At 34.6% G+C, this 144,179-nt stretch overlaps 3 protein-coding genes across 35 annotated transcripts in view; 1 reads left to right on the top strand and 2 right to left on the bottom strand.

Moving 5' to 3' along the window:
• LOC145252512 (dedicator of cytokinesis protein 3-like) overlaps positions 1-1,458 on the bottom strand; it is a 468,467-nt gene extending 467,009 nt beyond the window's left edge. For 27 of the 31 annotated variants that reach the window (XM_080112027.1, XM_080112031.1, XM_080112020.1 and 24 more), the window contains exon 1: positions 481-682. In XM_080112027.1, the coding sequence (XP_079968153.1) occupies positions 481-538 (58 nt within the window). In that variant the 5' untranslated portion in view covers positions 539-682. Of the gene's footprint in view, positions 1-480 lie in introns of all 31 variants that reach the window. The other 4 variants (XM_080112022.1, XM_080112023.1, XM_080112026.1 and 1 more) reach the window with 1 other exon arrangement.
• Positions 1,459-25,876: 24,418 nt separating this feature from the next.
• LOC145252511 (zinc finger protein 277-like) lies at positions 25,877-74,615 on the top strand. Of its 2 annotated transcripts, none has more exons than XM_080112017.1 (13): positions 25,877-26,208; positions 48,365-48,632; positions 49,614-49,705; positions 53,031-53,113; positions 53,723-53,814; positions 56,002-56,066; positions 60,124-60,169; positions 69,615-69,747; positions 69,854-69,924; positions 71,826-71,925; positions 72,021-72,113; positions 73,635-73,759; positions 74,350-74,615. In XM_080112017.1, the coding sequence occupies exons 2-13, from the start codon at positions 48,574-48,576 to the stop codon at positions 74,567-74,569; spliced, it is 1,179 nt and encodes a 392-aa protein (XP_079968143.1). In that variant the 5' UTR covers positions 25,877-26,208; positions 48,365-48,573; the 3' UTR covers positions 74,570-74,615. The 2 variants fall into 2 exon arrangements, with proteins under 2 accessions (XP_079968143.1, XP_079968142.1); XM_080112016.1 differs by lacking the exon at positions 25,877-26,208 and adding an exon at positions 45,420-45,534.
• A 682-nt stretch (positions 74,616-75,297) lies between these two features.
• Positions 75,298-120,771, bottom strand: LOC145252510 (UBX domain-containing protein 7-like). Of its 2 annotated transcripts, XM_080112014.1 has the most exons (13): positions 120,621-120,771; positions 101,276-101,432; positions 98,989-99,056; positions 97,373-97,402; positions 92,735-92,800; positions 89,477-89,592; positions 88,623-88,769; positions 87,557-87,647; positions 85,865-85,918; positions 84,144-84,214; positions 82,868-83,333; positions 76,085-76,164; positions 75,298-75,787 (listed from the first exon to the last, which is right to left on the bottom strand). In XM_080112014.1, exons 1-13 carry the CDS (start codon positions 120,682-120,684, stop codon positions 75,629-75,631), a joined length of 1,569 nt encoding a protein of 522 aa, XP_079968140.1. In that variant the 5' UTR covers positions 120,685-120,771; the 3' UTR covers positions 75,298-75,628. The 2 variants fall into 2 exon arrangements, with proteins under 2 accessions (XP_079968140.1, XP_079968141.1); XM_080112015.1 differs by lacking the exon at positions 97,373-97,402 and having other exon boundaries at positions 120,621-120,761.
• Positions 120,772-144,179: the final 23,408 nt, after the last annotated feature.

Genomic DNA, 144,179 nt, shown 5'->3' with positions numbered 1-144,179 from the left:
TGAAATACTTGTTTGTAAGGAAATAGGCGCCCAAGGGGTTTCAGTTCTCATGGAGCCTTGATTTACTTGCTAGTCATATTCCAAAAATCAAATTGATCAAGTAATTTGTTTTTATTTTTAACTCAGAAAATCAAATTTTATGACGAAGCAAAGAAAGCGTTATGTTTTGATCTGCCATATTTTATAAATAAGGGGAGACAACTCATTTCGAAATATCGAGATCAAATTTAGCTTTGTAATGGCTAGTTTCCTATTCAAATCGCTAAAACTCATTAAAAAAATTATTTTCTTTCTCCCTCCCTCGCTATAGCTACTTGATCAATGATCAATTTACGTAATTTTTGGAATATGACATTTTCATTCCGTGACGGATACGTACATAAGACTTTTCTGCAATTTAGATTTTTTATATATAGGTTAAGCAAGCACCCAAATATGACTGTGGATAAGTATTAATAAAAATAAAAAGTTGCCACTTACCAACACCGTATTTCTTTTTTTTACCCGAAGCTCTCCATCGCGCGTTCTCTTCCCCCATGATTAAATAATCCTGTGGGCTTTTTTTTAACAAGCTTATTTGGGTGTTTTTAATACTCCATTGTCAAGGTTTCTTGGTGGTTTTCTGTTTTTTCTTTTTTTTTCTTTTTTTTTTTTTTAAAGAGAAATGACTGCTGTCGCTCTCTTTTCCTCACACGGATGATAAAATTAGTAAATAAACAAAAAAAGGCCAAAAGGTGGTTGTTGTTTCTTTTTGTGTAGAGATGTGTGTGTGTGTCGAGTAGAGAAGGCGGGTCCTTTTGTTGAGAGATTTCTTACTTCCTGAATAATATAAACACAATATTATAATTTCCAAAGATAAAATGATCTTTTTTTTAAATATAAATACTATGAATGTTAACAGAAAAAAACTTTCTTTTTAATCTCTTTATTAATTAAAAAAACAAAAAAACTATTAGACGAGACCTCGTGTGTTTGCTCGTTTATGAGTAACTTTGAATTATTTATTATTATTTACTAAATCAAATTATTGATATAAAAAATATTGTGAAACTATAAAAAAAAAAAGAAGTTTTTTTAATCCTATTTAAAAACAAAAACAAAATGTAAACATGACTATATCCGGACAACGCCGAGTAAAATATACAGTTAGTTTTAAAGAAAATAATTTTTTTTTTTAGGTGAAACGGCGTGTTATCACAGAATTAAACTATTCAAATTACAGATCAGAGTTAGTTTAGTGAAAACAGAATCAGAAAAAGAGGCTCTAACATGTCTTCTACCACCTCTTTTTTTGTCTTTGAAATAAATTCCCAGGTTCTTCTTTTCATCTCGACCCTTTTCTACTTGTTTTTCCCCTTCTCTAACGTTAAAAAAATCCTGGTCATCTCTTAAATTCCTTTAGTGGTTCAAGGAGGAGAGGGATCCATCCTGCTTCTCGGTCTCGTCTTCAACAACTGCAATAATAATAACAGTAGTAGTAGTAAGAGTAGGAGCTGTTGTTGTTGTTGGAGCAATCGTGGCGATCATTCGAGTTACAGTGAGTGTTAGTTGTACAGCGGTGAAATGTTTAATGTCAATTGGGTTAATTTACGAATGGCTGGCTGCAGTAGTTACTAAAAGATGGGTCGAGAAAGAAAACAAGAATAAAGCCTATGGCTAACAAAAAACACACAGGAAGTAAAATCAAGAGGATCTTTTTTTTTTAGGTGGGAGGGGGGTAATCCTTCCCCCCTCTCTCTCTCTCTCTCTCTCTCTCTCTATCTATCTATATATATATATATATATATATATATATATATATATATATATATATATATATATATATATATATATATATAACTTACTAAATAGCAGTTTGGATTGATCTAGTAGCAGTTGATCTAGTATTAAGTAGTAATTGTAAATGTGTATATGATCAGTGGAGTGGAGTGGATCGCATCAATCAATCGATACACTGTAAGTAAAGTGCACTAAGAGTTCGAGAGAGAGAGAGAGAGAGAGAGAGAGAGAGAGAGGCGGTTGCAGTTCGTATTATTATCATCAAGTTGCGATGAGCAAGTAATCACTTTTATCTGCGTCTACTGACAAATTGACACCTCATGTAAAAATAGAGAAGGCGCTTAATGAGGATCGATCTCATGTTCTCAGCAATATATATATGTGTGTGTGTGTGTGTGTGTGTGTGTGTGTGCGCGTGTGTATATATGTGTGTATATATATATATACATACACACACACAGATGAACTGTATCGCTGTATCACAGCGAACGAACACACACACACACACACACACACACACACACACACACACACATATATATATATATATATATATATATATATATATATATATATATATACTAACAAAGAGACCCGACGTTGCCTGGGATTGAATGAGGATCAACGAATGTTCTTCACTTCCAATACATTTATTGTCATCAAAATCGATTAAATCGCCCATTTTCAATCAAATCAATTGTTTGCTCTAGTCTGGGACTCATCGCGATGGACCAGGAGAAAGTTTCACATACCTCTCTGCAGTGGCTTAGTCCACAATACACTGTAGTCTGCGTTGCACTGTAAAGAATCTACCCATCGGCATTCCTTGATAAGGGCACCTCAGGCAATCAGCAATAAACTAAACCCTTCTCAAATAGAGGAGGCAAATCCTGGAAGGGTTGCCCTCCTCATTGCTCGCTTATTACCTGACAATATTAATGCTGTATTGATAATATAATATTGAATGTCCTTTTACCACGATAGAAGCTAATATATTGTTGCAGGGCATTAAAAGGTGAAGGTACTAATCAACCGTACAACTAAGAAACTAGATGCAAGGCAAAAAGGTAACGGTAATAGCAAAGAGATGGCAAACTTAGATGATCAGTTAAAGACAATAGATACCGTGCTTTATTTACCAAGATGAATGTCATGAATCAAGATCGTTTGGAGCAAAAACTTTGAAATTCCATGTGTCCCTCAGATAGGATGATATGCCTCAAGTTGGTCCAGGTTGCGTAGATGGGATCTGATGCTGAAAAGAGTAGCCAGACATTGACAGGGTACTGGACATCAACAGGCGCTGAAACAGGTAGCTAGATGTCAGTCAGCACTGAAACAAGTAACTGAACGTCAGTGGGCACTGGAACAGGTAGCTGGACGTCAACGGACACAAAAGCAGAGGCCAGATGTCAAGGGCTGGTGGCTGGAAATACTGGAAGCTGCTGGAGTGAGCTGGAGGTTGTTGGAGTCGCTGGAAGCTGTTGAAACTGAAATAGCAGGCTGTGAGGAGAATCCCAGGAGGCAGGCAGCGGTAAAGAATGAAGTGTGAAGTGTGTATCGCATTCTAGTAGTTTGTGAGTCGTCATGTCTCTGTCTTTGTTGACAGGCATATTCGAGTTTGTCTCATTCTAGTGTTAACAAAAGAGCGGTAACACGACACCGTGACAAGGCCCTCTCTCTGATGTGTGTAAATATATCTGCAGGGATTTTGGGTATGAGAGCAAGTTTGTGCTCTTAGTCTGTATGTGCATCTGCAGAGTCCACGACATGTGTGCCTGTGAGTCTGCACTTGTTGATTGCACCGTCTGTGTTGAGAAGTGAATTGTCAAGATCAGTGGTACACTATGGTCGAAGTTAGTTGCATAAGGTTTGCAAGTGAGTCTGCAGAGATGAGTGCAAGTGAATATGTACTGATGTTGGAGTGCATTGTTTGAAATGATTGGATCCCCAGTGCCTTGAATGAATCATCAAACATCCAGTTGTTTAGTTTTTCAGTTTGTATGTTGCAGCTTAATGCATCTTGAACTGGTGCAACTTCTTCCATAGTGGTTGTAGTTAGTATTGGAGAATTGTATGGAGCTTGATGAATGTCCATGAGGTTTTGGTTGTCGCATCTGTTGTTGAATAGAGTTGGTAGGCCTTGAAGGGTGTTGTTGATGCTTGCTGGGCTTGACTTTTTACATCCAATATGAAGTCAAGGGCTCAGTGTTTGTTCTTGGGTGAGTTTGTTGAGATGTTTGATAGTCATGGTTGGTCAAGTATGGACAGAATGTCATCTTCTTCATCAGCCGCTGCCTGCGACCAAGGAAAATGTCAGCCTTTTCCATCATCTTCTTTGATAGCTGTTTGCTTGTATCTAAAGTATCACATCGGGGTCAACACTTGTTGCAAAGAATCGAAAGGTGAAGGTGCCAATCAAAGCAAAGGAGGTAATGACACTAACAAAAAAGAGATGACAAACAGATGATCAGTTAAAGACGACAGATATTGGGTTTTATTTTCCAAGAGTAAACAGTAAATCGTATGGCAATAAAAGTCATGAATCAATATCGTTTGGATTAAGAATGGGCATCTCACAGGGTTGAAAGTTGAAATTAGTGCATCCCTGAGGTAGTTTGGTCAGTGTTGTGTAAACGGGGTTTGATATTGAAAAGGGGTACTGAACACTGACTGGCCCTGGAATAGGTAACTGGACCTTAGTGGATACTGAAACAAGTAGCTGGATGTTGACAAGCACTAGAACAGGTAGCTGGACATGGGTAGGCATTGGTGCTAGTAACTGGACATAAGTGGGCATTGAAATGAGCAGTTGGATGTTGACATGCACTGGAATGGGTAGCTGGACATTGATGAGCACTGGAGCTAAAGGACAGACATCAAGAGCTGGTGGCTAGAAGCACTGAACGCTGCAGGAGTGAGCTGGATTTGCTGGAAACTGCAAGAACTGGAGTAGCAGACTGTGAGGGGAGTCACAGGAGGCAGGCAATAGTGGAGAATGAAGTGAGTATCACATGCTAACAGCTTGTGAGTCTTCAAGTTCAATGTGAACAAGTTCTTGTTGAGCCGTCTCCTTTAATAATCAAATTATACCTAACTTTAACCATTAACGATTATTACATTGTTATCCTGGTGACCACCTTACACTTATTAGCTCTAATCCTCGAGTGGCCTTTGGGCCTTGATATGTGATAATTCCCTAGTAAATATATATGTATTATAGGAAGGTTATGTTCATAACGAGAAGAATGTCGGCAGTGTATGTCGGTTATTTGAACCGTGTAAATTATTCAAAATAATGTTTTTCCTATGGTTTTAAAGAATATATCTGATGAGTAAGCCACTAAAAATGCAACAAAGACATAATTTTGTTGACTTGTTAGTTGCAAACGAAAAAATATTGTAATACACGGTGAAATGATAAAATTGTTGCCCTAGAAGAGATGACATGATTCCATTTCCCTTTGATGAAAACTGTTTTTCTTTTTTTGTTGTTGCAGACCATCTACAAGTTGTCCAATTGTGTACAAATCCCAAGAGTGACAGGAGCCTTCTATCATGTCTGAAGATGACACACTGTTCAACAAGCACGATCGGAGATGCACGTCATACAACTCATGCTCTCTAACGATCCAAGTTATGACAACAGGACCATTGCCAGCACTCTGAAAATGCATTGCTGGATTGCCATGAATAACAGGGATGTACCCAGGGTGATGAAAAGTTTCTGGCCATGGTTATGATCTTTGGTGTGGTTTCAAGTGAGGGCTACATCATACCACCTCACATCTTCGAATTCAGCTTGAAACTCAACACCAAAGTGTACCTCGATGTGCTGAAGTATGTGGTGATCCCCTGGTGCAATTAGTGGCAACAGGATTCGGTGCTGCCCACAAGTCCAAAGAGATCCAGGCTTGGTTTCAGAAGGAGTGCTACGACTTTGTAACCTTCTCTCACTGGCCCCTCTCCTCCTCTGACTTGAACCCCTTGGACTACTTCGTTAGGTCAAACGTCGAGAACATCACTAATATGATCTCTCACAACACCAAAGTCAGCTTGATCGCCGCCATCCACTGAGTATTTGCAGAGCTCCCGCTGACGCTTGTGGAAAAATATGCTCCCAGTTCCGGACTCGTATCAAGACAATGATTGAGGCTGAAGACGGTTACATTGAATACATGTCAGCTCTACTACATAATCAAGTTACCTGAATTGGGTTTTTTTCAGTAAAAGTTTTAAAATAAATCTTTAGGGCAACAATTTTATCGTTTCACCCAGTATAGTCTCAGTCTTCCTTTTGATTCCAATTTCTCCCAACTGTTTCCTTGACCTTCACTCGGTGTTCTGCTGGAGCAGCAAAATCTACAATTTGACATTTTTCTTTCTTGTCGACAATTATGACATTTAGTCTCCTTGCTTGGATAAGTTTATCTTTTTGTGCCTCCATTTCCCAGAGAATTTTATGATTTTCGTTTTCTAGTACTGTCTTCAATTTGTGTTCACATCATTAGTTTGCATGTTTGAAATGCCGTGGTTTGTAATGTTCCCAGTGTATTGCCTTTTCCACACAGCTGTTCCTGTTCTTATATTCTTTTTTTTTTTTTTCTTAATTTTCTGCATTTACTTATGTTATTTACCAGCTGGCCTCGTTGTTCACAGTCTGCATTTACTGCTTTCCTACATATTTTTCTATTTTAGCTTTGATATAATTAGTTCTTACTGAGTTCTTCTGTGCAGCTGTCAGTAGTGATTCTATTTCTCTGTTGTTAAGTATCCTTTTTGTAGCCAAACCCAAATGCTTTCACGAGTTTCTTCTTTTATCATTCTTATAAACCGTCCATGTAGCTGTTTCTCTTCCCACTTTTTTTTTTCTTGACTTTTTTTTTCTCATTTTGCTCCTCTCTGTCTTGTTCATGTTAATGGTGTCTCTTCTGTGTTCTAGATTATGTATTTATCCAATTCCATTTTTATGTCATCCACAAAGTTTTCTATACTTGCTAGTCTTCTTTTCCCTTATTTCCTTTTCATATACAGTCAGCCAATATAATCCTTATATAGCACATTGTGCTTGGTCATTAGTTTCCAAATCTTCCAACAAAGATGCCTAAGTTCTTCTTTTCTCCAGCCTATGAATGGACCAGAATGTCTTACTATTAATATTCCTCAGGTTTTTATTTCTTTTACTAGAATTCTACTATATAATTTAGTTTCTAAGAGTTTTCTTGTTCGCAAATATTCTTTTCCAATCTTTTCTTTCATTTCTGTTGATTCTGCTCACAAATATCATAGTTTCTAAGTTCTCTAATCTCTTCTTGGTTAGGCATTCTCTTTTGCTGTCTCCACTTTCACCCCCCCCCTTTCATTTCTAGCAGTGCACATTTTTCATTACGTATTCCATTTGAATGTCAGGGCTGAAGATTCTGGCCATGTTTATTAGGCTTTCCAGTTTCTCATATATCCCCTATTATTAATTGATGACATACTAACCCTTCCAAGCAAACCTATTTTTTTCCACTCTTGATTTGAGATCAGATTATTGGCAAATAGCCCTCGATCAAAAGCCGCATATGAAACTTTTCTAATTTTGAGTGATACACTTTGAATTGGCTACTATGCCAATTTCCAACAATTTATATTTTGTTTGTGGGAATGAAACGACTTTCCATCGTTTACTTGGATGAACACTGATGTTCTCTAGCAAAATAGATAAAATATCTCCAATACCTTCAAGGGTCAATTGATCAGTTGAGAAAGCATAGGTTAAAGATAAAATTACCAAAGTATCAGTTCACGTTGGAAGAAACCAGATATTTAGGGATTACTGCAAATAACCAGGCATGAAACCTAATGCAGGAAAAATTGAAGTAATTCTGTCGATTCCCAAGCCTAAAACGGTTAAACGAGTCAGGAGTGTTAGAATAACCATTGGATACGATCAAAGGTTTATCCTTGCATTTTTGGGGATATCAGTTGCTCTTTGATATGGCAGCTTTGCACCAAAATTAGACTGGCAGATTTTAGGACATTCTTGGATATTCTGTCGTGTCTGATTCTTTGTCAGTGTGAGGTATGGTCCTATGCAGCTCTAGGAGGTCTATCCACCCAGGCTTTACTCTCTTGTTTTTTTTTTCTTTGTTTGTTTCCTAAGGAAATCGTTCCAAACAAGGCACAAAACGACTTTATGTAAGGAACTAAAAAACAATGGTAATGCAGAGGAATAGGCGACACGAAGTCGGCAGCAAACAGTGTCAGATAAAAATTTGCATTATTTTTAATTATTTTTTGCATAAAAATAAATAAAATTTTATTGTTTCACTATTTTGAATTTGTTTTTAGTATAATAAAAAAATATGCTAAAAATAAATATATTATTTTATGAAGTATGTATTGATTTCTTTCTATTTTTTTTTTAGAAAAATAAAATAATTTATTTTATCTGACACTGTCTGCTGCTGACTTTGTGTCGCCTATTCTTCTGCATCATCAAATAAAATTATTACTTAAAAGTCAAAAACTAGCAATACATACTTGATAGATAGATTCAGACTCGGAAAACAGCAATTCTTTTCCCCTTTGTCAGAAACATTTCTCATGGAATATAAAAACTAAAAAACAAAGGAAAGCGAAAGTTACAAGGCTGCCAGAAAGTAAAACCAAGGTCTACTTTCTACTTTTCATATTAAAAGAGTGAACCTTTAACCTTTAACCTTTGACCATCATTTAGAATTGATTGTTAATTAATAGAACGAAAACAATCTATTCCACCCCTTAAATTAAATAAAGGGCTTAACAAAGATTGGGAAAACTGGTTGAATAAGACATATTTTAAAAGATGCATCTGAAGAGGTTGCTATATTCACAAAGTTTTGACCAATGTGTTGTGATCTCCAGGGGTCAATAATGAACAAGATATATATATATATATATATATATATATATATATATATATATATATATATATATATATATATATATATATATATAGTGTAAAATTTTGTTGAAAATTCAAAGACTCACGTTTTCTTTTTTTATAACTTTCGCTTATTTCCTGGATTTTTTTCCATTACAGCTGTTTCATTAATGGGTTGGCAATTTTACGATTTATGTGCCCATAAAAATATCCTGTCCCCACCAACTTCTTCAGACGTTTATCCATTAGATTTTTACAACAAAAGGTATATTTTTAACATGCTGAACATCATATTTGGGTAAAAAGATTTCCAAAGCCATGCCTCCTCACTTCCTCCATCTTTTGGTGTTATGTGAAGATAGTTTTCCTTTTTAACCCGTGGTTTCGTATTTTTATTTTTTAGTTATTTTTTATTTATTAATTATTTATTTTTGTTTTGATTTTCCCTTTTTTTTTTTTCTATTTGTTTTTTCCAATTATCACATAATTTTATATAATTTTATTCCTACATTTATGCGTGTTTATTTTAATATTCCTGTTTTGCTTGGTGTTTGAATTCGTATTATTACTCGATACTTATATATATATAAAATAAAATATAAAATCTTATATATATATATATATATATATATATATATATATATATATATATATATATATATATATATATATATATATATATATACACACAACGTCTGGTATTCCCAAAATGGTTACCCATCTGGTATTGACCAGACTCAACATTGCTTAACTTCGGTGTATCAACATGATTATGCCGTACATAAAGAATAATGCTACAGAAAGACTGCTCCAAGACTATGTAATAATCTGATGTATACATAATACCTGGAAGAGTTCATATATTAACGAAACAGGGTAGATCACTATCACACTATGACACTATGATACAATGTAATATCAGACTTTCCTCAGGTGCATGTGAGCCTGTACAGAATTTCTATGACGAAAACATAGTTCTTATTTTATTAACTGTGACTCTTTCCCCCCCCCCCCACTCTGCCTGACTCATTTAAACATAGTGCCTGGAATAGTTTTTTGGGGAAGAGTTGAGTTTATTGCTAATCACTTGAGGCGCAACGAATGGTGAATGTCGATAGAGCTGCTCAGGCAATTTTTGTTCAGCTAGAGCGCTCTTCTTTTAGAGCGCTGGTTTCAAATCCCACTTTCCGACCTTTGAGTCACATCTTCCTGCCGTGGAAGGGAGATAAATATCCAGCTACAACCCCTATTTCCTTATCGCACTCACAAAGAAAAATGTTTGGCTTAAATAGACAGACGATTGTTGGCGATGCACTGAACGCTCAATTGACAATGAGCCAATTATTATTATTATTTATCCAGATATGATTTGATACAGTTGTTTTGTTTTTACGGCATATCAATCCTTTTTGGGTTATTTAATGCCGAATGCAGTAATTTTGAAAGAAAAGTTTTTATGCTTTGAGTTCTTTATGGTTTCAACTATTTATTTATGTTGTTTGGTTTGGTTGTTTTGTTTTACGGCATACCAACCCTTTTTGAGTTATGTAATGCTAAATCATAATCACATTGACACACCAGTTTCCAATGGATCACCCAAGTTAAGCAACGTTGAACCTGGTCAGTACTAAATGGGTGACCATTTGGGACTTCCAGGTGCTGTATGTGCTCTCCACTTTTAAAAAAAAATTTTTTTTTTTTTGTTACATTTTCACCCCAAACAAGGCACATTGCCACTTTGGTGTAGGGGGCTACTATTAAGGGCAACAACTACTGGGTTACTATGTAGGGATTTGGGCAGCAAGATGTCAGTTCACGTTACACTTGATCTTCTGCACGTCAGTACAGTTGGGGAAGCAGGGACCTGGAATGGAATTCCAAAGTCTAGCGGTTCTAGGGAAGAAACTACTGGAGTAAAAAGATCTTTTACATCTAGGGATCTCTACTGTATGGGGGTGGGATTTAGCTGCCTGTCGGGTTTGTCGAGGGTGTTTACGTCGTGGGGGCACTAGTGCTTGCAGTTCATCAGAGCATTCACCATTAAAATACTTGTAGGGATGCAACATTTCGTTGATGGCACTTATCTCTGCATTGTTTCCAGTCGTCCTGAACTTCTCCTTGCTACTGAACTAAAACAGTGCCGATTCAGGAGAGGTGTGGTTGGAGATTGTGCAACCCTTGCCTCATAATTACATATGCAGCTGCCCCTACAAGGGGTATCCTTTGTTTTTCGAGATTGAACAAAAGCATCAAATGTCATTTTGGGAAGTGTTTGCATGCTTCAAGTTCTTTATATCTTCCAATATTTATTAATGGTGTTTGGTTTGGTTGTTTTGTGGAGGAAAATTGTTGCTTTTGTTTTTTTGTTTTTTTTTGTTTGTTTCTTTTCAGACCATAATTGAGTTTTGCAAAGAGAAAGAGACAAAAAAAAAATAATGTTCGGTGTATTCAGATGTTACCTATCTGGTAACGCCTGATATGAATACGCTCATGATCTTGTATACTGATGTCAGTAAGCAGTGTATTGGAGCATGTTTAAGTCAGAATTGCCCCCCCCCCAAGTGAAGAAAATATTATCCGCTGTGTCCCGCTATGTTGTCTCGTCCACCTGTTTCTTATACAACATTACCCAATTCATTAATTTCGCCTAACGTCTCCAAAAAATTGAATATCATTGGGATCTTATCTCTAAATATCTTCCCCCCCTTTCTATTAATATGGCAGTGGTGGGAGTGGTGGTCATCTTGACAAGGCCAAGCTCTGTCACCTTTAATCTGTTAACGAATCACAGCTAAAATCCAACAACTTGTGGCGCTCAAAAAAAAAAAACAAAAAAAAACGCCAAACCCAACCGAACACGAAGCCCAAAATGGCCGACCAAAGAAGTAAGAAAAAAAACGACAAACAAGAAGGAAAGATGGCCGCAGCCGTGATTACCAAAATTCAAGCCAAAATCAACCCCAGCAGTTTGTAACTTACTAGAATATGGTAGAGTCAGTAACTAACTCTATGAGTAACTAACTCTTGGTAGAATGAAGAAAATATTATCCGCTATGCCCCACGTAAGATAATCTTTCGTAGCTTGTTACCTGCAACTTAGACAAAAGGAAAGTAACACGCATGAGGGAAGGAAAAGAAAAAACTTGAAAGAAAAGATTTTTATTTTGTAGAAAGTCTTGATAGGAAAAGTCTATAATCGATCGACTGCCAAGAGATGGCTATCTGGCTTACAAGTAAAGTTCTTGTATTTTAACATTCGAAAGGCTTGGAAAAGAGGGAAAGATAGAGAAAGAGAGAAAGAAAGAGAGAGGGGGATTCACTTACTGAAAGCGGTTCACAGTTTGTATTAATCCTTTACAGAAAGAGAATGATTTCTTCTTTTTTTTTTTTTAGTCCGAGTTCTTTTAGAAACAATAGTCTTTATCTCTTCGTTTTAAAACGTGTCCATTTTCCATTGATCTCTTAACTTCATCAGTTATAGTTATTCCTTGGGAGTATTTCCATAAGCGCGATCATTAGACGAATACTCCTTTGATTTCCTTTATAAAGAGAAGTGGTGTACAGTTCACATCTACGAGTAAATCTCCAATACGGATGTTCCAGGTAACTAGAAACTATCTGCGACATACTCCGAGTTTCCTTTTTATGCTGAGATAAATTAATTTCTGTGAATTTGTCACATATTTCAACTGTTTTAAAGTTCAGTTAAGACTAAAAAGCTGGTTCATTCTCAAATTTCCTTCATTTCGGATTCGCCTGAGACACATTCTAAAAGTTAGGTAACTTGACTTAAAAGTCTTCTTTTTTTTTTCAGGAGGAATCAGCAATTCTTTCCCTTCAACTATTTTTTAAAGTCTAGTCAGGACGGAGAAACTGATCACATAATCTATGATAAAAAATACCTATTCAAAGCATAGGGAAACGATATGTGAATGCTCCGATGGATATGTGATGTATTTTGTAGGATCGTTACCAAAATTTGTTTTATAGTGTTACAAATATATCAAAAAATGGGGGGAAAAATAAAGCAAAGTCTCGTAAATAGGAACAAAGGGAGCAATAAACAAAGGGAGCAATAAACAAAGGGGAGCAATAAACAAAGGGGAGCAATAAACAAAGGGAGCAATAAACAAAGGGAGTAATAAACAAAGTTAGCAATAAACAAAGGGAGCAATAAACAAAGGGGAGCAATAAACAAAGGGAGCAATAAACAAAGTGAGCAATAAACAAAGGGAGCAATAAACAAAGGGACCAATAAACAAAGTGAGCAATAAACAAAGGGAGCAATAAACAAAGGGAGCAATAAACAAAGTGAGCAATAAACAAAGTGAGCAATAAACAAAGTGAGCAATAAACAAAGGGAGCAATAAACAAAGGGGAGCAATAAACAAAGGGAGCAATAAACAAAGTGAGCAATAAACAAAGTGAGCAATAAACAAAGGGAGCAATAAACAAAGTGAGCAATAAACAAAGGGAGCAATAAACAAAGGGAGCAATAAACAAAGGGGAGCAATAAACAAAGGGAGCAATAAACAAAGTGAGCAATAAACAAAGGGAGCAATAAACAAAGGGAGCAATAAACAAAGTGAGCAATAAACAAAGGGAGCAATAAACAAAGGGGAGCAATAAACAAAGGGGAGCAATAAACAAAGGGAGCAATAAACAAAGGGAGCAATAAACAAAGGGGAGCAATAAACAAAGGGAGCAATAAACAAAGGGTGCAATAAACAAAGGGGAGCAATAAACAAAGGGGAGCAATAAACAAAGTGAGCAATAAACAAAGTGAGCAATAAACAAAGTGAGCAATAAACAAAGTGAGCAATAAACAAAGTGAGCAATAAACAAAGGGAGCAATAAACAAAGGGGAGCAATAAACAAAGGGAGCAATAAACAAAGTGAGCAATAAACAAAGTGAGCAATAAACAAAGGGAGCAATAAACAAAGGGAGCAATAAACAAAGTGAGCAATAAACAAAGTGAGCAATAAACAAAGGGAGCAATAAACAAAGGGGAGCAATAAACAAAGGGGAGCAATAAACAAAGGGAGCAATAAACAAAGTGAGCAATAAACAAAGTGAGCAATAAACAAAGTGAGCAATAAACAAAGTGAGCAATAAACAAAGGGAGCAATAAACAAAGGGGAGCAATAAACAAAGGGAGCAATAAACAAAGTGAGCAATAAACAAAGTGAGCAATAAACAAAGGGAGCAATAAACAAAGGGAGCAATAAACAAAGTGAGCAATAAACAAAGTGAGCAATAAACAAAGGGAGCAATAAACAAAGGGGAGCAATAAACAAAGGGGAGCAATAAACAAAGGGAGCAATAAACAAAGTGAGCAATAAACAAAGGGAGCAATAAACAAAGGGAGCAATAAACAAAGTGAGCAATAAACAAAGGGGAGCAATAAACAAAGGGGAGCAATAAACAAAGGGAGCAATAAACAAAGGGAGCAATAAACAAAGGGGAGCAATAAACAAAGGGAGCAATAAACAAAGGGTGCAATAAACAAAGGGAGCAATAAACAAAGGGAGTAATAAACAAAGGGAGTAATAAACAAAGTGAGCAATAAACAAAGTGAGCAATAAACAAAGGGAGCAATAAACAAAGGGGAGCAATAAACAAAGGGGAGCAATAAACAAAGGGGACCAATAAACAAAGGGGAGCAATAAACAAAGGGGAGCAATAAAAAAAGTGAGCAATAAACAAAGGGAGCAATAAACAAAGGGGAGCAATAAACAAAGGGAACAATAAACAGAGGGGAGCAATAAACAAAGGGAGCAATAAACAAAGGGAGCAATAAACAAAGGGAGCAATAAACACAGGGGAGCGATAAACAAAGTGAGCAATAAACAAAGGGAGCAATAAACAAAGGGGAGCAATAAACAAAGGGAGCAATAAACAAAGGGAGCAATAAACAAAGGGGAGCAATAAACAAAGGGAGCAATAAACAAAGGGGAGCAATAAACAAAGGGAGCAATAAACAAAGGGGAGCAATAAACAAAGGGAGCAATAAACAAAGGGGAGCAATAAACAAAGGGAGCAATAAACAAAGGTAGCAATAAACAAAGGGGAGCAATAAACAAAGGGAGCAATAAACAGAGGAAGCAATAAACAAAGGGGTGCAAAAAAAGGGGGGGAGCAAATAAAAACTAGACCCGGAAAGTATATCAATTTAATTCAAGTTTTATTGAAAATAAATAAAATTTCCCAAAACAAGAATCCAAAATTAACCTAAAAGTAACAATTACAAAAAATAAAAAAACAGAAACATGCGTTAAAAAGGGGGGTCTCTAATTGAGAGACTATTTAAGAATTAACTTTATCGGCTGGGATGACAAAGTTAAATTTATCACCAAAACGACAGCAACAAATTATAGGAAAAGAACGAGAAAATGTTTGTTTTCCTTTTTAATATAAAGAACAATCTTACTTGACATAAAAACCTGAAAGGCAAGAAACATGCAAGCATAAGACAAGAAACATGCAAACATAAGGCAAGAAGCATGCAAACATAAAAACAAGTCTTTAAAATGTTTTCTTCTTTCAGTCCTTTTCTTTGAGAGACGCTATCTCAATTCTCTGGGACCTTTTCATCCTAATGTTTTTTCTTTTAAATGAAAATGTCTTTCGACGAAGGGGAGTGCTTTCTCTAACCACTTTGGGTTAAATTATCTTCCAAGACTGTTCCTTCTTTTAAGTTCCTTGAACAAAGAGGGAAGCCCTTTTCCTGGAGACCACATTAGGACAGCTGATAACCTGCTCATCTTCATCTTGTCTGACTGGTCAACGAATTTAAATTCTGTCTCTTACAGAAAAAATCCCAACAAAAACAATCTTTTTCTTCCGCTGATCTATTTGAGACAAATTATTTCCTAGTTGATAAGGCCCTTTTGCCTTGTAATTAACAGGGAATTAAATTACGCTGAAAGTTAAGCAACAATCAACGGAACTTTCTATATATTTAACGTCAAAACTTGACAGAGTAACAATAACTTGAAAGAGTAACTTTTCTCTGTAGCCGGCTACACTCAATCTGAAGAAAACGGGCAACGAGTCCGTCTCCCATCTCCTTACTCCTGTCAGAACTACTATAGGAAAAAGATGACGACGACGACGACGACGACGACGACGACGTCAAAGGATCTCAACCCCATCGCCAGCCACCCCGAACAGGAAGGGTGGACAGGACAAGAAGTGTAGACTCCCCACCTCACAAAGGCGAAAAAGGCCGAACCCCCACCTTCCTCCTGGCACCGCTTGATAGCTGTGAAGATTAAAAAATAAAATTCTAAAATATGTAATGTGCGCGTTAAAAACAGTCAAACAAATAAATACATTTGGCCTTAAAGATAACTATGTAATAAAATATCTATAAGACAAAGAAAATATTTGTACATACTTATTGTTCCATATCCTGAATCAGTTAAACTTCCAGAAGTGGAGCTTGATGATAAATCTTACGAAATCATTACGACATAGGCGACAGGCAAGATGGAAACAAATATAATATAGTAGCCGAGAAACTGTTACGATTTTTATATTACATTTCGTTTGGTGACGCTTAGCAGACCCTCTCCCTGTTGCTATTATGGCGACTGTCGTCCAAGTATGCCTTATTTCTGTGGTTCCAAACTGCTTAAAACTGGAACTGGGATTCATTCTCAAATCACGATGATCGCATCAATGATCGAGTTGAACATACGCGTGTTCCGATAAAACTTTTGTGCTGAATGTTTCATTCTCATTGTGGTGAAAATAGAATTTAAAAGTTTTCTAAATCCAATGGTCATGTTCTCTCCCTCATTCTCAGAGGCCAGACATCTACAACTTTGTCTACTCTCAACTTGAAAATAGCTTGGCAGTAATCATACTGGAATTGTCTATTGATCGTTGTTCATCTATATTGACCTCAGTGGCAATCTTCTTTGTCTGAATCTCCCATTATTATCATTAACTTTTGGACTTTTCTCAGCGATCTCCACAAGCCAATCTCACAATCTACTCAAACAATTCTGAGACTGTCTGAATCACGGAATAAATACATCGACTTTTGACCGGAAATCCTAGATGTGATCTTTCTCTGAATTGAATTATCACCTAGAAACTAACAACTAATTGGTTGGGCATCATTCTGTCTGGGGGGGGGGTTCAATGGATTCGCCAGCCTTTTTTATTGTCACTCACTTATCTTACTTTCTCATCATTTCCTAACTTAACATTTTCTGGGGCACCAGCTGAGTGGGGGAGGCATAGTACTACACTTTCTTTCTGCTGACTGTTTTCCTCCTGCCTATAACTTTGATCATTTTAATACTAAGGTCAGTAAGTGTCTCCTGTCTTTGCATTTATCATCTCTTGTTCGTTTTATTAGGTTGGTGCTAAAGATTTTAGTGATTTAAAATTTCGTTTTGAAAATGAAAAATTGTCTGTTCATGAAAATCTTTACCCATAACAATAACGACCTTTCCTCTCTATAACTTGATTCCATATGTCAACGAGCTTATAAATGGTTTGCTTAAAATTCTTTAGCTCACCATTGTGCCTCCATTCAGTCTCGAGAGACAAAGGATACCCCCTGTAGGGACAGCTGTGCATGCAATTGTGTCGCAAGGGTTGCGCAATCTCCAACCACACCCCTCTCCTAAATCGGCACTGCTTGAGTCCAGTGGCAAGGAGAAGTCCAGGACGACTGGAAACAATGCCGAGATAAGCGGAGAGCACATACAGCACCTGGAAGTTCCAAATGGTCACTCATCTAGTACTGGCCAGGCTCATCATTGCTTAACTTCGGTGATCTGACTGGAACCAGTGTGTCAAACGCGATTATGCCATAGTTCTCAGCTAACTGAGACATTGTGCTTGTGCATTGTCATCTACACAACAATGCTGTTCTTTAACCCACTACATCTGAGCTGGTGCATCTACCACTAATCTCTTGCTCTTAGACAGGGTCTAAAAAGGAGTATCAAATCTAATAGGTCATGCACTGTCAACCAAGCTCCAACCTCTGTCCCATCGCTGCAATCTTGCATCCTTGTGCTTGTTTTAGAAATATTTTAATGGAATGTGCTCCGACAAACTTACAGCATTTGTGTCCCCTCGACGTAAATAGCACTGACTAATCTGACAATCAACAAAATCTCACCTCTTCACTATAAAGGTCCCTAGATATAAGAAAGCATTCTACCTTAATAGTTTCTTCCCTTGAACTGCTAGACTTTGGAATTCCCTGAGTATATAAATATATAATTTAAATGCAATGCAGACAGACATCTCGCTGTTCAACTCCCTACATGGTGCCTCTGTAGGCATCATCTCAAATAATAGCCCCTTTATGTCTAAGAGGCAATATATCTTGTTGGGAGTTAATAAGTGTAAAAAAAATCATTACATCTCTTTTAAATGAGTTCAAAGTCATTAATACAAAGAACTCATAAATAAGGCATATTCTTTTCATTGTTTCGACTCTCGGGTGTGTATCCGTTGATATCTTATATGCTTTTATATAGAGTGATGTGATTCTCGGTTAATTAACTGTGTCTAACTGTGTCGGATATATACTCGAGAGTCAAAACAATGATAAGAATATTCTGTTGTCATAGCCCTACTCATAAAATACTAAAAAATAAAGTTGATTAAAATGTAATTCAGTTGTCCTTTGTTGGTTGCAAAATGAATTGGATTTGCTTGTTTTTCATATTATTTGGATTCTTTGGACTACTATTCTCATCTTGTGCATCATTTTCACAAACGTTTCGCTCAATATAACCTCTGGCCTTCTTCAGGTGCATCTTATCAAACTCAGGAATGTTTCTGTCAAACTCGGGAATCTGGACAGAATTTTGAACAGAACCCTTTATTTACTTCACGGGGGTAGTATGCTCTTGTTCCATCAGCCATGACTGGATAGAGGTCCTAAGTGCTTTGCAAGTTTATTTTTCAGTCACCCCACACTGTGAATTGCGCCTTCAACCTTCAGAAGAATATCACTTTTATAATTGATTTTTCCAAGTACTCTAACCATTGCACTGCGGGTCCTTGTGAACCGAGTTAGACAGAAACATCCCTGAGCTTGACAAGATACACCTGAAGAAAGTTGAAGATTATATCGACTGAAACGTTCTGAAAATGACACTCAAGATGAGAACAGTAGTCCGAAGAATCCAAATAATAGGAAAACCAATCTCCATCTTAAAAGTTCAGAAACGTAATATTGCTCATTCTTGTTTGTAGAATACAGGAAAGATAAGATGAAAAAATATATGATATATAATAATGAAAAGTTCACACGAAGCAGAGATTAATTGGTATATGTGTCATGCTGCCTTTGTACTTCGGATAATGTTAGTAATGTGTTTGAACAGTGCTGAGAATAGTGGTAACACTCAATATACATGTAGTTAAATTGGCGAATGATGGATAAAAACATGAATGTTATGAATGGGTCACCAGTTAGTAAGTGCTAATTTAACAACGGGATTTTTAGAATGAAAGAGAGAAAAACAGGAATTAACAAATGAAATAAATTTATATAATTTTTTTTTTATTACAGAAATTTAAAATATACTTTGAAAGACTAAAATTTGTTGAAAAGTTATAAAGTTCTTGAACAGACAAAAGCATCAGAAAGTTAGTTTCAAAGTTCCATTGTAGGTATAAATGTGTGTGTGTGTGTGTGTTTACTTTCTGGACGGTTGTGTTCACTGAAGAAATACCAGCAGGCTTAAAGGAATTTCAATATACCCCCCCCCCCACTCTCTGCCAGAAGAACTCTGATTTCAGTTAACTAAACCACTGTTTTATAGGTTTGTTGAATTTCACACAGGATTTTTAGTTTTGGAGTTAGAAACGATTTTTATTGAAAAAAGATGGATAAAAACTAGTGATGGGACGATTCCAATGTTTTTCCCAATTCTGATACAATTACCGATTCTGCTTTTTTTTTATTAATCTCTAAATATTTAACTATAAAATTGTTATTTTTTCCAGAGTAGCATAAAAGCACAAAATAAATGTGCACATCTTTTCTTAAACGTAAAAATACACTTATGGGTTTTGATATATAGATTTTAATTTTACTGGTAGTTTAAAATAAATAAATATTTATTATTTTATCATTACTGCCAGCAGTGGAAGATCTTGGTTTGAACAAAATTAAATAACAATTATAATTAAAGGAATCGTTTTGGGGCATCGGAAAATAGGCACAGAGTTTTCTGATTCCAATACTGATTCCGAAGCCTCAAAAAGTTCCGATTTTTTCGATTCCCGATTCCAATTCCGATTAATCGTCCCAATACTAATAAAAACATGATAGTTATAAATGGGTCACCAGTTAGTAAGAGCTAACTCAACGATGAGAATTTTAGAATGAAAGCGAGAAGACATGAATTAATGAATAGTATGTATTTATATAAAAAGTTTACAGAAATGTAAAATATACTCTGAAAGACTAAAGTTTGTTGAAAAGTTCTTGAACAGACAAAAGCATCTGAAATTTTGTTTCAAAGTGTGTGTGTGTGTGTGTGTGTGTGTGTGTGTGTGTGTGTGTGTGTGTGTGTGTGTGTGTGTGTGTGTGTGTGTTTACCTTCTAAGTGATTGTGTTCACTGGAGAAATATTAGCAGGCTTAAAGGAATTTCAACATACCCTCACTCCCTGTCAGAAGAAATCGGTTGACCAAGCCACTGTTTTATAGGCTTGTTGAATTTCACACAGAATCGTTACTTTTTGAAGTTGAAACGAATTTTTATTGGTTGGAAAATATTTTGAGTTCAAACGTTTCTGTGAAAACTACCTTGCTTTAGGAAGTGAGGAAGAAATTGAATTCAAAGGAAGCGGAGAAAGAAAGAGAGTAAGCAGTTAGTCATTTGCTTTTAAGCCTTAGTAAGAATAACCTCACGATTCAGTCACCACAAATGTATTGAAATTATAATTAGAAGAAATGCTTTGCCAATGAAGTGTTTGTGGATTACATGAATTAATTTTTCTCATGATGAATTGTACGATGTTTAGAAATTACAGTTTTGTTATCCCAAACCGGACATTGTTAATTTACACCACCTTTCCATCTAAGTTGAATAAAACCGGATGTGTAATTATTTTTGGTCATCGATGTCGTCAGCCTGTGACACATAATACAACCTATACAAAGATAAAATACAAAGAATTAATGAAATAATAAAATAATAAATTTAAAGTAATTTGAACTGTATTTTAGATGCTCTTTTAAGTGATTTTGCCTGCAAAATTAAATGGATATCCTAGTTTTTTGTTTATAGAAAAATAAAGAAAAGACAAGATAAAAAAATATTGAAGAATACGCACAAGACATTGTAGCGGTGTGCTAGCTCATCATTTCCATTTTGTAAACTGAGACAGACACGAGGCCGACACTCCCAAATATACGGAAAGACGTTAAGACCACACGTGCTAAAAATAGCAACAACTTTTTCTTCAACAACAAAGAAAAAAACACAAAACTCAATTTTTTTGCAATGAAACAAAATAGACCTTTTATTTTTGGACGGAAGATAAAATATATATGGGCAATAAACACTCAAGACATTTTTGTCTGTAAGTAACCCGGCCAAAAATAATTAATAGTTATTTGGTTGTTTAGTAACACTGTCAACTCTAGCATGAATGGCTTTTCATGAAGTCAGCGATTTCACAAGTAATCCCTCTTCTCGACCCTGGAGTTAGGAGCACTCTCGTCAAATCGGCAGTCTCGGCTACTGTGGGAACCAGGGGTAACAGCTGTAGTCCGAAACAGCCCTTTACAGGACTACTCAACAAACTATTGATGCAAGTCATAAACTACTTGTGTGCGATACACATTCTACTTTCTACTGCTGCCTGCCTCCTGGAACCTCCACTTCATAACCTGCTACTCCAGTTCTTGAACCTGCTTCAATTCCAGTTCATTTCCAGCAACTCCAGGCTCTCCAGCTCACTCTTGCGGCTTCCAGCAACTCCTGCAGCTCCAACGATTTCATCCACCAGCTCTTGTGGTCCTTGACGTTGTGCTGCTAGCTTTGGTTCCAGTCGACGTCTAGCTACCGTTTTCCAGTGCCCACTAATATCTAGCTACCCATTCCAGTGTCCACTAACATTCAGCACTATCTGTCCCAGTGCTCACTGTCGTTCTACTAGCATTTCCAGTGTCCACTTACGTCCAGGTACCTGCTCCAGTACTCACTGACGGCCAGCACCTGTCAATATTCAATATGTCAGTCCCAGCACCTGTTGATGTTCAATATGTCATCGACGTCCAGCTACCAGTTTCCAGCATTAGATCCCGTCTATACGACTCAGATCAACTCGAGGCATGTCATCCTACCTCAGTGATGCAAGAATCTCAACCCTTTGAGCCGTCCGTTTTCACTCTGGCTGATCTTGATATCCATTGCTGTACATTTTATCTTTTCCTTGGTAAAAACGATATCTCATCATCTTTAACCGACCAACGGTGTTGGTCATGTCTCTTTGCTATTGCCGTCACTTTTCTTGACTTGTGTCTACTTTATTAGTTGTAGGGTCGATTGGCACCTCCACACCTTTTAATCCTTTGCAACAACACATCGTATTTAACAATGACGCATATTCACTCATTCTTTATTGAAAAATTGTGAGGTGTCTTCAGTTGGCATAATGGAGCACCTTGACAAAATTAAAATCAATTCTTGTAGAAATATTTTCATTTTAATAAAACGTATAACTTGTTTTTCTATCAAGTAATATATGTGCACTCAAGCGAAAAGTAAGAATTGTTACGGCGACAAGTAATAAAGTTTTTTTGTGACAGCATTTTATGTAAAAATATACAAAAAACGATTTTGCTCTGCTTATTATAAAATGACGATACAGGAAGAACCTGGGTATAACCGTTACGTCATTGGAATTTTTTACTTGTATGATATATATATATATATATATATATATATATATATATATATATATATATATATATATACACGAGCAGAAGTACCGGTCGTTGACTGGGTTCAAAAACAGCCTACGGAAAATGGACTGTGATTGATGAAAGTATGATAGGTTATGAAAAGAAGGGGGTTCTAAAGAGATAGGTTTTGATACTCCAAAATGTTACCCTAAGCAAAATATGATGAAAGTAAAGATAATTTTCGCGAAAATATATTTTTTATATCAACTTTGTTTCCATTCGTAGCCAAGAGTGACCAACAAAATGATGTTTCCTTACAAAGAGAAAATGTTATATATATATAATAATATAAATATACAAGAAATAAATGTTACCATAGTCAATAAAAGTTACTTTTATGGTAGAAAAGTTCATTGGTTTGTATTTTAAGTAGTTTGTAAAAAAAAATTTTTTTTTTAATTCACGAATCGGTTTTAAAAAAAATCAAAATGGCAGCGACTTTGAAGTGGAGAGCCCCGTTTTCAATTTGAAGGAAGGGCACCTGAGCATTCTGTGTTAACAATTTAAGAGAGTTCCGTCAACATAAGGAATATTTATAAACATATTTTAATGTCCGTTATTTTGTGCTTGAGGAATATTCGACTATGGCATGTGTAGTTTATATAAAAATTCATTAAACCTAAACATAGATTCCATGAACAAAGCTTCTTTCTTAGAACTGCACGCCTGTGGAATTGTCTTCCGTTTTCCTGCTTTCCGGCTGACTACAATATGGTTGTGTTCAAGTCTAAGGTAAATAAGTTCTTGATGAGCCGTTCCATATAAGTTATTAAATTTACCAAATTTTCATTACTAATGATTACTATATTGACCAACTTCTACTGTACACTCTTTAACCCTTATCCTTGAGTGGCCTCTGGGCCTTGATAATGTGGTGATGCCTTTGTAAAAAAAAAAAAAAAAAAAAAGTAGTTATCGCCTCAAATTTCGTTTTAATTTCGGTTCGCTGAAATTATTTCAAGTAAAGAGCATTAAAAACTATTTCAAAACAAAAAAAAACATGAACTGAACTTTTATTGACTATGGTAACATTTATTTCTTGTATATTTATTTTTTCGGGTAGTCGTTTGTTGGCTTTTCTGCTAAACACTCTTACTAAATAATATCGACGAAATATCGAAAAACAAAGAAACAAAAACAGTTTTGAAAAATAATGAAGCTTTACTTACTTTAGTAAAATAATCCGAAACACCAAAAAAAAAGTAAACACGTAATTACTTTAGTTTTTTAAAGCAAAGAATCGATATAAATATGAATAAAAAGAAAATGGCGCCCTTTTGAAGCAGAGCAGCTTCGTTTCAGTTTTACAGTATTGAACGGTGCAGTATTGCGCCGTCGGATTCAGGGTTGTACTATTGTAATGTAAAGAACATGCAGAAAGGGTTGTAATCAACTGAATTCCTTCTAGTACACTGACAAAAAAAACTTAAACAGATATATAAATAAAAATAAAAAGGTTATGTAAATGTTTTTAAAAAGACACGTAATCACGTGAGCAGGATTTTTTTCCTTCTTTTGACACGATAAAAGTAACGTTCTTATTTTTTATTATTTATCTATTTTCGAAAGAGTGCTACGTGCAAGTGAAGAAGAAAAAAAACAGAGTTATGTAAAATTTGTGTCGAGAATTGTCTAAAGTTCCGACTTTTTTTTTTTTGGCTTTCACTTTAATAAGAACGTGAATTTATGAGGTGAATTTATTCGACACAATATGAGTCAACTCAAAAATAAAAAATTAAAGCTAACGTGAATTAAGATTAAAGTTAAGGTGTTATTGTGGACCCTCACCCCTTTTAAAAAACCTTGTTAAACTTTGTGACATATTTACATTCTATAGAGGTCAGCCGCGAACGAACACCCAATAATTTTATTATACCATATTTCTTCAAACTGAAACATAATTATCAAAGTATACTTACGCAGATAGATATGAAAAGTCATTGTTAAAGTTTGTGCCATATTTCCATAAAGTACAGGTGCGAACGCAGACTCCACAATTTTATTATACCATCCATATTTAAGTTGAAACATACTTATCAAAGTATTCTTATGTACATCTATATCAAAAATCCTTGTAAACGGTTTTTTTTTTTCATTTTTATTTCCATACTTTGGGGGCCAGGCACGAACACAGACCCCACAATGTTTATGAACCACCGTTCTGCCAGATCAAAAATACCCATTCCTGATCCTCGATACATCTATCATTATATGTAATAATCAGATTTTTAAAATAGTCAACCATATAGGAGCCTATTCGTGACCAGACAAACACACACACACACGCACACACACACACAGACGTTCAGCTTTATATATATATATATATATATATATATATATATATATATATATATATATATATATAAAATGAACTCATTTTTTCCCGTCGGATTTTGACCTTAATAAGATTAAAAATCAAGATATTTCATGCAAATATAATATGCACAAACGGCAGAACAATATCTTATTATTTCTCAAATTCCTCGATAATCTTAGATTTCTATACTTTTTCTGCTGAGAAGTCACGGCCAAAATCGGTTAAGATCAATGGAAGTGGTAAAATATTTTCTCTCTAATAAATTCCTCCTCCCCCTGCCACCACTTAACACCGTTTGGTGATCGTTCACAAGGAACAGTTGAGAAGAGAACACCGGTTTGGCTTCGTAGTTCTTTCATGTGAAGTTATTTAAAATCACTAAACTAAGCTGCAGTGCTCTGTGGCGTAGTGGTTAGCGTGCTGGACAATACACATTATATTTTCACGTTCGCGCCGACCTACCGTAGTCGCTTTTTTTGTTTTTCCTAAACAACTGGAATGGACTTTTCTTGGTGGCCGAACTGTTAACGTTGCAGATGTTTTTTTGTTTTTTTTTTTTCACACTTTATTTTCCTACTTTTACTCATCACTCCGGGTTTGATCCTTCCTACTTACCTACCATAACATTTTTTAAAACTCCCCCCACCCGTCCCGGAAACAAAGACTCGGGCAACGCCGGGTACACCCGCTAGTATATATATATATATATATATATATATATATATATATATATATATATATATATATAGATAGATAGATAGATAGATAGATAGATAGATATTGTGTTTATGTGTTTATGTGTGCATTTATGCAGTATATTTTCATTTAGACAAACATTGCTGAATGTTTTTGTTTTTTATTCGTCCTTTTTTTAAATTCTTTCTTGAGCTTTTGGATGATCCATCACACATATTTCTGTCGAATCGTCGTATGTAAGGTGCTTTTTTTTCACTCTACCTTTCTTTTTCTTGGTTTGCAAGTGCTTTCGACCGGCTAACTCAATCGTCACCAGGCGAGGTATTGGTCTGGCTTATTTACACTTGCTGTGTTCGAACTGTGTGAATTTTTCTTTATGGTTTTTAAAAGTAACCCTTAAATACTGTTCATACATTTATTTAGCCACGCCTCTAACACGTGACCTCGATCTCGAATATGGCATTTTCGATACTCATACTTTTAAAAACTATAAATTGTCACCCATTTTCAGCTTAGCAGACATAAACCCTAGTTTTTATAGGTAAGTATTTTTTTGGAATTTATATATATATTTTTTTATAATTGAAGGAAGTAAAATTTCGTTGTTTTTTTTTAAATTTTTTTTAAGGAAAACCGATTAAAAAAACAAAAAAAAAAAACAAATATTGCATAATTTGCTATTAAACCTGTTATTTTTTTTTTAAATTTGGTCTGTGCTCCTTTAATTAAAAAAAAATAGGGGTTGAATTACATTTTTCAAGAATTTATAAGTTTCGAAAGAAAGTAAGTTTAAATATTCCATTGTTTACCGCGAATTTTTAATGACGATTTCTGGCAGGGGGCATGTTCAAAATGAATGCTTTTGCTTAGAGCACAATTGAACCATGATACTTGACTTTCGCATTTTAAACTTTAATTGAAGTTTTTATTTGTTTACACAAGCATTTAAATGTCATTACACATTCATAGGTATATTTCGTCAGCCAGTTACAAATAACTAGTGACCTCTTCAGGCGATATTGTTATTGTTACTTGTAACTGACTGACTGAAACATGCTCATAAATGTGTAGTGACATATAAATGCTTATGTAAAACAAATAAAAAGTATATATTGCCCTACTTCGTTATTCAGCACTCTTGCTTTAACGTCGTTAAAACTTCATTGGTTGCTTCACCTCTGGAAATTATTACTTGGAATTATGAATAATTATTATTCAATTATAATTATTAATTTACGAATACTTAAGGATGGGCATTATTACGGAAAGACAACAACTAGCGTCTATGCAATGTTCACGGCTTCCGCTCGTGCGAACATTCTAGATTGTCATTGTATTCGCCTGAATTCGACGTTTAATAGTTTTTAATTCTCTTCATTCCCGATGCAATTGTTTCGTGGCACTGACGCAGAGGTTCAGCAAATGGAGCAAAAGGTGTTTTCCTGGTTGTGTTTGAATCGCATGACCGGCAGGAATTGTTACCTAACACTGATAATTGCTCAAGCATGAAACACTAGTGCCTGTAGATATGAACGAATAACTATTATTTCATTATATATATATATTGTATATTTTATTTCAGTATGATGCACTTTTATTTATTTATTTATTTACATTTTCACCCCAAACAAGGCACGTTGCCAGTTTAATGTAGGGGGCTATTATCAGGGCCTAAGTTCCAGGGGTACTATGTAGGGAGTTTAGCAGCAAGATGTCTGTTCACATTACATTTGAACTTCTGCATATCAGTACAGTTGGGGAAGCAGGAAACCGGAAGAGAATTCCAAAGTCCTGCAGTTCTGGGGAAGAAGCTATTAGAGTAAAAGGCATCTAGGGATCCCAACTGTGTAGGAGGTGGAACTTTGCTGCTTGTCGGGTTTGTCGAAGGTATTTTCGTCGAGGGGGTATAAGGGCTTTTTGATCTTGGTTAATGGAAGAGAAATCCTTCATGACTGACACATTTTTTATTTTTGTTACTAACCAGAGTGCTTCATTTTGAGGAGCTGGTTTCCCCTCAGATTAAAACCCGACCTTGTGTCTAATTTTACCCTTGTGGGGAGGCAAGTAAACAAACAAAAAAATAAATAAATATTAAGTCCATGTGCAATTATCAAAGTTACGCTGACACGAGAAATGCACACACATGCGTGCACACACGCACGCGCAAGAAGTGGTCACATAATTTTAGTAACGTGTGCACAAACGCAATATGTGAGATGTGAGATTTGCTAGTAGTCCCTTCAAACAGGTTTTGTTTTTTTACAAAGAAAGAAAGAAAGAAAGAAAGAAAGAAAGTGAAACTGAGAAAAGGAAAATACAACTCCTTCCCCTCCTACCAACCTGAGTCAGTCAAGAAGAAACTCGTGTTGACAACAGTGACGTGGAGAGAAGGAAGTTTGTCATATGATTTCCCAAATATCTTATGACGCCTCATCACATGAAAGGTCGGCAGGGAGCGGTAATAAGTCGCACAATTATCCTTGCCGAAGGGAGAGAGAGGAGGACTTGCATGAGCATACATGCGAGTCAGTCAATTAGAGAGAGAGAGAGAGAGAGAGAGAGAGAGAGAGAGAGAGAGAGAGAGAGAGAGAGAGAGAGAGAGAGAGAGTTTGTTTTCCCTTCCGGAATCTCAACAGCTACAACTTTTGTTATTCTAGAGAGGATGTTCTTCTTCAAGCATTGTTCAATGAAATTCCGCGACCACTTGTGTGTTTGTCCGAACTCCGTGTATATTTCGTGTCAAAATAATTTTGATATTAAAAAAATAAAAATAAATAAATAAATTAAATATTTACTGGCTATCCCGCATCTGGGCGTTGCCCGGAAAAGTTTGTTATCTCAAGACATTCCACATCCAACCTTAAACTATTGAATTATTTGCCGCTTATGATTGTCCGGCGCAAATGCAGACCCCACGGTGTTAATGTAAAACAGCTTTGTTGGAGTGGGATCTCTTGCCATTCAGACTTATGGTTTGTGTTAACGTAAACATTTTTTTTTTTTTTTTTTTTTTGCTAAAGAATTGGAAACGTTTTCCACAGCAAGTGCTCATCTGAGCTCCAACCTCTGGCCCCCCCTCCCCAAGCTTTCTCGAAAAACACCCGCCTAACTGAAATCACTGTCAATAAATTTCCCCACTCTTTAACTGTGCCTAAATCAAAACGTAGATTCAATTAACAATGCTTCCTTCTTAGAACTGCACGCCTGTGGAACTCGCTTCCGTTTGCTTGTTTCCCAGCTGACTACAACTTGGTTGTCTTCAAGTCCAACATAAACAAATTCTTGATGAACCACCCCCTTAAGTAATCCAATCTACCGAATTGTCATAATAACGACTATTATCCCATGTATTACTGTGCACTCAATAACCCTTATCCTCGAGTGAACTCAGGGCCTTAATAAGTGGTGACCCCTATGTAAAAAAAAAGAAGTCAATTTCAGAAGAAAAAAAAATGAAAATTAATTACTACAAAAATTATTTGAATTATTGGACTACTACGTTTCAACCTTTTTTAAGTGCATTTTTTGTAAACCTAGGAACATTCTAGATCAGGGGTGTGTAACATTTTTTAAGGTTTGGCCATATTTTAACTTTGTAACAACAATGTGGGCCAGTTAATCGTTAAAAAAATGAACTCTTATGTAGACTTATGAAAACTATAGTTAAGTAATTAAGTACATTCAGTAATATTGTAATATTTATGTAGAAATAAAAACGTGATATTTTGTGTGGTTAATTCAAAAACATTAAAACTAGTTTTATGATTTTGAAAAAATAATTGAAATTAAAGTGCCTAGAAAGCAATACTATCTGAAGGCCATATTAACTGGTCTGGTGGGCTGCCTGTTGCACACGCCTGTTCTAGACAAACGTGAAAATGGTTGGCAGTGGCCTCATTCAAAATGTTTCCAAAATAAGAAATAAAAATTAGCAATAGTCGTAAAAGTCTTCTTCGACATAAAAGCCCCCCGACTAACAGATAAAAATTAAAAAAAAAAAAAAGAAAAAAAAGAGCCTCTAATCTAATTAGTTGAATTATTGGGAATACTATTTTCGGCACTTCTTTGGAATAAGAATGAAATTCGAAAAATTGAATTTCAATTGAAACCAATGTTATCTACTTAATTGTCACACCGAAAAGAGTAACATATCCAAAAATTACAGAAAAACGATGAAGTAGAAAATTAATTATTAATAAAAATAGTTTATAAAGAAAATTGCAAGTTATCTCTACATTAACAGAAGAGAGACGATTATTTTCGTTTATGAAAAAACATTATAAGAAAAGAAACACTGGCCCACACATTAATTCAAAATGGCCACATTGCCTTCCTGTACCTATTTCTGTTTTCTGATAATTATCAATTGATTTAATTACATTTCATAAATTGGTACAATTTTACTCTCCATTTAACTCTCCCAAATAAGTCATACTTACAGGTGGTAGCAGGACACCTTACTCACTCATTGTTATCTACTTTCACTCTCCCGATTTTACTGAAGCAAATACTTCATAGTCTATGTTTACCATGATTTACATTACACATGACTGCCACATTCTATTCTTTCAAAACACCGAGGCCATTAGTTATCATAAATAATCTATTACAAACCACATACTCATAGACTCTTAACTTAAGTAGATAATTGTTAAATTAATCTTTGAACAAACGGTTTCATTCTATAAATACTTTTTGTTTACATGTGTGACATTAATAATCAAACAAAGAGAGAGAGGATGTGTGTGCATGTGTGTGCATGTGACTGTGTGTGCGTGTGTGTTTATCTACCGTTTTCTTCTCATTATTATTATTGTGTTGTTATGACTACTAGATTTCTTTTCATACTTTCCTTAATGGAATTTTAATCTCTCATTTTTCATCAACAGGATACAACAAAAATATCACACCATACTATTTCGAATTTCAACTGTGAGGGGCTCAATCAAGCTAACACAACAATCTGCCAAGTTACCACATACTGCATATACTTGTGTATAAGTTGATGTGTATTTTAAGACCAAAAATTGTGTCATTTTATGTATTACCTGTGTATAAGTCGACTGTAGTTAAATAGTCTGCCTCATGCCTCTTTCTTGCACAGATAATTTCCTTTTTGGTGTTTTTTTTTTTTTTTGTAAGACATATTATAAATTGTTTCTCAGCATCCACGAACAATAATACGTGCCTTTACTCAAGTGTGGTCTATTCGATTTTCATGTATAAAACAAACACTTACATGCAACAAATGCAAATGTTGCTAATCAGGCATTCTTATCAATGACATGCTATAGATTCCAAATGCAGTTACTGTTTTTGACATAATTTATGTCATATACCATAATAACATAAACACATACATTGCATGAGCCATAATATACCGTAATAATGTGAACACATGCATTAAGTGCAATTAAATGGTTTCATTAAATAGTTGTCATTAAATTGTTAATAAATAGTTAATATTGTCATTTATAGGATTTTTAACAGTGAACTTACGGGAGAAAGTCATATTGTAAACACTACATTTCCTAACCTACTAAAAACACGGTCATATCATCACCAAATACATCATATCGAGCTTAGGCCTATAGCCACGTCTAGAGAGTGAACATTGCGAGAGCTATTCCAATTATTATTAAACCTCCCATTGAAAAACCGTGCATATGCTTACATGCTTGCAAGCATACTGCAGTGGTTTTCGGAAGGAGTGCAATTAATTACTAGGATTACCAGTATATACCGGATGTACAAACAAAATGGCGTTTTCTATGTTATGATCAAGCACCGAGCCACTCTAACAACATTTCCAAAAACATTACCTACATATAAGTCGACCCCTCCAAATAACCTTAAAATCATTTCCAAAAAATTCGACATATACACAAGTATATTCAGTAGATATTTTGTTTTGTTTTTGCATTAATAAAACCTGTCTCATGTTTTCTTTGTTCTAAACGTCTTTGATAAATTATTATCGTTTTTTAACGTCACACAAGGACAATTGTTTTTATTTTTGTACACCTGTTGCTGACACAAGTTTTATATACATGCCTCCTGACGAGGACAGAAAAAACGTACATGTTAATAAAAACAGAGAATATAACATTGGTGTCAGAAGTGGGCAACAAACCAACGTGATAATTATTATGTAAGCATACATACAGATTGAAGGCTACGTAAGAATTCAAATCCTATTTGAGTCAATGCATGAACATGGAGGGGGGACGCCATTTTTTAAATTTTTTGTTGTTAAGATTTCTTTTCATTAACAGGGACCTCAATTCTTAACTTACCTGCCATTTTCTAAAACAAAACAAAATTAACTCAGTCTAGTCGTCACCACCACATTTTTTCCTTCCAGACATGGACTTTGTGAGTTTTGATTCCTGGTCATTCCACAGCAACAATTTCATAGCTTTATTTTTGTCTTTTTTAGGAGGAGGGGAATACACATTTTTTTTAAAATCCGTTAAGCATAATTTTATTTTCTAATGTTAACTAATGTGTTTTTTTAACATTTCTTTTTACTGGTGGGGACCTCAATTCTTAACTTACCGACTACTTCATAAAAACAAAAAAATTATCTCAGTCTAGAAAGATTTCTCCTTAATTGAAATAATTTCAGGATTGATGAAAATATTTATTCATAAACATTTTTTATTCATTACTTTCCTTTATTAAGGAGGATCATATAAGTTTTTTGCCATTATGCACATTTTGAACAGAACTCGTTATATAATCCACGGGGTAATATGATCTTGTTTTATCAGCCACTAGCTTGGGTGTCCGGCGTTGCCCAGGTGTTTGGAGGTGTGTGTTAACCAAAAAAAAAAAAGTGGTAGTAAGCAGGCAAGCTCGAACACAGGAATGTGGAGAGAGATGTTAAAAAAATAGTAGTAGCGTGGGGAGGAAATCAAAACTACAGTAGGCAGCCAGGGTGAAGAGAGGTTTTTTAAAAAAAATTGGTAGTAAGCAGGCAGGCTCGAACACATGACACGAAGGTGGAAAAGAAAGTGAAAAAAAATCTAACGTCTTAGCCAATGTCTCCATGATCTGACCAGAAGTCAAAAGCGTGTAAATTAACCGAAGTCAATCCAACAGTGATGATGACTTGCTAAAATATCGGCGATAAAATCAGTCCCTCCTTGTATAAAACGGCCGAGTTTAGGGTGAAGAAATTGATGTTTTCGGCTAATTTTTCGATATTTTTCATCAGAGACGTCAAGCTTCAAAATGATATCGATCTTGTCAGGATCCGTCGCCTCTGTTGAAAGTTTTTGTGTGATATACATACATACATACATACATACATACATACATACATACATACATACATACATTTAAACAGACAGGTGAGATTTATATTATAGACTAACCTGGGTGCCTGGCGTTGCCCGGGTGTTTTGAGGTGTGTGTTGAAAAAAGTGGTAGTAGGCAGGCAGGCTCGAGTCTGTACCGCAAAAAAGGAAAAGAACGTGAAAGAAAGTGATGGCTTTGCTGTTGCATCCATCGCCAAACAAGAAGTGGCGAAATTTTAAATTAAGGCTAGTTAATCGAAAAGAGGGGATGACTTTCGAAAATATCAGCGAAAAAGCGATCCCCTCCTTGTAGAAAAGTGCCCAGTTAAGTAGGTTAAGGAATTAATGTTTTTAGCCAATTTTTCGATATTTGTCGTCTGAATGGTCGAGCTTCAAAACGATACTGATCTTGTGAAAATCCGTCACCTCTGTCGAAAGTTTTAGGCATACATACATTTAAACAGACAGGTTACATTTATATTATCGATGACTGGGTAGAAGTTCTGAATAATTTGCAATAGTATTCTAGTGTTGTTCGGACTGTGGATTGGACCTTCAACCTCCAGGAGAGTGTAGCTTACAACTGTTATTTATCAAAATACTTTATTCACTACGTTACGAAAATTTCAGATTCAGATTTAAATCTTTTGTTTGTTTAATGGTTTTGAATAGATGTGTACATAAATGAAACGATTTTTATGCATTTTTTTTTCTCACAAATATTAGTTTAATTAATTCATAAGCCAGCATAGAACAAGCAATAATACAGTAACAGGTTTCTAGAATTCTTTCTCTTTGCTAGCGAAATGAGGACGGTCTTTGTTATGCCTTCCTCCTTTTCCCACTTCTCTCCTCTATGGTTAATCTTTGATACAAGCAAATTATTCATACATAGAGAGCAATCCCCTTTCTTTCTCTCACGATATAACTTGGACTAAGTGTTAGCCACTCCTTTTCTTTTTTTCTGGGTGTTAGTTTCAACCATTTCTTTCGCTGGCTTGGTAAATTTAATTTTCAATGATTGCTAAAAATGAAATCATTTTAGCATATTCTTATATATTCTTCTTATAAAAATGAACGAACAGCAGAAATGACGATGTACACAAGGAGACGAAATGTAGTTTATCTCTGCCACGTGCATCTAAGATTAACATCCGGCCTTGTGCTGAGCCACAAACGGGATGCGACACAGCCGTCTCTCTAGATTAATGTTTCTCAAAGTGGGCAGTAACCGCCACTGGAAGGCGGGGCTTAGATATTGTGGGAGGGGCATTAACATAAAAAGGGGCGGTTGGGGGGTGGGGGTGCCAGTAACAAAAAATATGAACACACACATATATATAGAGAGAAAATATCCAAACTTTTTTATGCTAAACAATATACATTTATGAAAGTGTGTGTTTTTAGGTTATATAATACATTTATGTTATCAAAGAGTAAATCTTTATCAAAGCAAAACTTATCAAGATAAGAAAAGCTCAACACTATTAAGAGGAGCAAACAATAACATTAACGAGGAACTATTTACCATATTATCCTATTCCTCCATCTCATTTCATATCTAAATGTCATTAAGCCAGTTTTTTTTTTCTATGTTTGCATTTTGTATGATTCTGTACTCTTTACCTCTTCTGATGAGAAGCATCTAGCTTCGAAAAGACATGGCCTAACGAGATTTTCCTTAATTTTCCCCTTAACTTTTTTGTTCTGATGATATAATAAAGTTATATATAACTTTTATTCCTCAGCTTTCATTTAATATTATTGTATGTAAGTTATATATATATATATATATATATATATATATATATATATATATATATATATATATATGTTTGTGTGTGTGTGTATATATATATATATATATATATATATATAAAACTGAACGTCTGTGTGTGTGTCTGGTCACGAATAGGCTCCTATATGGTTGACTATTATAGAAAACTGATCACATATAATGATAGAAGATGTATCAAGACACAGGAATGGGTATGTTTGATCTGGCATAATGATGATTCATCAAAATTGTGGGGTCTGCGTACACGCCTGGTCCACAAAGTATGGGAATAAAAAATTTTAAAGTTAAAAAAAAACGTTTACAAGTGTTTTTGATATAGATGTACATAAGAATACTTTGATAAGTATTTTATTAACTTAAATAGGGATGGTATAATAAAATTGTGGGGTCTGCATTCGTGCCTGGCCTCCATAGAATGGAAATAGGCACAAACTTTTATAAAGACTTTTCATATCTATCTGCGTAAGTATACTTTGATAATTATGTTTCAGTTTGAAGAAATATGGTATAATAAAATTATGGATTGTTCGTTCATGCCTGACCTCCATAGAATGGAAATATGTCACAAATTTTAACAAGGTTTTTTAATATAGATCCGCAGAATATTGTGATAGGTGCTTCAGTGTGAACAGCTATGGTATAATAAATTATGGGGTTTATCTATTTTATTTTTACTTTCATCATATTTTGCTTTGGTTTTGATACCCCCAAATTCGAAGCTATCTCTTTACAAAATCAGAGTTCATTTTCTGTAGACTGTTTTTGAACCCCGTCAACGACGGGTACTTTTGCTAGTATATATATATATATATATATATATACACTGCTGATCAAAAATTTGAGACCACTTAAAAATCTTTTAAAAAAATACAATTTAATAGAATTTTTGTCTCTGGTCTTATAATTTTGATCATGTGTAAAAAAGCCTAATTTAATAAAAATGTAAATTTTAAAAATAAATCTTTGGAATGTAGCTTTTTGTTTCCATAACATTTTAGATTCTAGTATTGGTGACCTTAAGTCGGAAGAGTTTAAAATATATTCTTAAAAAAAAAAGGTCTCTTTTTAAAGATTTTAAGTGGTCTTAAGTTTTTTGTGATGAGCCGCACGGAAGTGGCTTTTAAGCCCTGCCAAACTCTGGCATTCTTTGGCACACATGGTGCACACATGAGCGCCACTAGCAGAACGTTCTGGATGATCACTTCTATGAACATTCAAATTCCGTTTCAAACCGCCTGCTCTTTTGCATGCCCACCCGCAGTTGAAACAAGTTAGATCTAGCAACACAAGACTGTTTTGTGGCCCATTGCGCTGATGAGCAGTCTGGTGGCTTATCAGCCCAGCTCTGCTCAGACATAATCTCCTGCATGCCTCACACACCAGACCAATTTGACGCCCCAGTTCACCAATTCCCTTTCCGAATATCACACTTCAGTCGTTCATACTGGGTTCGATCAGCCTTAACCCTAACCCTAACCCTAACCCTAACCCTAGCCCACATCTCCCTGCAAGGTCCTCCTTCTCCATTCTCCATGATCCAAAGCAAGAGTCTCCCAGGTTTTTTCATCCATCTTACATTTTTTCAAGGTTGCCCTCAAACAAACCTTGAACCTCATTTTAGGCTTTCGAGCCAGTCATATATACATACATACATACATGATGATTGCAACGTCTTGTCAGACGAGTGCCACTCCCTCAGACATTTAAAATCCATGAGCCCAAATGCCTGAGGGAGTATCTATACAAAGATGATGTTACAGAGTCTTAGCTTTGTACGACAGCTAAGTCTCTCTCTCGGTTCAAAATGTTCAGATCCAGCAACAAGCAAGAGCAAGATAGCCAGCAACAAATTAAACTGCAGACCAGCTTAATGCAGGTACTGGTCTCCCGCTTTATGGTTTTTTAAATCAGAGATTTGCTTCTCCTAGAAAGGTTGCCTTCACCATGGCTTACGGGAGCCCTCTCCACCCCAATACACATATACACACACACAAATATACACGGTGTTAGTTGGCCATTGACCCAGAAAAAGAGTTCATTCGCCCTTTGGAAGGTCTTGTTTTTAATCCTCCAGGGAGACTAGCCGCCCTCCTCACCAAACAAGTCTGGTGGAGGAACCAGTTTAGTCGCCGGTGACCCGACCATGAGGCAGGTAGTACTGGGTTACATGGTACCAGTAGCATATGACATGACCTGATACATACATACATACATACATACATACATTTAAACAAACAGGTGAGATTTACATTATAGATAATTACATAAAATTTATGTCCGCATGGTATCGGTGTACTTAAAAGGAATCAACACTCCTATTGCGGCTTCTTTAGATATTGAGTTCCTGCACCTGTTCTTAATCTTGTAATTCTTATCTTTTAAGTACATCCAACCGGAAGTGCCATGGTCCCGATAAAAGCAATTGTCGGTGTTTCAAAAATTTAATTCATGAATCCTGCAATTCTTACCCCTCATGGAATTCATTTACTTCCTGTCATGTTTCTGTATAAATAGCACTTGTCAAACTGATCAATCTTACATCCAAAGCTCGTCTATAGATATGTGAACATTTCACTTTAATTTCAATCTTGTAATATTCAGAATTTTTAAAGGCGCTTCTACAGAATTGGGACGAGATTTAAAAAGGCTAAATTTGCAAAATTTGGCCTAAAAACGTCGTCTGGTTCTAAAATGAGTGATCTCTTCACTAGAATGTTGCATTAGAAACAAAGCACCCCTTTCAAATCTTTAAATATTGTTTTTTATTATTATTATTTTTTTTTTTTTTTTTTTTTTTTTTTTTTGATAATCTGTTAGATTATATTAGTTTCCATTCGATAATAATCTGCTGAAAAAATTGAAGAAAAGACGAAAATATAACATATAGGGGGTAGGGAGTGTATCACTCGTACACATGGGTCTTTTTTTTATTTAATCAAGTATAATTCTAAATAATAAGAAGAAATCAATAATATTTCTTTGGCCTACAGAAAAATATAAGAGCTTTTCTGAGTGTGTTAATATCCATTTTCAGAGATTTTATAGTCAATAGATGGATAAGATAAAAAACAGAGGTTTCAACTGATTTTTTTTGTCAATTCTAATAAGTTACAATTATGCAGTCGAAATTATCTGAATATTACTGAATTATAAAAAAAAAAAAATAAATTAATCATGTTATAGGTAAAAAACTGCCGCCATCTTGTTTAATACGAAACTGAAAATTACCTCTCTTTTGAACTCTTCTCTGTCTTACAATTGTTTTCATCAAATTCTATTTTTCTATTTTCTTTAATAAATAATTTTCTACCTTATCGATTTTCGTAATTTTTTTATATAATCATCGTAAAAATACAAGAATACGTAGATATCATTGTTTTCATGTGAAATTCAGAATTACGATTTCCGAAATTTCGCCACAATAGTGTAGAAGCGCCTTTTTGAATATACTAAAGATGTGACAGAATAGGAAGCTATCAATGTAAGAACACTACTAAAGGGTTTAAATGGTTACTGTGTAGTATACTATATATACTAAAAGTCGGAAGCATTCGAAACCTTGGAAGGCAACAAACTTCTGATTTAATTAAAAAAAAGATTTTTCTCTAAAAAACGCTAAGCCTGAATAGGATAGGTAAGTTCTGATAGGCTTTTTGGCTTATCTTTCCATTTTTAACAAAGTTTTCGTACACATACATACTATTTCATAAACACACACACGTATACACATACACATTCATTCACCCCCCCACACAGGCATGTACACAGAAACCCACACACATACAGAAAAGCCTACCTACACACGCATACACACACCTAAGCTTTACCTTTACCTTTATATATTGCATATGCATTCTATATTAAGCACACACACACACATGCACGCACGCACACACACATACACGCACACATATATATACGTAGATATATATATATATATTTTAATATGTATGAATAAAATGAATCAATATGAAAAATATATAAATGTTTATATCTTTTCTGTATTTATTTCTTGTGTGTTGACATGTAGGAATACAAAGTCTTTTGAAAAAAAAACAAGAATGTTTCCTTCAAAAGCACATAATTTTCGACCGATCCTTCGATCTTCCTCAGTGTATATATATATATATATATATATATATATATATATATATATATATATAGTCATCCACATACAGTACTGTTTTGCTGTATCACAGCTCATCAGTGCGGCTAGACAGGATCGAAACCCAACTGCCCGTAGGACAGTCAATGCTTCTAACCATTTTTTTTCCAGAATAAAGATAGCAATCCAACAGCAAGTAAAAAAAGTACAGACAGTAATGTGTGGTGTATTTGAAATATGAATTTCTCTTGGCACCACAGAACCAACAGCAGCCTATGTGTCTGCTGTGTGACAAAGTGTTTTCAAACGAAGCAATCAAAACGTTGAGACTTTTGAAACATTTGACAAAAATACACTCTAATAAAACAGACAAAAATATAACCTATTTTCAGTCACTTTAAGAAAAGTTCTAGAAAGGAAAACTACTAAAATATATTTTCGTACACATTCATACTATTTTCTAGCACTTCACAGCAATCCTTTGATGGTTTGCGTGCTTCATACTATATATATATACAATACACAATATACAATATATATATACGATACACAATATACAATATATATATACGATACACAATATACAATATATATATACAATACACAATATACAATATATATATACAATACACAATATACAATATATATATATATATATATATACAATACACAATATACAATATATATATACAATACACAATATACAATATATATATACAATACACAATATACAATATATATATACAATATACAATATATATATATATATATATACAATACACAATATACAACATATATATACAATACACAATATACAATATATATATACAATACACAATATACAACATATATATATACAATACACAATATACAATATATATATACAACACGCAATATATATATATATATATATATATATATATATATATATATATATATATAAAGGACAACATATATATATATATATATATATATATATATATATATATATATATATATAATAGGACAACAAAAGTATGAAATGAAGACACAAAACTATATATTGATAGATATAGAATGGATCATTTATTGAATAATGGAATACAAGCAAAATTTGGGGGATAGAAGGGACTCTTTATACCAGGGCATTTCGAAGCCTAATGCTTCTCATCAGAAGAGTAGAGAAGGTGCTAGGTAGCATGGGGAAGATGTGGCGTCTAGCGTAAGGTTCATTAGGGATGAAAAAGATTAAGAGGAATTTTCAACGAAAGTTCCACCTTTTATAACAACGCATTGGCAAACTCTGGATACAAAGACACAATTAAGTATGATTCGAATAATGCTAAAAAAATATCCAGCCCCTTAGGCATAGTGACCCACAACATGACTAAACGCAAGTCTAGGCAAAATAATAAGGCAAGATCGAATTATAAGTATCATATGCCAAATACTCCTAACAATGAAAAGCTCATACAAGTTGAACAGACACCCCCAAAAAACGGATCAGAAGAAAGTCCAATATTTGGTTCACCCCCCCCCCCTATAATAATAACGTCCAAACTAATATCTCAAAAGAATTCTTTAAATTAGTAGAAGATTTTTTCAAGTATCCTCACATATACAGCACGATCCTAAATAAAAACTCTATTAAATTATCCTTCTCAACTATGCCTAATGTAGCACAAACTATTATAAGCACTGATAATAAGAAAATAGAATCAACGCAGAAATAAATTAGTCTAGCCCAACCAAACTGCAATTGTAATGACCCAACTATCTGCCCACTGGAGAATGACTGTGTACACTCAGACGTCATATATTCATAACAGAAACTCCCGCCTAATACGACAACTAATAACCTGACAGCCCAAACCTATAGTACCAGTTACACTGGAGAGAATCCACATGACCCAATAAGCAATAGTACACAATCTGAACAACTGACCACACAGCAGATAGGTATAAGCTCCACAGAACCTGAACATAGAAACTCAGGCCAACCCCAGATAAATGAAGAGCCTCTAGATACACCACGCACAAGCCCTATAATACATACCTACGTAGGATTATCCTTCTTCCTGATAAAGGCCAGAATTGCAAACCATTTACAATCATTTTCAAAGGAGAACCCTAAAACAAAAACTACCCTATCTAACCTAGTTAGAAATCTAAAACAAAACAAAATAGACTTTACATTAAAATGGAAAATACTAAGAAAATCCACGTCATACAGCCCAGGATCTAAATACTGCCTTCTATGTAACGCAGAGGTGACCGAGATTATAACGGCGCCTAAAAAATTAAACATCCTCAATTCAAAACAAGAGATAATTTGCAGTTGCAGGCACAAGAGAAAGTTCAGATACGTAAATGCAATTAACCCCACTGAAAATGCACCACCGGACAGGAACTAGCTTATTGCGCTTCCTCGCCATTCATAAAATACAACAATATCCATCACTAACCATTCCCCCTAGTATAGGACAATTGGACAACACCCCAAACTAATTTTTTTTTTTTTTTTTTAAACTACCCATAATCTCTCGCGATCTGAAAAAATCGCCATAAAAAAACTTCAACTCTTTAATATAAAATATTAGCACACCCTCTGAACACACAACCATTACATAACTTTAAATAAATTTCCAACCTAGAATAGCCTGCATCTTGGCAATGCCTAATTAACAATATATCTGCCTTAATCATAAGCCCATAAACAACTTTGTCTAACAAACCCTATCCCTGTAAATATGTACACTTAATACAACCTGTTAAATTGCAACCAAACCACTAATTAGCACACGATGCAACGAGAATATAACCTAAACAATATAAAATCCAGGCCCAATGAAAATATAGCTTAGAAACCACCTCACAGGGCTAAAGACTTAAAACCTAAATTTAGAACTATCTGACCACTGGCGAGCCCCCCCCCCCCCAAGAAATTATTTAAAAATCAGCACATTTGGTCTCCATTATTAAATTTACACTAAGCCCTCCACCCAGTAGTATTTACATTAAAACTTTTAAATGTACCGAAAATATAACCTAAGAAAAGCTCCCCCGACTCAACCCAACCCACCCCCGTCACCCATACAGACATATCCCCATCTCTATCCTACCACCTCCGACTTTTGTTTTTGATAATCTGTTAGATCATATTAGTTTCCATTCGATAATAATCTGCTGAAAAAATTGGAGAAAAGACAAAAATAAAAAATATAGGGGGTAGTAATCGTAATCAAATATAATTCTGAATAATAATAAGAAATCAATAATATTTCTTTGGTCTACAGAAAAATATAAGAGCTTTTCTGAGTTTGTTAGCATCCATTTTCAGAGATTTTATTTGATATAAAAAAACTCAAAACACAACAGAAAACATTAAATACTGAAACATTAAATTAAATTAAAAAAAAAAAATTGTACAATATTTTGAAATAATATTTTTTTTTAATTTACCAACTGTGGATTGTCTTCCCTTATCGCTAGTATAACTCTTCCTAAAGTGAAAAAAAAAAAAACTCCAGGCAGGTGAGCTAACGTTGTTGGGATTAATTTTATCCAGAAAAAAAAAAGTTCAGAATGCGGTAATAATTCTATGGATAAGTTCTGAAACAGAAATATGGCGACAGCTTTTGTGAGAAGGAACATGACAAGTGTATATAATATTTAGAGCAATTTTACTCATTGAGCAAAAATGGCACATAATACGACAAGAAAAAGTGAATGCTCAGAAATGAGAAAAATTTGCGAAAATGTGCTTTTTTGAAAACTTGTAGCAGCCGACAGCCGCTACTAACAAGCAGAGCTACTTCTCGTAACTTTGAGATTTGAAATCTATTTCTTTCTGGCTTGTCCAATCACAAGCCAGCTCCCTATCATGTGACCGAGTATGTAAAAGGCGAAATCACAAACCCTTCTCTTTCTTTCTCTGTGCTCTGCCCAGAAGCACACATCACCTGGGGCTTCATCCCCAGGCTGAACGTGAGTATTGCAAGTTAGCTATATCTCTCTTCAAACTCCTACTTGCTTCCACGTGCTGTACCCGAACAAACATTCTTTGTCATGCTAAAGAACATACATCAATACAACTCGTACTCACCCACATCAACACACTGAAAACTTTGCCTTTTCTTTCTCTTTTGTTCCAACGACTACTAGCTGTAAACACGTGTGCGCACGAACACTGAACTATTGTCTCCTTCAACACGCCGGCAATGTATTAATTCTATCTTTAAATACATGGAACACTTTTCTCTCTATCAACAAACTCTTCACGACTACTATAATACAAGCATGTATGAACTCTGAACTCTCTTGTACTCTTCTATTATAGCTACTAGCGAAAATAACAAATAAAGTTTATTAATATAGAATGAAACTATTGTCTCCTTCAACACGCCGGCAATGTATTAATTCTATCTTTAAATACATGGAACACTTTTCTCTCTATCAACAAACTCTTCACGACTACTATAATACAAGCACGTATGAACTCTGAACTCTCTTGTACTCTTCTATTATAGCTACTAGCGAAGATAACAAATACAGTTTATTAATATAGAATGAAACTTCCATTTTGTCGCTCCCTAATTTCGATATTTTGGGTGAACACGACGTAATATGAACATGTAACCTCATTTCTATAAACTTATCTGGGTGAAGAATTTGAGTAACAGGTTGCATGTGTGCGTTACTCAATTCTGGCTCTTTTTGTTGGTTGGCTGTTTTTGTTTTACGGCATATCAACCTTTTTCAGGTTATTTAATGCCGAATCTAATTATTTTGAGGAACGATTTTTAATGGAGTATATTTTTTTTTTTAAGTCAGATTCTATTTAACCCATAGTTGGGACCCTAACAGGTACTACCACTCCAGGTCAGAGTGGACCTGGGAGCAATGACAATTAAAGGGTGGCTCCACACTTCCCAAGGCCCACAAGGTGGGGCCTCACCATCGGATATAGTTTTAGGTCATATCCAGGACCGGCTCTTTTTGTGTGAATGTAAATATATTCTGCTTCTTGGCCTTAGTCACAATGTAAGCATGAATTTGAGGATAAATAATGGCTATCTTCTTGCTGCCATCAGGGGCTGCACCCAGAAGTAGTCACTCTTCAACGGCAAAGAAGTGGGATGGCTTTCTATGACTGCTGTTGAGGGCTTTGTCACTGAAGTTTAGCCGCTGTCTTGCTGGGGGTCGAATAAGAGGCCAGAATGCTATGTGCAAGGGTTTTTATAGACTAGCTCATGTGACCCCTAAGGGAGTAGGGGTTGGAATTTCTACTAGTCAATTCATGGGCCTTAAAGGGACAAGGCAACAGCTAATCAGTGAGGAGAAAGGGAGCCACAAATAAATTCCAGTAACATGTACAATTGTTTTTACACATACTCACTCCAAACAAGGCATATCACCACTTGGACATAAGGGGGCTATTAATTGGGACCATGATTAGGGAAGATTAACAAGATGTTGGTTTATGTTACATTTGAACTTCTGCATATCAGTACAGTCAGGGAATCAGATAGCAAGGAGAGAATTCTGAAGTCTAGATGCTCGAGGAAAGAAACTATTAAAGTAGAAAGCTTTCTGGCATTTAGGGACCTCAACAGTGAAGGGGTGTGATTTGGATATGTATGTCGAGGGGGCACAAATGTAATGAGTTCATCAGAGCACATTCCATTAAAATACTTGTAAAATAGACACAGTGATGCAACAAGATGGGACAAGGGTTGGAGGTTAGTTGATAAAGCGGGAAATATTAGATTGGAGACTTTTTTAAAAAAATCCTATCCAGTGTCAAATTGGGTTCTTCTTCATTATTGTAGCGAAATTTTAAATTTAAAATTTTAAATATTAAATATTAAATTTAAAATTTTAAATATTAAATTTTAAATTTTAAATATTAAATTTAAAATTTTAAATATTAAATATTAAATATTAAATTTAAAATTTAAAATTTAAAATTTAAATTTTAAATTTTAAATTTTCAAATTTTAAATTTTAAATATTCAATTTCAAGTTAGATCAAGTTGTATCTACTGAATTGTCATGTTGCGGTAATGAACATATCCAAAAAATTATGAAAAACAATAAGATAGAAAATTAATTATTAATGAAAACAGATTTCAAAGACAACTAGTGAAAATTGAGTTTTGCTATATTGTACATTGGCCAAAGAGTTTCAGTTTTAAGAAAAGAGTTACCTCCCTTTTCTTACAATTAGAATTCTCCTTTTTTTCTTTTTCTTTTTTTTTTTTTTTACGACACTCAATTTTCGCTAATTGTCTTCAAAAACTATTTTTCATTATTAATTAATTTTCTACTATATTGTTTTTCGTCATTTTTGGATATGTCCATTCCATTACTATCGGTTTTTTTACTTGAAATTCAATTTTTCAATTTTCGAATTTTCCTATATTAACTCCAAATTATTTGTTTGTGTACGTGGATACCTGTTAAATCTAGATTGTTCTAAAATGCATGTCAGAACACTTTTTATTATTTCGAACTGCAACAGTTCAGCTAGAAATAAAAGCAAACTTCTATCATATACTTTTTAAAATCTACTATTGATTCGAACCCGGAATCACCGAATTTGAATCATGCTCGTGCGTGTCAAATACTCCAAGGGAGAGAACTCGTGAGTTTTCGTTTGTGTCATGGCGGCCGAACACGAAGGTTTGTCAACACTTTTATTTTATTTAAAAGAAAAAAAAGGAAAAATAATCCCCAAAATCTTCATTCATTTATTTTTTTAATCATTTATATTATACTCAATCAACATTTATCGTAATCATTCATACTTTTTGTTGTTTTTTTTTTATCTTATTAATTTGATTTCTGATTATCAAAAGAATTTATTTCGATTTTTGTTTTGTTACTCTTGATAAAATAAAAACGAGTCTATTTTGTCGTTTTTAAAAATGACTGGTATTTTTTTTTTTTTTTTTTTACGACCTCCTCCAGCGTAGTATAAATACCCCAACCTGCCCATGTTAAGAACGGCTTTCGGAATAAACACCCACAACCTCGAAAGCCGTTCTTAACATGAGGAGGTTGGGGGTGTTTATTCCGAAAGCCGTTGTTAACATCGGGAAGTTGGGGATGTTTATACTACGCAAGAGCAGGTCGTAAAAAATACCAAATGGTTTAATTTAAATTTATTTAGCACGGTAACATTTATGATGGGCTGTATTTTGTTTCATATTCGTGTTTTGAGCGAGTATCGGGACTCTCCCAGATACCCGTCTCGTGTCTGCCACCTTGTCATCAAAGCCACTCGGCACGACTTGTTTCTCATTTAATAAATGCTTTAGAATAAGTTAAAACACAAAACTTATCCAGGTAAAATTTATATTTTTTAACATTTATTTGTGATATAGTTGTTTCTTGATCACTTTTTATTTTTCGCTTATAGTAATAAATGCCCCCAATGTTTAGGGGCACAAATAAGCCATAATACCAGAAGTTTCGGCAAGCTAGAACGCCCGACTCTAAGTCTGCTGTAAAACGAAACAGTGTCCGGTCATATTCAGTTCTCCATATTAAAGACTGGTACTTATTTAGAATTTAACCCATTAAAATAAATAAATTGCAGAAAAATGTTGTTGATGTACGGACTCGTCACGAAACGAAGATGCCATATTCCAAAAATACGTAAATTAATCAAGTAGTTTTGCTTTTAATTTAAAGGAAAATCATTTTAAACGATTTTAACCGATTAATGTGAAATCGTTAGCATTACAAGGCTGATCATGCAAGTTTGAATTATTGCGAAGTTATCTGCCCTTTTTTCAAAATGGCAGCGCAAGACAGTTCCTTTTTGCTTTCTCATAAAATTTTATTTTCTTAATTAAAAATAAACTACTTGATCAATTTACATGGTTTTTGGAATATGACTTCTCTATTCTGCGATGGCAACGTACACCATAAAGATTTTTTAAAATTAAGTTGATTTCTGAAGAAAAAAACTAAAATTTTTCTGTTTTGAGTTGCTTATTTTGTGCTTTGGCAAATTTTGTACCAATTTTTGTTTGTTAATGTATTTATTAAATTGTTAGGTGAAAGTACAGAATAGTTAGCAAAGCTCCCCCCTCCCATTTTAAGAACGGTTTTCTAAGTAAACTTCAGTTTACTGACTGCAGATACTCATCTGGCTACAACAACTGTAAACTCTGTGCCTCAAACTAAATGAAAATTCTATGAGCAGAGTTTCTTTCCTAGAACTGTCCGTTTGTGGAACTGCTTCTCAATTGACTATAACATGGTTTTTTCAAGTCTAATGTAAACAACTTCTTGTTAAGCTGTCCTATTATGTAATCAAACCCTAACCAAGTTCCACCATTACTGATAATGTTTCACCATCTATCTAACGCTTATCTTCCGAGCCTTGATAAGTGGTGACCCCCGAAGTAAAACAAAAAAACAGATTGTTAATACTGATCAAACGCTAAATAGAACTTGTCATTAGCAAAACAGTGTAGGACTGACCTAAGTCGCCTCTAAAAGCCAAGAAATAGGGCGAAAATAATACCATTCCCCCAAAATAATAATTTCTTAGCCCCTCTCTTTCTCCTGCTTATAAACTGAACACAAACTAAGAACTGCTATCCAGAGTCCCCATCATCTCCCTCTCCCTCTCTCTCTCCTTGACCAAGCCCTAGCCAGCATGGCAGGCAAGTAGCCAGTACACCCTTAGCCACCGAACCAACAAGATATACGTTGCCGGCGAACATTATTAACAAGAGGTGTACCCTCTCGAAAATGTAAAAAGGCAAATAAAGTTCTTTCCTTTTAAAAGTTTACATTGGTATTACTTTTATCCTTTTATCATTCCAACTACCACTAATAAAAACAAGTGCCAGCCAGTGTTACAACAGTAAACTGCCATGAATACCCTTGGGCAAGGTGTTCAATTCAAGCTCATCACAAAATTTCCCTCCCCCTCCGTTTTTCCTTATTTTTATTTATTTTTTATACTCATATTCATTACCAAACAAGGCACAGTGCCACTTGGATATAAAAGGCTACCATTTGAGACCATATTTACAGAGACACTATGTATGGAGTTGAGCAACAAGATGCCTGTTCACATTACATTTACATTTTTATATGTTAGTATAGTTAGGGAAGCCTGAAACCGGGAGGGAATTCCAAAGTCTAGCAGGGAAGAAATTGTAAGAATAGAAGGCTTTTGAGCATCTAGGAACCTCAGCAGTTAAAGGGTGGGATTTTGCTGCTTGTCAGGTTAATCAGTTATTTTCCAAATCAGCGATTGTGCAGAGAGCTGGTTGTGAATTTTCAGGCTTAAAAGATAATAACAATAAGCTTACCCTAATCTGATTGGTAAACTTGGATGACTTGGAGCAGCGCACGTCATTGAATATCAGGACTGTATTGAACCACTCCCCCCTCTGGCTCTCTTAAAAATAAATCCGTTTAAGATAAATGACTTCCATACCACCCACTTCTACTTGCTTTCTTTATCCTCTCTCGGACTTTTCCTTAGGAAGCTGTGATTTGCCAGTCCTCGAGACGTTATGCTTTTCCGAAACGCCATCATCAACAGTTTGCTTGCCCGGAAAGATAGACAATGCAGGGTCTGGTGCTATAGGTGGAGCTGCCATTGCCAACCCCGGCGAAGAAGACTTAACCTCCTGTCTCTTTTGTGATTTCCAAATTGATTTGATCCAAGACAAAGATACACTTCTTCGTCATATGATTCTGAATCATAAATTGGTCATCGCCGACGTGAAACTCATCGCCAATTTGCACAAGTCAGTTTTACATTTTATTTATCTTTTAAATTTTTTAATTTTATTTGCCAAATCTTCCTTTTTTGACTTGCCTTGCACAATTGAACAGTTTTGCTCGACAATACACACCCTCATAATTTACATTAAAATATTTTTTCCTATCCAGTATTACTCAGATGTTGTTTTGTTTGTTTTAACTCTTTGCTACCAAATAATTGTATTTTAAAGTTGCCTTTCAAAAAAAAAACAATCTTGTTTGCTCTTATGGCTTGTCAGCCCAAGTGGTCTTCAAAGTACCAGTCTATACATGGTTCAACGAGTGAATGTTGGTTTCATGATTAAAAAATTTCTATATTGCATAAAAAAAATTCTGTCAGTAAAAGATTAATAGAAGTACTGTACATTAATTTTTTTCTAAATAGAATTGTTTTGATGCTTATCCGATATTCTCTCTATATTAAAAAACAAAAAGAAAGAAAAATCTGTATGATGGACATACTCATGATGAAAGGAAAATATCATATTCTGAAAAATCAAAAAATTGATCAAGTACTTTTATTTTTATGAAGAAAATAATTTTTTAAGCAATTAATGGAAATTTGCAGGCATTACAACATAAGTCTCGCAATTTAGAATTGTTTAGTTATTGGCCTTTGTTTTTTGTTTTTATAAATTTTCAAAATAGCAAATATGATATGAGAGCTGCTCTTTGGTTACTCATAAAATTTGATTTTCTAACTTAAAAAAAAATACTTCATCAATTTATATGATTTTTGGAATATGATATTTTTGTTTAGCCATGGATGCATGATACAGATTTTTATTTATTTTTGTTTTGTTTTTTATATTGAGGGAAATTTTGAACAAGAACCGAGATCAGATCTAAATTAAGTTTCGTGTTGATACAGTTAAAAAAATACGTACGTTTTTTTTTGTAAAATCTATTTCTTGCTACAAAAATTAAATTAAATTCTCTTTGATTTTTGTTTTGATTTCTTGAAGATATTTGGTTTATTGGAAAGAACGGATGGTTGGTCATGTGATCACAGATTTTTGTAGTGCGATCGTCATCAACAGCAAAGATACGGATCAAGGTTAGCATTTTTATTTTTATTTTTTTTACTTCCATTCACCATTAGTTGCCACAGCGATGTAATGGGATACTTTGAATTAGGAGACTTATCTACAGGGGCATCCAAAGTAGGGAGTTGTGCAGCAAGATGTTTGTTCACTTTACATTTAAACTTCTGTATGTTGGTGTAGTTAGGGAAATGGAAGGCAGAGTGAGAATCCCAAAGGCTGTCAGTTTGAGGAAAGAAGCTATTAAAGTAGAAAGCCCCTTTTGCATTTGAGTACTTTTACAGTGAAGGGGTGGGATTTTGCTGGCTGCCAGGCCAGTCGAAGATATTTACGTCAAGTTCATCAGAGCAAGTACTTTAAAACAAGCACAGGGATACAACACTGGTGATGAGATAGAGCCTGGAGTTTGGTAGATACTGTAAGGTCTATTAGTGTAGGCGATATTTTTTTTAATCATGTCTAAGGTAACAATACCCCATGAATCGATGAATGGTGAATCAGAAAAGTCTGAGTTGTATGACGATGTTCACTCTTCACAGATCTGAACGCTTCTTTCTTAGAACTGCTCTGGCTGGCTTCTTGACGAACTACAATATCGTTGCCTTCAAGTCCAATGTAAACAAGTTCAGAAAAGTCTGATGATGTTCACTTTACATAGGTCTGAACGCTTCTGCCCACTCCCCCCAGCAACCTGCTTTTATGGTGTCCGGGCGCACCTCAAAATCATGTGTGAGACGCGATTTTTGAGAACTGTTCGAGACCTCGAACATTAAAAAACCACAGTCGCCATCTTGGATCTTTTCGTTTTTCCTTCTCAGCCCGCACGACAGACAGACACGAGCACGTTTTTGCAGCAAGCCTTGTCTATTTTCCCCACAATTGATATATAGAATATTGCCAACAGGTTCTTTAATTTTTTTTTCTTCTTTTTATGTTGATATATTTTATACACTTATGCGGCATAATCACATTGATACACCAGTTCCTGTTAGATGACAAAAGTTAAGCAACATTTAGTGTGGACAGTACTAAAATGATGATACTCTCATCGATTTTAACATATGAGGTCCACCACAACAACTAAGTTGTTCGCAAATCCACAAAAATGATTTATTTATAGTGGTGAAGGCTTTGTGTAGAACCAATCACACTTTTTGGCGCAAGTGCTAATCTCAGTCGGTGCAGTGAGAGAGTAGATAGTAGACCTTATTCATTAGAACATTCCTTCTCTTAGATGCATCATATCTTAACAAAGTCTGAGGGTGCATCTCTCCCAATGTATTAAACACGCCTCCAGATACTAATTTGGAAATTTCTACATCCCGGTGCAGTACATACAATACCTATCATTCCCAAATGATCACCCCATGTGTTACTGGGCAGGTTTATCATTGCTTAACTTTGGTGATCTGGTGAGAACCGTGTTACAACGTGATCGTGCCATATATGGTACTAAAATATGTGACGATTTGGTAATACTAGCTGCTGTAAGCCTAGAAAGATGTTAACGCTACCAAGCTATTCTTGTTCAAGACATACTGCATGAAATAATGTGGCGCCCCCACAACTGTGAAGGTTAGGAGACTATCTCCGGATATTTTATGCACTAAAGAATTGAGATTTTCTTTTACGTGTAACATATTACTATGTAATCTTAAGATAGCTATTTATTTCGTATGTTTCGTGATAAAAATACTATTTCTAAGTAAAGTGAGACCGCGTGACTAACCAACAGACTGTGCTCTTATCGATGCCTCCATTTAGTCTCGAAAGACAAAGAATACCTCTGTAGGGGGCAGCTACATATGTAATTGTGAGGCAAGGGTTGCGCAATCCCCAACCACACTTCTCCTGAATCGGCACTGTTTGAGTCCAGTGGCAAGAAGTCCAGGACGACTGGAAACAATGCTGAGATAAGCAGAGAGCACATACAGCACCTGGAAGTCTCAAATTGTCACCCATTAGTACTGACCAGGTTCAATGTTGCTTAACTTCAGTGATCCAGCTGGAACTGATGTGTAAATGTGATTATCCTGTACTTTTGTGCTTTTATAGATATGCACATCTAAAATAAGTTCCATTTTTTTTTTTTTTTTTTTTTTTTTTTTTTTTTTTTTTTTCAATCTGCATGTTTAGCGATGCAAATGTTATTCTTTGATTTTTGCACTGCATGGTCACAAACCAACGTTATTGTAAAATCCTAACACTTTATAGTTTAGGTCTTTATTATAAAACCATGGCCAGAGTAAACCATTAATGATTAAGTGATACTCCTCTGGAGGTTGAAGGTTCAATCTTCAGTGTGCGTGATACTAAGAATACAATCGCAGATTACTTAAAACTTCTACCCTATGATGGTTGACAGAATGAAAGCATGCTACCTCTGTCGATTAAATAAGGGTTTCTGTTTGAAATTACATTTAGATTTTAGAGTTCGACAAGAAACCTTCTCTACCACCAATAGCAATGGCCAAGAACACATTGCCTGAAAGTACTTCTTTTAAACTCCTCAGCCTAACGTTTATAGGGAATATGAACTGGAATAGATACATTGAGAGCATTGCCAAGGCTGCTGCAAGGAAGGTTGGCTCCCTCTACCGTGCTAGAAAAATACTTACTCCTGACAGTATCCTATACCTCTATAAGGCAACCATTCGCCCATGTATGGAGTACTGGTGTCACATCTGGGCTGCTTGTCTCTCGCTCCTGGACAGGGTTCAAAAGAGAGTCGCCAACCTGATAGGTCCTGAACTGTCATCTAGGCTTCAATCTCTGTCCCATCGACGAGATGTTGCATCCCTCTGCCTGTTCTACAAATACTTTAATGGTGAATGCTCTGACGAACTGCAAACACTTGTACCTCCCCGACGTAACTACCCCCGACAAATCCGACAAGCTACTAAGTCTCATCCCTTTACAGTAGAGATCCCTAGGTGCAAGAAAGCCTTTTACTCCAATAGTTTCTTCCCCAGAACTGCGAGTCTTTGGAACTCCCTTCCGGGATTCTGCTTTCCCAACTGCACTGATATGCAGAAGTTCAAGATTAATGTTAACAAACATCTTTCTACTCTTCTCCCTTCATAATGACCCCGCTAATTAAGTCCCTAATAGTAGCCCCCTGCTTCAAAGTGGCATTGTGCCTTTGTTTGGGGTGAAAGTTGAATAAAAAAAAAAAAAAAAAAAAGATATATCTAAAGTAAGCTGAAGGTTACATTGGCCAAAATGTTGAAAAAACACTCAAGATAAAAATATTAGTTCGAATAATCCAAATTTATAAAATGGGATTTGCAACAATAATAATCAAAATTAAAAACTTTTTTCTATTTTTTCTTATTTCAGGTGTGCGTGAAGAATATTATTTACTCTCTGATGTTCTGCCTGAAGACAAAATCTTGAGACAAAAATTACAAAATGAGAAACTTGTAAGTTTTTATTGTTCATTATTTGCCCACAATTTTTGTTGTTCATTTTGTTCATGAAGATTTTTTATTCATTTTCTTTGTCAACAATTTATTTACCAGCATATTTTCAATTAGATTACATTTATTTCCCAACATATATAAAAAACTAAAACAAAGGAAAGCCTTGCTGAACAGTTGTACACATTTCCTTTTCTTTTCTCCCCCTGAAGAAGAGATGCTACTCTCGAAAATTAAGAACATCAACACCTACCATCGTGTACGACAAATTATGTTGATAAATAAACGTAATATAATTGAAAATTACTGAAAATTCCTTCTAATATTGTCATTATTTTTTATATACTAACTCGTGTTCACAGTGTTTCCTAAGAACCGCATTGATATAGCCTTCAAACATAACTGTTTTTCACACTATGCAAAATGCTTCAAGTAAACTACAACATCCTTCTCAGATTGTTTGGTTTTACTATTATTTTTTTTTTTTCTGTCATTTACATAAATTCATCGAGCGATGCTGGTTTATAAAAATTGTAATTTTTTTCATTCTTGAATTTGAGAAATTGTGTTGGGGCTTTTTTCTATTTTTCTTTTTCTTCTTATTTTTTTTAGGAAGCTGTGCTTGCATTTCAACAAAAAGAGCGAGAAGATGAAACATTTTCACGTAGTTGTCTCTTTTGCCGAGAGCATTTCACAGGAAATAGGTGAGAATTATGTTCACGATTATTTCTACCATAGACACCCGAAGATCGTTAGAACATGGAGTGAAAGGAGAGGATCATTGAGTAAAAAATTAAAATCGTTTAAAAAAAAAAAAAAAAAAAACGAAAGGAAAAATAAAGATCAGACAGTTCCATTTCTTCATGAAAACATATTCCGAATATTCAAGTAAGTTCCGAATGGCAGACGGGTTCGCTATTACTCACATCCTCCCTCCTTCCCTTCCACCATTACTAATAGTTTACGATTGAAAATTTTTTACGTAGCCATTGTTTCCATTAAAATTCATTACAGAAATTAGCAATCACAAAATTCTGAAAAACGTGTGAAATTTAAAATAAACTGATATAAATTTTTGATTCTCGTCCAGGATTTCCCCTTTATTAAAAAAACAAAAATAAAGAAAAATCTTTGATGTATGTACCCGTTACCAAACGAAAATATCATCTTCCAAAAATTACATAAATTGATCAAGTAGTTTTATTTTTATGAAGAAAATCATTTTTAAATGATTAATAGGAATTCATAGGCATTACAAAATCAATCTTGCAAGTTTTGATTATTTATTTTTTTAATATGGCGGACGAGACAGTCACTACTGTGATACTCATAAAATTTTGTTTTCTTATTTAAAAACAAAACTACTTTCTTTATTAATTTATTTATTGAAGACTATTATCCTCATCTTTTCTTAGTTGTGGTTTCATGACGTTTCGGCCAACTATTCCTCTGGCCTTCATCAGGTGGTAACTGCGACAGGATAGGAACTCTGAATCTCCTAACTGCATGCTCAGCAATTACTGCCATCCATAGTTGTCTGATCTAATAATATATATAATATATATACCGTTCGGTACGGACCCGACCATGGAAGATCAGATAATAAATAAGCATGAATTTATAAGACCAAAAAATTCAACCTTGATCGTCCTTTGGGGTCTGTGGTGCAGTTGATAGAGACGTTGAATCTCTACGATTCTAGGTGAGAATTGTCTGAAGGTTGCGGTTTCAATCCTACCCAAAGCCGGCCAGAGGCTTACTTGAGAGAAAGGTACAAAGTCGTAGCATTCCTTCTGAAGCCAAGCCTGGGTCTCTTTGGACTTGTAGGTCAGCGCAGAGTCCTACTGCCACACCCAGGGTCTGCCAGTGGCCACCTGATTGCACCAGAAGATCACCACACTCTTCAGCACATCCAGATATACTCTGGTGTTAACTTTCAAGCTGACTTTGAAGATGTAAGATGGCATGATGTGGCCCTCACCAAAGACCATAACCGTGGCCGGAAACTTTGTTTTCACCATCCATTTTATTCATGACAATCCAGCGATGCATTTTGGGGGTGCTGGCAATGGTCCTGTTGTCATAATTTGGATCAGTAGAGAGCATGAGTTGTACAGTGGTGCATCTCCGATCTCACTCATTGAACATTGTGTCACTTTAAGACATGATAGAAAGCTCCTATCACTCTTGGGATTTGTACACAACTGGCCAACTAGTAGATGGCCTGCAACAAAAAACAAAACCGGTTTTAATCAAATGGAAATGGAATCGTGTCGTCTTTTCTATGGCGACAATTTTATCATTCCACCTTGTAAGTGGAATTCTGGACAAGAACCAATCGTACTATTAAGCTATTATTGCTTTTTTACTATTGCCATTGTTTGGTGTCATATCTTTATTTGTATGTAAGTTATGTTAATTTTTGTCACGTTTTCTATGGATGTAGTCAATCAGATGTTGTACTTGTATCAGTGTTGGGACGATGAGTTGGAATCGGTAAAATGTGTCGATTTTCCAATGCCTAAACGATTCTTTTAATTGTCATTTTTATTTAATTTTGTTTAAAGAATAATATTTCACTGCTTGTAATAATGATAAATTAAATATTTATTGATTTTAAACTATGAGTAAAACTAAAATCGGTAGATCATCCCTCACAAGTGCGTTTTTTATATTTGAGAAAATATCTGCATGTTTTTCTTGTGTTTTTACGGTAAACATGGAAAAATAACAACTCTATAGTTAAATATTTAGAGATTTCTAAAGAATCGGTAATGGGAAAAATATTGAAATCGTCCCATCACTAATTTGTACAAAAATATTTTTGAATTATCAAAAAATGAATTTTGATGAAAATTTTATTTAAAAAAATTTTTTTTTTTCTTCCACAGATCTGAAGTATTTGATCACATGGCATTCGATCATGGCTTCAACGTTGGCCAATCTGACAACCTTGGTGAGTCGGGTTAGGATTTCATTTTGAGTAGTTTTTGTGGTCAACAATAATCTCTTTTGAATTTTTAATTAAAAAAAAAAATACACCTGCATACAAGAAATAAAGTTGTCAACCATAGCCGAGGGTGACTCAAAGGCTCCCTTTTCATTTCACTGAATGAAAGATGGAGGAGGGCAGCTCCAACTCCAATTACCCTTGATCCTCACCATATAATACTGAGTGTTTAGCTTTTTTTTAGTCTGATATGGCTTCACTGAGGATTGAACCCCAGTCCCCTAGCACATTCATGAACTCTGACCATTATATAAAATGGGCTGGTTTATGCTTAAAACTTTAAAATTTTTAAATGATAATAATCATCATCATCATCTCACATATTTTGTCAGACTAAAAAAAAAATGTTGATAGTTGTCCAAAATTCCCTCATGCAGAAAAATCTGTACCCACGACAAAACCAAAAATATATTTCAAAAATCACATAAATTGATCAAGTAGTTTCATTTTTATAAAGAAAATCATTTAAAAACAATTAATGGGAATTTGTAGGCATTACTACATAAATGTCGCAAGTTTTGAAATATTGTTTATTGAGATTTTTTTTTTTTTTTTTCAAAATGGTGGGTGAGGTGAGACAGTTACTTCTCAAATATGCAGACAATTTTATTTTCTGATTTAAAAAAGAAAAAGGGCTACTTGATCAATTTACATGATTATCTGAATATATTTTTTATTTCATCATGGCTATATACATCATACAAATTTTTCTTTATTTTTGTTTTTTATTGGGAGGAATTCTAGACAAAAGTAAAAGGAATTCAGAGAAAAAAGACAAAAAACAGAACTTCTGTTATTTGGACGCATTTCAGTTTTGTATTTGAGGATTCCTTTGTACATCATGTTTTAATTTACAATTTTTAGTTGAGTTGAGTGGGAGAATTGAATAGGGTTGAGCTGACAGCAAGCTGAACAAAAAGCCACTGACCACTGAGAAATACTGCTGTCAACCTTTCTTTCGCAAGTTAAAAATCCTAGTTGAATACTTTTGTCACATATCGTATTTTGCACAAACACAAATAGATTTGTGTTTGGTTAAAACCCTCACTGCTGATAATCTTATACCTAATTCCCTTCATCGTATTGGCTGCAAATGGTGTCCGTGAGTCCAGACTTGCAATGTGTGTGAAATGAAGGGCATCTTGGTATTTATATTTCGATTATGTTAAACAAATTTTTCTGACTTTCACTTTCTGTGTAGTTGTAGTCTTGCCAGTGTATACTGAGGGGAAATGCCTTCTGATAAATATTAATATTTATCTGATTCCAGTTTAATAAAAAATATATTTTAAAAGTTGGCATAAAAAAATTTCATTCACCCAAACCCAGTGTAAGCTAGCTGTAACTCGATCCGGCAACACTGTCATCATAACTTTGACTCCTAAATTTATTGACCCAAAATTGGAAATCCTATGTTTAGTGCTTTTGTCTGCGACCTGACCAATTATTGTGGTCGAATTTTAGATTAATAATGGTTATATTAGAGCTAAGTTAGAACTTTTATGTGAACAATCCCGGGCAATACTCGCTTGCCTTGCTGACTCCAATTGTTTAGTTGATGATGCAACTTAAACCGAGGAAAAGTAGCTTCAGTGAGCAGATTTGGGATTGATAATAATATTTTGATAATAACATTGTTTTGGGAAGAAAACAATTGATTTCGAGGGAATAGTATGAAAAATTGTTTTGGCTAAGTTTGAGAACAGAATCTGACCCAGAGGTCAATTTCCAAGGATGTTCAGTGTAAGAACAAACTCTATGGAAATTTACTTTGATACGCGATTTGGCAGGGAGCCAATCAGAAAAGAAGGGAATATTGTCGTAACGACCCCCTGATTGGCTAGTTTGGACTGGGGAGCTCCATTCCCCACCCATCCCTTGAATATATAAGCTTGTGCATGAGCAATTTTTAGTTGAGTTGAGCAGTAGAATTGAGTAGAATTGAGTAGAATTGAATAGGGTTGAGATGACAGCAAACTGAACAAAAATCGCTCGACCACTGGAAAATACGCCGACCTTGAAATACTGCTGTCAATCTCTCTTTCGCAAACTGAAAACGTTAGTTGTATACTTTCATCACATATCATATTTTGCACAAACAAAAATAGATTTGTGTTTGGCTAAAACCCTCACTGCTGATAATTCCTTGCTTAATATTATCGCAAACAAAGGCTCCCCCTTCTCCGCATCTGCAGACTGTGGGTGACAACATAGGAAGAAATAAAAGAAAGTCAGATTCACGTTAACTGTGGCTGTCAATTTCCTATCAAGATTTACGATATACAAAAATTGAATCCGGAATTAAGGCTGACTGTTTCTCTAGGTGAAAGCGCTATCGGTTGCAGATAATGCGACACGTGTTGAACTGTGGACTCCGAAGTGATTTAATTCCAACTTCCAATACAATTATCTTTGTACAATGGTTTTATATTAGAACTTTGTAGTCATATAGTTTCTGTTAATATAATTTTTATAAAAAGCAAAACAAACAATTGGAGTTTTTACTTATTGCTTCTGTGAAGATGTTTGCATTGCTACCAGACCGGACGGTCAACTTGAATTATTTTTCAGGAACTGTCTATCAGGAGAGAAGTGCCTACCTCGACCCCGGGAAAAGGCTGTGGCCTGTGGCTTAACAAAAACATAAGTGCGGCCACATGCCACGTTGTTATCTCCCTGGATTTGTGAACTTGTGCTGAAACAGAATAACCAGAATCCCTCGTCAAACTCTGTCTTTGTGTAGATGATCAAGGCCAAACTGTCGTGTTGTGAAAGTTGTTCTGGGTGACCAGAATAACTGTTGAATTTTTTTGGGCATTCCATGATCGGAAAGACCTAAAAGGAACTCGTACACCGGCGTAACTTCTCAAGGTGATGCGCGTTGGGTTATATGCCTTAGAGTGACTGATAAGCAAAAAATTACTATTCGGTAATTGCTCACCGACCGTGAGGCTTTTTATTTTGGGAGTTTGAAAAGATTTCAGCCTCACCCCCACCCTCTGCCACCTCGTCTTTTTACTTATTTCACTTCCAATATTTTTTGCTCTAACCATTCTACAGATCCCAAAAATCAACAAAGATTAGACCATTCCTGTAATTATCTTGTCTCTATTGATTTTGCAGTTAGAGTTTAGTTCTGTGCAGCTCAAGGAGGTCCACCCTCCCAGGCCTTGCCTTCCCTCTTTGAGAAGGCGGTTAGTTTATTGCTAATCACCTGAGGCGCCCTCACCAGGGAATGCTGATGGGCCTGCGCAGGTACTTTTTGCAGGTCAGAGTGCCCCTCCTTTAGGGCGCTGACTTATGAATCCCACTTTCCGACACTGGTATGTAAGTTTTTTGCAGTATGAAGAATTAAACAAACCATTGTTCTGGGTTATTTACTTTGAACTTTATCTGCCCCCCCCCCTTTATATTTTTTTTTATGAGTCACTTTGTAACATGATTCAAGGGGGAGGGATATCCATATTATCACAATCACAGAGAAAGATTAAATTTGGACAGTATAGGGAGATGTGTTCAAAACATGAGACTTTAATGGTATGGTCATGTTGAACAGTTGGGGTGGCAGGGTCGGTTTACCGGGGGAAAGGCAATGAAAATATAAGTAATAAGAATAAATTTGAGAGAATCGATTTCTAAAAGCTGACACTCAAAAGTCTCTATTTCACAACAAATTTCGTTCAAATACTTGTAACCACAATTAGTTCAGAGCTATAATTTGTCACATAGAGATATAAATCATTTTACATACAAAATTTCAGTTAAATTGCTTAACTGGAAGTGAGTCAAGAGCATTACTTATTGAACTCCCCTCGTAGATGTAGAACAGTTGAGGTAGCAGAGTCAAGGCAAGGAAAATACGAGAAGTAATAAGAATGAACTTGAGAGAATCCATTCCTAAAAGCTGTCCAAAACATGTCAGTATGTAAAACTAACAATAAACCAAATTTGATTAATTTGAATTTTTTTTTAATACAATTTTTTTTTTTCAATTCGATTTCAGTTTTCACAACGGAATTTTTAGATAAACTTCAAGAAAAATTAAACAAGTGAGTTGGTTTTTTTTTTAAATTTTATTTTAAAGATTTTTTGTAAAAACTTCAAAATTTTGATATTTTAAATCTTCAAATGTTTTTTTGCCTGGCTCGTTTGTAATAATCATAAGCTATTAGAATCTTTGTATTGCAGTTACAAACGAGTGTGTGTGTATATATATATATATATATATATATATAAAAAGTCAATACAATGCAGTATAGACACAAACTGAAGCAAATTAAGATATATAATGGTAGAATGTGCAGGTTCACTTTTTATTAATACAATTTATAGTTTTTTGTTTTTATATATGAATCACCACTTATCAAGGCCCGGAGGCCACTCAAGGATAAGGGTTAATGAGTGTACAGTAGTCAATGGGACCATATCGTAGTCATTGTTAGTAGTGCAAATTTGGTAAATTGGATTACTTAAGGGAAACGGGTCATCAAGAATTTGTTTATGTTGGACTTGAAGACGACCATATTGTAGTCAGCTAGAAAGTAGGCAAATGAAAGAGAGTTTCACAAGTGTGCAGTTCTAAGAAAGAAGCTTTGTTCATGGAATCTACGTTTAGGTTTAGGCACAGATAAAGAGTGGGGGAAGTTATTGATAATGGTTTCAGCTAGACAAATGTTTTTTGTAAAAGTTGGGTGAAGAGGGGACCATAGATTGGAGCTCAGACGAGCACTTGCCATAAAAAGTGATAAAGCAGAGAGAGGCATGCAACATCTCTTCTGTGGGAAAGAGGTTGTAGGGAAGAGAAAAAGGCATCCCCCACTATGTTATGAAGTCTATTTTGAACTCTGTCAACGCAGGGTATTTTTAAAAATGATTTTTTTCTGCTTGTATTGTGTTTTTACTTGCGTTAGCATGGTTAGATGGAAGTTTCATATTGTATGATATTTCGGGAAAATTTCCCTTCCTCAAATAGGTGTTTGACTTTAGTTCAAACATGTACACGGGGCTATAACTACTACACACTAGACAATGCTTCAAGCAAACCATGTTAACCTCTTAGAAACAAAGTTTTTATTTCATTTACAACTGAATATGCTCACCCGGTGTTGTCCAGGAGTTTTTACATTTTATTGTTGTTTTGTCCCAATTCTATTTTTATTTTTTTAAATTTAAGTTACATTCAATTAAAGTATGTCCAAGAATGGAGTACTGTTGCCACATCTGAGCAGGAGCTGCTAGAATGACCTTATCCTGCCTTGACAGAGTTCAAAATATCCTTTTCTCTTCTCTGCAACCTCTTTCCCACAGTAGAGACGTTGCGAGCCTGTCTCTGCTTTATTGTTATTTTCATGGCGAGTACTTGTCTGAGCTCCAATATATGGTGCCCCCTCGCCAAACTTTCGTGAAAAACACTCGTTTAGCTAAAACCACTATCAATAATTTTGTCCACTCTTTATCTGTGCCTAAACCTAAATGTAGATTTAATGAACAAAGCTTCTTTCTTAAAACTGCACATCTGTGAAATTCTGTTTCATTTTCCTGATTTCTAACTGACTACAATGTGGTTGACTTCAAGTCCAACGTAAACAAATTCTTGACGAGCCGTCCCCTTAAGTAATCCAATTTACCAAATTTGCACTACTGACGATTACTACGACATTTTCCCACTGACTACTGTACACTCATTAACCATTATCCTCAGGTGGCCTCCGGACCTTGATAAGTGGTGATTCCTATGTGGGGTAAAAAAAACAAAACTAAGTTTTTAGTCATTAAATTATCAATTTAATTCCCCCCTTTTTTGTTTTCCATAGTTTAATCTTTGTTTATAGCATTATGAGCTTTGAATACATAATTTGTTTAGAAATTTAAAGTCAGTTTAAATACTTAAAATCATTTTTCAGATTTTGGAGGATTTCATAGTAATTCATTCATCCATTTTCTTTTTTTGTTTATAGCTATTAAGAAAAATGTTAAAATGCCAGACTTTTATTAATTTTTTTTTTATTTCTGGAAATCGCTCCAGTCAAGGCATAAAACCACTTAATATAGAAGCTAAAAAAAAATAGTATTTTAAGATCCAAAAATTGACAACAGTAAGTGTGAGATGAATAGATTCCAAGCCAGAAAACAGCAATTCTTCCCCCTTTGTCAGAAATATCGTTCATGGATTGTGAGGACTAAATTAGGGAAACGAGTTATGAAGTTGATGGATTTCATTTTGCAATTAAATTATATTTTAAATTTTGTATAATGCTTCATTGCTAAGATTTTGATTTCAATAAATAATCGATTTATAGTATAATAAAAAAACACCCACATCGAGGCAAGAAGCAGAACATGTTAGGGCTAAACAGCTATCTATATAATTATAAAACTCAAATGACCTTGTAACGGGTGTTGTAACCCAACATCCAGTTTACGACTTCCGCTTGCGCATATAAACATAAACCTATAACAGCATAAACAAATAAACACAAATTGCTACTTTTGCAGAATTTGTCCTGCACACTGAAATATTAATGTTATTATTTAGAAATTATTTTCTTCTAAACTACCAACATAAATAAATAACCCGAGAATCTTTTTTTTTTTTTTTAAATGCATTACAGATAAATAATCAACGCGACAATAAAACCTATTGTTTTACAGAGTACATTTTCAGCATCCCAATGGTTTTTTTTTGTGTTTAAATTAAAAAATATATCAAAATTTAACTTTAAGTATTCTGGTATCTGTTCAGTGCACATTTACCTATAAGTATGGCAAACCACTTATAATTCAATGGCTGTAAGTTTTTTTTTTTTTTTTTTTTTTCAAAAATAAACAATTATAAACAGAACGACTCATAGAAATCTATCTATATTTTTTTTTCATTTTAATATACTTTCATAGAAATGTTTCTGTTATGTCACAAAAAATTTTCTTTACATCACGAGTGTCACGCTCATACATTAATTCCATAGCTAATATAACATACTGACCCAATGGGTCACGGGTAGTCTAATATTAATATAGAGATTTGGCTTTATTTTCATTATGAACACCGAGTGTTGCTAGCTGTTTGTAGTAAATAACTACGGAACCTTGAATCGTTCACTAGATTTTTTTACATAGGCATCACCACTTATCAAGGCCCAAAGACCACTTGAGGATAAGGGTTAATGAGTGTACAGTAGTCAATTGAACAATATAGTAATTGTCAGTTACGGAAATTCGGTAAATTTGTTGACTTAAGTGGAACGGCTTATCAAGAACTTGTTTACATTGGACTTGAAGACAATCGGATTGTAGTCAGCTGGAAAGCAGGAAAACGGAAGACTGTTCTACAGGCATGCAGTTCTAAGAAAGAAGCTTTTTTTCATGGAATCTACGTTTAGGTTTAGGCACAGATAAAGAGTGGGGGGAATTATTGATAGTGTTTTCAGCTAGACGATTTGTTTAGTTGCAAGGAGCATCAAATATAAGGTGGACAAAGCATTCAAAAAGATAAGGTCAGTTGTGTTGTCTGCTGCAATCATTTAAACAACACAACTTTCATGTTAGGTCTACTATTATATATTATATTATCATATATTATATTATTATATATTATTACATATTATTATATATTATATTATTATATATTATATTATCATATATTATTATATATTATCATATATTATATTATTATATATTATTATATATCAGAGAGGCGGTAGCACTCTCTATATAGGGATGGCCCGTACACGCCTATATACGCCTACAAAACAAAACTATCCAAATCTCAACTAAAATCAACTTATGTTTCAAAAAGCACATATTCTTACAGAGAAGTGTCTTACGAATCCAGCGAGTGTCAGAACGTCGGTTAAAATGTCAAAAGAGAGCAAAAAAAAAGGGTACAAAAATGGCCAATTGTTCTTCTTTCTTCTTTCTTCTTCTTTCTTCTTTCTTTTGAGACGATGTATCTCGGTGTACGAACGGTCTCTGACAACAGTTCAAGCATCAATCGACTGCTCTTTACACGGAGAAGTGCAGTGACCCATCGCTTTTTAGCTAACTCCATAATTAAATAAGATTACGTGTAATAACAAGTTTTAAACACTATATACCCGATGTAGACAGACCACTTCGAACACGAAACTTCTCTCAAAAGGGACAGCTCCAAATAATACACCAGATGCTCACAGACGTTCCAGTTTGCCAGTGGCCTATATTTCTTGGACGCTGAATATTTGAGGTGAACGTTAAGGTTTTTTCTTTAAACAGTAACCCACCAGCGTTAATGAAACCACAAAATCTTTATCTCAGTTGATCAAAATTGTTATAAGAGTAACCTATCAGCAAGTACGACGTCAAAAAACAATGTTATAAAAACAAATAATTCTTCAGATTTTGGACTGTAAAATATGTACAAAATGTCAATGCTGTGACCAGGATTCGAACCTAAGTTAGCACGGCCACAACGTGGGGTCCTAACCTCTAGACGATCACGGCTAACACTGCCGTCTGTCGCTCTTGGCAGAAAGACACATGACTACTGTCAAACTATTGAAAAATAAGGAGGAAACTTGAAATTCTCACGCATGCGCAAAAATACACTATAGCAACCATTGTTAAATGCAGCTGAATCTCTTCGCTCGCTAAGAAAAGTAGATCAGACCAGTTCTTCTAAGAACTCACCAAACGCCAAAGGAAATAAGTTAAATTAACCGCAAAAGAAACTGCAAGAAAGTCAAGAAAAATTTAATAGTGAAGGTATGAACATTTTAGAACTTTATAATACTCTGTTTTATCAGAGAGGCGGTACCACTCTCTATGTAATATAGAACCGATAGAGGACCAAGAGGCAACTCCTAAGGTCCAAAACCCAAAGACCTAAAACCCAGCAGGAAGCGACCTGCTACTAATGGAGGCGGCAATGAGCCGCCTCCTAAAAAAGACAATACTATCATGAATGTAAGTTTAAAAATAAGACTGTAAGTAAAAATACTAATTAACAAGAATAAAAAAGCATTGGAAATGCAAAAGGATATAGGGATGGTATGCCAAAAAGTATACAAACAAGATAGCTATGAATGGCTAGGCACATGGAAATAGAATTGCATCCAAAGTATAGCCCTATGTGCTTTTTACAACTGTAATGATGGCACGGAATGAAGATTGGAGAAAAGCTATAGGGCTATACTTTGGATGCAATTCTATTTCCATGTGCCTAGCCATTCATAGCTATCTTGTTTGTATACTTTTTGGCATACCATCCCTATATCCTTTTGCATTTCCAATGCTTTTTTATTCTTGCTATACTAGCAGGGGTGCCCGGCGTTGCTCAGGTGTTTGGAGGTGTATGCTGTGCAAAAAAACAAAAAAAATGGTTAATTTTTTAAAACTTTGACCCCTATTATGACCCCTTAAAATTTATTGTTTCGGGCTCAAATCACTTTATTAAGTTAGATCCATGTTCAAGGAACCTATATCTAAAATTTCAAGTGTCTAGACCCAAAATTGTCGGAGGAGTTTGGTAGAGTTCTTAAAGGTCAAATCGTTGAAATTTGACCCCTTAACAGCCAAATTTCTGGCTGACACCTGTCACATTGATTTTCCCAAATCTCAGTACCCGGTATTTCAAATTTCAAGTCTATAGACTAAAAATTGACAGAGTTATTGCGTAGGGAAATGTACACAGACAGACAGACAGACACGTTCACTTTTATAGATATATAGATAATGCGAAAATTATTTTGTGTGTGTGAGTTCCTTCCTCATAGGTTCCGCATATCGTTTTCAAATTTCATACAAAGCTGATTTATATGTCTGACAATATGTTAGATATGTTTTGTACAGAAATTCATCCGATAAGTATCGAAAATCGAAAACATCTGATCTTAATTGTCTTTCTCTCTTACAGATAAAGAAGAATTTTTACAGGGGGAATATTTTATGTTACACCAACCAAGGGAAATAATAAAACCTCAGCAAATCATTTCTTCTTAAAAACAGATTTATTATAATCTGGTGACATAGCATTCGACTACAGATCAAATGATCCCCTGTTCAAACCCAGGTGTTCTTCACAATTTTATTTTAAATTTTTTCTTATTAATGAGTTCAATTTACGATTTAAAAAAAAAAAAGAAAAAAAAAAAAGCACCATTTAAAATTGCCGCAAATCATTTCTTCGTTTGCATATTTTAAAACTAAACATTAATCAGAAGTGACTTCTCAAGGGCATTCATCGTCAAGCCCAAATATCAGCTGACATGATATTGTAAACAAACACAGACGGAATTTGATGAATGACATTATCATTATTTTATATTATTCCACCGGGCAAATTATTCCTCGTAATATATAATAATTAATAGAGGATTGATAATACATAGGCAATCTGCATAAATTAAAATATCATGATTAAGCGTATTGTATGACCAGGCAACGCCGAACATCCAGCTAGTATATTATATAAAGTGCAGTTGTATGTGTTTGTATATCCAACTAAAACTTGAAAACTACAAAACAAACACCCAGAATGTTGATATATTCTTGAATGGTGTTGTTCTGGACGAACAATATCAAACGTAAAAAAAAAAAAAAAAAAAAAAAAATTCATTCTTTGGAGGTCAACTGGGTCAGGTTTTGTAGGGAGAAAAGGTTGGTTTTTCAATCATTTTCAATGTTGTCTATGATATAAAGAGGTGAATGGCTTATATTATCATTTCCAATACATTAAAATAAGAGAAAGGAATTGGCTGGGTGCATGTGAAAAGAAGGGTGGGGAGGAGGGGTGTGAAAAAACAAAGAAGGGAGAAAGATAGAGAAATGTATTTGAGAGAAATAGAAGTTTTAAGATGTTACACAAACTTTTTAACCTATTTTTTTTTTTTTTTTTTTCATGGCTCTAAACAACATCAGGTAGCCCTGCTAGTCGTAGATAAAAGCCATAAAACAAAACGTTAATCTACATAAATATAGAAGCCAATCTCAATGACCGTCTAAACTAAAACGGCTTACAACTAAAGATCTAAAGTTTAAAAAATTATTCATTCTTTGGAGTTGAGGTCAACTGGGTCGAGGTTTTGTTGGCGGGAAGGGTTCTTTTTTTTTGGGGGGGGGGGGTTCCCAGCCATTTCCAGTGTTATCTATTATACAATGGATAGGTGAATGACTTTTATTATTTTCAATGCATTAAAACAAGAGAGAGAAATGGGCTAAGCAGAGCTAAAAAAGGTGTGAAGGAGAGGAATGTAGAAAACGGCAGGAAGAAGAGACTGAGTAATGGATTGAGAGATTGAAGTTTTAATATAAGTGTCAGACACACTTTAGTAATATTGAAGAATAACTCCTTGTATTCTTCAGTTATGAAGACCGAAAAGTCGAACAATGCGATGATTGAATGATTATCATCCCCGTTCGTAATAGTTTTAACTTGTTTGTTTTCAGTATTGACTTTAAATACAATATTTATGCTTATTTATGTATATATTGCAAATAAATATAAGATAATTTTGTTGCTTTTATTGTTTTGTTTCTTAATTTTTTTTTCTTTTTCAACATTGAAAACATTGTTTTATCATATTTTTTATTATTTCAATATTGCAAATAAATATTGTTTTATTACAATTTTTATTATTGTTTTTTAGTCGCGTGCAAGCGACATTATAAGTTGGTCCATCGGTAACACTTTTGTGCTTGGCCTTTTTGGTTAAGATCAAAGGTCTGTTTTTAATAGATGCTGTTCTTAGCTTTTCTTGACCTTTTGGTCAAGATCAAAGTATAGTATCTGTTCTTACTACATGCTGTACTTATGTTTGTAACTTTGCGATATAAAGTGGGGGATCACTTTTCCGTATTAATTTAATGTAAAATGATCACCCATTTTACAACCAGTCAGTCTCAAAGCCATTGAAGTCATTCTCCAGATCATTCAAGTTGTTTTTGAAGGATTCCAGTTATTTTTAAAGCATTCAAGTCATTCTTAAAGTCATTCAGTTCATCCTTAAATTCATTAAAGTCATTTACTTTTTACTCATTTGAGCCCATTTTTCGGTCATTTTAGTTTATCTTTAAGAATTTCATGTCAATCCTACATTCACGTATTCATTCATTACACGAGAGCATGCGACTAATGGCTATCGGCCTTGTTCCTAATAAATGTTTATTTTCACACAAGTTAAAAAATATATTGTCTTTAAATAATTAAATAATTATTTATATATCTTTTTTAAAAAATAATGAATGTGAAAACTTGCAATCTATTATGAGCATTGAAAACTGAAGTTGAGGAAAATTTATGAAGAATTTAGAAAGTTATACTTCTGAAAACCCCCTTTACTTAATCTATTATGTGTCCTTAAAATATTTATTTTCAATATTGAAAAAAAAACAAAAACAAATGAAACAAAATTATATATATATATATATATATATATATATATATACAAGCGAAAATGTGTGTATGTATGTTCGCTTTTTGTGTATGTCTACCAAAGGCTTTTTTCCGGCGGATTCTTGAAGCCGTCACTCATTTTTAAAACTTTTTATATCACGTCTAAATGATAATATCTACGAGTTAACAACGAGGATCGCCTCTCTATTTAATTTGCCCGACTTTGAAATGTTAAATATTCGACATTTTCGGATTGGCACATGTTGCTTTCGTTTTTCGGTATAAAAAAAATGAAACTCAATTCGAATAACTGGCCCACGTGGTCTCCAGAAAGCGATGTAACATTTGGTCAATGTCAGCTTATCATCGTCATATCAGACGGTTGCTTTCATTTTGAGACAAGACACTCCCCCTAATAAACGGGAAGCTGGTTTTCCCCAAAGTTAGGTAAAAACAAACAAACCGGGTTATTGACCTCATTAAAAACTGTCACGCAGAAAATGTTGAATAGTTATTGCTTACGTCGTTAACTCTACAACTTCTACTTGTCAATTCTCTTCTTACTTAAATAAGTTCAAACGTCTTTCAGTAACTCATTCTGGCCTTTTTTATCCCCCCCTCCATTTATTTTTGATTTAAGAGCACACACTTCGAAACACCCGGGCAACGCCAGGTAGCCCCCCCCCCCGCTAGTCTATTATATTTATTTGCAATATATACATAAATAAACATGAATATTGTCTTTAAAATCAATACTGAAAAGAAACAAGTCAAAACTATTACAAACGGGGAATGATAATCATTCAATCATCGCGTTGTTTGACTTTTCGGTCTTCATAACTGAAGAGTATAATGAGTAATTCTTCAATATTACCCAGTTTTTAACCTATTTTTTTATGGCCCCAGGCAATGCCAGGTAGCCTTGCTAGTACAAAATAAAACAAAAACTTGTTATTCAATCAGACTATAGATATAGCTGTGCCAAAAAAATTGCACCATTTAAAAATAAGACTTTCTTTATGACTAAGCACAGATTTTTCTTAAACAAGATCGTGCTAAAAAAAAAAAAACCCCAGAAAACATTAACACCAACTGAAAAACAAAATTACTTTTTTTAATTTTCACAGCTTACAGTGTTTGTATTGTGAGAAAACCTTTCGAGATCGTCCAACCCTGAAAGAACACATGCGTAAAAAGCAACACAAGCGAATCAAGTCGAACAATAAAACTTATGATAAATTCTACATCATTAATTATTTGGTGAGATTCTTTTTGTCACTTTTTTTCCTCATTTTCAAAAATTTTTCTGGTATTTTTTTTTTTCATCATGTTCTATACAGTTATTTTTTTTTGTCTTTTACACTAGGAAATTGGGAAAAACTGGGAAAACTTTCAATCGGCTGAAGAAGCAAATGTTGAACATGACATGGATGAAGAGTAAGTATGGTTCCATTTTCATTTTGTAAAACTTAAAATGGTTACAAATAAGAAAAGGTTGAAATTAAGAGAGAAAGAAAAAAAAAAACAGTATTTTCACTGTTAAAACGCAATTACATTTGAAAAATATAATCGTTCGGAGACCAATTAAAATGCAGATTTAAAAAAAATATTTTTCTAATTTTCTAACCCATAAAAACGTCTTCATTAGAAAATAGACATTTAAAAAAAAATTATTTTGCCATGTTATTTAGCCATAATTTTTTGTTCTTATTGAAGATTGAGATTTATTTTTATGTCTAAATCAAGTGACGCTGTGCTAAGTTGTATGCGTGCGAGAAGTAGTAGAAAAAGAAATCTTACTATTTTTTTTTTTTAAGAACATTTTGTTAATAACTTCCAACTTCTGTCCGTTGCTATTTTTATTTGTCAAGAGGATCAAGTTGTCATCAATGGATCTCCCCGTCTTGAGCAACATACCATGTAACTTTGAGATACACTTTGGAGCATTTCAGATGTAAAATTTGACCTGCTAAAAGCAGAGAATTTATCAAGATTGTAACCCCATGAATTTATCGTTACCCCCCCCCCCACACACACACACACTTCCCAAATCCTTAATGATAGTTGGCTAAAAGAAAAAAAAAAAGAAAGTGAAATTGGGTCGAACAGTCGTCGGTCAGCTGTTATGTTGAACAAAGACAACTGCCAGAAAAAAAAAAAAGGGATGGAGGATCCCAAGGATGAAGAGAGAGAAAAATTTTTTAATAAAGATGTTAAACATGCTTTTAAATTGTTGAATTTTATTATTCATTTTTCTCTGAGATTTGAGTGGCAATAAGCCTCTCCAAGGTACCAGTACTCTCTGCACTTATCCAGTGGAGGTCTGGTTGGTGCTTTCTATCCTCCTTGAGCCTCCTCGATTATTTGTGACACCAGTTTATGCTGACACTATGATTGGTGGGGGTGGGGGTTTAACTTATAATTATATAGTTTCAGTTTTTATGATTCCATGTTGTTTCTGTGTTTTACATCTGTATCAAAAGTTTCCACATTTCAGGTTTTCCTTATTATTTCAGTCATTTTCATTATTCTGTATTGTATCTTCTCAGCCATCACTGTTTCCAATCTCCCATTTTTTAAAAAGTTTTTCGGGCATGTTCATAGTTGGCAACCACTATTGGTCTTTTCTCAGATTTTTGTGTCAACAAGACCTCCTCCCCAGGTTTCAGTACTCTCTGTACACTTCTAATTTAGATTCGACCAGTGTTCTCCTTCCTTGGTTTTTCCATCTGCCTTGATATTACACAACTATTTTGTGTGATATCAGCTGAGACTGGTGCCTTTTAAAAAAATTTTTTTTTGTTTAAAACTAGGGAATGAGTTTGGGTCTGAAGTAAACAGCAACTGCTTGTGATTTGGTTTATAAGCTCAGTGCTGACTTATGCAAGCATTCAATTTCCCTTCTGGTAACCCAATCAGAAGCCATCTCTCAGGCGAACTGATCATGAAATAGAAGTTAATAAAAAAAAAAAAAAAAAAAAAGTTAACACATGGTTTACATCTACTTTACCGGCCAGGAGACCAACGTGAACTTGATCCTTTCACTGCACTTTTTCTAAACCCGATCTTCTCTTGGGGGTGCAATAAATGAATTTAAAAACTTTGAATAAACAGACAAAACCGTTTTCGAAACATGTTAGGATGCAAATATTTTATTAAAAGAAAGAAAAAAAAAAAAAAAAAAGGCATTCAAATTTTCTTTTATTTTAAAGTTGAAATATTTAATTACGGATCGTATTGGATCCAGCATCAGAGAATGAAAGAATTATTTTTTTTTTTTTTTTTAAATGAATTTTTAGTCAAACTTAACAAATTTCTATTTCTTTTATAAATCAAAGGACTTGGGACGATTGGCACGATGAAAGTGGTTCACAAGCAGTTTGTCTATTTTGTCCGTTTTCGTCAATTGATTCTGATCGTCTTCAGCATCATATAAAGGTTTGTGAAACTGAACATCTCTCGCTTTCTGCATTAAAACTTAAAGGTATTTCTCAAGAATAAATTAAAAGAAAATGTTTTTTTCTTCTTTTTAGGATGTGCATGGCTTAGATTTGGTGGCCATAAAGAAAAGTAGAAACCTGGATTTTTATCAACAAGTTAAATTGATTAATTTTATTCGACGCAAGGTAAGAAAAGCTTTTGTTTTAGCATGAAGTGTCCTCAAATGCATACATCATCTTGATAGTACCACCTATGCTAGTACAGTTTCGGCTCTTAAGAATTCACCCTAGATTAAAAAAAGAAAAATCTGACATACAAAGCCATGACAAAATGAATCTAAAAATTATGTCAATTGATCAAGTAGTTTTATTATTTAACTAGGATGACAAGAGTATTTCATTCCACCATATTGAATAAACAAAGGGAGATAACTCAAACTAAGATATTTTGTTTTTCAACCTAATGATAATGATGGCAACCTTTTATTTCATTAAGACTTTGGCATTCTGTACCTGTATAGTTCAATTTTGGATTTTCAGCTTCGTTAGTGCTTGCTCCATTTGCCATGTACCCCGATCCTCTCTCTGTGTTGCAAACAGACTGGAAAGGCAAACCAAAGACATTCGGTGCCAGTGCAGATGCAGGAGTTGCTGCTTCACCTTCTCTCGGTTGGGACTCTAAACCGGATTTTTGTTGGTGTTTACTCCCTTAGCCTTGTATCCAATGCCATCCACAAGGTCCCCATTAATGGCTTAAAATCTTAATTAAATGAGGTTTTATATATAAAATAAATACTTGGTCAATTCATGTAAATTTTAGAATGTGATCCTAAAAAACAAAAATGCAGAAAAATCTTTAATATAAGCGAATTCTGGGCATACATTTCTAATGTTGAAAGGGATGCATATTAGTACCATTTCCAACTAGAGTTATTTCCCTTGAATAATTGTAAGATTTTACTTGTTCAGGTGGTGCTATCCAAAAATCTACATAGGAAGTTGTACTGGTTAGGGTTATTGGTCTATAATCAGTCTGGGTATTAGATAAGACAACTATTTAAGATGAAGATTTGGGGTGGGGTGTGGGCTCTGACTGTCGAATGGTGCAGTTTTAAGTGTTGTGGATTTAATAATATTCGAGATTTGTTACTTTTTGTCATCCTATTGAAATGCATGAGCTGTGAGTTTTAAATATTGATTTTTGTTTTGTTTTTTATAACTTGTCCAGAATTCCTCCTATATTAAATACCAAAAATAAAGAAAAATCTGTATGATGTATGAACCTGTGACAAAATGAAAATAACGCATTCCAAAAATTACATAAATTGATCAAGTAGTTTTATTTAAAAATAAGAAAATTATTTTTAAGTGATTTATGGGAATTCATTGGTTATTACAACATAACAGTAATTGATACTTAAGTAGGTTTTAGTTACCTCCCTTTGTTTCTTGAGATTGTTTTCAAAATGGAAAAAACACAGTAACTCTTTAGTTACTCATAAAACTATTGAATCAATTTTCGTTTTATCATGGGTACTCCTTTTTTTTAATTTCAAGTTTGCAGTTTCATTAAAAATGTTCGATCTCCATAGAAAGTTGTACTTCATCGTTTGCGTTTGATGACAAAAGTTCTCGACTGGAGGATTTGAAAATATTTAAGATTTACTGACTCTCTTAACTGTCTTGTAATGTTATTTCTTTTCTTAGGTGCACCAATTGAAATGCATCAGTTGTGACGTCCAATTTGAAAGCTCTGAATTATTGATGTCTCACATGGAAAGTAACCAGCATTTTGCTCAGATTCCAGAGACTGAAGTCTGGAACCAACCCCAGTAAGTCAGATTTCTAGCCAAGTTTTAATCATTTTCCTACAAAGGAAACTAAATATTTCTAGATTTGGAAAAAAAAAAAAAACAATAGGTTTCTATTGGTATTTTGTTTTATGTTCAGGCGATTATCAAAATTCCTCTGATGACTGTCTAAATGTCAGCCATTTTTTTTTTTTATTTAATTGTTCTCTAGACACAACATATATCAAAGTAAATAAATGCTTAAATCTAAGTTAAAACCTAAAACTTATTAAGAGAGAAGAGTAACCACTTTTTCGTTTTGTTGAAGGAAAATGCTAGCTATATATTATATATATATATATAAAAAACAAAATCTTTTGTTAGCTATTAGTTATATATATTAGTTAAAAAAAATATTTATTCATGAAACTTACCTAATAATGATGCCCCCCCCCCATTTGAATTTTCTTCATAACAAGAATAATATTACTTTCATTTTTCGATTAAATTACATTCATAATTTTTCCTTATAAAAAAAATAAGTTTGACACCTTTCAGCATTTATGTAAACTGACAGAAAATTCCCATGAATACCAATTTTTTTTTATTATCTTTTCATTTGTCAATTGCAGGTATTATTTTCCAACTTATGAAAACGACAACTTGTTGTGCCACTTGCTGGACGATACAATCCCAAACGACAGTCAGTATACAGTTATTTCAGAAGACAAAGTTACAACAGAAACTCCTTTCTTGCTAAAATGCGATGAAATCCAAGTTACAGCAGAAAATCTCTTGCCAGAATGTGTTCTTAGGGAAATTACAGATCTTGGAAATGAACAATTCACGTGAAGGGAATTAAAAATCTTTAATAAATAAAATACTTTTTGTCATTATAGTTTATTTGTTTTTTTGTTTTTTTTAAATTATTGGTGTGTGTCCAGAATCCCCCCCTACCTTATTAAAAACAAAAATTAAGAAAAATCTGTTGGAATATTGTAGTTTCTTCTACATTTGTAAAATTTGGAAGTTAAAAAGAATTATTTTAATTTCTTATGAAATGCTGAGTTATAATCAGTTCAAGATGACAGTTTTCTGGTGGTTGAAGGTACAATTTAATACAAAAAAGTTTTATCTGCTTATGGCTAGCAGAATTGATCCCTGTAGATTAAATAGATTCCAGAGTTCAACGTGAAGAAAATTGGAGGTTACATCAGCAAGATGAGAACAGTAGTTTGGATAACCCATTTCTGAAGGTATTTCTCTCTCCAATGTCGGAAATGGGGATTGAAGAGCCAGCCCCATCGACGTTCCTTGGTAGGGGTGCATCAGTTAAAACCTGGGAGGGTAGACTTCGAACGGTACAAGACTAACAACATACTGCAGTTAACAGGGAAAAGACAATTTCAGAAATAGCAAAGACTTGATTTTGACGCTGAGATAAAAAAATTCCCTCCAGCTAAGAATGCTGAATATCTATCTCTCAAAAAAAGAAAGAAAAAAAAAATTGTGCATGAATATTTCTGAAAATGAATGCACATTACATGATTTAGAAATTTTTAACGCATAAAAAAAAAAAGTAAGAAAAGAAAATTTATTGCCTCGTGACACAGGAGGGTGGGGATAATTTAAAAAAAAAAAAAAAAAAAAAAAAGCATTGATTTGTCAGATATGTAATGGAAAGAGGCTGCTTTTTTTAAGTTTGTTTGTAAACAGAATCTTCTTGAAGAATTTCGTTTTTATGATATGAAATTTTCGATAAATGGTAGATAATGATTTTTTTTTTTTTTTTTTTTTAAATGAACCAAAATTTCAGACTTTTGGGGGATGGGACATTCTTCCCCTTCCAGTCATAATATGGAACACTGGTTCCTTTCAACAGAGGAGGGGGATATGAAGCATAGTCTTGCATCACCTTTCTTGGACAAACACTGTCTCTTGTGGAAAAAGGCCAGCATCTTTTAATGTTAAATTCATGTCTAATTCTGAAAGTTTTCTGCGTGGATAATTTGTTATTAGTTCGTATTTGTCACGTGAATAGCCTTCATCTTGGACGTATTGCTCGAGAGCCTGAAATGAAGATTAAAAAGAAAGTCTTGCAAGTGAATGGGTAAGAAAGAAAAACAAAAAACAAAATTAAACGTTTATTTTATATAATAGCAACTGTCAACAACATTGGATGAGTACGTTATCTCTTTCTATGAGGGGGCTAACCTCTTGGGTTAATAACACAAACAAAAAGAAACACACTAAGTCTTCTCTGAATAAGTTGTTTCAACAAAGTCTCAGGAAATTTTTTTTTAATCATTTAATAAATTATAACATTCAGTTTTGAAAATTTTTCTAAATCTAACAAATTTTACTCACCAATAATTTTGAAGAACATGGAAGAGACAATTGTTGTTTATTACCCGAAGGAAATCTGATCATCAGATTTGTTAAAGGATCTGAAAAAAAAAAAAAAAAAAGTAAATTTTGGTAAGCAGATCATGGTGAAGAAATGTATTCAGAGAGCAGCTCAATTGATTTTGTTTTTAAAATAAAAATTTACATGTGTCCAGCTCGCTTAACCTATTAAGTCCCAGGGTATCTAATTTTTTTTTTTTTTTTTTTTTTTTACTATTTAATTGAAAGTTTTTAATGACTAAAAACGGTTCAGAATACACAAATTGAAAGGAAAAAGTTATTTTATTTAGAAAACAAAATACTGACTTATTAAATAGAACACTGGGTAGATGTGATATATTTTAGAAATCAAGTGGTTATGCATTCAAAATAAAATTTACACATACTAAGGAGTAAAGAAGTTCATACAGTTTACATTGCATGACTCTTTTATACAAGTTCATACATCATCTTGAACAAACAGAATTTTATCAACTTTTACAGAGGGTTCCAACAACTCTTGAAGAGAAGCTGATGAATATAAATGGATTTTATCCTTTCTTCATAGTAATTAGGCAGTAAGCAATTCTATTATATATTATCTTAGGAATTTTAAAAAGAAACTAACAGGCCACTCAGTGTTGCCTGGTGATAAGATATGCCAGGGCTCTACGGACAAATTTATCTTTAGTTGAGAACTAAATATTTGTTTACTAGCCAAACCCACATGATTTTTAGAATATGACATCTTCATTCTATGATAATTTTTCTGTTTTTTTTTTTAGTAAGTGTAATTCTAAACATACAACAAATATTATGTTGTTACTTGAAGGTATAAACATTCTAATTTCTTCAGATATTTTTTTTTAAACAACTTTGTTTAAAAAAAAAAGATATAAAAATATAAAAGAAATTTTTCACTCAGTAGTAAGAAATGCAATTGCCAAAAGATAAGCGTTTCATTATTTCTAGTCGCCACTTTGAAAAACCACTCGCAAATGCGACTGTTTCACTTGCAATGTAGAGTCCTGTATGCTTAAATATATTTTAATTCATGCAGATTACGTATTTATTATTATAGAGACAAGTCTCTATCGATTATTATACTGAGCCTAATATATAGTGTTAACGGGCATCTCTCCCCCCCCTCTCTCTGGCTTTCTTACTCTTTCTATTTTCTCTCTCCCTCTCTCCTTCTCTATTCTCTTATAGAGACACAGAGAGAGAAAATAGAAAGAGTAAGAAAGCCAGAGAGAGGGGGGGGAGAGATGCCCGTTAACATAGTAGTAAGATCATAACATATATATAAAAAAATGTAAAATTTTGGTGGTGCCATCAGCTAGAATCAAAACCAAAACATAACTCTCCACCCTCATTCCTTAGCCTCTGAGCCATGCCCATACATATATATAATAAATTCACCTGTCATCCTTTTTAAGAGAGGATCATCTGATCGTCAAAGACAAGATTCAAGCAAGCAAAGGAAGACAGCCAGATGGTTAACAGTTTTATAAGCATATATATATATATATATATTTATATATACATACATACATATACTAGCAGGGGCACCTGGCGTTGCCTGGTTGTAAAATACGTTTAAATGATATTTTAATTTATGCAGATATCTTGTTTATTTTTATAGTCAATTATTTCATATTGTATTGTACTCAATATATAGTCATGGTTCTAAAAAAAAAAAAAAAAAAAAAAAAAAAAAAAAAAAAGTGGCATCAGCTAGAATTGAAACCAAAAACCATAGTTTCATGATTGAAACTGTCTACAAGTTAAGCAAAAACTGAAGTTTGTTTGGACTGTGGAAAGAAATTAATTTTATTAAATACATGTTGGTTTCTATGACAACAATGTTTTTGATAGACAAGATGCAAAGATGCAAGCAAGGGTGGTCAGAAAGAATGGATTAAATAATTATGTATGAAATTATTTTCTGAAAAAAAAAAAAAAAGAAAGAAAAAAAAAGAGGTTTAATGCTAATATAAAAGGAAAACATTGCTTTAATGCTAAGAGATAAAAAAATTTGGTGCTTGTCCAATACATGTATTTCAAAGTAAAAAAATTGTTTATCATGTTGACATTAGTGAAGAAAAAAAAAAAAAAAAAAAGACTGACCCTAGGGGAGTAAACTGCAGTCTCTGATTAACAAAATAATTGTAACCTGCCATTTCAAAATAGGAAATAGTGGATGGCGGACCGCAAATATCTAGATTATTATTTATTTTTTTTTTTTTATTATATTAAATTTTGGAATTTTTACCAACTAGCAGTTCAGCCTGGCTTTGCTTGGGCCCTACATATGTTTATAACTTTATGTGAATATGTATAAAAAGTTTGATTCATGTTCACGTAACCTACATCTAAAATTTCAAGTGTTTAGACCCAAAATTGGCAAAGGAGTTTGGCAGAGTCTGCAATGGTCAACTCTTTCAACTTTGACTTCTTGGCAGCCAAATTTCTGCCCCAAAAAACTGATTAAAAAGCTTCCTGAACACCCTTCATATAAAATTTCAAGTGTTTAGACCCAAAATTGGCTGCAAAGGTCAAATCTTGAACTTTGATCCCTTGGCAGCCAAAAACCGATTAAAAAGCTTGCCCTATTTCTGAATACACTTTATGTAATATTTCAAATATTTAGACCAAAAGTTGGTTAAGTAATTTGGTAGAGACAGCAGAGGTCCAATTTTTTAAATTTTGACCTCTTAAGATTTGTTTTGGGCTCAAATCAAATTAAATGTTTGATCCATGTCCAAGTAACCTACATCTAAAATTTAAAATGTTCAGACACAAAATTAGCGGAGTGTGGTAGAGTTTTTAAAGGTCAAATCGATGAACTTTGACCTCTTGACAGCCAAATTTCTGGCTGAAAACAGATTAAAAAGATTTTCCCAAATCTCAATACCCCTTATGTCAAATCTCGAGTCTGTAGACTGAAAATTGACAGAGTAGTTTGGTAGAGAAATGTAGACGATTTCATTTTTATAGATATATAGATTATGACCTGCCATGCAAATACTTAATACTGCTTTTACCTAAACTGCATCTTAAAAAAAATCTCACACCAAAATTTCTTATGTTAATATTTTTGTTACTAAACTAGAAATTAATCTACGGGTAAATTAGATTCTTCATTTGAAGATTTAGTAAATGTGCATTCCAGGTGCGTAAATTATTAGACTTCAATAAAACCATAGAAAGCTTCATTTTTTATAATTCAATGTACAACACCAAAACATTATGTCAAGCACTGGCGGCCATTTTTTTTAAATTATTATTATTATTAGACTTAAAAATAAAATCGTAAAGTGTTTTTTTTTGTAAAAAACATTATTAGACCCAAAGAATTAAATAAAACCATAACAAACTGGATTATAATTATTAAATATAATTAAAAATACTATTAAAAATAGTTTTTAAGTCTAATAATTTATGCACCTGAAATGCACATTTACTGCAATTTTTTTTCCGTTTAATTTTACCAATATCTGCATGATATACATAGATTTTTATGGTTTTATTTAAATGTTTGGATCTAATGTGTGTAAAAAAAAAAAAAATTTAGAGGAAAAAAAAAAAAAAAGAAAAAAAAAAGAAAAAAAAAAAGAAAAAGAAAAAAAAAAGAAAAAAAAAAAAGAAAAAAAAAAGAGATGGGGGGGGGGGTATTTTTTATTTTATCTCCGTCAGACATGGCCAACACTCAGCATGTAACGTTTTACTGTTATTCATCGAGTCTAATAAAAAGTAATAAAAATGAAGCTTTTTTTTTTTTTTTTTAAATCTTTGGCTCTAATGTTTTTTATCAAAAAAAAAAATAAATAAATAAAAAAGCGTTTTATGGTTTCATATAGTTGAAATAATTTATGTATTTGAAGTGCACATTTACCAAAGATCCAGTAGAGAGAGTGCATATTTGTTCTCAAAGTAAGACTTAACGTGATAATTATTTTAATTTTTTGGCAAGATAAACAGAAATTGTTTTCGTTTTTACATTGATTTACCTTGTGTGATAAGCAGTAAAAAATAATTTACTACTCGTCTGGGCAAGGCTAAGAAGTCTTGCTAGTCAATAACAAAAAGAATCCCTCTGAAATACGTTTTTCAGAAAAAAAAAACAAAACAAAAAAACAACTTAGGTATTTTTTCTTTAAATATATCAAGAATTTACTAACAAATGAACTGTTTTTTCCTTTATATAGAGAATTTGTCGTTTGTCATAATTTTTTTTCAAACGTAATAAATACATTGTAGAACTTGAATCGCTTCAAAATATCAGAAATCTTAACTAATATTATAATTAGAAAATATTGCATTAATAATAAAAAGGTGCAACTACACTATAATAGTGAAATTTGAAAAACAAAAAATGGATAAAAAAAAAAACTAAAAAAAACAATGGTATCTACAGACATCTTATGTCAGTTGCAACTAAAAAGCAATATCTACTTAATTGGCATATCAACAGTACCGCATTATTAAAAAAAAAAAAAAAAAGTTTTCAATCTTTATCGTAAAAAACTCTCACCATATTTCTTTGGGAACATGTGAGATAACAAGGCGAGTAACTCAGTTACGATTGTTAACACAATTTATTAAAAAATTGGCAATAGTTACACATTTACTTCCCCTTGAAACTCTCTGGTGTTTTTGTAGCCAAAAATGTTTTTGCTAATTTTTGTGAAAAAAAAAAAAAAAGAAAAGTTTTCTTAATTGATTTTTTTTTTCTACCTTATTGTTTTTCATAATTTTTTTTGGATATGTTAATTCTGTGACATTACAATTGAATAGAGACCATTGGTTTGCTTTGAAATCCAATATAAAAAAAATTGGAAAATTTTGCTATTATAGTGATGTTGCACCATAATAAAAAATCAGCAAGTAAGGCACATGCCATAACTGAAAAGTTAAGACAAAACTAAGACCTTCAGTTTGAGGTTCTACGAACTGAGCTATTTGAATTTTGTTATAAAATCTAATCTATAAAAGGCTGTATGTCTGTCTGTCTGTCCATATTTTAAAACTATCTTCTCCGAAACTATAAGTGGTGTTAAAGGCCCTAAATGATTGGATTTTTTACGGGCCATTCTTTCATGAGTCTTTAGCTGGTTAAAATAGTTTTTAAGAGGTCAAAATTTAAAAAAAAAAAAAAAAAAGAAAAAAGAAAAAAAAGAAAAAAAGAAAAAGAAGAAAAAAAAGAAAAGAAAAAAAAAGTTATACATTTTGTACATTCATCTTAGTTTATCATTAATTTTTAATCAGGTCATATGCGTGTCACGTTGTTACAGTAACATCACCATCTTTGAAAGCTACAGTTTTGGTTTCGATTCTAGCTGATGGCACCAAATACTTTTCTTTTTTAATTTTGAAATCACAACTCAATAATATATACGAAATCTGGACAAATTAAAATATATTTAAGCATATTTTACGCCCGGGCAAAGCCCCCCCCCCACCACCACCACACACACACACTGCTAGTAAAGAATAAAACATCCAATTGTTATAACTTTGGCGTGACATCATAGATTTATATAATATTTAAACAGATGAATTCAAATACAAGTCATAATGAAAATTAATCCAATGAATGGGTAAACATCAATAGTGTTGGAAATTCTTTTAATAATCCCAAACAATTTATTTTGATTCAATTATTGGCATTAAAAACAATTTCATATAATTTTGGGCTCATAATTCTAGTTATTCTAAACTTAAAAATTTGTTAACGAATAAATAAATAATAAAAAGGTACAAACTGGATTCTTTTCATTTTTAACAGCATTTCTTTGGTCCCCCTTCCCCCTTTAATATATACTTCAAGAAAGTCTCGAAGAGTTAAGCATCCTTCTAGACTGAGGCAATTTGTACTTTTTGTTCCAATCCAAAATGCTTCTTTTTTTTTTTTTTAAGGGGTGAGTGAGTGGATTTATTCTACTGTTAGATGGAAGATTTTCTACACAAGGATAATGATTAAACCTTTTGTATTTGAAAGGGAAATAACTCTTCCCCATCATTATTTTGTTTGGAAAGCAGAATTATGTCCCTTGCATTCAGTTAGTCAAAATTTGGGATAACATTTAATGTGCATGTCATACAACAATTACTATTAATTACATTCTCATTATAAATTAATTCAGTTGTTCAGAATGCCTTCTCAAAAACAAATTTTTTTTTTAAATCTATATAATGACATTGGTTCCCCCCCTGATATTTTTGATTTGCCTATGTAAAAAAAATTAAAAAAAATGTCAAAATTCCTTCTAGAAAGACATTGAGTACTTATGGGAGCAACTACGTGAAGGTTGCCAACATCCTAAGCGAAAATTATTTAGATTCTAAAAATAGAAAAATACACAGAATGGAAATGTCATATTCCAAAATTCATGTAAATTGTCCAAGTAGTATTTTTTATTTTTTTTTTTTTTTAAATAATTTTGACCAATTTTTAATAGTAAATTGTATCCATTACAAGGATGATTATGATCTGCAGTTCTGAGTTGTCTCCCTTTATTTACAACATGGTGGATAAAAAAACTTGCTTACTCATAAAATTCTATTTAGTTAAAAAATAAAAAAAATACTATTGGATCAATTTACATGGTTTTAGGAGTATGACATTTTTTTATTTCGTAATGGATATGTACACTATAATAATTTTTCTGTAATTTTTTTTTTTTAATTGGGTTGAATTCTGCACAAGCATAAAAAAAAACAAAAAACAAATGCTGAAATAATAGAAATAAAAATTCTTACCATCTTTGGAACTAACATGCTTTTGCCATTCTGGTTGATTGGCTTCTTTCACAGGTGCTGTTAACGTAGATTTGCTACTTGAACAGTGCGATTCCGACACATCTGACGACGAAGGAGCATCAGAAAAACTAACCGTTTTGCCTTTAGACATTTTCTCTTCAGCGACACCGGATTGTGAACACAAAGTCTTTGATTTAGAGTCGGACGATACTTTGCTAATTTTGTAAAGCAGACTGGAGCAGAGGGAAGGGGGAGGCCTTTTTTCAGAAGGTTTAGTCCGTTTGCAAGGTGATGGAACACTGTCATCCTCAGAACCTGTGAACGTTTCCAAATCTACATCGTCGTCATCCTCATCTTCGGCGCCAGAGTCGCAAGAATCTGAAGAACTTTTCTTTTCCTCTTCTAACGAAGCCTTTATTGCTGCCTGAAGTTGAGCATCTTCACTTGCATCAACGATACTTGATTCCTGGCAAAGAGGGGAGATGCAGAAATTCAATTTTTAAGTTTACAATAAACGTTTTTTAAATTGAACTTTATTTCCATTATTAAAATGTCATGAGTAAAAAAATGATTTCCAGAATACAAAATCAGCTTCGAAATCTAGCGAGGAATGTCACTTTCTCTTCCATACACAGAAGAAATATTGACAACCTTTTTCTACTTTGTTATTTTCATAGTAGGTATTCGAGTGAGCTCCATTTTACAAGTACTACTGTAAAACTTTCACAACAAAAACTCGTCTATCTACAACCACTATAAGTAATTTTTCTTTCTTCCTGCATATCTAAAATTAAACACAACTCAACAGAACACAATACTAAGGGTTTGCTTTCCAGACAACTAAAGCAGTGGAGAAGAAAATGAAGGATTTCCAGCTTATAAGCATGTGAACTGTTTCACAAATTGGGTATTTGATTTTTAGTGTGAAAAAAAAAAAAAAAAAAAAAAAAATGTGTTTTTTTTATGAGTGGCCATTTGTTTGCATATAAGAACAACTACTTTAAAAAAAACAAGCAGTTGAATTTTTTAAAGCTGAGAGAAAACATTGGAGTCAAGATTTGTCAGTGTTCATAGCTGTGTTGAAGAGTTTTGCTAAATCGATTCACGGGAGTTACAGAGCGCCATATATAGTTGCAATGTGCGTAATCTGATGAGAGCAAGAGAGTGCATATGTAAGTGAGCATGTATACATGAGCAAGAGCGTATGTGAATGACTTAATGAGTGTGTATGTCGTGTGTGTATGTGTGTAAACAATGGGAAAAGATGACAACTGACCTGTTTTAACAATTTGTGGGGTGGACTTATACTTCCATCAAGTGACGGATGCAACGACAAAAATTCGGCTGCTGAAATAGATAAAAATCTTGCAATCTTGTAGCAGACAAAACTTGCATCTTTGGTAAAATAAAACAAATAATAAAATCTTTTCATAAAAAAAATAAAAAAAAAATTAAATAAAAAATAAAGATTTTAAAAAATTTCTCTAACTGATCCAATGCCCAACATATATGGTGATCTTTGCGGATGAAATAATCGCTAGTAAAAATAATTAATTGATGCTAAAATTTTTTGTTTTTTTTATTTTTAACCTATTCTTGTTCGTAATTCTCTGTATATTAAAAAAAGATAAAAGATAAAAAAAAAACCTGTATGATGTACATACTCATGACAAAATAAAAATATCAATATTTCAAAAATCATATAAATTGATCAAGAAGTTTTATTTTTAAATAAGAAAATCAAAGAAAACAGAAACAGCTGTATTGTCTGTCATTTTGAAAATGCTAAAAAAAAAAAAAAAGATAAATCTCACAAGTTTCGATTGAGTTTATGTTGTAATGTCTATGAATTCCTATTAATTGTTTACAAATTATTTTCCTAATGAAAATAAAGCTACCTGATCAATTTACGTAACCTTTGAAATATATTTTTTGTTTTGTCACAGGTACATACATCAAACATATTTTTCTTTATTTTTGTTTTCTAATATGGGGAGAACTCCAGACAAAAACCAGATTGAGATTTTAATGAATATTCTACTTGATGCGATAAATATCTAAATATATAACTAGAAATTTTGGCATAATGGTTAGTGTGCGATAATGAGCCAGAAGACCAGGGTTCAATCTTTGGTTGATTTAATACCAAAGACTTCAAAAATGTACTGAATACCTCCTTGCTAAAAATTCAGCATAAAATGAGGATCAAGGGTAAGTGGAGTAATACAGGGAAAGGAGCGACACCCTCTTTTACATCTCGGGTCTAGTAAATAACGAAAAGAGAGTCTATGTAGTTACTTACTTAATACATCATTTCAAGCAAATTAAAAATTCATTGCGTAGAAAGTGCACCGTTTCAGACAAAACAGAAATCCATATCTGTCTTTCCACATTTCATACCTATATCGATTCCTCCTGCTTACATAATGATTGACATAAACATTCTTCGCATTTTCCTTGTTTCCAACCCAGGATATTTTCTGATTGAAATTTCACAAAAATTAATGGCCATGCAGTGTCCGCAACTGCTGTAATCGCCGGATTTTTAAATTCTAGCCTAAATTGTTTGTTTAATGATTTTAAAATTTGATTCCACTGTATCTTGTAAGCTTGGCTGGGTCTTACAAAATAGCAAATTTTCTTTAGTTATTTCATGAAGAAATTATTGTAGGCTATTCACTAAAAATATTTTCCAATACTTTTTCCCAATGATATTGCAGAGGAGTGCAAAAGTCCCAATGATATTGCAGAGGAGTGCAAAAGTCCCAATGATATTGCAGAGGAGTGCAAAAGTCCCAATGATATTGCAGAGGAGTGCAAAAAGTCCCAATGATATTGTAGAGGAGTGCAAAAATTATACCTGAATCCTAATGCACCTTTGCACAAATTCCAAAGTCTATGCTGGTATCTGTTGTGCCAAAACCAGAATTTTATGGACAATATTCTTGCATAAAAAAGATTCAATTTTATTGAAGTATAAAAATTTTGTTTTTTTACCATGTTCACAGAATTTTGCATGGTCCAAATTGCTCCATTCAGCCAATTTTTCTCCTGGAAAAAAAAAAAAAGAAATATTTTTAGAAAAAGAAACAGCTGGAAAAAAAGATTTAATTTAAGGATTCTGATAAAACAGAAATTTTTTTTAAATTGTCAGGAATTAGAAGTTAGAGAGGGGATAGGATTGATGATTCTTGTCCAGAATTCTCCCTATATTAAAAGCAAAAATAAAAACAAATCTGTGCTTGTTAAGATAGTAGACAGATCGATTTTTTAAATATGTGGTTTTAAGCAAAAACACTTTTACTTAATTGTTCTGTCGAAAATAGTAATATATCCAAAAATTATGAAAATTCATTGAGTAGAACAACTGCTATTATACTTTCAGTAAAAAAAAAAAAAGAAGAAAAAAAAAAAGAAGAAAGTCTATCACTATATCGGCTAAAACAATTACATTATCGAAAATGGAGATAAATATGCCCTCAGTATTTGAAATCTTCAAAGTGTTCATATCTAGGAAAAATGCAATTTCCCCCAATTTTACATAAAAATTACTTTTAACTATAAATAATTTTCTATTCAATGAATTTTCATAATTTGTTAATACATTATTTTCAACATGACAAGTAAGTACTGTTGTTTTTGCTTAAAACAACATATTTAAAAAAATCAAATGTATCTTTACAAGCACCGAAAAATCTGTATGACTAAATGAATATCGTATTCCAAAAATCACATGAATTGATCAAGTAGTTTTATTTTTATAAAGAAAATCATTAAGTGATTAATGGGAATTCGTAGGGAATAAACATACACATCGCAATTTGAATTATGTTGAGTTATCTCCCTTCATATTTTTTATTTAAGCTTTTCAAAATGGTGGACAAGATAGCTGTTCTCCTGTTATGCCTTAACTTTGATTTTCTTATTCAAAAATAAAACTATTTGATCAATTTACATAATTTTTGGAATATGATATTTTTTTGTTTTTTTTTAATATAGAGGGATTCTGGACAAGAACAAAAAAACTGTCAGAGTTGGAAGTGTTAGGAGTATTTCCAAAGAATTTGAAGACAATCATTCATGGACAAAAAACAGTTCTCCTTGCTCGGACCAATGTGACTCTTTCTCTCCAGACTTCTCTGCTTTCCATCAGCTGCCTCAGATCTTCAGCATCACAGTTGCCATCATGTGCAATTTTCTGAATGTACATGGATCTAGGTCATCCTATGTTATATGCCCATGCCATGGAGTCCATAGCAATACATTTCTCACCAACTCTTGCTTACTCCTCTGGCAATGACCGGCAAATCGTAGACATTGCTCCCTGATGGTAGTAGATATGGCAGGTAGATTGCCATAGAGTTGCTGCTTCATGGGATGATTTTGTCAATATAACATTGTCTGCAGCATAGGGGGTGTACATGCTGTCTAGTTTTCTTTCTAATCTTTTGGTGAGTGTCCAGGTTGTAACACTGCAAACAAGGACAGACTCCACCACTGCTCTGAAGAACTGCTTTTTCAGTTTGTCAGTTATCGAAAGAGTCAATGTGACTCAAAAACAAATTCTTAATCGAATTATTTTTGTACATTATTTTTTCCAAACACAAAGCCAGCTTTTAAACACATTTATTTTTTTATTTTATAATTGAGCAAAGACTATGAATTTGTAATTTTCTTTTCTTTTCTTACCCGTTTGTGGATCCAAAACCGCAACATAAGGCCAATTTTTCACTTTGTAAAACTGCATATATTTACGGCCCTCCTCACTGTCATGGTATACCTGGTGCACAAGTAACACGTCAGGGGGTTGAAAAAAAAATATATAAATTTGATAATTGAATTAGATTACAATGTTCAATTGCATATCAACAATTTTTGAATAATTTAATAATACAAAACGATAACCATTTCGTAATTTTTTTCAATAAACATTGATAATTTGGATTTTCAAACTACTATTTTCAATCTTGATTTTTATTTTCATATTTTAGCCGATGTAAGCTTTGACGTGGACAGGAATCATGTGACTAGAATCTATGAATGTATGTTCATAAAAAAAAAAGAAAAAAAGGAAAAAGAGAGAGAGAGAGTAAAAAAGGTTAAAGACAGCTAAAGAGAGGAAAACTTTTGACTGAAAACTGAACTCTGAATGACTTATGGACATTCCAAAAGTAATATCTCCAATTTTTTTATTCTTCCTGAATGTATCGGAGGGGATTGCAAATTGCATTGTTATGATGACAACTTATAAATTTATAGCCTGAAAGTTTATCTCTCTGTTGCAACTATTGATGGTGTGATACTAAGAAAGCAATCACTGCCATAGATTATGTGTCAGAAGCAGAGATGCATCATCAAATTCATTGTGAAAATAACATTCAAGATGAAAACTGTAGTTCAAAGAATTCAAATACTCCAAATCCTCATCTAAAAAATCCAGAAACGGAAAAATTACTTTACCATATAAAAATAAAGCCAAATGACAAAAAAGAAAAAAAAATAATAAAAAAAAAATAATGCTTTTTTTTTTTTTTTTTTTACAAGAAAAAGTGAAATTCTTTTTTATTTACAAAACAAAAAAAATAAAAATGCAGGTCTTTCATCATTCATAATTTTTTTTATTGTGATATAAAAATATTGTCCATTTCTTTTTAAATGGTGAATTGAATGATTTCTTTCAAAAAGTATACCTTTTTTTTTAGATAACTGCTAGCTATATTTAAAAGAAATGTGTGTATGTCATTCTGTGACTCACCTGCCATAAAATGAAATGCTCTTGCACTATGCTGCGGACTGCTCCATTGCTCCAAACATCACGGTTCAACGTTTGACAAGAAAACTCTTGGACATTTTGGATATTGACCATCAACCATTTGTTTAGACTTGTGCCTTCATCACGAGCCTAAAAAGGTGAAAAGATGTTGAATTGCTAATGGAAACAACTTTTGCAATTTGGTTAATAAAAGAGAAAGAGTAGACAGCAAGATTTTAATTCGGTCATATTTCAACGACAGCTAAGCGTGGTAGGGCTACGAGACTTGATGGGATTGGGCATTGCTATACTACACACAGGAATTGAAGATAAAGAAATCTACTTCTAATTGCTTTGGTTTCAGTAATTCAAGATGTGATAAACGGCCGGTCCTGACATGAAATATTGGTTCTTGTTCGGAATTATCCCAATATTTAAAAAAAAATCTATACGATGTACATACTTGTGACAAAACAAAAATATCAGATTCCAAAAATCATGTAAATTGATCAAGTATCTTTATTTTTAAATTAAAAAAAAAAAAAAAAAAAAAAAAATTTTATGAGTAACCGTCTTGCCTGCCATTTTGAAAACAATCTCAAGAAACAAAGGGAAATAACTCAACAATAATTCATATTCACTAAATTTATGTTGCAATGTTTATAAATTCCAATTAATTGTTTAAAAATGATTTTCTTTATAGAAGTAAAACTTGATCAATTCACATAATTTTTGGAATATGATATTTTCGTTTCGTTACAGGTACATACATTATACAGATCTTTTTTTTTTTTTTTTTTTTTTTTTTTAAATAAGGAGAATTCTGAACAAGAACTAAAATTTAAAGTTGAACTTACACTTGCAAATGTTCCCTTAAAAGTGAGGTCAATAGGTGGTCGAAAAAGGTCTTCCAATGTTTGATGCTTGGATGTCACACTGGCAGTGCCTTGCAGCAGCAACTGTTCTTGTTGACCTGGAGAAGAAAAAATAAATAAATAAATAAATAAAAATCATTCAAGCCATTCCCATAAATGAAACACTCGCAGGCAACATGAATTGGAACAAATACATGAAAGACATCACCAAGGTTGCTGTAAAGAAAGTGGGCTCTTTTACCATGCTAGAAAATTACTTACACCAGAGAGCATCCTATATCTCTACAAAGCTTCCATTCGCCCATGCATGGAGTATTATTGCCATATCTGGGCTAGTGCACCAACCACTAATCTCTCCCAGGTCCTAAAAATAGTCTAAAATCTGAATGGTCCCTCATTATCAACCAAGTTCCAAACCCCATACCTTCGTCATAGTATTGCATCCCCTTCTAGCAGCAAAATCACACCCCTTCACTGCAGAAAAGACTTCTACTCTAATTATTTCTTCCCCCGGACTGGTAGACTTTGAAACTCCCTCCCTGCTTCCCTGACTGTACGAACATGCAGAAGTTTAAATGTAATATGAACAGACATCTTGCTCATTTCCTCACATAGTTCCCTATGCTTTGTTTGGAGTGAGCAAGAGTAAAAAACAAACAAAAAAATTAAAACTAAATAAAAAAAAAAGTTTGAAATCTGATTAAATCATTTCCACTAGTTTTTATCTAGTCAGCAAAAAAAATAAATAAAAAAAAATAATTAAAAAAAGTAAATAAAAGGACCGAGAGTTATCTCTCTTGGATAGATACTACAGGGTGTCCAAAAAGTCACTGAAGTGTTGAAAATTTTTGTCATTTTACAATTAATGATTTTTTTTTTTTTTCTCTATTTTAGATATTTTACAGATAATACTTTTAAAATTAATTATGGATCAAACAATGTACGCAAGTTATTTTACCAAAATCAGGGGTAAATTATTTTGACTCAAAAAGTTTATCAACAACATTTTCACATAAGAGATAGTCCAAGAAAATTTGAAACATTGTGTGCCGATTTGAAAACTAAGGAGGTGTAATTGATCTTCCAGAAGCTGGCAGACCTTGAAATGTCATCACAAATAAAAGTAGAGAAAGAGTGCAAAAGAGTGTGGAACAGTATCCTGTACATGTATAGTTTTTAATAAAAGAGGAGACTTCTAGAGAATTAATTTGTAATCTTGCTCTAGCAAAGTGTGTGTGCATGTGTGTGTGGAGAGAGAGAGAGAGAGAGAGAGAGAGAGAGAGAGAGAGAATTCAAATGAAGACTGGCTTCTTTTTGGCTAGATTTTCAAAGTAGTCATACATGTCAACTTGCTCTCAGCATGAGCATGCCTTTTTAAAACCCTAACAACTTCATCTGTACAGTTATTGCTTTGATGGAGTCGAAGTTCTCTCTCAAACTATGTCAAAGAACCACACAATGTTGTTATAAGTTATTCTTTGCATGAAATGCAATTGCTGTTAAAATTCCACACATTTGTGTATGCCTGTAGAACATGTTTTCTTATTGTAATTGGAACAATTGGGTGCTTGTTCAGAACCCCCTCCCCTATATATATAAAAAAAAAAAAACATTTGTATGATGTACGTACCCATAATCCTACACCAAAAATCATGCAAATTGATAAAGTAGTTTTTTTAAATAAGAAATTCAAATTTTATGTCTTGAAAACAGTCTGAAGAAGAAACAAGGGCGATAACTCCAAATTAGAAATTAATTCTTAAATGGGAAGGGGTAGCAACAAAAACTCAAATTCGCTTAAAAAAATGATTTTCTTTATAAATATATGCTGTTTTTGGTGTATGATATTTTTTTCCGTCACAAGTACATACATCATAAACATTTTAATTTTGTTTTTTTAATGAGGGAATTCTGAACAAGGACCAACAACTGCACTTAGTTTCATTTCAAAGTTGCATCCTTGTAAATTATATGTCCTTATCATTTTTAATATTTGTTCCAGACAACCTGTTAATAAATTAAACATAGACGTTAACAAACTATCCCCCACAATCCTTTTCTTCCGACACAGACAAAAATTGCTGTGTATGTAACAAATAACTGTGACACGTGGAAACTAAAATGATTGTTATCATACGACCCTTGTGGGTTCCAAATTTAAATTTATACCCAATTACGTATTGTATTAAGAAAAAAATGTAATATGCCGGCCGTAGAGTGTTACAACCTAAATGGCAAGGTAATCCTAGATTCTTTGATCAGTACCGTCGTGAAATAACCAAGAGCACAATTCGACAAGACAAAAAAATCATCACCAGACAGAACAAGATTATATATCAAAGAATGAGAGTTCATATAGAAACGTTGTTTTAATTTGAATAAAATAAAATACACATCACGTGCGCTTGAAAGCCAAATATGTAATATTAGGAAAATAAACAAATATTTTACTTGTTTGAAATTTATCACAAATATATTTCAGAGGTATACTCCATCTTCAGTGTGTTCTTTCTTTCTTTTTTCTTTTCTTCTTTCTTGCCATGTTATAAATTTGAAGAAAGAAGTCTGTTTGCAAAGAGCCGCACGTTGTTTCTAGCGGTTGTATTTTTAATGTATATGTGTATTTATATATCCATCATTTTATTGTGCAATAACAAAACAAAAAACAGAGTGCAATTTCCCAATGGGTCAAAACAAAGTTAATCTCTTTTTCTCTTAAACAAGACATAGAATGCAGTGCCTCGACGGGTTAAAACAAAAAGGTATAATCCGAATGACATGAATCATTCACAGAAATAAAATATTCAAGAGAAGTCATCGTCCAATTCTGAGCTTCTCAAAATTTTAACAATTGTTGATATCCGCAGTAACACATCTATTCTTCACTTTGCAGTAAACATAGTTCTTTGAGGTGTCTGCCCTTTCCTGCTGTGTTGATAAATATATATAGGCATGTTGGCTCTTTATCCCGTGCAGTTATCTCCAAATTGAGTTAATTAGTGCGCCTAGTGAATTTAACAATTTCCTCAACATGAATTCTGTCATATGCGTCTGATCTTGGACATCGGCTTTACGATTTAGTTTAAAATTTTGCTTTTTTTATGTGCTGTATACAACATTCAAATTTTCAAAAACAGGAACCCCACCCACCCTCAACCAAGGCAAACGCTCAATGTAAGAAACACCCACCTCCCCACCCTAATTTATACTTGAACTCATCAAAACGTTTTAACTACTCACGTGCCTCAGCCTGGAAATCTCGAAAGCCATCAAATACTGATCGTGCAGGACGTCGGCCCCGGAATCCTGAAAAGAAAAGTTTTTTTTTTTGTTTGTTTTTACAGAAAAAAATAAATAAAAGAATCAAACAATGAGTCTAAATTGTTATATTAAAATCTTATGAGATTTAAAATTCTTATAAAATTTTAAAATATTTTCACTACTTCTGTACAAAAAGTAAAAAGAATCAAATGAAATTCAGTTTCTATTTTTTTTTTACTCCCATAGATTTTGTGTTTTCATTTTTATTGCATAAACAAAAGAAATTCATTTTGTAAAATGATTAAATTTTATATTAAAAAAGTTTATTAAAAAATTAATTCATAAGTAACATTGTTTGGGTGGAGATAAGTTTTTTTTGTGTTGTTTTTATAAATAAGAAAATGCAAAATTTCTTTTTAAAAATGAGGTTAAAAATGTCATTTTCTTTTCTGCTATATAATGAAGAGTAAATAATAAATTAATGTAAATAGAAAAAAAGTTGTAGTGAATTTACATTTTATGTATTTTTAAACTAAAAAAAAAAAAAAAAAAAATAGGAAGGATTTACATCTGAAATGCATTATGGGCCATTTTTTAAAGATTTTTCTTTTACAACTTATCTGTGATTCAGTCAAAAAATAATTCAAAGTTAAATTCATCCAAGAAAAGCACATAAACGTTAACCTGTTTCATGATTTTATAAAATTAAATAATTCAAAACAAAACTGATTGGGCAAAAAAAAATTCTTAACTATCCCCCCTCCATATTTTTATAGTGTTGATCTGAACTGGAAAAAAAAAGAAAAAAGTGCTTCTTTGGATTAATCTACAAGGGGCGTTCCAAAAGTAAAGTCTCCTATTTTTTTTATTCCAACCAAATGGATCAAAGGGGACTGCACACAGCATTCTTAAAATAGCTGAACGTATGCATTCGTGACCTGAAAATTCCATATTTCTGTTGCAGATATTGACAGTGTGAGTCTCTAAAAAAACAAATTGTCATGAATGTACGTCAGAAGCAGAAACGTGTGAAAAGAGAAAAGATCAATTCTAAGCACCATAGAACATCTTTTATCTACAGAAATCAGCAATATTTCCCTATATTACCCTCAACTCCCAAGTTTTGCAAGTTTTTTGGGGTACTAGGTGCCAAAAATCGGCTTTTTTCAAAAATTCCTTTTGAATCTTACTCCAAGCACTAATTGACACTAAAAATGAGACTGCACTCATAAGTTTGAAGATAGACCCTATTTTCAATTCCATACAGCCTAATTCTAATTTTATCTTTAATTTCTACTTGATAATATTTTGCATGTGTTAATACTTTGAATTGATAAGTAAATATATCAAACAGTTTTTCTGTAATTTTGTTCCATCATATTTTAATTGTACATTAATAAAAACACTAATAATATAATAATACACATTTATATTCACAAATAAAATTCAATTTTATATAATTAAATAAACAAAAGCTTAAATCACAAAACAATCCTGGTTTGGCTGAAAAGAAAAGAAAATTTCATACAAAAACTCCCTTTTACTTTTTTTTTTTTTTTTTTTTTTTATACATCGCAGTGATCTAAGTGGATAAAAAATAATAAACATACATTTATATATGCACTAGCAGGGGGGCCTGATGTTGCCCGAGATTGAATGATGATCAACGAATGTTTCATACATTGACGAATGTTCCATTTTTATTGTCATTAAAATCAGTGAAATCGCCTATTTTTCAATCAAATTGACTGTTTGCTCTAGTTGGGGACACATCGTGGTGCACTGGGAGGAAGCTTACATGCCTCACCACACTGACTTACTCGACAATACATTGTAGTCTACATTGCACTGTAGAGAACCTACTGCTGATTTCATAAAGTTATTTTTACATATAATGACTTGAATTAAAGTTTAAAATGCAAAAGTCAAGTATCATACTTTAATTGTGCTCTAAACAGAAACATTCATTTTGAATGCGTCACTGTCATATCAAAGAATCTACTGAAAAAGTCAAGTATCATGGTGCAATTGCGATTTCGGTTACTCATAAAATTTGATTTTTCTTATTTAAAAGTAAAATTACTTGCTCAATTTTATTTTATTTTGTATATTTTCGTTTTGTTACGGATATATACATCATAAAGATTTTTCTTTATTTTTCTTTTTTAATATTGGAACGAACATCCAAAAACATACATCTATTTAAACACTTTAGCAGATCTAAGTGCATGTAGTCTTCCCCACAAAGTATCTGCATTCAAAAACTGTAAAAAGATATAACAGTGATCGTTTGTTTGTTTTTTGGCGGGTTAGGGGCAACAGTGACCAACATAATCGGCATTTTCAGATGCTCTAGTCATAAAGGTTAAACAAATTATGATATATTCATATTTAAAAGCAATCAAAAAATTTTCTCTCATTAAAACTATTTTCATATTTGTATTATGAAGAAAAAAAAAAAATCTATGGGGTTTGTTCAGAATTCTCCCTATATTTAAAAACAAAAATAAAGAAAAGTCTATTATATATGTAATCATAACGAAACAAAAATGTTATATTCCAAAAGTCTCGTAAATTGATCAAGAAGTTTTATTCAAAGAAAAAAAAAAAAAAAAAAAAAAAAAAAATCAAATTTTTTCAGTAACTTAGCAGCTGATTTAATTTGTAATGCTGATGAATTCTCATTAATCGCCTCTTTATAAAAATAAAAATACTTAATTTACATGATTTTTGGAATATGATATTTTCGTTTCGTCTCATCATACAGATTTTATTACTATTAATTTTATTAATCTAGAGGGAATTCTGGACAAGAACCAATCTATGAATGATTGGATGTGATGAAATCCACAAAATATGCATAAACAAAATTGCAATTAAATCATAACAGAGGATCAGCTAAATAAAAAAAAAAAATTAAATTATTTTTCACGTCTTCACAAAAATAAAACTCATTTAAATAGAATTAGTCACATTCGTCCCAGATTAGAAGTGTTGACTGCACAGGCCGCAGCATAGTTGGGGTAGCAGTTGAGCGAGTAATAAGGTTAATTTAGAAGTATGGGGTAATGTTTAGACACAATGGCCTAGGAAGAAAATGGCTGCTGAGTTCTTAGAATGCATCCAACAAGTTTTGTAAATGATGTTTATGAAAATGATTTTATGCGGACTGAAAAAATAATAAAATTCTCACTTGTCATGAATCTGTCCGATAATTTTGAAATGATTCAATTGACAAGCATCAATTAATATCGAATTCATGAAGGTGTGAAATTTTAATTTACCATGCGTATTGAACAGTTAATTTGCAGGGAATTGATGGCTGGAGACAGAAATGTTTAAAGAATGGATTCTGTCGTTTAATATGAAAAACTTATTTTTGAGGGAAGGAAACTTTTCTTCCAAACAATTATCTTTATAATTTATATGTGGAGTAAGGATTTTTTTTAGTTTTTACATAAAACTTGAACACGGCGGTCATTTTCTTTCTAGGCCATTGTATCTATACATTACCAAAATATATATATATATATATATATATATATTTACCCATCTCACACCTAGTTTTGTGAAACACACCCATAGCTGGTACTGGATAATTTTTCAGACCAGCCAGTGTTCACTTTTACTATCAATCTGAAAACCTAGAGACAATCCAGAATCACCAGTATCATTGTCAGAATGAGGTATAGATTCTCCCAAGCATTACCTTTGGGAATGGAGGTTGGATTACAGCAGATTGCCTGAGGCACCCCAGTTCTTTTACAGAATTCCCCCATATATCAAAACACAAAAATAAAGAAAAATTTGTATGATGTATGTACCCATAACAAAATGAAAAATATCATTTTCCAAAAACAACGTAAATTGATCAAGTAGTTTTATTATTAAGAAGACAATAATTTTTAAGTGATTAATGGGAATTTGTAGGCATTACAACATAAATCTAGTATAAATTATTGAGTTCATCTTTTTTTTTTTTAAAGCTCTTTTTCAAAATAGTAGGCGAGACAGTCACTCCTCTGATACTAATAAAATTTGATTCTTTTATTTAAAAATAAAAACTACTTGATCAATATATGTGAATTTTTAATGGAATATAATATTTTTGTTTCATCAGGAGTATTCGTATCATGCAGTTTTTTGTATTATTTTTAATATTAATATTGGGGGGGGGGGTTGTGAACAAAAACTAGTACCCCCTACTGGGGAAAGTTGACAGGTCCATTTACAGCTCTTTTTCTACCCGACCAGTGCCCCTTCAGAGGAACTGGTTTTCCCCACCTTTTGATCTGAAGAGACATCTGGCTACAATAGGAAGCAATTTGATCTCTGATAAATGCATCTAATCTGGGATGAAGTTCAACAAGATGGCTTAGAAGTGTGACCAGACATGACAGAAAATGTATTTAAAAAAAAAAAAAAAAAAAAAAAAAAAAAAAAAAAACAATAAATCAGAACAAGCAAAAGAGGCGGAAGCTGACAATAATAATAATAATAACAATAATAAAAATAAAAAACTAACAAGTAACAAAAAAAAAAAAACAACTAAAATGGATTCACAGAACTGATCACGCACACACATACATATATATATACGTATGTATAAATACAAACCTATAGTATCAGCAGTGATCATCTTTTGGACTACAAACAGAAAAAGATTAATAAGTTCAACAATTTAATTTAAAAAAATAAAATAAAAAATCGTCCCCCACAAACTATTTTTATCAACAAAATCTACTTGCAAATTTTCTTCTATTTATTTAACATTCTAAATCTTGTATCTACCTTGGTGGACATCATCCATCTCTATATTCCATCCCAATCTTTTTATGTCCCCACTTAGCTCCCACTTCCATTTAGAGATTGACATGCTTGTTTTTGGTTGAACTAGAGGATTGAAAGGGCCTCACTAACATGTCATATTAGCATATTGTTTGGTTCTTTTATTTTTCATTTTTTGGGGGGGATTTATATCTTTTTATTGTCAAATTTACGAATCAAAAAATCAAGCACAAGGCCAATCAAAAATTGGGAGGAAGGGGAGCTCTATGTTCATCCTTGTCACTGTACCATTGATTTGTTTACACTGATCCTAGTTAGAGTTCTCATTCACCATAATATCACAAACACATCAGGAGTCGTCCTACTTAAGATTCCCAAATCAAATCATCTTTTTTTTTTGTTTTAATATATATATATATATATATATATATATATATATGTAAAAATAGCATTTTAAAAAAAATTCTATATTTCATTAGCGTGGAGTAGGGGGAAAAAGTCCAAAAATAATAAACAAAAAATGTTAGTAAAACCCTCCCAACCCTCTCTAGATAGTAAACCACCCACTGTTTTCCAGCTTGACGAGGACCGATAACAAGCAGGTCGATTGAATGTTGATCTTTTCCACCATCAGTCTCATACACGTATTCATTTGTAAATAAAAAAAACTTTATTGAAACAATTATGAATCTTTTAAACAGGTTTAAAGCCATGTGGTATTTTGATGAAAGAATATAGCTAAGACTAATTCAAAGTTTTTGGTGTCCAAAAGAATTTAACAATAACATCAGGAGTTTTTAAAAAGAAATTCGAAACAAACAATTCAGTTTTAAACAGTTATCATCATCTTTGAGATTATTTTCTTTAAAACACTTTCGTATGTGAGAGTCAAATCGAGCATGGGATCTTTTCAAAAGAAAACTTGGATGAGATGGAAAGATTTCATTTACAAACGAAATGATTGGGAAAAAAATGTCTGAAATCTCTCCTCGTATTAAAAAACAAAAAATATAGCAAAATCTTTATGATGACATGACAAAACGAAAATAGTATATTCTCAAAAATTATGTAAATCGATCAGGTAGTTTTATTTTTATAAAAAAAATCCTCATGGGAATTTGTAAGCATTACAACATAAATCTCACAAGCTCTAATTATTAAATTATCTCCCTTTGTTGATTTTAGCTAGTTTTCAAAATAGCAAGCTCGAAAGTAGTAGCTTTTCTATTACTCATAAAATTTGATTTTCATATTTCAAAATAAAACTACTTGATCAATGTAGATGATATTTGAACTATATTTTTGGTTCATCTTGGGTATGTGCACCATAAAGATTTTTCTTCATTTTTTGTTTTTTTTTAATATAGGGGAAATTCTGCCCCCACCCCCCTTCCCCCAATAAATAAATAAAAAAGAAAGTGAAAAGAAATATTATAATTACTAACCAAAGACTGGAGCATCTTCAACAAGGATTTCCCTTTTCTGTGGAATAGGAGCACGGACTTCTTCACCACTGAAATGAGGAGGAAAATGATTAAAAGTAAGAAAAACATATTCTAGATAGAAAAAAAAGAATTGAAAAGTGATAACAAAAGTTGTTTGATAGGAGAAAAAAAATTATATGAATCAACTCCTCTAACCTCTCCTGACCAAGTTGCAGAGTGAGAAAGCCTGAGGTCCGACCGACAGACTCCTAAGAGTTAAAACATTCCAACTCTGAATTTTAAAGTCTGTTGATTCTTTGGAGATTTAAAAAAATCTCACAAGAATCTTAGTATTCTTCGAAGTCGGACTGCGACCAAAACCTTCGTCTCCAGCTCTGCAATTCTGGTAATGGCAGTGACAATACAGCAGTGTCGGAGCTACCCAGCTAATATGTTGGTTTTGTTTTACAGTATATCAACCCTTTTCAGGTTATTTAATGCTGAATTTTGGAAAAAGGTTTTATGCTTCATGTTATTTATATTTTCAAATATTTATTCATGGTGTTTGGTTTGGTTGTTTTGTTGAAGAATATTGTTGTCTTTGAAGAACATGAGTTTTGCAAAGAGAAAAGGGGAAAAAAAAAAAAAAATCAATAACATCAATGTTTAGTGCATTTTTGGTCAGGAAGCCAGTATCTTCAGACAGCCTAATCTGGTAGCATCAGATGCCCTAATAGGTATTACCATTCTAAAATAGACCTGGGAGCAATGTTAACTAAGGGGCAACTCCATATTCCCCAAAGCCCTCAAATGGAGCCTCATCACTGGATATCTTTAAATATCATATCCAGCTAATAGGATTCTAATAAAAATCCAAGAGGAGTCAACATCAGTGGCAGTGGCTAACGACACAGATTGATAACCTGTGTTTGTCAAGTTCAAATCCAGTCTGTTCTGCGGAAACATTCCACTTAAGGATGTTGACAACCTTCATGTTCCTTCCCATAAATACCCAATGTCTTTCCAGAAATGCACAGACAACATGAACTGGAACAAATACATGGACGACACTGCCAAGAATGTGGGCTCCTTCTATTGTGCTAGAAAATTACTCACATACAAGAGTATCCTGTGTCTCTACAAAAACACCATTCATGCATGCATGGAGTATTGTTGCCACATCTAGGGTTGGTGCATCTACCACTAGTCTCTCTCTTTCTATCTCTTAGACAACGTCAAAAAGAGAATCTCCATTCTAATAGGTCCCATACTATCGGGCAAGCTTTAACCTCTGTCGCATCACCTCAATCTCATATCACTGTGCCCGTTTTACAAGTACTTTAATTGAATGTGCTCTGATGAACTCATAGCACTTACGCCTCCGCTATGTACATACTCCTGACTTACTCGATAAACAGCAAAATCCCATTCCTTCACTGTTGAGGTCTCTAGATGCCAGAAAGCCTTCTACTCTAATAGTTTCTTCCTCAAACTGCTAGGCTTTGGAATTTTCTTCCTATTTCCCTGACTGACAAAGTTTAAATGTAATGTGAAAAGACATCTCACTGCTTAACTCCTCACAGTTCCCTGTCAGTCATGATGCCAAATAGTTGATCCTTATGTCCAGGTGACAATATACCTCTTGTTTGGAATTAAAAAAAAAAAAAAAATTCCAACTAGAAAAATATTAGGGAAACAATGTGTCCCATATTTGTCCATATAATCAATAACAGGAATCAGAACCAAGAAACTTGAATAAAAAAGCATTTCTGGCGAGCTTGGGATAGGATTGAAACCGCTATCTTCAAACAACTTGTTCCAGGTGAGAATTGTCTGAAGATAGCGATTTCAATCCTACCCAAAGCCGGCCAGAGGCTTACTTGGCCAAAATGTGATGAGACGACAACAACTATGGATGGTGGTGATTAAGGCTGAAGGCAGCTATATTGTATAGATATCAGCTCTACTACATAATCAAGTTACCTGATTTGAATTTTTCAATAAATTTTTTTAAATAAAGCTGTAGAGTTAGGGCGACAGTTTTATCATTCTGTCATGTAATGCACAACAAAAGAGACCATAAAACTTGAAATTAATTTGAAAATCCTATCTAAAAAAAAATAGCACAGTCCAGAAACTTTACAAGTACCAAAATATTTTGTAAAAAAAAAAAAAAAAAAAAAAAAAAAGTAAATCAATAAATAAAAAATAGTTGACAAATTTTGGGGTTGGGGGGGGGGGCACACTGCTCAAAAGTGTCCGCAGCTGTTTTGTACAGAAGGAGAAATGTAGGCGTGTATGTATTTACTCTTTGACAGCTGAATTTGTAGTCGTAGCCATTGGCTGTTTGCTGGAAAGCCTGGTCTCTGGCGGGTTGCCACCCCCGTCCATGTGCATTTCAACAGCCAGTTGCAAGTCGCCATTGCAGGCCTCGATCATCTGTTCACCAACATCTGCAGTCACACCTGAAAGGACACAAATGGAAAATTCTTACACACACATGGGATGTGACACAGGTATAACAAATGTAACAATAAAGTCGAGTTACAATACAGTACCACAATATTCACAATAAAAAAAAAAAAAAAAACTGATTGCCATGCATTGTAGTGAAAACATTTTCAAAATATATTCAAAAGAAACATCTATGATGCTGACTAAAAAATAAAAAAAATCGTACATGAATAGTTTACTGATTAAATTTTAGAATGTTTTTTTTTTAGAGGAGGGGGGGGGGCATCCATATTTTCAGTTATTTTTTAAAGTTTAGTTTTTAAATTGTTCAGGTCAGCATTATATATATATATATATATATACACACGCACACACATTTATATTAATAAAATGACAAACCAAACAAATACCAAGATCAAACCAGACAACCACACAAACAAAACCAATTCACCTTTCACAAATATCCGTGGGTTTAGAAATAATTTAGATGATGTAGAGTCTTACCTCTAAGTAAACTTCCAGAATATTTTAGCATTAAGTGAAACAAACCTACACTCCTCAATCCCTTCCAACTACTTTAACATGACAGGATACCCTCCTCTCTGCTGTAAGAAATCGGATAGATATATGCACGGACTTCGAAGCACCCTCCCCTTAAATAGAGAGCAACATCTGGAATCTGATGACCAGGCCTTTGTGTTTTCAACTAGCCTTTCATCACTGTTAGTTATATTTTCTCTACCATTCTCCCTCAACTGTACTGAAATCGATCATGTCTTTGATAGTATAGATGCAGCACTCTCCTTAGATAGTAACGTCCAAATACATGTGTCTTGTGACTTTACTGTTCACCATAAAAATTGGCTTCGTTTCTCAGGCTGCACAATCTTCTCTATAGCTCATTCCCTCACACAGACAGTCATGTTCCCAACCCGCCTCTCAGATTGTGATCACCAGCAAGCTTCACTTCTAGACCTATTCCTTACCACAGTACCTGAGAATTGTGTAACTAAAGCCCACAGTCCACTTGGACATGCAGACCACCTAGTGGTATCAGTAGACATCACACTTAAATCCCAACTCCAAGGTGAGGAGTCATTACTCAAAACGACAAGGTACTACAAAAGGGTTGACTGGGAAGCCATCAGAGAATATATCAGAGATGCCCCATGGACTTCTCTCTCCCTGCTGGATGAGACAACTGAATGGTGCAAAGCAGACATTGAAGCACATATCCTTACACGGATGTATTATTGCAAGTCCCCCCCCCATGGTTCATTACAGATTGTGCAGTTGCCATTGCACAAAGACAGCATGCACTCTGCTGGTTCGTACGTCATAAGTCAAATACAAATATACAAAAATTTATAAATGCTAAAATCATTGTAAGAGAGAAATAGCCACAGCCAAAAGAAGGCATGCTGAAATAACCAGGGAACGCATAGAATCTGTGTGTTCCCTGAAAAATTTATAATAGTGTAGCGAATAAAGAGCAATCAGTAAATTCTCGCGCTACCCAACAACCAAAAGGTTGCATGCATGGCAACCAAGAAGGCAGAACTGTTTGCCTGACAATTCGCCTCCCACTCCACCTTAGAGCCAATAAATAACTCCCTCCTAAATTTTCCTATGCAAACGAAAGCTACAACTGATGAGGTGAAAATCACTCCTTCATGTCCATTATATAATAAAAAACTTAGACACCTCCAAGGCGTGTGGACCTGATTTCATCCCTTTGTTTTTTTTTGTTTATATTTTACTAAGGAGTCACCACCTATCAAGGCTTGAAGGATAAGGGTTAATGAGTGTACAGTAATCAATGGGCAAATATCTTAGTAATCGTTAGCAGTGGAAATTTGGTCAATTGGATTACTTAAAGGGGACGGCTCATCAAAAAACTGGACTTGAAGACAACCATAATGTAGTCAGTTGAAAAGCAGGAAAATGGAACAGAGTTCCACAGGTATGCAGTTCTAAACTCTATTACAAATGCCTTGCTGAATCTTGCTTCCCTAATAGCTGGAAGATGATTTCTGTGGTACCAGTGTACAATAATTCTGATGAAAGGGCCGATCCTCTCAGTCTCCTCCCCATCTTGGCTAAAATCTTTGAGATGCTAATCAATCAATCACTAGTTCACCACCTTGCAAAAACTAATCTTGTTTCTGACAAACAGTACAGATTTAGGCTATGTTGTTCTACTCCAGATATTTTGACAGTCATCTCTGAATGCATATACCATGCACTGGATAAGGCAGGCGAAGCTAGGATTGTAGGCCTTGATATATCCAAGGCCTTTAACAAAGTCTAGTATGAAAGGCTGCTAATGAAAATTAAATCATACGGTATAACTGGACAAATACTAAATATAATTAGATCTTTCTCAGACAATATGACCATCCACGTTGTTATTGATGGTCATCCAAACAACATAACATTAACGCAGGAGTGCCTCAGGGGTCGACACTTGTACTACTATTATTCCTGATATTCATCAATGACCTCTCCGATAATATTGTATCCGAGATGGGTATATTTGCTGATGATACAACGCTCTATAACATGCATGAGGGAAGAACAGATGTACACAAATCCAAGCCAATGGCTGAATCTTAGAAAATGAATGTGGAATGGGGACATAAAATGGATGGTAGCGTTTAATGCTAGTATTAGTAAGACTAAGCTGCTTTCCTTTAACAATTACAAGAAGTCTCTCCAACTCATGACATATAAACAAATAAGTTCCTACCTGAGAATTCTTCCTTCAAACTCCTTGGCTTAACATTCACAAGAAATATGAACTGGGACAAATACATTGAGGACATTGCGAAGTCTGCTGCAAGGAAGATGGGCTCCCTCTATCTTGCTAGAAAACTACTCACACCTGAGAGTATCCCTTATCTTAACAAAGCCACCATTTGGCATACATTAAGTACTGTTGCCACATCTGGGCTGGCACATCTACCACTAGTTTCTCCCTCTTGGATAGGGCCCAAAAAAAGGGTCTCAAATCTAATAGGTCCCACTTTGTCAACTAGGCTCCAACCCCTGTCCCATCGCTGCTATGTTGCATCCCTGTACTTGTTTTACAAGAATTTTAATGGAATGTGCTCTGATGGAATCATTGCACTTGTGTCTTCTCGAAGTACATATACCCAACAAACCCGCTTAGCAGCAAAATCACACCCCTTCACTTGTTGAGGTTCCTAAATGCAAGAAAGCTTTCTACTCCAATAGCTTCTTCCCTAGAACAGATAGACTTCGGAATTCCCTTCCTGCTACTTGCTTCCCTAACTATACTGATATGCAGAAGTTCAAATGTAACATAAACCAACATCTTAATTGTTCTTAAGCATAGTCCCAATTAGTAGTCCCTTACGTCCAAGTGGCAATATGCTTTGTTTGGGGTAAAGGCAAATAAAAACAACAAATATGTTGACCTGAACAATTTAAAAACTGAACTGTAAAAAAAATAACTGAAAATTATTTTTTAATATCAGAGGAGTGCTCCTCCAGACAAGAACTGTGAACTTTCTCCAAATATCCATTAAAAAACTGAACTTTTGTAAAAGCAACATCGTCTGATGATGTCTCCAATTACTTATTACTAGTTGACTGAAACATAGTAATAAATGTGTAGCAATACCTAAATGTTGATGTAAAAATAAAAAGTATATCATGCTCTACTTTGGTATTGAGTACTTTTTTTGTATAAACTTTGTTAAACTCATTACATGTTTTACCTCTGATTAATATTAACCTGGAATAATCATATATATTTTAATCGATTTTCCACCCCAAACAAGGCAAAATGCCACTTTGAAGTAGGGGGCTACTATCGGGGACATAAGTTGCAGAGGTATTACGAAGAGAGATGAGTAGCAAGATATCTGTTCACATTACACTTGAACTTCTGCATGTCAGTACAGTTGAGAAAGCAGAATCTCGGAAGGGAGTTCCAAAGTCTAGCAGTTCTGGGGAAGAAACTATTGGAGTAGAAGGCCTTCTTACACCTAGGGATATCTACTGTGAAGGGGTGGGATTTAGCTGCTTGTCGGGTTTGTCGGGGGTATTCACATCGAGGGGGTACAAGTGCTTGTAGTTTGTCAGAGCATTCACAATTAAAATACTTGTAGAACAGGCAGAGGGATGCAACATTTCGTCGAAGCCTAAATGATGGTTCAGGACCTATCAGGTTGGCGACTCTTTTGAACCCTGTCCAGGAGTGAGAGACAAATATATATGTGTGTGTGTGTATATAAGTAAACGTGAGAACAGGGACGAGATAAATACATAGTTAGATGGAATAGATTCTGACTCAGAAACAGCAATTCTTCTCCCTTCGCCAGAAAATCGCTTATAGAATGTGAGGACTAAAGGACAAAATAAGGGAAGTGAGAGTTACACGGCCGTTGAAAATAAACCAATGTTCATCTTCTACTCTCATACATCTATGTTTTTCTATAATTAACTTTAAATATAGTTAAATAACTGCAATTAATTATAATTAACTTTAAATATAGTTAAATAACTGCAAACAAAACAGACTTTGAACCCCAAGGGTGGATGTCCTCTTCCCTACAAGCTACACATAAAAAAACGTGTGTCAATGAAAGCTGTGCAAGAAAAATAAAGTAGCCGTCTTTATAAACAAGTACATTATAGCTATAAAAAAAAAAGTATAGTTCAAGTTCATAAAGACGGAGACTATTGTTTTCTGCAGTTCTCATTTTGTTTCATATATAGAATGTAATTTGCTATGACTTGTTTTTATTAATCCAATATTTACACAGAGAAGGTGCTGAAATAACATTTAGAAACCCATTCTTAACATGGGGAGGAGAAGGTGTTTTGTAACGATTATGTATTTTCATCTAACAACTTAACCAAAATATACATATAAAACTTGAATTTAACTTAAAAATGCTACAAAAAAAATAGTCTGACATCTTCTCGACATAGGCACCATTATTACTTTAAATATGGTTTTAGTAAAAACATTAAGGAGCAATATCAAAACTCATTTTACTAAATAATTTACGTGATCGAAATAGGAGTTTCATTTATTTATTTAGTGCAAATAAGCTTTATTGTAACAAAACAAAAAAAAAGGACCTTATATCTCGATTCTCCAATTTTGCTGGAGATCTTAATCCATGTTTTAAAACCCTGTGTGTGTGTGTGTGTGTGTTCATATATATATATATATATATATATATATAAATATATTGTAATATAATAATCCACAATATGAATTGTAAATATTAACTGAATTAAAGGAATAAATTATAAGATGGTCAACATCATGAACTTTGGAATATAGTCTTGTCATTTATTCACTATATATATATATATATATATATATATATATATATATATATATATATCAATTCTCTAGAACTTTGCAGTAGTATAAAATATACACTTATCGCAAGTGTTTCATTCCATTGAAGGAATTCATCAGACTAACAGTATCGACAGGCTGACTGTTTGACATCTTGCTTGCTAATGTTAGTACTTCAAACACAACATCATTTTTCAGTGCAAGGGCCTGAATCTATATTTACAAAGGTCACGGTCTGGCAAACTATTATAATAATTCCATACTGTCAATCGTTTAGGTCAGTAGATCTTTCTAAGATAAGCTAATAAAACATAGATCAGCTTCTGGTATAATTTCTTCTATTTTATATTTTTATATGTTGCTGTAAGCAGGAATTTAATAGAGCAGGGCCATGTATATAAGGTAAATACTTTCCTAGAAGGGAGTGGCTTGCCTGGAGTGATATGTCCAGTCGTCCCATTTTGCTTATTGATGGCAAAAAACATAATAAAAATTTACAATCCCAGCATAAACCATAAAAAAGGTGCTCATTCAAATAAAAAAAATTAAAAATAAAGAAAATACATAAAAGTTTATATGATACACGTACTCATTACAAAACAAAAATGGCATATTCCAAAATTTCGTAAATCGATCAAGTAGTTATGCTTTTTAACTAAGAAAAAAAAAATTAATTTTAAGCGATTTTACTACTAAACTGTATTGAACATGAGGCTGATTTTTGAGCTCTCAACTTCAATTTGAGTTATCTCCCCTTATTTATTTCATTGAATTTCATGCCGGACAAAAACGCTACAACTCGCTTCGTCATAAAATTTTATTTTCGTGAATAAAAAAAAAACTACTTGATTAAATTCCACGATTTCTGGAATGTTCGTTCTGTAATGATTACATACATCAGACATTTCTGTATTTTCTTTACTTTCAATTGGCGCCATAAGTGTTAAATCGAATAAGCAAAAGAAAATGGTTATTTCCCTTTTTTTGCTACACTAACTCAAAAGTGAGTAATCAATATACATTTAATTATTTTTACAATTACTGTTTTCACGTCACTTCTGGTTGTCCCTCACCATATTAAAAATGTTGTTTCTAAATGTTATTTACAAAAGCCCTTCTTAAAATTGGAGGGAGTGGTGAGGCGACTTCCTTTATCTATTTTGTGCTTTCACCTAACAATCTAATAAACCAACTTTAACTGCAACTCAACATTCAGTGTTAAAATGACTTTTTAGGTTTTCGGGCATGCTGAAAACAAATATCACATTTAAGTTTGAGATAGACAAGTAGTTTTTTTTGGATATTAAGACTTATTCAATCAAGACACAGCCAAAAACACTGAGAAAAATCAAGTTGATTTTTTTTTTTTTTTAACTAATTACAATCTATAAAAATTCAATATTTCTGAAATTTTTTGGATTTATCCTGAAAGATAAAACCCTGAATTTTATCATTAAAAGCAAAATAATACAATACTTTTTCAATAATTTTTAATCTATATAATTATAAAACTCAAATGACCTTGTAACGGGTGTTGTAACCCAACATCCGGTTACGCATGCATAAATAAACATAAACCCATAACAGCGTAAATAAATAAACAAATCTCTGGACCGGTTTCATTCGAACAAACCGACGTCCTTAGGAAAGCGAATATCTTAAATTTATTGAATAAAAAACTTCAAGATATGGGAAGCAAATGCAAAACGAAATTACAAATAATATGTATAATCATCGACCTGTTTCATATATACGATATATATTATACTAAATAATCAACGCGACAATAAAACATATTGTTTTACTGTGTACGTTTTCAGCGTCCCATTTTTTTTACGTTTAAATTATCCAAATAAACAATTATTAATACTTTCTGCATTTTTTTTTTTTTACATCGTTCATTTCCGTATTCGTTTAAGTTATTTTAACACAATTTTCTTACAAATAAATCAACTTTAACCCGTTGACAATCATAAGAGCATTTTACAATGGCAATTTACCACAGCCTTCCTTTTTTTTTTTAAATTCGTTCTCCATTTTTTAATACGCCTTTCTTAAAAACATTCATACATTTTCTTCTACACTACCAACATAAATAAATAACCTCGAAAATGTTTTTTTTTAAAATTGCGTTACAAATAAATAATCAGCGTGACAATAAAATGTATTGTTTTACGGTGTACATTTTCAGCGTCCCAATTGTTTTTTTTTTTGCGTTTAAATTAAAAGATATATCAAAATTTGAATTTAACTAAGTATTATGGTATCTGTTCAGTGTACATTTACCTATAAGTATGGCAAACCACTTATAATTCAATGGCTGTAAGTTTTTTTTTTTTTTCAAAAATAAACAATTATAAACAGAACGCCTCAGAAATCTAGCTATATTCTTTTTTCATTTTAATATACTTTCATAGAAATGTTTCTGTTATATCACAAAAAACTATTTTCTTTACGTCACAAGTGTCACGCTCATACATTAATTCCATAGCTAATATAACATACTGACCCAACGGGTCACGGATAGTCTAATATTAATATAGAGATTTGGCTTTATTTTCATTATGAACACCGAGTGTTGCTAGCTGTTTGTAGTAAATAACTACGGAACCTTGAATCGTTCACTAGATTTTTTTACATAGGCATCACCACTTATCAAGACCCAAAGACCACTTGAGGATAAGGGTTAATGAGTGTACAGTAGTCAATTGAACAATATAGTAATTGTCAGTTATGGAAATTCGGTAAATTTGTTGACTTAAGTGGAACGGCTTATCAAGAACTTGTTTACATTGGACTTGAAGACAATCGGATTGTAGTCAGCTGGAAAGCAGGAAAACGGAAGACTGTTCCACAGGCATGCAGTTCTAAGAAAGAAGCTTTTTTTCATGGAATTTACGTTTAGGTTTAGGCACAGATAAAGAGTGGGGAGAATTATTGATAGTGTTTTCAGCTAGACGATTTGTTTAGTTACAAGGAGCATCAAATATAAGGTAGACAAAACACTCAAAAAGATAAGGTCAGTTGTGTTGTCTGCTGCAATCAAACAGTCACGTACAAATTTTTTGCTTTAAACGGTAAACAAAACTTTATATTTTTAAAAAATGTTTTTGAATTAATTAAACTAATTCTTTTTATGTTCAAAATAAGAGTTAAATGATTTGCTAAAACAAAAAACAAACAAATGAAGCATGTGAGGCACAGTGAAAGAGGCATAAAAATATGACTAAGTTCAGCATTTGCCCCCACCCTTTTAATCCCACAAGTCTCCAGGGGACATCAAATCTTGGTGAAAATGAAAAAACGGTGCAGTTTTAGGCCTTAACATATGTAAATTTGAATTCTGCACCATACAAAAATAAAGAAATGCCCCACCCCATTTAGCCCCAAAAGTCCCCAAGGCCTTAACATATTTAAATTTGAGTTCAGCACCATGCAAAACTGCTACATAGACATACACAGAAAATTTTGGACAAATATGGTAAAATAGTCCCAAAAATGGAGCGTTTTTATGAGCCTTAAAAGAGCCCTTGGGGCACACCCAAGAGTTATCGTGAAGTATAGACAAACAAAATTATATAAAAATCAGTTAGTTACAACTTTTCAGAAAGTTTTATAAAAATCCAAGGCATCAATTTTTTTTTTTTTTATTAAGCACAAGTGTCAATTTTAGCCATTTTAACTCAAAAGGCATCACTAGGAGGCAAGCAGAGTTTTCCCAGAAAATCTGTTTTGTTACATTTTTACTCATATCATGTTTAATGTTTGTGCAAAATTTCAAAAAATTCCAAGGCGTACTTATTGAGAAAAGTGCGGATGGACAAACGGACAAGCGTGAATTTATAGGTCCACCCTCCTTTTGTCGGGGGACCAATATGCAAAAATATTAGCATACAGGGTGGAACGATAAAATTGTTGCTCTAGAAAAGATGACATGATTCCATTTCTGTTTGATGAAAACCGGTTTTCTTTTTTTTTTTTTTTTTTGTTGCAGACCAGTTGTGTACAAATCCCAAGAGCAATAGGAGCCTTCTATCATGTCTGAAAGTGACACAATGTTCAATGAGATCAGAGATGTGCCGCTGTACAACTCATGCTCTCTACTGATCAAAGTTATGACAACAGGACTGTATAATGATTCGGAACATGGAAGATGAAAGATTACCAGTTAATAAGGTTTTAATTATCTAGAATCACAGATATGCAATCTGGAATAGAAGAATGAAAAATTGCTAAGATTTTACACAAAATAACAATGCTAATATGACATTCACCACGAGTAGAAAGAGGGAGTGGTTATGAGATGCTACACAAAGGTTCAAGTTCAAACATCTATTTCATAGATGATAGGGATGGACACACGAGTTCCGATAGGTTCTTATCAAGTGTTGTCTCAGCCCGTGCACAAGGTTCTTTGGACATACCTGATTCAAATAAGGCATCTGGTTGTAGAGATGAAGTATTCGGTGAGATACCAGAGTTATTATTAGTAAGTACTACATTTTAAGGCTTTGGGGTAAGTTAACGCAGCGACACTGGTTCCTCCTTTCCAGTTGGAAGTCTAACATGGGTGTATTGAGAGTTGCATTTTAGTAATTCAACTTTGTTGACAAAGGGTTCATACTTAAATGACCGTACGTTATGTCTCATGAGGACTGAACCTGGATTCAAAAGCCAACTGGAAAGAGAACTACCAGATGTTGATTTCTGATTATACTGGAATATTCGTTTGTGAGGTGTAACATTAATGGTATAACCTTACTGGCGGTACACAATAACGAAAGGATGGAATCCAAGGCATCGCGCAAAACTGATTCCCAATGAGAAATCTTTGCGACTTCAATATCAGCGGTATTGTTTTCCATAACATGCCATTTAAGTGTTCTACCTGAAGGTTATAGGTGGTTGTGCGGATCGTTGCTATTTCCTTTCTATGCAAAAAATCTGTTCGTTCTGATGAAAGAAAGGATGGACCTCTGTCAAAGTGAATAAAGAAAGGCATGGTAAATAGTGAAAATAATTGTCAGAAACAATTTATGACTGCGAGGACATATCTTGACAACGAAAGGCAAAGGGGAAGTGTGAATATTTGTTGATAACTGTTAATAGATATTTGTTTCAACTATTAGATGGCAGGATGCCTTTAAGTTAACATATGTTGCTGTGACAAACTTAAAATTAGTTGGATGAAAAAAAATCACGATTTGAATTCTACACAGACGGAACAGTTCCCATTAGTTCGTTGAACATACTCGATGGAGTAAGGGAGATTACACCGACATACAAAATTACACAATGAAACACATAGATCTTGTAGACGGGTTGAATTAGTTGAGGAGCAACACTTAAGTGTTCAAATGGCTGTGTTGTTTTGACAAGCTTAAAATTAGTGGGAAAGAAAAAAATAAAAATATCACGATTTGAATTCTGCACAGACGGAACAGTTCCCAATAGTTTGTTGAACATCTTCGATCGAGTAAGGGAGGTTAGGCCGACGTACAAAATGAGACATTCGTATGATGTCTTAATGACACAATGAAATGTGTAAATCTCGTAGACTGGTTGAATTAGTTGAGGAGCAAACCGCCTGAGATAATGTGTCTGCGGCTGCATTATCTTTCCCTCTATGGTATATTACATCAAATGTAAGGGCTGATAGTTTGATTCTCCAGCGTTCTACTGTCTCATTCTTTATTTTGTTTGAATATTCCAGGTCGTACATGAAAGCTACAGAGTGTTGATCTGTAATAAGTTTAAAGGCAGAAGCGATAAGGTAGTGACGCCATTTACACACTGCTTCTATGATGGCTTGTACTTCTTTTTCGACCAAAGAGTAATGTTGCTCGCTGACTAAAATAAATCAGGAAAAGAAAGCAACTGGGCAGCTGTTCTGATTGAGAGTAGCAGCCAGGGCAACGTCGGTTTCTATGGTAAGGGGAAATGTTGGGATCAATTGTCGTAAGTGAAGCGTGCTTGAATTCTTCTTTAAGATTGGTGAAATTCGCTAAGCAGGATTCAGGTAAAAAGGAAGACTTGGTTCTGTGCTAACCGTCAAATTTTATCTGAACAATGAGGAATCCAATGAGCATAATATGAAAATATCCCGACAACCCACTGTTGTGATTTAGTATCTTGTGGTGGAGGTAGATATCTCAAAGCGTGAAAGCATTCAGGATCTTGTTTTACAACTCCAAATGACACTTCATATCTAAAGAGGGTGACTCTTTGCATAATGCTCTTGTTTTCATTGAAACTTATGGTGTAGTTCCTGGCAGCATCTAAGAAACGATTAAGGGTTTCATCACATTCCATCATATTACGGCTGCATATATTGATGTTATCAACATATGCGAAAGTGTCGGCAACCTTCTCGCGTTTTATTAGATTGTCTATCGATCGTTGGAAACATGATAGATCGTTTCCAAATGGAATATGGCAGAATTGAAGTAGATTTCCACAGGCTTTGAAAGCAGTGGATTTCTTCTCTTCTTGTATTTGATGATACCAATTCTGCAAGACCAGAATAGTAAAAATGGAATAGCGAGCAATTTTTTAGACTAGTTCATCAATTCTTGGTAAAGGATAAGCATCAAGGTACGTGAACTGGTTGATGGTCTGACTTTAATCAATGACAAAACGCTTCTTGTGTCAATCATCAGTGGTTACTTGAACCTGTGCTCTCCAGGGAGAGTAAGAGGATTCAATAACACCGTCTTTTAGAAGGTCACGAATTTCGGATTGTATAAACTGCTGATGGATCGGTGAGCGTCTTCTGGATTTTGTAGCAATAGGCTTGCAACCAGGCAATAAATGTTCAAATAGTGGTGGAGAAACAAGACAGGATGTCATTACGGCGCATACAGAGAAGGGAGTTTTGTGACTCCCAAAAGGGTATTTCTACCTTTGAGTGTAATTTGAGAAAGTTTTAGCCAAGTAAGACATCTGAGCAAAGAGAAGAAAGGACTGAAAGTTTGAAACACGAGTAGGTAAACACTTTATATGCTAATGTCACATAGTAGTGACCTAATGTACTGCTTGATAAAGCTGTGGACGCCATTCATAACTTCCTACGAGAAGTTTACGTCAGCCAGTCATAAATGATGTTTGATGATATACAGCTTTCTGAGCTACCAGTATCCACCAGGATTATTCCATTCACTGAAAGTTTAATTATGGCTTTCAACAGACAATCAAGTGATGCAGTGGTTACAACGGATGCGATTGATGATTCACAAGCTGAAGTCACCTTCTTAGGGGAGCGATTTGATCGGCAGAATAGTTGGAAATGACTCCTCTTTCTGCAGCTTCTACAGGTTGCATCATGGGCAGGGCATTTAATTTGTGGATGTCGTTGATTATCGCAGAAGAGACATGCACAGAGTGATGAAAACAAAGTTTCCAGCCACAGTTATAGTCTTTGGTGTTGTTTCAAGTGAATGCCACATCATGCCACCTCACATCTTCGAAGTCGATTTGAAAGTCAACACCAAAATGTACCTAGATGTGTTGAAGAGTGTGGTGATCCCCTGGTGCAATCAGGTGGCCGCTGGCAGCAGGACTCTGTGGCAATCAACAAGCCCAAAGAAACCCAGGCTTGGCTTCAGGAGTGTTATGACTTTGTACCCTTCTCTCACTGGCCTTCGCTCCTTCCCTGACCTGAACCCACTGGACTACTTCGTTTGGTCATATGTTGAGAACATTACCAACGTGACCTCTCACAACACCAATTCCAGCCTGATCAACGCCATCTGCCGACTATTAGCATAGCTCCCGTTGGCGCTTGTGTAAAAAGCATGCTCCCAGTTCGGGACCCATATCGAGGCAGTGATTGAGGCTGAAGGCGGCTACATTGAACAGATGTCAGCTCTACTATATTATCAAGTTACCGGAATTGATTTTTTTAATAACAGTTTTAAAATAAAGCTGTTGTGTTGTTTTCTTTAGGGCAACAAAGTTATTGTTCCACTTTGTATTAATACCTGAATTTCAAATAACTCCATTTTTTTATGACAACTAAATAATATAATTGTCAGATGCCATCTTGATTCGTAAGCTTTTTTTAAACTATGGAAACCTATACCAGTTACAAAGAACTAAACTAAAACTACTTTGTTTTCTGATTTTTTTTTTATATCAATTATCAATTTGTGGTATTATATTTCAGGTTTAATATAATTTTTAGTCAGCTCTTATAATTTCCAAATTTTTCATATTATCCTCAAAATAAGAAATTAAAAAATATATTCTATCTAGAATAAATTTGTCGCGGCTTGGCCGCTAACAACAACAACAACAACAGCACAACAGACGACCAGCCATTGACAGCCTCCGCCGAAATCAGCAGTAGCAAGTAAACAACAACAACAACAACAGCACAACAGACGACCAGCCATTGACGGCCTCCGCCGAAATCAGCAGTAGCAGTAATATCAGCAGCCGTCACGTGATTCCAGAGCCCCGTTGTAGAAAAGAAATTTAAAAAAGACATCTTTTCTACAACAAAAACAAAACAACAAACTTTAATTTCCTGGAAAAACTTTGTGAAATACAAACAACGAACTCCTTCAGCATCGACTGTTTGTAAAGAACACATCCGAGAATTAATATTAACTGTTGTTTAGAAATAGAAACAACTTCCTGCCCGCTCCCGGTGACTAGCAGCCCCCTGAATATTTCGGCGATATTTTCACCGCTCGGCGGCTTGGTCTCAGCAAAGCTCTGCACTTGCTCACGGTTCCCTAACCGTTCGACGCTCGCGCAATTACTGTGACTCCAGTCTCTCTACTGTAGCAGTCCAGTCCACCACCACTACTGTGGCTCCGGTCTCCACGCCGTAGAAGTCCACCACCACTACCGTGGCTCCAGTCTCCACGCCGTAGAAGTCCACCACCACTACTGTGGCTCCGGTCTCCACGCCGTAGAAGTCCACCACCACTACCGTGGCTCCGGTCTCCACGTCGTAGAAGTCCACCACCACTACCGTGGCTCCGGTCTCCACGCCGTAGAAGTCCACCTCATCACCACAACTCCGTCCTCCATGTCGTCCGTACCTCTCATACACTGACACCTTTCTCAGTGTCTTTCCGATCTGAGCGCCCGTCCGTACCTGATGAACACTGAACCCTCAGTGTTGCCAATTCGTTCGTCCGTACCTCTAATACACTGACACCTTTCTCAGTGTCTGTCCGATCCGAGCGCCCGTCCGTACCTGATGAACACTGAACCCTCAGTGTTGCCAATTCGTTCGTCCGTACCTCTCATACACTGACACCCTTCTCAGTGACTGTCCGATCCGAGCGCCCGTCCGTACCTGATGAACAATGAACCCTCAGTGTTGCCAATTCGTCCGTCCATTCCTCTCATAACCTGAGGCTAACGCATCAGTACTGTCCCAGTCGGACCCAAGTCGACCAATCACCCGCACCAGTTACCACGCCGACTTCTCCGACGTCATCCCAGCATTCCAGCTTACGGCGAACCGATAAGCATCCCCCTGACAGAATACACCGGCGACGGATCCCGGACCAACGTCGCCCAGTGAGAAAAATTCGCATTTGCCACCCTTTCGTTTGCTTAAATAAAAGGCGAGACTTCGTCTTTAAACTAAACTACCCGAGTTTGTCATTCTTCTTTGTTCTGTTGTTTTCTTCCTTGTCCTTGTGTCTGATGTTTATTTAGTTGCTCGGTCAGTTGGCTAACCACCTTCAGGCCTCTCCAACAAATTCTATTATTTTTATAAATTGAATTTTATAATTTCATAAAATCATTTTCCATTTCTTATTTTCTAATTTAATAACAAGTGTAACACATTTTTTTATAAACCAGATTATACTTTATTTTTCCCCAATTTTGTAAAATAAGGTTATAAAATTGTTTTTTTTTTTTAACAGATTCAATACCTTATTCAATTTTGTTTGAAAATGATGGTCAAATGATCGCTTTTAGTCCATTTTGTTGAATGCTTGCCTTCGTATCAACATTTCATTGGTTGATTTGAGTCACATGATGTCAACAAACATGCAGACAACAATCTTATGATTTTGAGCGTTTTTTTTTTTTTTAAATGAGATTTGGGTGTGGATAAGAAAATTGTAGCGTCTATCTGCCACCATACTTAAGGGATCTCATGTAAACAAAAAATTGCAGAAACAATTATCATATTTTTTTTAAACTTCTACAGTAGTATATGTTTTTTGTTTTGGTATCAAGTTGTCAAAGAATTTTCTATTTAATAGCATATTGGCAACATTAAGCTTTCGAAAAGAAAATAATAAAATTTACTTTTAAAAATTTTCTGAATTTTTGAGATGAGGATTAGTTATTCGTATTATTTGAATTTATCGGACTATTGTTCTCATCTTGAGTGTAATTTTCACAACGTTTCGGTCAATGTAACCTCCGACTGTTTTCAGGTGTAACTTGTCGAACTTTGGAATGTTTCTGTTGAATGTGGGAATTTGGACGGAACTTCGAATGGAACCTTTTATTGACTTCAGAATTGCGAATTAAGACCTCTATCTAGTAATGGCTGACGGAACAAGAGAATGCTACCCCCATGAAGTAAAAAAAAGGTTCTTGAGTTTGACAAGATACAACTGAAGAAGGTCGATTACATCGACTGAAATGTTGTGAAAATGACACTGAAGATGAGAATCCAAACAATATGAAAAGTTTTAAAGTTGTGTTTTTTTGTAAAAATAATAAAAATGTATTTTTTTTTTAATGCTAATTCGAAAGATAATTATTTATAAGATTAAACGAATTTCACAATTCAAAAAACAAAAGGTGAAAGATTAAACAATTCAGGTTTTCATTCTAAAACTTTGAATGTCTTTATTTTTGCTTATTTTTTTGTGCTTGTTAAGATAGAGTCGACAGATCGAGTTTTTAAATGTGCCGTTTTAGGCAAAAACAACAGTACTTACTAATCATGTCGAAAATAGTAATATATATCCAAAAATTACGAAAATCTCTCGAGTAATAATACACCTGCTATTGTGCTTTTATTAAAAAAAAAAAAAAAGAAAAAAGAAAAAGAAGTCCATCCCATCACTATGGTCTTAAAAAAATCCGCCATTAAAGTTACCAAAAGGGAGATAAGTATTCTCCGGTATTCGCAATCTTCAAGTGTTTACATCCAGGGAAAATACAATTTTCCATGCAATTAATTTTCGTAATTTTTGGATATATTATTATTTTCGACATGACAAATAAGTACTATTGTTTTTACTTAAAACCACATCTTAAAAAAAAAAAAAAAAAAATAGATCTGTCGACTCTTAACAACAACCTTTTTTTTCACCCCTTCCATACAGAAAGTATCTGTCTAGGTGGGACTTTTTATCTTAAGGGTAAGAGTAAACAAAAATGAAGAATGGGCCGGGGGAGGGGAGCGGGAGCATGTATGAAAAACATGGCAAGTATTGGTGGGTGCGCATGCGCGTTACAAAACACCCCTCCCCACGTTAAGAATGGCGACTGTCACTGAAATTCATCACGTAATATATTGGGGGGGGGGTCTTATCCAGAAAACTATTTGCCTGCTCCAAATTTGAGAATGATATTCGTTTTCAGTAGACCCGAAAACCTATAAAAGTTGACAATTTTAAGGGTAGTGTTGAATTGCAGTTAAAGTAAAAATTTACCAAACAAAAGATCCCATTAAAAAAGAAAACCGGTACTTAACGTGGACCCTGCGTAAACGATGTTTTTATTTAAATACTGCTCCGTCAAGGCATATGCGCAAAAGGTTTTCTTTGGTTTATTTAATCACGAAAAATTTTAAAGGTACTATTTGAGGCCAAAAAATGGAGGGGAGGGGGCAAAAGCATTATTTGAATATGTATGAAAAAATAATTTAACAAAAAAAAAAAAAAAAAAAAATATTTACTGAAGAAAATAATAAAAAAAATTAAAATAAAATGAAATAAAAATAAGCACGAAATAAAATTATGAATCAAATTTACCCAAAGAAAAGAAAATTCAAAAAAATAAAATAAATGCACGCGCGATTAAAAATAAAGTCTGAGATATATACGAAGAAAGTGAAAGAAAACGCTTTGAGGGAGCAATCATAAAATAAAAACACTGTTTACGCAGGATCTACGTTCCCCGTGAAGTACCAGAAAATCAATGTAAAACACGAAGGAGCACCCGGAAGTGAAATAAAAACAGTAAACGTAAAGATAACACCACTTTAAATGATATTTTTGGGGCGAAAGTGGGGTTATGTTATTATATTGCAGATATTTTTTAGCCGTTTACATCTTAAAAATAAAAATTTAAGTAGAATCCCATTTTTAATTTTTGATGGGTTAAGGACTCGAAACTTACTTTTTATTCGACAATTTAAAGGCTTTCTAATCAATCTCGAATTTGTAGACAGTGTTTACGGCCATCACTTTCCTATTATTGATTTTTTAAAAAATTAAAAGAAAAATATCATCATGGTGCTCCTGAGAAATTCGATGTAAACTGTCGATTAAAACGTAATTTCTGGCTAGAATTCTAGTGTAAGAGAACAAAGTCCAGTATTATGGTTCGTTTGTGCTATTTAATTAAAGAAATCTGTCGAAATAAGTATAGATTCCAAATATTACGAAAAATGATCCAGCAGAAAAATAATTACAATTAAATATAGATCGAATTTATCGTATGTTTTGATGTGGAAAAGTTCTAAAAATCCAAGGGAGGTAACTGCAATCGATCAATTTGACAAAACCGCCATTTCACAAAACAAAATGTCGGGAAATTATTTTTTTTTTTTGTAAAAACTAGATCTAGCACATCTGTATTTTTTTTTATAATTTTTGGAATTTATACTAATTTCAACATAAGTAAGTTCGCAATAATGTTTTCACCTGAAGTGCGTTGGTTTCTTAATCTATTCTGCACAAGCACCCAAAATATTGCGTGTTCTTACTGCGCCACTATTGTATTATTGAACCACCCCTTTCATTATATATATTTTTTTAAAGTGCTGTTTTTCGTAACAAATTTGTATTATTTCTTTAGATTTCGTTGAATTCAGTATAAATAAAAAGGGCGCCAAAAAGGTAGTTCAATTATAGAATAGTGGCGCGATCGAGTTTTTTTTTTCTTTCGTTTTCGTAGCGTAATTGAAACGAAACCATTTCAGTTAGATTGAAACGCTAATTCTGTCCGAAAATAACTTTCTATTTGACAGTTTAAAAACTTTAAAATCACGACAACAGAGAAATTATGGATAGTCAGTTTTTTTTAATCTTTAATAAAAATAAAAAGAAAAGATTATAATAATGTTTACGTTGTACCCTCGTAGCTCTTGACATTAGAGAGTGATTTTGAAGCTTTTAAATTTGCGGATAAAAATTATTTCTGGACAAAATTAAAGTTTAAACAACTAAAGTCAAGTATTTGGGGTTCATTTGGTCTTTTAAACTAAAGAAAAACGATATTTATTGACCACGACATTCATTGTATCAATATACAACTCCAAAATATTCACGTTCGTTAAAAATGTTTTGAAATATCAAACCGAAGTTGTTTGTTTATGAAAATAAAACAAGACGGGAAATTTATAATGAAGAACTTAATTAAAATAAAAAAGATTTTTATGTCAAATTACAAACAGTGAAGGAAAAGAATTCATTTAAAATTCTCAAAAAACAAAAAACATTAAACGAAAATAAAAAAAATATATATAATGAATGAATACAACTTGAGGAAAGAAACGACGAAATGGTGATCATCATTCCACGTTTTACAAGTGGTGAATTATAATGCATTGTCAATGGAATTGGTTTTAGCTTGCGATATAAATGGAGAATGCCGGTTGATTACGCCATTGGCATGTTTTATAATAATGTTATCGTACCTGTAATTGAACAAAAGTGATCCACAGTGGCGCTAACACTTTTCTTCTTTCCTCTGGCCGCCATTTTGTGAATGGGCGCTAGATTTCAGAACGAGGCTAACGAACTGATATTTCCTCCCTTTTTCTCGCGGCTTTCCCGTGGCTCCCTCCTGTGGCCTCACTTCACACGCAATTGCTTATGTGAAGGGGGAAAAAGTGTCACGTTTTTAATCATTTTAAAATGCTACAAACACTAGGTGGGAAAAGAAGAAAGAAAATTAAAGCATAGGTTAATTTTTTCTTTTTTTTTTTTTTTAATTACATTTTCACCCCAAACAAGGCACAGTGCCACTTTAATGTAGGGGGCTACTATCGGGGACATAAGTTGCAGGGATACTATGTTGCAGGGCCGGTCGGCCAGAGACAATCGATCCAACAACTAACAAGGTAGACATGGGCAAAAAGTAAACAGCAAAAAGGTCAAAGAAGAATGACAGACACAAGTTGTTTGGTTAAATACGAGGGTTCGCCTTTTATTCTCAAAGGAAGCGAAAAATCTTATGATCTGGATGCTGGTTATCTGGAAGGTCGCATGTCACCAGAGGCTAAGGTCTGGAGGGATGGAACAAGTACTCTAGACGTAGCGTGGTTTAGAGTTGCTCGCTGGGTCTGGAATGATTGACTGGACGTCAGGGCGATCCAGAACAGTCAGTGGACACCGAGAACGTAGGGTCAGTGTTAAAGAACGGACGACACTGAGAATGTGGGGTCAGTTTTAAGGAATCGACGACACTGAGAACGTAGGGGTCAGTGTTAAGGAACGGATGACACTGAGAACGTAGGGGTCAGTGTTAAGGAACGGACGGTCGGTAGGGAGTCAGGTGCAGGCGAGGTTGCAGACTGAAAGAGCAATGTGCATGCAAGGTTGCAGGCTGAAGGAGCGAGGTTGCAGGTCGGAGAAGCGAGGTGCAAGCAAGGTTGTAGGCTGGAGGAGTGAGGTTGCAGGCTGGAGGACCAAGATGCGGGCCAGAGGTGAGAGGTGCAGGCAAGGTTGCAAGCCGGAGGAGTGAGGTGCAGGCAAGGTTGCCGGAAAGCTCCAGGAGAAGATGGAAGGCACCGAGGGCTGGAAGGCTGCAGGAGTGAGCTGGAAGCACCAAGGGCTGGAAAGGCTGTGGGAATGAGCAGGAAGCTGCTGGAAACACTGGAGACTGGGAGTGAAGTTTGCTGCTGGTGGGTCTCAGGAGGCAAGCAGTAGTGAATTGCATTAGTAGAAAAACTTATTAGCCCTGGTAAGGGCTGTTTGAACTGCTGCTAAGACGGCTAGTGTCGCTGGGAATCCTTTGGCTGGTGGATTCAGTTGACATTTCGTGAGCCCCTCCTACTCCCAGGCCGGGTTGGCGCCAGGCCGAAACTAAGCTGGATGTATTCATTTGGCCAGTGTGATGTTAAAGGTGTTGCTCCCAATAAAACAAACAAACGACTCCAATTAATTCCAGAACAAAATTTATGCAATCTAAGGTAGCTTGGGAGTTTGTTGATTCCATTTAAATTAATTTCATCTAAAAGTAAAAAGCCCATTGCTTGAATTATTGGTGTTTTGTTTGATATATTTGAATTCTGATGTGCATAGCGAAGTCGATGATGAAAAGAAAAGGAAGGTGAATATATTCACTGAACCTGGATATGTTCATATGTTTAGCTCGTGTTAGCCTATCGCATCCTTTGTTTAAGGGAAGGGAAGGCAAAGAGAACAGCAGGGGGGGGGGGAGAAAGAAAGAAAAATGGAGGCAGTGATTTGAAACTGTGACAAATATGTAGGGAGTTGAGCAGCAAGATGTCCGTTCACATTACATTTTAATTTCTGCATGTTAGTACAGTTGGGAAAGCAGGAACCAAGAAGGGAGTTCCAAAGTCTTGCAGTTCTGGGGAAGAAACTATTAGTGTAGAAGGCTTTCTTACATCTAGGGATCTCTATTGTGTAGGGGTGGGATTTTGCTACTTGTCGGGTTTGTCGGGGGTATTTACATGTAAGGAGTACAAGGGCTTGTAGTTCGTCGAAGCAGTCACCATTAAAATACTTGTAGAACAGGCAGAGGGATGCAACATTATGTCAATGGGACAGAGATTGAAGCTTTGATGACTGTCAGAGTGGCGACTCTCTTTTGAACTTTGTCCAAGAGTGAGAGACTAGTAGCAGATGCATCAGCCCAGATGTGACAACAGTACTTCATACATGGGCGAATAGTGGCCTTGTAAAGATACAGGATACTTTCAGGCGTAAGTAGTTTTCTAGTATGATAGAGAGAGCCCACCTTCTTTGCAGCAGCCTTGGCAATACTCTCAATGTATCTGTTCCAGCTCATGTTCCCTGTGAACATTAGGCTGAGGAGTTTGAAAGAAGTACTTTCAGGTAATGTATCTTTAGTCATAGGTATTGATGGTTGAGAAGGTTCCGTGTAATTATTGAAGGAAACAAGCCAAGTCTTGGCAGCATTGAATATGACCATCAATTTTTGACCCCATCCACTACAGATTGGAGGTCTTCGTCTAGTGTTTTGTCATTTCCTTAGATATGTGTTCACTTGTTTTTCCCTCGTTCCTGTTATAGAGCAAATATACCCATCTCAGAAACAATTTTATCAGGGAAGTCATTTATGAATATTAGAAATAATAAAGGTCCAAGGATAGACCCCTGAGGTACACCCGCATTTATATCATGTTTAGATATAAGACCTTCGAAGATAACCTGGATTCTTCTCTTATTTGAGAAAGATTTAATTATGTTAAGTATTCGTCCAGTGATACCATAAGATCTTATTTTCCTGAGAAGACTATCATGCCAAACCCTGTCAAAAGCCTTAGATATATTTAGGGCTACTGCTCTACCTCCCCCCTACTTGGTCCAGTGTTTGGTATATACGTTCAGAGATTACAGTAAGGATATCTACTGTAGAACGGGATTGTCTAAATCCATATTGTTGGTCGGTCAGAAGTTTAGCAGCTGTTTAGAGCTTGGTTAATTATGGACTCAAATAGAGAACTGGAGCAACCTCAGCAGAGCATTCTTTTAATAGCACAGCTGGGATGAGATCGGGTCCATATGCTTTTGAGGTGTCTAGGTTTTTTATGATATGCACCTGAGAAGGGGTGATTTTCAGACCATCTACTGTGGCATCTGTCCGCAAAGGAAAATCAGGGAGGGAGTGGTTTGCTGGGTCCAATGTGGAGTGAGGCAAACCAACTGGCAAGTGTGTTAGCCTTCTCGGTTGTCGTGCAAACAACCTCATGATTTCGTTTTTTTCCTCTACTCCAAAGTGAACAGAGTGTGGACTGTTTCTGAAATGGCATTTACCCTGTTGACTGAGGGAAAGCCGTAACATTCTGTACAGTTCTAGGAGATCCACCCTCCCAGGCCGTTGACTCCTGTCTTTCAAGTAGAATTGCTTATGGTCTGAGGCGTCCCTACGAGGGAATGCCTACAGGGCTGCCAAGGCAATTTTTAAATGGCCCGAATTCTCCTTCTTTAGGGACACCAGCTTCACTTTCCCCATCTTGTGTCACATCTTTATTACTATCATCCCAATATTCTGAGACAGTCAAACGTTACATAGTTTTCTCAATGCAGTTGGATTTAGATTTAGATAGCGGTCTCCAGACTGAAACTTAGGTTCATCCTCCCAGGTGTTACCGTCTCTCTTTGAGAAATGGTTGGTTTTATTACTAATCATTACTGTGGGAGGAAGGTTAAATATTAACTTGTGGAACTTTCTTTTGTCGGGATGAAGTATTGGTCTAGCTCGGTCATAGGAGGTGTACGCTTTCAAGCATTACCTTTTAGTTTGATGAATCTAAGTTTGGGTTATGAGATGATGGTGGGTCTGGAAGAATCTCATGATAATGACACCGTTTGGTGGAGAATGACTGGGTCTGAATAAGAATAAGAAAAAGGACTACAATCTTCAACAAAAAAACACCAACTTTATTCAAAAGGAACATTAGAATATAAAGAAAATGGTTCAGCAGGCTGGCTTTTGTCAAAAACAGAATGTGGTATTCTGGAGTCCCATTTCGTCCTGTCACTTCTGGAGAAGTACAAGAACAGCTTATGACATTTTCTCTTATCCAAAACTGAACGTTTTCTCGCCTATGCAGTTATATAAGTCCAGGCATCACAATGCTTTTTTTTTTTTTTTTTTTTTTTTACAAAGGGGTTATCACATATTAAGGCCGAGAGGCCACTCGAGGATAGGGGGGGGGTTAATGTGTGTATTGTAGTCATTGGGGCAGTAGTGTAGTAATCGGTTGTGGTGGAAATTTGGTATAATCAGGTGATCAGTCATCTCCCTCTCAATACAGACCAATCAGTCCCCTGTACGTCATGAGTAAGTTGCTGGAATCTGCGTTAAATAGAGAAGTAGTCAACCACCCCAGCAAAAATAACCTCCTCAGTGACATGCAATATGGTTTCCATTCTGCTAGATCTACAGCAGATGTATTAACAGTTATATCTCATAGGATTAGCAAATTTCTCAATAGAGACTTCCTTTCTAGGGCAATTGCCCTTGACATATCAAAGGCCTTGGATAAGGTGTGGCATAAAGGTCTACTCCACAAAATCTTCAGCTATGGTATAGCTAGAAATGTCTTTTCAATTATTAAATCATTTTTCTCTGATAGATTCATAAGAGTAGTGATTGATGGGCAGAAATCAGAAGCTCACTGTATTAAAGCTGGAGTCTCTCAGGGGTTCATCCTGGGCTTAACTCTTCCTGATCTACATAAATGATTGCCCAAATCACATCCTAAGATCATCTGTAGATATTTTTGCTGACAACACTACAATCTACGAGGAGCGTGCAATAAGTAGTGCCCCTGACCCACTTCTCATAGCAGTAGAGCAACGAAACTTGGCACAGTTATTAGTCTTTCTCTACATAGGAACCACCCAGAGTTATGCATTTCTCCCATCGTTTGATGCAGCTCTGGAGACTGTTTTTGTAGAACACTCCAGGTTGGTACTCCAACCACGACGTGACTTCAGAAATCAAGGCTGCATCATCTGGGAAACGCTTTCCTTTCAAAAACAACTCCATGGCTGGGAAGAGGTGAAAGTCAAAGGGTGCAAGGTCAGGAGATCGGAAGATTTCATAACCACATGCCCGTGCTTCTGATCTGGCGACATGCGAGTTGTGGACCCAAGCGTTGTCCTGCAGGAGGAAGGTACTTTGCTGATCTTGCCCCACCTCTTGATTTTGATAGCTTCCCTTAATTTCCTCAAAAGTGAAGCATAATAGGCTCCTATAATTGTGGCACCCTTAGCCAGGAAATCTGTCATCACTGCTCCGTCCTGGTCCCAGAAGACTGTGAGCATGACCTTGCCAGTGGAGGGCTGCACCCTTGCCTTCTTCGGAGGTGGTGAGTCCAAGTGCTTCCACTGCATTGACTGGGCTTTGGTCTCTGGACCATAGTGATGGACCCAGGTTTTATGCTGTGTAATCAGTCTTTTGAAAAACTTTGACTCATTTTCTTGGCACATCTCCAAATTCATCCTCGAGCACTCAACGCGTTCTCTCTTCTGGAATGGTGTGAGCAACCTGGGAATCCATCTGGCAGACACCTTATGCATATGCAAATAGTCAGGAATGATAGTTTCCACAGACCTTGTATTAATCTTGACATTTTGGGCTATTTGGCAAATAGTAATGTGCCGATCTTCCAAAATGGCAGCCTCAACTTGACGGACAGATGCCTCATCAATGGCAGAAGGGGGGCGACCAGGTCTGGGAGCTGTTTCCACAGACTTCCGGCCATGTTTGAATTCACAATGCCAGCGATTTACAAGGTCATATGATAGGGCATTATCACCATAAGTTTCTTTCATTTCATCAAAAGTCTCCTGTGGTGTGCACCCTTTCAAATACAAAAACCGGATTACTGCTCGACATTCAACAGGCTCCATTTCACACCTGACCCAGTTCAACTCTGTAAAACAGAAACCACAATTAGTTCAGAGCTGTAATTTGCCACATAACCTGTAGAGATATAAATCATTGCACATGCAAAATTTCAGCTCGATCAGACAACTGGAAGTGGGTCAGGGGCATTACTTATTGCACGCCCTTCATATAGCAACACTTCAAAGGCCATAAATGACCAAGTTCTCTCTGATTCTCTCTCCTCTGATCTTGATCACACAGTGCAATGGGGAAAGAGGTGGCTGGTTACTTTTAATGCATCTAAAACCAAGCTTCTATCTTTTCATTATCAACACTCTGATCCTCATCTGGCATCAATTGAAATGAATGGCTCTTGTCTTGGGGAGACACCATATTTTGACAAGCTTCTAGGTCTGACCTTTACTCCTGATCTGAGATGGAACGCATACATCAAATCCGTTGCTAAGGCTGCTGGAAAAATAGTGGAATTGTTCTACCGCTCCAGTAGATATCTCACTGCTGATGCTGATGCTGTATAAGAGTCAAGTATGTCCAAGGATAGAGTACTGTTGCCACATCTGGGCAGGAGCTGCTAAAAGCAGCTAATCCTGCCTTGAAAGAGTTCAAAATAGACTTCGTAGCCTAGTGAGTGATGTCCTTTTCTCTTCCCTGCAACCTCTTTCCCACAGAAGAGACGTTGCGAGCCTGTCTCTGCTTTATCATTATTTTCATGGCAAGTGCTCATCTGAGCTTCAAACTGTGGTTCCCCCTGGCTTGACTTTCATGAAAAACACTCATCTAGCTAAAACCACTATCAATAATTTCCTCCACTCTTTATCTGTACTTAAACCTAAATGTAGATTCCATGAAAAAAGCTTCTTTCTTAGAACTGCATGCCTGTGGAACTCTGTTCTGTTTTCCAGCAGACTATAATATGGTCATCTTCAAGTCCAACATGAACAAGTTCTTGATGAGCCGTTCCCCTTAAGTAATCCAATTTACCAAACTTCTACTACTAATGATTACTACGACGTTTCCCCAATGACTACTGTACATTCATTAACCCTTATCCTCGAGTAGCATCTGGGCTTTGATAAGTAGGTAACTCCTTTGTAACAAAAAAGATCAGATTATTTATCAGGACGGTTCTATAAGAACTTGTTTACTTTGGACTTGAAGACGACAATATTGTAGTCAGCTGAGTGTCAGACCAGACGAGCAGTTCCAGGAATCACCATTTATAAAGGCCAAAAGGCCACTTAAGGATAAGGGTTGATGAATATAAGGTGGTAGTGTAATAATCGTTAATGGTATAGATTGGATAGAATTTGGATTAGTTAAGGGGACGGCACAACAAGAACTTGTTTACATTGGATTTGAAGGCTACCGTGTTGTATTCAACTGGGAAGCAGGACAGCAGACAGTGTTCCATAGGCGGGCTGTTCTGGGAAAGAAGCTTTGATCATGGAATCTGTATTTAGATTTAGGCACAGTTAGAGAGTGGGGGGAAATCGCATATAGTGGTTGTAGTTAGTCGAGTGTTATTTGTGAAAGTTCGGCAAGGGGGAATGATAGATTAAAGTTCAGTTGAGTGTGGTTGATTGGGTGGCCCACAACATTTACTGGACTAATACTGGTAATAAAATTTTAAACCATATTTATTATTAAATAAATAAAATAATATACGTGTGCGTGTTTTTTTTTTGGGGGGGGGGAGTTACCACTTATCAAGGCCCAAAGGCCACTCAATGGTAAGGGTTAATAAATGTAAGATGATAGTGTAGTAACTGTTTAATGGTGTAAATTGGGTAGAATTTGAATTATTTATTCATTATTAATGAAAACAATTTTCAAAATACAATTAGCGAAAATTGAGTTTTGCAAAACACAAGACTGAAGAGTAACAAAAGGTAGGTAATTTTTTTTTTGTGCAAAAGCGGGTCAATTTTTTTCAATTAAAAATATATTATTTCTGTTATAACAAAGATAATTCAACGAAAAATTAATTGAAAATATGAAAACAATATTTTTTTTGGTTGTTACGAAGAAAATACAATGAATGAATAATTAATTATTGGAAAATTTTTACAAAACTTTAAGAAAATTCACATTCAAATAGTAATAAAAAAATATTCATTGTAAGGTAAGTTTCAGGTATAATTACTTTTTGAATAACAAACTGATATCTGTGCGAGCCTTTCCTAGTCTCACACAAACACACATTCACATTTCAAGATATGTTACTTGTTATATACATACGTGCACACAAACATACGCGCCCACATCCACACACGTACATATATTCACGTTCGCGTACAGCCACTCACATTCACGTGTATATGCACACACGCTAACGTACACACATGTACTCACACACGCGCACACGAATGCACACAGATGGACGACGTCACTTCCTTTCAATGGAAATCCACACATGCGCAAAGACCACCGGAAACAAGTATAAACCAAAGAGCAATAACCGGTTTCTTTCTTTTAGGACCAGTTCTCGGGCTGAGAGGTTCGACGAACCATCGCATCCCGAAAGGGAGGCGCGTACCTCACACCACTTGCTACTATGTGGGACAAAAATCTAACAGACCGTATGTACACATTCTCACTCTTTCTCTCTCTATCTACTACTGGTTCCTGAGAACACCACCGCGTAGCTGACTTCTAACATGGCGCGCAGTTTAACTGATGTCAACTCTCTATCCTCTTCTTTGTCTACACGCTGGACTATCATTCCAATTTCAACTACATCACTCACTTCTCTTCCCACGCGCGAACAAACGATAGTGAGATGAACACACATTTCCTTTTTCTTTCTACACCCCCAGTCCAGCAACAAACGATGTTTACACCCGCGCGGACATGAACACATGTTATATCTAAAACATTCTTTCAACAGTAAATAAACGACGTTTATCTTATCCATGAATTGAGTTTTTGTTTCCTTCAATTCCATTCGTTTCATTATTTTCTTGTGGCGAGTTAGGGTATTTTATATCCTGGTCTGCAACATATCAAACAAAAACATAAAAAGTAACGCTAATAGTGAAATTTGGAATAATGAATTTTAAGTAAAACCAATGGTATCTACTTAATTTTCATGTCACAGTAATGAACATATCCAAAAAATTTCAAGAAACGGTAAGGTCGAAATTTAATTATTAAGGAAAATAGTTTTTGAAGACAATTAGCGAAAGTTGAGTTTTGCTAAAAACAAAACAGAGTTCTTATCATAACAAAAGGGAGGCAATTATTTTTGGAAAAACTTTGAAAATGTTTGGCCAATTTAGCAAAACTTAATTTTCACTAATTGTCATTTAAAACTGTTTTCATTAACAATTAATTTTCTACCCTATCGTTTTTCGTAATTTTTGGATATTTTCATTACTGTGACATGACAATTCAGTAGATACCATTTGCTTCACTTAAAATTCGATATTTTATTTTTTGAATTTTGCTACAATAACGGAGAAGAATCTTTTTTATTTGTTGTATTGAAAAGTTAATTTTAATAGCCCTATTTGCTTGCCTCCGTACGAAGGCAAGTAATTTTTTATTTCTTTATCAAGACTTAGACATTACAAGATGATGTCAAAATGGACATGGTGTTGTTTCGGATGATAGCTAGGAAGATGTGCTGAAACAGTGATAATAATTGGCTGCTGCTCATAGCAAATAATAATAGCCAAAAATTGGCACAAACTTTTGATTTTGTGTAGTGTATAACATCTGGTTATAGGCAAAAAAGCAAAACAATGACTGCCGCCTATGGTTTTACGTTGGTGGGCCTCATGAAGTAAGGTGAAATCCTATTACTCATATGCAAATAAGATCCTGAGGGCTTGGATAAAAAAGTTTGTTTTCAGAGAAGCTTGTTTGAATTGGGAGTCGTGAGTTTGGACTGCAGTGTGATGACTTTAATCACAAAAATTGTCAGGCAAAAGTACAGAATAGTTAACAACTTATTTTTAAACCACACACATACTCTGAGAAAGTTTGAACTCATATAAGAAAAATACAGTTTTTTTATTTTCGATTTTGTTAGAAAAAGTTTTTATTTTATTATATTTTTTTTTTACTCACATTCACCCCAAACAAAGGAAATTACTATTGAAACGGAATCTAGAGACCTCTAGAGTGAAGAGGTGAGATTTTGCTGCTTGTAGGGTTAGTCGGGGGTATTTATGTTGAGCAGACACCAGTGCTATGAATTTGTCAGAGCACATTCCATTAAAATATTTATAAAACAAGCATAAGGATGCAACAGTGCGGTAATGGGACAGAAGTTAGAGCTTAGTTGATAGTCAGGGACCTATTAGATTGGAGACCCCGTCCAAGAGAGAGAGAGACTGGTAGTTGATGCACCGATTGATATATGGCAACAATATTCCATGCATGGGTAAATGATGACTTTGTAGAGATACAGGATACTGGCAGGTGTAAATGATTTTTCTAGTGCGATAGAGAGAGCCCACCTTCTTTGCAGCAGTTTTTGCATCCTCTTCTATGTATTTGTTCCAATTCATGTTGCCTGTGAATGTTAGGACAAAGAGTTTGAATAATGAATTCTCAGCTAGAGTGCATGAGAGATTCAAACAATTGCACTCAAAGGGACAGTTAGAATTTTACTCAGTTGGAATATATGAGATAGTTTGGGAATGTCTGGTATCACATAGGATGCCCATCCCCAGCTTCAACAAAATGATATGAAAATTGAAAAAAAAAAAAAAAGACTGAAACATGCTACATAGTGCTGATGGGACAGGGGTTGGAACTTGATTGACAGTGGGACCTTTGATATTTTTTTTTGACTCTGTCCATTAGAAAGAGAGACTAGTGGTTGATGCACTGGCCCGTAATGTCACAATATTCCATGAATGAGTGAACAGTGGCTGTGTAGAGATACAGGATACTGCCAAGTATGAGTACTTTTCTAGACGCCACCCACCTTCTTTGCGACAGTCTTGGCAGTGTCTTCAATGTATTTGTTCTAATTCATGTTTCCTATGAATGTTAGGCTGAGGACAGTGAATGATAAACACTCAGCTAGAGTATTATTATCCATGGCAATTGGTAGCCAGAAAGATTACATTGTAATTGTTGAAGGAAAAAGAGCTTTGTCTTAGGGTTATATATATATATATATATATATATATATATATATATATATATATATATATATATATATATATATATGTATATATATACTAATGGGGATGCCTGGTGTTGCCCGTGTGTTTGGAGGTGTAAAAGAAGAGAAAAAAAAGTTTTGGTACGAAGGTAGGCTCAAACCTGAAGCCTTGTTGCGAACGTGGAAAAGAAAAGGAAAAAAACCTGACATCTTACCCGCTCGACTACGACAGGAGAGGAATGAAAACTGTTTTAATTTAACAATTAAAAAGTTAAATAAAGACAGGTGCGTGAATTTAATGAGGTCAAATATCACGCCATAGAGGGAATGAAATCACGCGAAATGTTGCGAGGCAGTTTTTTTTGGTTTTGAAAAAGTTTTAAGAATGAGTGAGCACCCCGAGCTCCCCCCCCTCCAAAAGCCTTTGGCGGACATACACAAAAAATGCACACACTAACACACATTTTGCCTTTTTATATATAGATACGAAAAATCTTTTGAAGAATGGATTCTGTGAAGATTCCTAACCCAAGTGTTTTATTGTTTGCTTTTGTTCATACTTCCTTTCACCATTCCGGGTTTTCTGCATTGTTGTTAACCTTCATGAATATTCAAATGCATATTTATGAGCTCCTAAGGGATGTCTTTCTACAGAGCTTGTGCAAAAAGGGAGAGCAGTAATTTTTTCATCGTTTACAAATAAAGAATGCTTCTGTAGAATAAGAAAACAAGTGTCTCATTCTAACATTTAATCACAACTTTATATATAGTACTAGCAGGCAGCTCGGCATTGCCCAGTCGTAAAATATGTTTAAATATGATATTTTGGTTAATGCAGATTTCGTATTTGTTATTATACTAGCGGGGGTGCCTGGCGTTGCTCGGATGTTTGGAGATGTAAAAAAAAAAGGGTGGTAGTAGGCAAGCAAGCTAGAACCCGTACCGTGAGGGAGGGGAAAGAAGGTGAAAAAAAGAGTTGGTAATTAACTTTCGCCCGGGGTGATGAAAAAAAAAAAAGATAAAGAGAGAGAGAGAGAGAGAGGTGGGATCGAACTTGAAAACGTTATAATGTCTGTCGGTTTTTCTGTTTGTCTGTCTTCATATTTTCAAATTCTATCTTCTCTGAAACAAAAAGGGGCCTTAAATGATTGGATTTTTTACAGATCGTTCTTTTATAGGTCTTTAGCCGGCTAAAATTGTTTTTAAGGGGGTCAAAAATGGGTCAAAATTGGAAAAATCGTTAAAAATTTTGTCCACTCATTTTAGTTTATTTTCAATTTTTAAGTTTTTAATCAGTTTATATGCATGTCACGTTGTTACAGTGGCAATGTCACCAGTTTTGAATGCTACAGTTTCGATTCTAGCTGATGGCACCTAAATACTTTTTTTTTTTTACTTTTGAAATCACGACTCTATAGTAATATATACAGAATGTGAACAAATTAAAATATCATATTTAAGCATATTTTATGCCCGGGCAAAGCCACCCCACCCCTCACTAGTGGTTATATACACATCATAAAAATTATATTGACCAATACACAACAGAAAGAGAGAGTTCATGGATGTGCGTTGAAATTAGTAGCAGTGTGCTTCCCATGTATGGAGGGTGACAAAATATTAGAGAGTCCTGTGGGAGAAGGAGAGTTCATGCATGTACCGCTTTGAAGTTTGTATTCGGAGGTAGACATGTTGGCTTGTTTTTATTCACTTAGTTGAACCTCAGACATGAAGGCCCGGGTGGGTTTGCGTTGCATCCCAAGAGAGTAGTTGGGGATTAGTCTGTGCTGTATGAACTTGTTGTTTGTCAAAGATCTGGGAAGAAAGAGAGAGAATTGGCGTGTGTTTAACTTTTTATAAACCCAGTCACGTGGCCAACTTGTAGGACTCTCGGTAGAGCCATACTTGCAACGGTGTGAGTCAGCGTCCACCAATTCATAATCAGGATCTATCAATGTTTAAGACTGCGGTTGCAGGTGCAAGAATGTCTAGAATCGAAAATAGTAGAATATGTGCAGAACTGTTGAAGATAAATTTAACAAGACTGCCGATCAACAGAAAGGTGTCATCAAATCACATCCTCACATACATAAAATAAAAATATAGAAATAACTCAGGAAAATAACGACACCTGACAAAGAACTCAAGATCGCTGTATTAATATGAAATAGCAACATTTACGTGTTAGAAAAATTAGCTCAAATTATTCCAGCGGTAGTGTTTTCTTGTAATGAATGTTTATTATGCAGGATTAGCTAAGTGAGGATCTCGTGAGAACAGCATGGAATTTAAAATTACTGATTTTTCATTTTTGTTTTTTTAATTTTCTTTCTTTGAAGTTTGTAATGCTAGGTAGGGAGCAGCCAAACCAGCTGCCAACATTGCCCTGCTTTTTATTGAAACCAACCGAGAGCTCTTTTTAGTATCCTCGCTGTTCCCTTAAGTGCAATTGTCTGGATCTCTTTTGCACTTGGTTCACCAGGAATATTAGTTAGGTAGGACTTCAGGTTCTTCTTCATAAGCCCCGTGACACCTATAATAACTGATATGATTGATATCCCTCTAAGATTCCAGTTTCTTTTCATATCATACATGAAACCTTGATATTTGGTCTGTTTCTCCCTTTTAGCTCTGTTCAGGCTTCCATCATTAGGGACATTCACTTCAACCAAGGTTGCCACTCTCTGACTTATTTCATATACCTATATCAGGTTTGACAGCAGCATTTTCAAAGTAGATAGCTGTAGGGATTACATGGTCGTAATATATGGCATATAAGTCATATCCAACTGTTCTTTCAAGTTGCGGAGTGTCACATGTGACTTGAAACGAATATGATTATTTTCTGAGAGAAAATAGTCATTAAACCATGTAAGCGAAATGCGTGAGTGTCTGTGTTCATAACATAAGAAACAATAATTCAAAATAACCTTGTTAAAAGAAGAAATAATTCTCGTTTGATGTGGTAATTTTCCATGATGAGAATTAAGGTCCATGATGCATGCAAAGTCATGTTGGGTGATTTAACATCTAACAAAGATGGAGTCTCTTTGATATGTGTTGGGCTGGAGAAATCTGAAAAGAAACTGATTTGATTTTTGGCAGCAATTCTTTATATAGAGACGTTCTGGAATGTTCCAGCCAGTTTGTTGCATCTCTATGCAAAGAAAAGTAACATATTTCCTTAATATGTGTGGATGGCCAAATCACAACGTTGTGTGCTTACGTGTTCTGATACATGTGGGCGTTGAAAATGGTGATTGCTACGAAAATGTCTCTGTCGAAGATTTGTTCTGGCCATATGTAGCAGTCGCTACATGACTCTCCTCTTAGATGAAAAGTTGAGCTAAGAAGAAGGAATACAAATGTTGCAAATATTTTACTGGGTGTACGTAGCAAAATGGAGTAGACGCTTTATGTGCCTGTCGGATTTGGTGAAAGTTGTAGCACTATATCATTAGGCATGACAGTAGCTGATTCTGTTTGAAGAGTATCCTGGTTGATGGCAGTCTAAAAGAAAAGTGACATCATCAACTCTTGTGTTATGTGGTTGCCTGGGTGCAATAAATTCTGTAATTTCAAAAGAAATGGGCTGTATAGTAGCAAGGTGCGTTATGGAAGTTTGTATCCATTTGGATTATACCAAGGAGCTAAACAAAAGCAGAATATCATATGTTATAATTCCTCATCATCCCTCGGGTTTGCTGTGATCTGTAAGATCCATATAAGTCTGCAAATGTGTCTGCAGTCATAGTCCAAGTACAAGCAAGTCTGTACTGGTGTGTCGGCATTGCGTAAAAGTGCAATTTACTTGTGAGAAGCATCCTTATGCATATGTCAAAATGTACTGGGACTGATTAAGAATCCGAGGTGCTTGTAATGAGTTCATTCTGAAGGTGTTGAGCATAGTTGGCCCAGGGGAAGGAGGACGACATTAAATTCCGCACATGCGAAAAATGGCGGTATCTCTGATGTGTCCTGTGCAGACCTGATTGACACAAGAGTATTTGTCTGCAATGTATTGCAAATTTCATGGGAGATTCGGATTGATAATCACCATTGGCAACGATGTAGGTAAAATCCTGTTGGTGGGCAAATTGTCCAACGTGCTGACTCCAGGACCGTTAATCTGTAGGCGGACCATGTGTAGTCAGAGTTAGATTCGTAGGGAAATCATGTTTTTTTTTTTAAATTTTCGATTTTTGAGTGATTATTGGCATAAACTGCTAATTTTATTAGGACCAATGTCGCTAGTTTGTAAGGAACGTCTGTGGATACGCGTGGTTGATTTACTGATGTCGTATTAGATGACTGGGAAAGAAAGATGACTTTTGTTGTTTTTTCTTTTCTTTTTTGAGTTGAGAAACCAAAGCATAGAGTTGTCAATCCAAACAGGCAGGACTTTAACCAATGCCAGCATAGTCAAATTTGATGACACTCTGTCGGTCTCCATCATGTACCGTGTGAGTGTTCTGATTCATTGCTATCGTCTGGTAATTCTTTGATCACAGTCTGTATACTGCAGTAGTTATGATTTATTGAATTTCGCTGTCGTTATTTATTCAGTGACGCTTATTCAAAATGAGAAATCTGCGTCATGTCCGAGCAGCCATCAGTTCCCAGATTCATGTGCGGAGTCACCAATGTAAGGAACTCATGCGTGTGGAGCACCATGGTCGCATGATGAATTTATATAAAATAAACAACAGTTATGATCGTGTTAGATGTATTAAGTTTGAATTCAGTTCTGCCATAAGGGTTTGCGAAGTAACAAAGGATTACTAAAATGACGGTCTTCGTGCAGAATACGCATGGGGGTTTAAAATTACTGATTTTTATGAACAGAGTGTCACATGTGGCTTGAAATGAATGAGATTATTTTTGGAGAGAAAAACTGGTTTTAGATGCATAAAAAGTAACCAGCCACCTCTCCCTCCACTGTACCATGCGCTGAAGATCAGAGAGGAGAGAGAATCAGAGAGAATTTTGTCATTTATGGCCTTTGACGTGTTGCCATAGATGGTCGTGTCATCAGCATAGATGTCAATGAATGATTTAAGTATGTGTTTTGGGAGATCATTGATGTAGATCAGGAAAAGAGTTGGGCCCAGGATGGACCCCTGAGCATTAATACTCTGGGCCTCTGATTTCTGCCCATCAACTACTACTCTTATGAGCCTATCAGAGAGAAATGATTTAATAATTGAGAAAACATTTCCAGTGATACCGTAGCTGAAAATCTTATGAATTAGGCCCTTATGCCATACCTTATCGAAGGCCTTTGATATGTCAAGAGCAATTGCCCTAGAAAGGAAGCCTTTGTCAAGAGATTCACTAATCCTATGAGAGCACATCTGCTGTAGATCTAGCAGAACGGAAACGATATTGCATGTCCTAAGAAGTTTATTTCTGCTGAGGTGGTTGACTACTTCTCTATTTAATATGGATTCCAGCAGCTTACTCATGACACACAGGAGACTTATTGGTCTGTACTGAGAGGGAGATGACTTGTCACCTGAATTCTTAAATACAGGGCATACTGATGAGGTTTTCCAGGGTGTGGGAAAGCACTTCTCTTTAATGTAACGCTTAAACAGTTTTGTAAGTATGGGGCAAGTTCTGGTTGAAGCTTTTTCAACACTATAATTGGAATGCTATCTAGGCCAGTTGCTTTACTGGAATCAAGGGTCCTGATTAGCTTGGCGATCTCACACACAAATATTTGTATGTTGCATAGTGTGTTGTCTGTTATAGGAGGAAATACGGGGAGTTGATGGCCTTCGTCGCATAGAGTAGAATTAGCTGCAAAGTTCTTGGCAAATAGTTTGGCTTTGTCTGATGCTGACAAGATGACCTCAGGTCCACTGATAATGGTTGGGATAGAACGCACACTTCTGTTCAGGATCCTGTTTGCTATTTGCCAAAACTGGTGGGAACCAATCCGCTGCTCACTCAGCTACTTTGGATTTAACGGACTGAGCATATAGCTCTCTTGCATTTTCTATTACTCTTTTACATTAATCTATCTAGATTTTGAGTATATGTTTAACTAGCTTTGGTGAGCAAAAATAAAAAGGAAAAAAAAAAGTGGTAGTAGGCAGGCTCGAACTCATGATGTAAATGCAGAAAAGAAAGTGAAAGAAAACCTGACGTCTTACCTTTACTCCATGACGCGACCAAAAGTGTAAAGCGTTCAAATTTGACATAGTCAATCAAAAAGATGAGTTGCAGAAATGGCATTGCTTTTAAACCTCCCACAAAGGTCGTTTTTAATGTGGAGGAAAAGCTGCTCCCCTAAAAAAGGGGGCACTCTGGCAGTATCCAAATAAATAGTAATTGTCTCAGTATGAAGGGTTTTCCCTTACATTGACCAAGGACTAATTACAGAACAGATACTACTCGGGCGGAGGCCGGGAGTTGGCGTCAGCATTTGATTAGTTTTGTTTTATTTATACGAAAAAGACAAACAGACACTTGAAACGAGGGAATTTTTTTAAAATTCAATCAAAAAAAAGATAGAGACGATGTCTGTTTGTGAATCTTAGATATTACAATCTAGGAAGTATTAGAAAGCTTCTCCCAAAATTTAACCGACGTGAGAAACCTTTCATGGACATACACAAATGCGCGCAGCCATTTTGTCTTTTGCATATTAGTGCCCAGCATTGCCTGGGTGTTTTTAGGTGTTCAAAAAAAAAACGGCTTGAACCCATACCGTGAAGGAGGAAAAATAGGTGAAAAAAAGAGTTAGTAATTAACTTTTGGCTGGGTGATGAAAGACGAAATAAAAAAAAAGATAGAGAGAGGTGGGATCAAACTCGAAAACGTGGGGTAGTTGGTCTTTCTTGCTAACCATTACGCCATAGCGGATCGTTAAATGAATGAGTTGGTAAATAAATTAAGAATCACGTAGACGCAGAAATGAACGTTACTTTTATAACTGGCCAGAGGCCAGTTAAGTTTCCGCTTTCTGTCGTTTTATTTATTTGTTTCCCCACGATGTTGAGGAAAACCAGCTCCCCACAAAAAAGTGGGAACTCTGGCAGTGTCCAAATGAATAGCAATTGTCTGATATGACGGGTTTCCCCCACATTGATCAAATCTAATTGCCTTCAAAATGTCCCGCCCCGGAAGGCCAGGCGGATGCCTTTGCTTCGATTAGTTTCCCTTTATTTATACGAGAAAGACAAAGAAACACTCGAAATGAGGAACATTTTTAAAACTCAATCAAAATAAAGATAGAGATGATATCTGTTTGCAAATCTGAGATATTACGATATAGGAAGTATAAGTAAACTTCTCCTGAAATCTAACCGACGCAAGAAGCCCAACAAAAAAAGCCTTTCATGGATATACACAAACCCTCGCGCCCAGTTTGCCTTTTATATTATAGACAAGCCTGAGTACTCGGCGTTGCCTGGGTGTTTGGAGGTGTGTGTTGAGCAAAAAAAAAAAGAAAAAAGTAGTAATAGGCAGGCAGGCAGGCTCGAACCCGTACTGTGAAGGAGGAAAGGAATGTGAAAAAAAAATGACGTCTTTGCTGTTGAGCCGGTCGTCAAACCTGAAGTGACATAGGTTTAAATTAAGGCTAGTCAATCGAAAAGAGGGGATGACTTTTGAAAATATCGGTGAAAAAACGATCTCTCCCTGTAGATATTTGCCCAGTTGAGAGTGAAAGAATTAATGTTTTTGGCCAATTTTTTTATATTTGTCGTCAAAATAATACTGAGCTTGTGAAAATCCGTCGCCTTTGTCAAAAGTTTTAGGCATACATACATACATACATACATACATACATATTTTTAAACAGACAGGTGAAATTTATATTATAGACTAGCTTGGGTGCCCGGTGTTGCCCGGGTGTTTGGAGGTGTGTGTTGAGCAAAAAAAAAAAGTAGTATAGGCAGGCAGGCTTGAACCTGTATGGTGTAGGTGGAAAAGAATGTGAAAACAAAAACGTGGAGTCTTTGCTGTTGCGCCCATCATCAAACTGGAACTGATGAATGTTTAAATTAAGGTTAGAATCGAAAAGAGGAGATGACTTTCGAAAATATCGGCGAAAAAAGCGACCCCTCCTCGTAGAAAAATACCCAGTTGAGGATGAAGAAATTAATGTTTTTAGCCAATTTTTCGTTATTTGTCGTCTGAAGGGTTGTGCTTCAAAACGACACTGATATCGTAAAAAATCCGTCGACTCTGTCAAAAGTTTTAGGCATACATACATACATACATACATACATACATACATACATATATTTAAACAGACAGGTGAGATTTATATTTTAGATGGTGAATTTTGAACTGTTTATTTTTCTTTGTCAATTTTAAAACTGTTACAGCGGTTCAGTTGATTTTGTTTTTTATGTAGATAAAGAGAGAAGAAAGAAAAAAGAGATTTTTATTTCTTTTTTGTTTTGAACTTTGTGGAGTTTATTTAGATAAACAGCTTTTCTTTTCACTGTATTAATAATAAAATTATGTCACTGCATTTCTCACCATATGTGCCGTTATTTATCTCCCTCTCATCACGGGTGACTCAAGGGTCTCACAGTTTGATTTGAAAAGTCAGCGCTATAGAGAAAGAATTCTTAGCAAAAAATGCGTATGCAGCCATGTCAGCTTTTCCAAGTGGGGGCATCTGATGCAATTAGCAATAAACTAACGTCACCTCAAAGGGAGAAGGCAAAGACTGGGAGGGTGGATCTCCTAGAACTGCGCAAGACCAGAGACATCATACCTCAGTCACCAGGGAACAAGCCATCTCAACAATAGCATAGAGACACTATTGGTTTTGGTGCTGAGGGTCTATTTTTATTTTTCATTAAATTTTATTTCTACTTTTAATTTCATACTTATTTTTAGTCATCTGGAAAGCAGGCAAACAGAAGAGAGTTCCACAGGTGTGCTGTTCTAAGGAAGAAGCTTTGTTCATGGAATCTACGTTTAGGTTTAGGCACAGATAAAGAGTGAGGGCAATTATTAATAGTGGTTTCAGCTAGACAAGTGTTTTTGTGACAAGAGGGGTCCATAGATTGGAGCTCAGATGAGCACTTGCCATGAAAATAACGATAAAGCAGAGACAGGCTTGCAACATCTCTTCTGTGGGAAAGAGGTTGCAGTGAAGAGAAAAGGCCATCCCCCACTAGACTACAAAGTCTATTTCGAACTCTGTTAAGGCAGGATAAGGTATTTCTAGCAACTCCTGCCCAGATGTGGCAACAGTACGTCATCCTTGGACATTCATATTGGTAGAGAATTGCATCAGGAGTGAGATATCTATTGGAGTGGTAGAAGGATCCCACCATTTTTCCAGCGACCTTGGCAACAGATTTGATGTATGTGTTCCATTTCAGATCAGGAGTAAAGGTCAAGCCCAGAAGCTTGTCAAAGCATGAAGCCTCCTAAAGACGGGGGCGATTTATTTCAGTTGATGCCAGATGGGGATCAGAGCGTTGATTATGTAAAGATAGAAACTTGGTTTTAGATGCATTAAAAGTAACCAGCCACCTCTTTCCCCAGTGTACCACATGCTCAAGATCAGAGGAGAGAAAATCAAGGAACTTGGTCATTTACAGCTTTTGATGTGTTGCCATAGATGGTAGTGTCGTCAGCATAAATGTTTAACAAATGATGTAAGGATGTGATTTGGAAGATCATCAATGTAGATCAAAAAAAGAGTTGGGCCTAGGATGGACCCCTGAAGAACTCCAGCATTAATACTGTGAGCGTCTGATTTCTGGCCATTAACCAGTACTCTTATGTAGAGAGAAATGATTTAATAATTGAGAAGACATTTCTAGCTATACCATAGCTGGAGATCTTGTGAAGTAGACCTTTATGCCATACCCTATCACAGGCCAATGTCATGTCAAGAGGAATTGCCCTAAAAAGGAAGCCTTCATCGAAACATTAGCTAATTCATTAAGATATAACCGTTAGCACATCTGCTGTAGATCTATCAGAAGGGAAACCATATTGCATGCCACTGAAGAGATTATTTTTGCTGAAGTGGTTGACTACTTCTCTATTTAACACAGATCCCAGCAACTTACTCATGACTCACGGGAGACTGATTGGTCTGTACTGACAGGAAGATGACCGATCACCTGAATTCTTATATATATATATATATATATATATATATATATATATATATATATATATATATATATATATATATATATACATGTATTTTAAATATAGGGCATACTGATATGGTTTTCCAGGGCATTGGGAAGCAATTCTGCTCAAGATAATGCTTAAAACAGCTTTGTAAGTATGGGAGCTAGTTCTGGTTGAAGCTTTTTCAGCACTATAATTGGAATGCCGTCAGGGCTAGTCACTTTACTTGTTTTATTGTCATTGTCTTCTTCTTCTTCTTTTCCAATTCATAACTTATTTATCAAATTATTAATTGTAACCGGATCATTTACCGAGGAAAGTAGCTTGTTTTGTTTGTACTGTGGAGACATTTCTGGAAGGATTGTTACATCCTGGACATGACAACCAACTCCCCAGACGCCAAGCGATATAAAATGCTAGGTACATCCCCTTTAAATCAAGGGCTTGATATGGCGTTCGCTACGTCTGCTTGACGGGTCTTGTGCCGTGTTCTTGGTGTCATTACTGACTGAATTCTCTCCAGAGAATTATTTATTTATTTTTTTTTTTTTTTTACAAAGGAGTCACCACTTATCAATAGGGCTATGACAACAGCATATTCTTTTCCTTGTTTTGATTATCAGGTTTATATCCATTGATATCTTATATGTTTTTATGTAGATTGATGTGGTTCTTGGTTGATTGTGTCTGTATCGGATATATACTCGAGAGTACAAAACAATGAAAACAATATGATTCTCGTAGTTAAAAAAAACTCCTACTTGATCAATTTAAGTGGTTTTTGGAATATGATATTTAACGAGTACGTATATCATAAAGATTATTCTGCAGTTTTGTTTTTTTAATTAAGTCAAATTCTAAATACGAACCGATTTAAATGGGTCGATTCAATATTTTTTTTAAGAAACGAATTTACTAAGGGGAGACAACTTCATATTTGACCGGACGAAAAGAAAATCGTTTCATTCGTAGCCAGTGATTTCCAACGATTCAATTTGAATTTAAAGGAAGGTAATTTAAAAAGAATAAACTTTTTTTTGAACTGTGAATTTTTTTAATTGAATTTTTTGAGTGTCGCCGGAGAGTTTTAACTTTTATTTATTTCTTTTTCTTTCTCTCTTTACGTTTTATTTTATGTAAACATTTACTCAAAGAAGATCTAAGCCCATTTACTGACGTTCATCTTAGATTAAATGTGGGTTTGTATTACTGTACACATAGATTCGAAAAAGTTGTTAAAAAAGAAATATATAACAAATAAATGTTATCAAAGGCAAGATAAATTACTTTTCTACCAAACTGGATATAATTTTCGTGTTTTTATTCAATGTAACATGTTTATTCAGCTCGAACAGCATGCAGTGTTTACCGATGTATTGGAAAATTCCAAATGGCGGCCGACTCTCTCTTTAATACGGTAAGTTCGGAAAAAGGTGTAATAAATAATAAACTAGACAAAATACTGTTAGAAATTCGCTCAATATATGTTACCGTGACATAACTTGACATATATTCGGTGGTTTTTTAATAGTATTTTGTCTAGTTTATTATTTATAACACCTTTTCCCGAACTTACCGTGTTAAAGAGAGAGTCGGCCGCCATTTTGAATTTTCCAATACATCGGTAAACACTGTATGCTTTTAGAGCTGAATAAACATGTTAAATTGAATAAAAACACGAAAATTATATCCAGTTTAGTAGAAAGTAATTTATCTTGCCTTTGATAACATTTATTTGTTATATATATATATATATATATATATATATATATATATATATATATATATATATATATATATTAATAACTTTTTCGAATCTATGTGTACAGTAATACAAACCGTTTCTTGTGTGTGTATGTGTGCGTACGTGTGTCTGTGTGTGATTTTAAAACCTTAAGTAATAAAGTACATCTAAGAAGCAACAATGAGTTGTCTCCCTTACATCAGTTAGTCATCTGTATCATGTATTTGCTTTTGAAACAGTTTCAAAAGCAAGTACATTATATTTATTTATATTAAAGTTATTTTGAACCTGTTGAGGCAATTTATTTCAGCTGGAAATATTTATTTGTCTAACTTTATTAGAGAGTTATTGAAGCTCTCTTATAGAGTATACATACATTAACTTTTCTAGAAGGTGGAATGATAAATTTGTCACCCTAAACAAAACAACACAACAGCATATTTTAAAACTTTTATTGAAAAAAATCAATTCAGGTAACTTGATTATGTAGTAGAGCTGACATCTATTCAATGTAGCAGCTTTCAGCCTCAATCATCACCTCGATACAGGTCCGGAACTGGGAGCATTCCTTTTCCACAAGTGCTGGTGGGAGCTCGGTGAATACTTGGCGGATGGCGGCGATCAGGCTAGCTTTGGTG

The sequence above is a fragment of the Euprymna scolopes genome, chromosome 29, assembly GCF_053919585.1.
Source record: "Euprymna scolopes isolate OS-2025 chromosome 29, ASM5391958v1, whole genome shotgun sequence".
Lineage (NCBI taxonomy): Eukaryota > Metazoa > Mollusca > Cephalopoda > Sepiida > Sepiolidae > Euprymna > Euprymna scolopes.
Note: the sequence above shows the minus strand (reverse complement) of the source record. Positions and strands in the feature narration are given on the sequence as shown.

Excerpts from the sequence above, each read along its gene's own strand:
- LOC145252511 (XM_080112016.1), top strand. Across the intron at positions 48,633-49,613 it reads CTCATCGCCAATTTGCACAA|ATATTTGGTTTATTGGAAAG; the intron begins GTCAGTTTTACA and ends GATTTCTTGAAG. Across the intron at positions 71,926-72,020 it reads GTCTTCAGCATCATATAAAG|GATGTGCATGGCTTAGATTT; the intron begins GTTTGTGAAACT and ends TCTTCTTTTTAG.
- LOC145252510 (XM_080112014.1), bottom strand. The coding sequence starts at position 120,684 with ATGGCGGCCAGAGGAAAGAAGAAAAGTGTTAGCGCCACTGTGGATCAC. Across the intron at positions 92,801-97,372 it reads GATCACTGCTGATACTATAG|GATTCCGGGGCCGACGTCCT; the intron begins GTTTGTATTTAT and ends TTTTCTTTTCAG. Across the intron at positions 76,165-82,867 it reads GCATGTTAGTTCCAAAGATG|ATCCTTTAACAAATCTGATG; the intron begins GTAAGAATTTTT and ends TTTTTTTTTCAG.